The 144,179-nt window shown below is 42.7% G+C and overlaps 1 protein-coding gene across 1 annotated transcript; it reads right to left on the reverse strand.

Moving 5' to 3' along the window:
- Positions 1 to 38,748: 38,748 nt before the first annotated feature.
- On the reverse strand, positions 38,749 to 116,832 carry LOC126278766 (odorant receptor 2a-like). The gene is made up of 8 exons (XM_049979043.1): positions 116,828 to 116,832; positions 98,988 to 99,279; positions 93,608 to 93,751; positions 85,659 to 85,958; positions 69,056 to 69,155; positions 65,103 to 65,313; positions 52,380 to 52,572; positions 38,749 to 38,808 (listed from the first exon to the last, which is right to left on the reverse strand). Exons 1-8 carry the CDS (start codon positions 116,830 to 116,832, stop codon positions 38,749 to 38,751), a joined length of 1,305 nt encoding a protein of 434 aa, XP_049835000.1.
- Between the last annotated feature and the right edge of the window lie 27,347 nt (positions 116,833 to 144,179).

The raw sequence follows: 144,179 nt of genomic DNA on the forward strand, positions 1-144,179 counted from the left end.
AACTGACGAATCGGGGAAGGTAGTTTACTGGAATTACAGTATGTTAACTATTCGTCCACTTTATTACAAGAATGAGAAAAAGATTAACATGATTTTATTCAGTTCATAGCCACAGCAGTTTGCCGAATGTTTACAGCTCGTTTTGAATATGAAAGAATCACCCGATGGCCTCATTTAAAAAAACTCTCCTTTTCAACATTTATGGGGTTCATTACAGCAGTTCACCGAGCGAGGTGGCGCAGTGGTTAGCACACCGGACTCGCATTCGGGAGGACGACGGTTCAATCCCGTCTCCAGCCATCCTGATTTAGGTTTCCCGTGATTTCCCTAAATCGTTTCAGGCAAATGCTGGGATGGTTCTCCTGAAAGGACACGGCCGATTTCCTTCCCAATCCTTCCCTAACCCGAGCTTGCGCTCCGTCTCTAATGACCTTGTTGTCGACGGGACGTTAAACACTAACAACCACCACCATTACAGCAGTTCATTCTACGGTACGGGTCAGTCTTGTGTCCTAAGTCAATGTTGTCTGCTTGATCCGAAGTCACGAACTGCCGCAGAGCATTCCTCTACTGTGCTGTATGTTGGCGGAAGTACTAAGGAATGACGAGATAGGTTGAAGTTCTCTAAGGCTATAGATACAGCAATAAGGAATAGCTAAGTAGGCAGTATAGTTGAAGAGGAATGGCCATCTCTAATAACAGCCATCACAGAAGTCGGGAAGGAAACATAGGTATAAAGAAGGTATCTGCGAAGAAATCATGAGTAACAGAAGAAATTTATCTCATCGATGAAAAGAGGAAGTAGAAAAATATTCCGGGAGACTCAGGAATACAGATATACCAGTCGCTGAGGAATGAAATAAATAGGAAATGCAGGGAAGCTAATGGCTGCATGAAAAAATGTGAAGGAATCGAAAATGAAATGATTGTCGGTGACATTAAAAGCAAGAGTGATAATATTAAGAGTTCAACGGGAATTCCGCTGTTACATGCAGACTAGAGACCGGGTAGGTGGAAAGAATACATTGAAAGCCTCTATGAGGGGGAAGATTTGTCTGATGTGATAGAACAAGAAACAGAATTAGAATTTAAAATAGCTGTGTGGGACGTAATATCTAATTACTGAGAGGGGATAGATAACATTTCATCAGGATATGTAAAATCGTTGGGGCAAGTGGCAACTAAACGACTATTCACGCTAGCGACATAGGTTCGGACTTTAAAAGCATCATCCACACAATACCGAAGACGGCAAGAGCTGACAAGTACGAGAATCACCGCACAATTAGCTTAACAGCTCATGCATCCAAGTTGCTGACAAGAATAATATGGAAAATAAAAATGAGGATGTGCTAGGTGACGATCAGTTTGGCTTTAGGAAAGGTAAAGGCATGAGAGAGGCAGTTCTGACGTTGTGGTTACTAATGGAATCAAGACTAAAGAAAAATCAAGACACTTTCATAGGATTTGTCGACGTGGAAAAAACGTTCGACAAAGAAAATTAGTGCAAGTTGTTCGAAATTCTGAGAAAAATAGGTGTACGCTGTAGGGAGAGACGGGTCATATACAATATGTACAAGAGCCCAGAGGGAATGAAAAGAGTGGACGACCAAGAACGAAGTGCTCGTATTAAAAAGGGTGTAAGACAAGGATGTAGCCTTTCACCCCTACTCTTCAATCTGCACGTCGAGGAAGCAACGGTAGAAATAAAAGAAAGGTTCAGGAGTTGAATTAAAATTCAAGGTGAAAGGATATCAATGATACGAGTTGCTGATGACATTGCTATCCTGAGTGAAAGAGAAGAAGAATTAAATGATCTGCTGAATGGGATGGACAGTCTAATGAGTACAGAGTATGGTTTGAGAGTAAATCGAAGAAAGACGAAGGTAGTGAGAAGTAGTAGCAATGAGAACAGTGAGAAACTTAATATCAGGATCCTATTCGTCAGTGCGGATTGCAGTGAGATATCGGTAACATCCTTCGTATCGATGCGAATTGCGACGTTGGTATGAAACTGCGATACGAGAATCATCACCATTATTTTGAACTTATTTTATATTCATAAAATGATGTTATGACTTTATTTCTTGTCTATTAATCCTCTAGTGCATCTGTATTTTGATTGCTGTCGCCGTTTCTTTCTTCTGTGGTAAGGGTATACTCCGATTTTGCAGCAGAATATTATCAAACAGATATTTTCTATATTATTTTCATAGACATTTGTTCACGGACTCCCTCAATAGATAAGGAATTCAAAGTAAGTAAAATACAGAAGCCTTCTAGGCCTACAAATGTGAGTTTAAATCGCGAACCACACTTTAGGAGGTATAATTTTTTATTGAAGGACCATCTCAAGCCAATGTGTGTTGAGGCTCCATGATCGTGTATATATTGTCCAGAAGCAGAGTTAAATAAGCTTTAGTAAAATGGTTTAAGCAGATCTCGCCATAGGTTCTAGCACATTATACACAGATATCAGTGAACCGGTGGTTGGTTTTCCTAGGTAACATGATGATTCCCAAGAGATCTTTCTTCATATGGTACTATGCATTTGCAAATGAGGTACACTAACTATGTTATTCGAAAGCAACTAGTGGAAATTCGTGGTAATCGATGTGAGTTGTGAATGAGCTCGCTGTTGTGACTCAACCGAAATAATGAAATTAATTACCACAGAGGTGTTGACATCATTAACAAATCCTCTATCACCAAACAGTGTTCATACTATGGACATCAAACAGCATTATACTATGTGGTTTCTGGCAGTCTAATTGAAAAATATTTGAAAAAATTTGGTCTTACCTTAAATTCGTTCTTGAGGTTGTCCTAGTTACACTCTGATAAAAGTGTGATACACTTCTGGAAGCACCCAGTACATTGAAAGTACATAACTACAGGAATCATTTTTTCACGTTTCTGTCAGGTGAAGGTTATTAGGATACGTTACTTCGTGTTCCCCAATATATTTTCTTCTGCAAGTAGTTACGCAATTGTGCAGCTCGTTGAAAGAAATTATTATATGGTTCGTTAGGTACTACAGACAAAAATATTTTGGTCCTCGAAGTCATTTCCTTTCAAATTAATTAATGTTGTGAGTCCAGAAATAGCTTAGTTTTGCTTCACTGCAGGGTTTATTGTTGGCACTTTATTTCCAGTGACACTCAACAACGATTAGCATGTGTTCAACAATAGCGGTATTCAGTACTCGAAGTATGGACGGAGAGCGCATGAATAAGTGAGTCGCAGAATACGACGACGCGTCGATGATTGATGAAATGTATTGCTCTCTGTAATAAAACTACGCACCCTGTAATCTTGCCAAGCTGTCAGTAAATCAGTTTATGGTGAATTTTATTAAATGTGGCTCACAGTGAAGGAGAGTCCATAAATCGTTGGAATATGTTCCTGAAGCTGGTTATCTCCAGCTACCTCAGCTGAAATTTAAGGTTAACCTTCGTTCCAACAGTTTACCCATTTAACGCAATACCAAACCGTGGCTTGTTGCTGCTGCTGTGGCCACAGTCACTACTAATTAAAAAGTTCGACATGTGACAGCATGTCAGTAACATTCAGAACTAGGTTCAATATTTCAGGCCGCACATGTTTATGCCCTGTCTAATAAAATTTTCGGCTATGTTATGCGCTAGTAGTGCCTTAGATGAAAAGGTAGGCACTCGACGAAAGAGTGTGAAAGTCTAAGTGAGCAACCAAAGAACATTCCAACAAAGGAATTACCACAGCTTAACAGCTGAAACCGAATCAGAAACGCTTAAAAAAAAATTAAGATTGGTATATGCAGCTAGTAATGTGTAAAAAGTTTCTTTATTATCATCGCTCTTTGAAGGTTTACAGTTCTAATTACTGCAGAAGCTTAAGTCGCTGAAGGAACAGTACCGAGGAACAAACAATTATAGTAAGGATGTTCGCAAGGGTCATAAATTACTTTGTGTATCATTCAGCAAATAGTTTAACAATTGCTTCAAGCAATATATTATGAAGAACGGAAAGTGAACTTTTATAAGTGCAAAATCCTATATTTGTCAGGAGAATAAAAAGAAAATCTCTCTTTGTACATAAGTTATTTGGATCCAAAAAGTTGAGAATGTATTCTGATACTGCAGGATTATACTGCTCATCTCATAGCTCCAAGAAGTAATGAGACAAATTTCAGAATAATTTATCAAGAACTTTCTGAACGCCAGTACCAAAGTTTTTGTTTCAAGTACGGATAATACAGAGGCACTACGTTGTACTCTGATAATACACATACATACATACAGCCGTAATGTTTTAACTAGTAGAATTGTTGTCAATATCAAACGTTTCTCATCGCTTTTAAATTTATTACAAGAGAACACCAAATTTAAATTCAAGAAAAAATCTCCCAGTATTGATTTGTGTTTCGAACACAATAGAATTCGTGGGATCAGCTGATGTAAAGTTGACTGTAAAAATCCATGCACTGCTGAAGGAGAAATGGAAACATCGTTGGCAGGTCTTTCTCTTTGCAACTGCTAAACATAGCTGGTGTTTCAGATGAAGTTTGGTATGGCATACTTCAACCATGTTCCTTCATTTTTCGAATGCAATGACAGTTTCCCATTCTTCAATTTCAGAATAAGAGTTTAAAAGCTATTTGAGATGGACGAGTATGAGACACTTCGCTCATATTGCATTGACTCCAAATTTTCAACAGTGTGTTTAAAATCAGAAACGCCCAGGTTGTATGTGTTTGAATTACATGGTATTGGCCCATAGCTTTAGCTGATTCAACGATGTCGTGTAAGTCTTGCAGAACAAAGACTTTGGCGCATGGTACTTAGAAATCTAGAAGAAAGCACTGCTTGGCACATAGACCTAGCGCCAACTGCTAACGTATGTTTGAAACACTTTCAATATATTTGACACCTGGTAAAGCCTGGCGACGTACGATAGAGTAGCTAGAACAAAATAGAACTGAGAACTCACTTTGTGAAAATATGGTGCACAAAATGTTTTCTAATTGCACTCTTCATATGTTAACACTTGCACTACTTACAGTGTCATAAACATAATTTGCTGTATTATTGAACGTCCTTCGATAATTCGTCATCGAACTGCCTACGTGCACATGTAGAAATCCAATGAGATGATTAAAACACAGCAGAATCGAACAGCCGATCTAGATGTTATGACTACAGCAGCTTTTTATATTGGGCTATTGCAGTTCAGATACACCGAAGCTATGTAACACGTCCACATGGTGTCCTTTGTCAAGTCAGCAGACTGTGCAATTTAGTTTTAGTCATAATGCAAAAGATGTGTGACTTCTTTGTAGTGTTAACGTTACAGAAATTTTTTCAAGAAACTATACTCTTAAGTGAGCATGCGAGGACCATCCCCCTTTCGGGAACATTTTTCTACACAAGCAACATATCATTTCGTGCCCTATGTTGGATTATGGTTATGTTCATAACGTACAGTTCTCTAAATGGTTCTTCTTTGTGTTAACTTTATATTTGTTTGAAACAAGTGACATTTTAAAATTCACCGAATAAGAGGCGTAGGTATCAGTTGTTTTGTCTGAATGTGATATTTGTCTTGTAACAAATGGCAGTTTCCAAACAGTCTGACAACAAATGGCAGTTTCCAAACATCATTTTACAATTCAAAATACCGTGTTTTGTGATTTATTGTTCAAAAGACCAACATCCACCCCTCTTCTCTCCCTCCCTCAAACATAGCTACCATCCCTTTTGATCTTCGTAAGAATTTTAAAAATGAATAAAAATATACTGAGCTTGAAAATAGGTTGTTTTAGCTACTAATTATGTTTCAGGCTGCTTATAAATTATGCCCTAGGGCGTGTATGTTCCTCTCAATTTCGCATCGAAGTGGCCGTTTCTGTTACTTGGTCCTCAGAGCGGCACTGAGGAAAGAGAGTATTATGCAGGAACAAAAATATTTAAATGAAAGGTTCACACAAGTAATGAGGAACAGAGAATGGAAAATGATGCGTTGTTGCGCGATTGAATCTCTAAGGGCGCCAGTACTGTCAGAAATATCATCAAAATCGGTTGCCAGTTGTGATGAAATACTTGCTTGAGCACACTATCACCAAACATTTTAGTCCTTAAACAAGTAAATTCTTTCTTGTTAAAGTATTTGAAACGTTGTGGCACAGCTGTCCAAACAAATGTATTTTTCTTTTAAGCAAATAAATGTCCTGCTTAAGACTATTCCGTAACCTCGCGTTCGTGTGTACCTGTCGTGTTATGTTATCACGGATTGTGCGTTAGAGGTGGGTGGCATTCTGTACCATCCGTGGCTTGTAATCCTAATTAGAGAAAGTATTGTATCATTCAGTAGTTTTGTAAGAGGCGTAGCAAGTGTTAATTCCGTCAGTGAATTAGGGTGGTGAACTGTGTGTCTGTTCTAAACTTACTTACCTGATGTACTATTACCTGCATCACAGTTCTGACGTCACTTGCCGACCGCATAAGCAAACCATTCCTTTGAGAAAGAAGAACATTGTGGTGTGCTTGTTTCAACATTTCTCAAGTGTTTTACTTTTTCGTACGATACTCAAAGGCATAAAACGTATTATGAATCTCGGACATTTGTGGAATACAGTTCTCCATATGGCTCAAATCTAAGACACAGAGATTATCACAGAATAATAGTCGTTATAATGATTTTACTGCCTGGGAATGAAATAAAGCGGACAGAGATAAGCAGACAGACAAAGGTAGACACGGTCCAGAACAGTTTCATCAAGGCAGAGATACTCACTACTAACGTGAAATACCAAAAATACCAAGTATAAACTAAAGATGAAGTGAATGACGATCTTATCTAGAAGAGACCTGAAGCGATAAAATGAGGTGTTATATGAAAACGAAATAGGGGGCGGGGTCGGAAGAAGGGGTGCGTAGTGGTTATGTTTGGATTGCACATCCGTTCTTATAGCAGCATGCAGTTAGATGTAAATCAACATGAACCTGGACAGCTGTTACAATACACAAAACTCGTATATGAAGTGGCTTTTCCTCCTTTAATAATTTGAAAGTTCTTTCACTTAATACAGCAGATGTACTGGATTCAACCCAGAGTACGCCTCTCCACGCAAATATTTGTTACTCGTGTCAGAAATTTTATGGGGTTGTCATCAGGAGTATTTTGACACTGCGAATATATAAAATCAAGTTTAATTAAAAACATCAAATTGAATGATGAAACAAGCTCCTCTTGGTGACGTAGCGCTGCACCACATCAAATTAAACAGCTTCATCCGGCCCGAGGATTGGACGATGGCCAGTAAAGTCTCAAAAATTCTTAACGACACCTTCAGTCAGTGTTAAAACAGTGTTTTATACAAATATGTATCAATTAGCGTAAGGAGTAAGTAAAACTTGTGTTGTAGTCGAGTTTAATCAGTCAACAGCGTAATTCATCTATCATCAATTTTGTGATAGTAAAATAGACTTAAGTATAGCTAATCCATATGGAAATTTCTTCACTGTGAGTTTTCTTCGACCAGTAAGTGATTATTATTTTGTGAGATATACTGTAAACGAATTTTCAGAACTTGCAGACTTGAATGTTATGACAGAAATATCGTGCTCTACCGTCACTAACTCATAAAGCTCCCAAACAGTATTGTAGGGTAACAAGTATAGTAGGATAACATAACGTAGTGTTTGTTAGTTGTATCCTCCGTGTGTAATACTTGTGATAACTGTCAGTGATGTAGCAGATTTCATTAGGTTTCCAAGTAAGACGCATGTTTATACTATTATTACTTGCATTCCTTCATCTTCACTTCCTGCTACTATGCTGTGTCTCTTGTAAAATCGAATAACTATTATTTATCGTTCACAAGAGCTTTTTGGCATATTTTTTACTTAAATGTTGTCACCAAAACGTATTAGACATTTTCAGAGTGCTTTATGTAATTTCTTTGTGAAGGTATGACCATTACTTGCTATTTTTATAATTTGATTCCTGCTTTAATTGTAATCAACACTAAAACTTTACAAATGCAGCCCAACTACAAACAAATATTATTTTCTAAACAAAACCTTGAAAATGGAAGCAATGATTCCAGTTCTTTGACATCTTTCCCAGGCTGGCAGTTCCTTAAGTGACAAGGGAGGTGACGAATACGTTTATGAGTGAAACTTCGCTTCTTTGTGTGCAAGAATAAGTTTTTATGAATGCTAGTACCAGCTTAAAACTGTTTCCCGTTCGTCACAACACACGTGAAACGAGAGAAAATGAATTTTCAAGCCTTTGTTTTACACACATTCTTTTAAACGATTCACCAAATGAGATTCGAGGTTGACCACCAGATATTATTCTTACAGCACGTTGATGCACAATCTTTGTGTTGCCATATGCTCCAGAGAATTACTATGCATGTTACTAATGTGTGCACACAAGCGAAGTAACTAAATTGCATGTTTTTATCAATAATTCAATACAGAGTGTTGGAGAAGCTCTATAACATTTAATTTACAATTCAGTTTTTGATGAACTTTCATGTTAAAAAATTTTGAGATTTCAGCTGAACATTTCCTCTGACGCATGCTCAGTCAATACTTCACGGCCGAATGACTTGTCAGTCGAAGCAATAATAAATTTTATACACGAACCTTTCTCGTGACTCATTCTATGTATTATGATGAAAGGTCTCTGTTGGATTCCTTTCATGTTAATTTCTGAAATCTGTTGTCATTTACGGCATAAATTCCTCTTCTAAATGTAATGTGGTGTTTCTGACTCTCTGGGAGGAGACTGAGTAGTGCATCGTGTTACTTTTACACATAAACAAGAACGATCTGTCACTCTACTACACTTTAAAACACAGTTTATATGTAATTCTTGTCACACAGTCTAATACGGAACCTACATCCGCTTGCTTTTATATACTGTATATGATAAGATACTGTCATCCCCCTTCCGTTCTGTGTGAAAGGATGAATGAGCAAATGTATTTCTAGTTGCATGCTTGATGGTAGCAGACAAGCCTGTCTGCTAGAGAACAGTAGCACCAATGTCGGAACAGGTAGCTACGCTTTCTAAAATCAAAGAGGTTTCTATTCTTAGTATGGTCCTGTCCGTCCCTTGTCATGTTGGTATAGGAAGCTGCCTTTCTGGTCACTTCCGTTTGTATTCGTGGAGCACGCTCGGTAGCGGGCCAGGTCAATCTGTCCGTGGCGAGCGTCTGAAGTGGTACGATCTCCGGCTAAGCGCGTGTCTGTTAAGTCCGTAGGACAATGGATTTCTTAAGTTCAGCCTAACTGAAAATTTAATCACCTTTATTTCAGGTTTAGCTCTAAAATATCTAACGCAGTGTATTTCGAGTGTGAACTTCAGAATACTTTCCAGTAGTTGCTTTGTCACTACTTTGTGAGTAAAGTGGAACCACGTGTTGATCAGTAACTCTAACTAAGATCATCAATCTTAAATGCGAATGTGCGTGAGATTATAACGTCTCGTCTTAACAAAATTTGTCAATATAGCAACTTTTCTTTATGTTCAACCCACGTGGGGTGTACTTTGTGAGACCAGTACCACGTGCTTATACAATTGTTTGATCCATCAGGTTAATAGTAAGACGATAGTAACCAGTTAGAGGTTTTCTTTGTAAATTGCTTTTCGATCTAATTTATTTTAATTATCAAAATTATTGTGGTGTTACACTATTTGTGTAAACCAAATTGGCCACCTGAAGCATGCGGTGTAATCATCAAAGTAGCCTTCAGCTATTCTTCTCGGGAAGATTTCACAGAGAGTTAGTATGAATTTATTATACCAGTGTGTGGTAAATACATGACGGACAGGATTGCGCTACGAACGTAACTTCTTTGGGTGAAAATTGAATCGGTTGGTTGTGGTTAATTACATCTCGCACACGTTTCAACGTTCTTCGTGTGTTAATTTATGAATGCAGTGTTGTATGCAGTCTCCCAATCTTGGCTCCATATTTGATGTTCTTCGTGTGTTAATTTCTTCGTGTGTTAATTCATGAATGCAGTGTTGTATGCAGTCTCCCAATCTTGGCTCCATATTTGATATGTTCCGTAAGATTACAAACTCAAATTTTCACAATCCTAAATAAGGCACCACCTTAGTTATGACTAAAGTTTAATATGCTAAAATTTCCATGATCAATGTTAAAATAAATTTCCAAATATAAACTGATTTATTTCTTTTTATTTAAATTCCCTTTATATATATATATATATATATATATATATATATATATATATATATATATCACTAGTTTTCGTATGACTATTAAAATATTATAGTTAATGTTAGTCTGGTTGGGAATTTGGTAAGCTAGACTGGATACCTGGTGAAACAGTTGCGCAGTAATGATGCAAGGTTAACTTCCTCAGATAGCTCACAACTTTTAATCCGCTCTTATTGTCTATCAGCACCGCTTACACAACAAATTAATGCATAAATATTACAGTGAATACCTATCACAATATCTACAGTATATATGTGACAGGGGTGGGAGACTTTGGTTCTTAATAGGTAAAGTTGTATAAGACACACATGAGTCTTCCTATTGAAGCTGTCTGTCTATTAGTAAAAACCGTATGAAAGTCCCTACTGTAGTTCCTGGAATTCCCTCCCACATACAGAGAGAAAAACACATCTAAGGACATTATAATATGTGTAGAAGAAGTTATGTATTGATGTAATAGATGTACACATGCTGGTAATAATTATTTCGCCTGACGCAGTCTTTCAATGGGACGCCAATTCGGCGACTAGCATATTGCTGACCTGCCCCATTCATCCAACAAGGGGATAGCAAGATATCCCGTGCCACCCTTTATTTTACAATTTAACGCTTAATTTTAGAGAATTTAACAGAATAACAGCAGGTCATACGAATATTAATAAAAAGGGACATTTATTAAAGTTAATTCCCTCGCTGAACTGAGATTCGTCAATCACTGACAAGGACATTGTACATATACTGATAGAATGTGATAAATAAAATCATCCAAGAATAAGTACACTGTGCGGTATCTTAAAAATTAAGGATTATTTTTCTCTTTGAGTAGCTCTTTCTTCCATGCATAGGTCCCCGTCAAAATGGTGCAAATGGCTCTGAGCACTATACGACGTAACTTCTAAGGTCATCAGTCCCCTAGAACTTAGAACTATTTAAACCTAACTAACCTAAGGACATCACACACATCCATGCCCGAGGCAGGATTCGAACCTGCGACCGTAGCGGTCTCGCGGTTCCAAACTGTAGTGCCTAGAACCGCTCGGCCACCCCAGCCGGCCGGTCCTTGTCAGATGTATAAACAATTTCATCTCTCTTTATAGATCTTTAAAATTTGAGGATTTTTTCTTGTGTTTTATGTTTCATTTTATATATATGGGGGGGGGGGGGGGGGGGGGAACCGACTGGGTGGGTAAACCTGATCGCTCTCTATTTGTGAGAGACGGCAAAGTGGAGCGATTTCACATTAGTGTTACCACATAGAGCATTTGAAATAACGAAAATGTCAACTTGACAGCTATGCCGCATTTGACATTTGACATTTAGACACCCAAACAACGACAAGTATGTTTTCGATTGTTTCGATTTAATTTTTGTGCAAATTGCATCACTAGATTTACCTTATTAAATAAAAGGATCGCAAAATAAATTGTAAGTGATTTTTTAGAGCATTTAGTGACCTATTCAGTGTATGTATCGTTTTTGTTGGAAATGTCGGGTAAATAGTGTCTGTGTGTGTTATATGAAACATGGCATGGTGAGGTCAATCCGACCGCATATTTCTTATCGTTTATGTGTATGGAATTATCTGTTTATGCAAAAACAAAGTGACTTTTTGTTTATTTTTAGGAAAATGATACGAAATTACAAACGAAAAACGACTAAACGCAATCAAAACGCTATTCGCCGAGCAGTTGCTGTAATGCAGATTGGAATGTCTTTACGAGCTGTCGCTCGTGATGTGAACATTCCGCGATCGACATTGCTGTTGCACCGCCGTGCAACTAAATCATCTTTTTTGAATTAAATTTTACATTCATTTACCTTTCAGCACATTTAGTACACATTTAGTAAATTTTGTTCATTTATGTAAAAAAACATAATTGCTTATAATTATTTCCCGAAGAAACCGTTCATTTAGAAATATTTCTGTGCAAAATCTGCCAAACAAATAGGAGGTCGCATTTACCTCACCATTTTTGCAAATGGCAAAAATGGACGTTTCTTAAAATACGAATATCTCAAAAACTATTGATGGTATAACAAAAATATTTTGCAAGCAGTTGCTCCTTTATATTACCTATAATGTAACGTATATAACGTTAAGATCCGACCTTGGATAAACTTTTATAGCCACAAGACGTTATTAGGTCACATTTTCCCCACCTTACCCTTATATATGGTCTATAACATAGTCATAACAATATCTTTTTTGCATCATTATGTACAGTAATAGTATCTGCTGAAATGAGCTCTGCCTGGAACAAAATAAATTATATATTATCAACGAATGATGTGGAATCCAAACCACAAGTCATTTCTGGGTAATCCCCACTTTATTTAAGAGGAAATGCTAGTTTAAAAGGCAGACTGAAAAGTCTGTGGTCCGATCTAGGTTCTGTCTTAGGATGTTTCAGTTTTCTGACACGCTCTTTAGAGCTAGCCTGCTAATCCGAACTAGATTGTGGATATGTTTCACTGCTCACTAGAGTTCCGTTGGCTGTTTAGTTTACTGCCTTTACAGCCAGACAACGCCTTCCCTATAGCTGACCGGCTCATAGCTCCTATTGTTGCCACGAGATGTTAATCAAAACGTCAATTAACTATGAAACATTCAGCGATAATAAATTATATCCAGAAACCTTTCCCATGAATTAGTCTGTTAGTGAAAATCCCTGCAGTAATTCCGCAGATTAACCTCAACTTAACAGACAGAAACCGCAGGAGAGGATTTCAGTTTGTAAAACTTTATGTAAAGGTTTTGATATTTCTGGCCGTATACTGAATTTAATGAATTGTGTATTTCTATATCCGATTTACACAGAATCAATCAATAAATCTTATATTTGACTTATGTCTTATTAGTGTCTGTGTCTTTTTTCCTGTATGGTGATCTTTCACAGTTGATTTTGCAATGCCGTATCAGGTTAGATACTCAAAAATTAGTGAATTAATGGTGTGGTTGTTTCTTGCGGTTTCTGTAAACATGTATGTTTGTGGATATGCTGGCGTTTGTACACTCCTGGAAATTGAAATAAGAACACCGTGAATTCATTGTCCCAGGAAGGGGAAACTTTATTGACAAATTCCTGGGGTCAGATACATCACATGATCACACTGACAGAACCACAGGCACATAGACACAGGCAACAGAGCATGCACAATGTCGGCACTAGTACAGTGTATATCCACCTTTCGCAGCAATGCAGGCTGCTATTCTCCCATGGAGACGATCGTAGAGATGCTGGATGTAGTCCTGTGGAACCGCTTGCCATGCCATTTCCACCTGGCGCCTCAGTTGGACCAGCGTTCGTGCTGGACGTGCACACCGCGTGAGACGACGCTTCATCCAGTCCCAAACATGCTCAATGGGGGACAGATCCGGAGATTTTGCTGGCCAGGGTAGTTGACTTACACCTTCTAGAGCACGTTGGGTGGCACAGGATACATGCGGACGTGCATTGCCCTGTTGGAACAGCAAGTTCCCTTGCCGGTCTAGGAATGGTAGAACGATGGGTTCGATGACGGTTTGGATGTACCGTGCACTATTCAGTGTCCCCTCGACGATCACCAGAGGTGTACGGCCAGTGTAGGAGATTGCTCCCCACACCATGATGCCGGGTGTTGGTCCTGTGTGCCTCGGTCGTATGCAGTCCTGATTGCGGCGCTCACCTGCACGGCGCCAAACACGCATACGACCATCATTGGCACCAAGGCAGAAGCGACTCTCATCGCTGAAGATGACACATCTCCATTCGTCCCTCCATTCACGCCTGTCCCGACACCACTGGAGGCGGGCTGCACGATGTTGGGGCGTGAGCGGAAGACGGCCTAACGGTGTGCGGGACCGTAGCCCAGCTTCATGGAGACGGTTGCGAATGGTCCTCGCCGATACTCCAGGAGCAACAGTGTCCCTAATTTGCTGGGAAGTGGCGGTGCGGTCCCCTACGGCACTGCGTAGGATCCTACGGTCTTGGAGTGCATCCGTGCGTCGCTGCGGTCCGGTCCCAGTTCGACGGGCACGTGCACCTTCCGCCGACCACTGGCGACAACATCGATGTACTGTGCAGACCTCACGCCCCACGTGTTGAGCAATTCGGCGATACGTCCACCCGGCCTCCCGGATGCCCACTATACGCCCTCGCTCAAAGTCTGTCAACTGCACATACGGTTCACGTCCACGCTGTCGCGGCATGCTACCAGTGTTAAAGAATGCGATGGAGCTCCGTATGCCACGGCAAACAGTCTGACACTGACGGCGGCGGTGCACAAATGCTGCGCGGCTAGCGCCATTCGACGGCCAACACCGTGGTTCCTGGTGTGTCCGCTGTGCTGTGCGTGTGATCATTGCTTGTACTGCCCTCTCGCAGTGTCCGGAGAAAATATGGTGGGTCTGACACACCGGTGTCAATGTGTTCTTTTTTCCAATTCCAGGAGTGTATGTGTGCTACACATAAACCAAAAATGGCGTTCGCAACTAAAGCTGAGCGAGAAAATTACTGCAGCAGGATAATGAATAACGTAAGATCTATATATAGCAACACCTCCTGCACATTTAATTAATCTAGTTGACTTAAGTTGTAAGCTTACTGTTAGGTTTGAAAATAAGTCCGAATATGCCGTAGATAACAATGGCGTACTAAAAAGTAATGCCTGCGATTTATTATGTGATGTATTTGCACCCTTCTATGGCCTGAGGACTCCGAATTGTAGCGTGTAATATCGAAATGTGTGGAAGGTAACTATGGCGGTGCGTGAGAAACAGCGTCCTGTAATCGATTTCGAATTCGAAGGGTTCGTCCACACATGAGCATCGTCTCTTTCCGCATGACAACGCCAGACCGGCCGGCCGTTTTGACCTAGCGGTTCTAGGCTCTACAGTTTGGAACCGCGCGACCGCTACAGTCGTAGGTTCGATTCCTGCCTCGGGCATGGATGTGTGTGACGTCCTTAGGTTAGTTAGGTTTAAGTAGTTCTAAGTTCTAGGGGACTGATGACCTCAGATTTTAAGTCCCATAGTGCTTACAGCTATTTGGACCATTTGAACAACGCCAGACCACACACGAGCGCTGTGACATCTGCAACAATCCGACAACTTTGGCTCATTGTCTTTGACCACCCTCCATACATTTCCGACTTGGCACCTTTCGGTTTTCATCTGTTTCCAAAACTTAAAAAATACCTTCAAGCAATTACTTCGAGTGTGATGACGCGGTGCCAGAAAAGGTGATGTCTTTCCGCCAACAAAGTCAACTGTTCTACAGTGAAGGGGTCAGAAAACTGTCTCTCACTGGAGTAACTGTATTCGTCGCCAAGGTGATTAGGTCGAGAACTAAAGTGTAAATATGAAGAATTTTCATAACTTTGGTTTTACTGAAAAAACTGTACAAGTTTTAACACGAAAATTTGGAGGCGCAATTTTTCAGCACGCCCTCATAATTAAAATGCCCTCTCTTACAGATTGATTGGACACATGAAACAAACCAGTAACGCGATCCGACTGCACAAATATTATAGAATATTACTCGAACAGTCCACTGGTGTACTGCCGGTCTATCGGACTACCTCGCCTTAAGTCGACGGGACATATCACCCCGCTGAGTCGGTTATGCTCGGTGCGTACATCGGCTGTGGTGTCACGCAACTCTCTTGTCCCTCGCTTAGCAGGCTGGCAGTTCGTTAGCCGTTAGTGGCAGCTGCCAGCACGTGTTGGCGTCGTGCTGTCTGTGCTGGCTTGAGACGTACCGCCCCCACTGGAATGAGACAGGATTGTGGCTAGGGGGAGGGGGGGGGGGGGGCTGTCCCCCACACCTGGGCCATTGCAACTGAGTCATTAAGGCTGCCCGCTCCGCTTGCTTTTCACTGGCTGGCGGGGTCCAGTCTGCCGTGTGGGTTCCAGAGTATGCACAATCCTCATTTATTTATTTTATTACATCTACATCTACATCTATACTCCGCAAGCCACCCAACGGTGTGTGGCGGAGGGCACTTTACGTGCCACTGTAATTACCTCTCTTTTCTGTTCCAGTCGCGTATTGTTCGCGGGAAGAACGAATGTCTGAGAGCCTACGTGCGCAATCGAATCTCTCTAATTTTACATTCGTGATCTCCTCGGGAAGTATAAGTAGGGGGAAGCAATATATTCGATACCTCACCCAGAAACGCAGCCTCTCGAAACCTTGCGAGCAAGCTACACCGCGATGCAGAGCGCTTCTCTTGCAGAGTCTGCCACTTGAGTCTGTTAAACATCTCCTTAACTCTATCACGGTTACCAAATAACCCTGTGACGAAACGCGCCGCTCTTCTTTGGATCTTCTCTGTATCCTCTGTCAACCCGATCAGGTGCAGATCCCACACTGATGAGCAGGGCTCAAGTATAAGTCGAAAGAGTGTTTTGTAAGCCACCTCCTTTGTTGATGGACTACATTTTCTAAGGACTCTCAAAAGCAATCTAAACCTGGCACCCGCCTTACCAACAATTAAGTTTATATGATTATTCCACTTCAAATAATTCCGTACGCATACTCCCAGATCTTTTACAGAAGTAACTGCTACCAGTGTTTGTTCCGCTATCATATAAACATACAATAATGGATCCTTCTTTCTATATATTCGCAATATATTGCATTTGTCTATGTTAGGGATCAGTTGCCACTCCCTGCACCAAGTGCCTATCCGCTGCAGATCTTCCTGCATTTGGTTACAATTTTCTAATGCTGCAACTTCTCTGTATACTAAAGCGTTATCCGCAAAAAGGCGCATGGAACTTCCGACACTATCTACTATGTCATTCAAATATATTGTGAAAAGCAATGGTCCCATAACACTCCCCTGTGGCACGCCAGAGGTTACTTTAACGCTTGTAGACGTTTCTCCATTGATGACAACATGCTGTGTTCTGTTTGCTAAAAATTCTTCAATCCAGCCACACAGCTGGTCTGATATTCCGTAGGCTCTTACTTTGTTTATCAAGCGACAGTGCGGAACTGAATCGAACGCCTTCCGGAAGTCAAGGCTAATAGCATCTACCAGTGAGCATGTATCTAATATTTTCTGGGTCTCATGAACAAATAAAGCGAGTTGGGTCTCACACGATCGCTGTTTCCGGAATCCATGTTGATTTCTACAGAGTAGATTCTCGGTTTCCAAAAACTACATGATACGCGATCAAAAAACATGTTCTAAAATTCTACAACAGATAGACGTCAGAGATATAGGTCTATAGTTTTGCGCAAAATGCTCGACGACCCTTCTTGAAGACTACCTGTGCTTTTTCCAATCATTTGGAACCTTCCGCTCCTCTAGTGACTTGCGGTACACGGCTGTTAGAAGGGGGGCCAGTTCTTTCGCTTACTAAGGACGCAAATCCAAAAATAAATTTAATGACTGCAGGGCCCTGTTAAAGTTGTATGGACGTAAATTATGTTTTGTGAGGTATCTTCGTTTGTGTGTGCACGTGTTTTTGTTAGTTTTTGGTTAGTTCTACCAACACCGACTCAAAGGAAGGACTCGGCCCTTGTTGGTGACGTCAATTCAGCTAGGCACGGCGAACGCCAGGTCTGTTGCAGGCAGAAACGCCTGGCCGTGCTTATCACCATACATCTCTTATTTTTGGACAAAATGTTTGGTATTGTTTTGGATTCTGCAGTTTGATTTAGATGAAAGATTTTCTTACTATCGTAAAGCTACAAATGAAGATCATAGTCATGTATTACTGAATCCTTTCGAAATAAACGTAGAACAATATGAGAAGATGCTTTGCACCTTTGCAAGCTTTGGAAATTTTACATTCAAGTAACTATATTTACTTGATCCATATTTTTTTATCGAAACTTACCCCAACCCGCTTACAATTAGCTCGTTTCTTTTATTTATTTATATATTTTAGTTTGACATCGTCACTGGAAATGTGAACTAATTTACATGTGTTAATGTCCAACTGTTGCAAGTCATTAGATTACAGTCGTTTTCAACGAAAGGATTTATAAATAGGAAACAAAATAGTTCCATACATCGAAAATACTGCTGAGCTTAAACTTTTTTAACATGCACATTAGAAAAAATTAAATATTCCCCTCTTGCAACTGAAAGGAGAATATAAGATGAAAAAATTTTATTTAATAAACAAGTATCTCTCTTTTGCCCCCTCCCCCAACGTGTACAATCTGAAGATATTTCATTAACATTCAGTGCTCCTCACCCCATAGTCAACCAAGATACCTAAAGAGGAGCACCAATATGTTCGCAGATTCTTGTAAAAGCAACCCAGTACAAACGTAACTTCCTCAGATTTACAAATAAGGCAAAGAAGCACGAATTCTGTTGCTTCTGGACCATGAAGTTGGTTTTGTATATCAATCCATAAAACAGGTGGAGATTTAAGTTCAGGAGTACACTATTTGTTAAGAATTGTAATGAATTGCACAGTTAATTTATTGCAGAAATTTCTCAGAACAACGTGTGTTGGTCAACTACCGCCAATAGTGCCACATCATCCTGTGTCAGAGAGGGAGACACCACCATTGTGAGTATGCCTGCAACAGACCTGGCGTTCGCCATTCCTAGCTGACGTGACGTCACAAACAAGCGCCGAGGCCTTCCTTTAAGTCGGTGTTGGTACTACTCCTGTCATGCACACAAATTTTTTACACTGGCGCAACCGCTATACCCCCACCAAACGCGCATACTTCTTGCAGTACTAAATACTAACTTATTATACTACCTTATACCTTTGCTAATACTACCGAAGTGAATTTTAAAGCATTTTATTGCTTGTATACTCTTTTATTTTTCGATGTCTGTCGGTGTTGTATGCTGACGCTAAAGCTGGCCAGGAAGTGCGTCTACTCACTCAGGTGCTGGTGGTTTGCCTGAAATCTTTGAAGTGGCACTTTATGAGTATGTACACGTAATTGTACATATTACAATTATGCCTCCTGTCACCTCTGTCAGGATCTCTGCTAGTCAAATGAAACAAAACCATACTGAATTACATACATATCTAAATATTTTTCTAATTTAAATGTCATCCATGGCCCATCATTTCGTTTCTGCTTCCTATTTCCGGGTCTGGGGTTCGGCACTCTACCATGACATCCTCTGGTCCGTGCTAGTTCTGTATACACAATATTTAGCCGAAGGCCCTCACATGGTCCTGGCAAAATTCCACCATGAGACGGGCTACATCGCACGACGGGCGATGTCTCATATCACACTGAGTCTTATCGACGACACGCTCACAAGGCGTGCACTACTAACACCGTACGAAACACATCCGAAAATGGAGACTCACATGCTCCATGACACGATTTACCGTCTGGACACGGAAAGTAAACAGAAACAATTTCATCGACCAGGGTGATAATTGTGAAGGCTGTTCTACGAGAATGTATGACAGAGTACGGCGCTCAATTGCGGAAATTGGACAACAATTGTGAAGTCCAAAGAAATAAAAGTAGTACTCAGTTGTTTGGAGTACTCAGTATTGCAACGTGCCTAGTTTGGTATGCCACAAAAAGTGCCAAATGGTGATGACATAAAATTTTCAATGAAATTTCGATTCAATCTCACTGCTGCCAGTAAATATTGGTGCGAAAATCTCACAAATACGCAACTCATTTGACCACATTCAACAAGGACTCCTGCTGGAAAATAATGGAAATGACAAAAAAACAAAATAACATCGTAATAGAACAAATGAAAAATTACGCTAAGCAGAACATCAACACTAAATTACTTAAATAGTTTATCCATGCAGACTATTTACACACTGCACCCTATTTTCCCGTTGCAGTTCTCCTGTATCTTAGCACTCTAACAGGTTAACATCGCTCGTTCCGATAGTTTCTGCAGCATTGTTTTGAGCTGAATACTCAGTGGCTGTGTATCAATTCCTGGTTGTATTTTCTCTGTGTGACGCCTGCGATGGGTTAGGTCTCCTCAGTTCCACATATTAGCTAACATGGTCATTCCGTTGACCTAGACCGTTGTATGTTGTGCTATTGCTTTGCTGTTGGTCCCTAGAATCCTGTTGATCTCTCCAATTTCTGTTTCGTCTGTAGTTGTTTTTGTTGTTGTTGTTATGATTATAATTTCCTCGTCTTCTTCTATTTTCCCATGACGGCTGGCTATTCCCACTGAAGTTTAAATTTTGGTTTCGATTCGATCGATGTTTTCCCTCATTTAGTGCATATTCATTCCTCTCTGGCAAATCTCGCCGTTTAGGTCATTATTTCTACTTCTTTCCTGCGAGTTGTGAATTTCATTCACGTACCCGAGTTCGCAAAGGGCACTCTTGAAAACATCGATTGAAACGCTGCATCCACCGATGAGCAGTTTCTGGTAATGTAGACATTCAAAATGGTTCAAATGGCTCTGAGCACTATGGTAATTAACATCTGAAGTCATCAGTCCCCTAGAACTTAAACTACTTAAACCTAATTAACATAAGGACATCACACACATCCATGCCCGAGGCAGGATTCGAACCTGCTTCCGTAGCGGTCGCGCGGTTCCAGACTGTAGCGCCTAGAACCGCTCGGCCACTGCGGCCGACTCTTCCTTGTGTCTTGCAACCAGTATGTACTAAGGAATGCGTCCTTAATTTCTTGGTAGGAGCGACAACACTCCGCAACTCCCCGCATATGTTCTGCAATCGACCCTTCCAAGAAACCACAGATAAACTGGACCTTGTACTTCAATGGCCATGATTCTGGCAGCACGTGATCTTACTGTGCCATTCAGGTCTTTGCATGTAATGCGTTGTTTGCCTCCTTGTAGAGTTGGGAATTCTGGATGGTCAAGAAAAGTTTGTGGTCGAAGGGTTCGACGTATCCGCCGTACGAATTTTCCTTCTAGTCTGCAGCGCGTGATTCCATGTATCCGTGCCCAAACGATCCCCGTGCACTCTGACGGTGTCCCCTCGTTTTGTCAGATTCACGTAATAATGTTTCTGACCTCCGCAGACGTCTAAAATTGTTTTCCAGCTCGGTATCTGACATGCTGCGTGCTACCGACGGAGCGTATTCTATTACTCGTTTCGGCGCGGCAGGAGCATATTCCTGCTGCATTCGCCAATGAGTACGGGGTGTGTCCTCACAAAGCGCTTCGGATAGTAGCAAAACAGTCCACTGCTATGATGCTCTCGATGGCATTCTGCCGGACGAGTTTGTGTCTGCAATTGCGCGATCTGCTCATTTGCCTGCCGAACGTCCTTAGGCAAATCGTTTTGTTGCGCGGCGACTCGGGTCTGCTGATCTTTAACTTCAGAGTTTTCAGCCTGTTTGATTTCTATCTGTTCAATTCGTTTCGCAGCCTCACTTATTTTTTCTTGCGTTTCTTGAACTTTTTTTTGTCTTGGTTTTGGAGAGTTTCAAGTGCCTTTTTTGTCTTATCCACCTCAGTTCTTGCCAGTTTAACTTGTTCTCTGGCCACTGATGCGTCCTTTCCTACAACTTGCTCTACCAATCGCGCTGTTTTGGCATCGCGCTCCGCCTGGTCGGTGACCTCACGCGTTTCTGCTGTCGTTTTCTTGACATTCTTTAGCTTTTCTTGGATTCCTGCTATCTTTATCTTGACTCCATCTATACCGTCCGTGTCCATTCTTATGACTAATTTGCCTTTCCTCCTCTTCCTCCCCTCTCTTTTTCTCTGCCTCTTGCATGAATAAAACCTCCAGGGCTAGATCATTCTGTAACGTTTCGTTCGTGATTCTGGTCTGCCAGTCTCACTAAAGGTGAGTCTCTTACCAGCAGCGCCTACATTTCGTTCTGCTGCGGTCTCCCATTCACTTTCGTCACCTGACTGAGATATGTCGTCGTACTCTGCAGGTTCTACGCGCCCTGCAATTGCATTTACCTGAGAATCCCGTGTAATATTTATTTATTTATTTATTTATTTATTTATTTATTTATGCATTTATTTTACCTGGCAAGATTAGGGCCTTCAGGCCCTCTCTTACACCTAACCAGGCATACTCAGATTGAACGAGTTACAGTTTCTACATAACATTAAGGACATATAGCCTATTATGCAGTACTGATGTTAAAGAAAAAAAGAGATATTATAACAGTAGTACAATGGTAATTACAACAATAAAAAATAATTATAACAATCAATAATAATAATAATAATAATAATAATAATAATAATAATAATAATAATAATAGTAATAATAATAATAATAATGACTATGTATATGAAAGTAAACATACTTTTCTTTTCTGAATGTCAGTCCCATTGTTAGTTGGGAATTTTCTCGTTATGTTCTTGCAGCTTGTGAGTTATTCTCATCGAGCAGAGACATAAGACGATAGAATGGGGTGAAAGAGATATATAAGAGGTAGATAAGTTAGAGGAAGAGAAATAGAATGGTAAAATTCGAAGCTGTGATGGAGAGGAGAAAGAAAGAGATGGGAGGGGCACAAGAATGGTGGCTATACCGTCCCTAATATGTAAGTTTTGAGTTCCCTCTTGAATGTTGAGTAGTTCTGGATAAGACGCAGATCACAGGAGAGCGCATTCCATAGTCGTATGGCTGAGATGGAGAATGACACGGAGAAAGATTTTGTGTTATGTAAAGGTACAGCCAAGGTGATAGACGTATCCGATCTGGTGTTGCGATTGTGGAATGATGATAGGTGTTTAATGTGAGAAGATAAGTACTGGGGGCACCAGTGGCTAAGAAATCGATGAAGTAAGCACATCGTGTGGAGATCGCGTGCCGTACGTGGGCGTATCCAACCTAGCTGGGAGTATGAAGGACTGATATGATCATACAACCGAATATTGCACACGTATCTAACGCAAGCATTCATCACTAGCTCGAGGCATCTAGAATTTTCACTATTTGTGCGGTGTTGAACTACATCGCAGTAGTAAAGATTAGGCAAGACTAGTGTTTGGACTAATTTTTGTTTAACATGGGTTGGAAATATTTTTCTAAATTTTTGAATTGCATGTAGGGAGGTGAGCGATTTCCGGCAAGCTGTGACTGGTCACCGCTAATAATCAGACGTCGATCCATGCTTAACAAAACACAATTACTTCCTCTGCTCTGTAGCAAACGTGCCTTGCTTCTTGTAACCATACGCTCTAATTCTGACCCAAACATTTAAAAATGACACATTCCTGTGCCACACAGATTCTACTCTAAATTACGCTCCTGTGAGCTACTGATTAGAGTTCCTGACAACGAATTCCAGAAACAGCACGCTTATCTGTGTCACAAACGAAAATCTCAATCTATCCTAACAAATCAGCACAACGGCGATCGCCGTCAGCAACAAACAATCAAGTGACACAGAAACCACAACCAAAACATGAAAGTACACACATATCATAATGTAATATTAGTTCTCTGTCTAGGCGCCAGCAACGCGAATCAACTCTACCCAGTGCACCACATTGAACATGTGAAACAGAAACTTCACTAGGCAACACTATCTACGATCTTACGGTCACAGGGAAGGTGACATCAATTCACAATTCTGCGCAAAGGACGTCAGACTGAATGACTACGCAAGGCAACACGATCTGACGATCACAGAAGGTGCCATCAGTCCGATATCCTGGCAGGAGACGCCACAATGAAAGTAAACCCCTTTGTGCAGACTGTATAAAACGATAGAGAATGTAGTAAAATTTACTAACCACATCTATTTTTCAAAAAATAAGTTATAGTTATTGATTGAGTACTGTAAACCACTGACATTTGGGTTAAGAGAACAATGGACAAGTGTCCTGGGTGGCAGAAGTGAGTCAAGTACTATGGCTCTAAAAAGTGGATAACGGAATCTGAATTGATCTGACACTCAGCAGATTTGATTGATAATCTGCAGAAGTTTCTTAGTGTAGGTGCAGCTGAGAGCAAGTGGCGATTGAGACTGTATGCTCTGACAAGACCGGAACAGCAGTACGTTACCCTGTTTGCCTTGTGCGGCGATGTAAATTGCAGCTTGCGAGAAGTGCGCGGCGTTGGCGGGACGTGGAGGCGGCACCGATGAATCGACCGCGGCCACGAAAGAAATGCAAACATCTCACGGTCTAGCGAACAGACGAACAGGCACAGGAACTCTCTACCAGAGCCTTGAAATCACGGTAGATTTCAATGTGTGACACAACCGTTCACTGGTCGTACCAAGGACCAATTTGGCTCTCTTATACGAGAGAGCGCTCAAGGTTTTACCACCCGTCAAGACTGGTAAACCAAAAACGAATAAGTGTGCCCTCAGCAAATGAGTAGTCAGAGACGTTTGAAGTCTCACTGTCGGTACATTAAGAACTTCACAACAGTCTCTCCAGTCTAACTACTTGCAAGTGAAGTGAGTCTCAGGACACGTCCCAAGCACCAACCACACATGCCAGAGATTCGACCAGAAGATACTTCCTGTCCGAAGTCCAGAACCCGAGTGCTCCGCACCTCTCCAGATAAAAAAATTCCGTTTTGCCACAAATTGCACGAACGACACTGCCTTCACGTCATCTTGAGCCAATCATAGAGCTTTAGAGGCGCTAAATCTCCCCTGCCACACGACAGCATAAACTCCTGTAGAACCAGCGCAAGAGTTAAAAACCTGTGTCTCTGCAAGAAAAGAAACCTCCAATTACTTGGCTTTTTTTTAAGTTTTCGTGGAGGGGGAAGATGGTTTTCTCCAAAGTCGTGTTGCTTCCCACGGCAACAAGCAAACAGATACAATCTTACAGATCTTTATCTAAATAGCCTATGCCTTGGAGCATGTTAGTCCTAGCTATGAGATGTAGTAGAGATTCCATCTCTAGACGTTTCTCATACGCCAGAGTTTCTTATCCAATCGTGGCGGCCGATGGAAGTGGGTCATAGCCCTATTTGCAGTATCGTCAAACAAAAAAACTTGTGAATTTTTATTACGCATGCCTCTGCACAGAATTCCCGGTTTACTGTGTAGATGCGTCCCTTCAGTCCATCGCCCCAAACCCAGCCTACCTCATGCTTCAGGCGCCCTACCAGGCACCATCAACATCTGCTCCAGCAGTTAAGTTTCTAGATTCTCACTCAAGGAGCAGTAACGTTTTAACAAAATCTTTAATAATTTTCTGTATACGAAAAGTAGTTGAGAGATAAACCTGTCCTCTCTCAGTATTTTTCTTGAATTTTATTATTTGTCACATTTTTCAATATCACACTTCTTAACAATTTCCACTTTAATCTAACTGCAAATTACAATATTAGTGACACAGTCGAAAACACCTCTGACTTCATCAGAGGCATGCCCACTACTACTACATTCTGCGATACATTATTCCAAAGTGTTTACAAATCAACAGTGTTTACATACTTTCTTGAACAAAGAAGAATCTTTACTAAAACACATCATTATTTTGTAAACGAATCCAGAAATGAATTAAATAATTAGTGTTCGATTGGGCAATTATTAATATGAATTTTAAGTATTCCTGAACTTTTATTTTCAAGTATTTCTAAAACAAGAATAATTTTAACCATTAGTACATATCGACTGTAACAAATTTATATATATTTTTTTTGCGTTTCACTTTGGAATATAATACATCGTATGCAAAATCAAATGAAATTCTTTCAGTAAAACAGCTGAGAATGTTCACCATGGAACCTTGATTGTGCCCAGGCTTGCATCTCTTCGTCCGACGCATAACGACGGCTACCAATACCGTCTTTCAGAGCTGCAAAGATATGAAAATCCCGTGGGGAAAGATCGAGATTGTATGGAGGACATGCAAAAATCTGCATATTAGTCAGAACAGCCTTGGCAACATGTGGGCGGACATTGTCCAGCAACATCCTTGGGTGTTTGCAAAGTGATCACGTACTGCTATACGTTGTGACGTCTTGTTCCAGGCAGTTCATGGGGAGTGAGCCCTTGGAAAAATGTTGTCCTAACCTTTCCAGAAAAGCGCTCCTGTTGTTTCGACTACGCTGAAGAAGTTTCACTAGGTGTCCTTACACTCCACCATACAGCTCCGGACTCCCCAACAGCTGTGAACAAAGACATTCTTTGCCGCCGGTTCACCTCGCACGCCTGGATTAAATTATGGTTCCGTAGACAACCACAAAAATTTCGCTATGAAGGCATTGACAAACTTTTCTCACACTGGGGTAAACTTACTAACAGTTATGATGATTACGTTTGAAATAATACGTGGTTTATTTACTTTTCCCAATATGTCTCGTTTTTATTTAACTGCCCCTGGAACAGCGAGGTTCAAAACTAACTATACAAATTTCGTGAGTGTAACGTATGCATCAAAACTGATATGAAAGGACAGTAAGAAATGAGCCACTGGAGTAGAAGAACTAAGGCGAAGTCGAGGATATACAAGAAATATATATTTTTTTCTTAACTTGCTCAGACACTATGGAGGATTTACACTGACAGCATGCGCAGAACAAGCAGCTTGTGGTTTTACAGACAACGTAAGCAAACCGTATAATGCAGAACAATTATTTAGGTAGACATTAATTGAAAAAAGATTTGCTTGAAACAATGAAGCGAAATTTGATTTTTCAGGGAGGATCAACTGTAAACAGGTTCATATCCAATGTTTAAACAGAGGCTTAATTGAAGCAGTATTTAACTTGTAACAATTACTCAAAATATGTTTTTACAGGCATGCTCAGCAAAACCGACTCAAGTTCAGGGTTTAGACGTAGGTTCAGTTAAAGCAAAACGTAACTTCAAACAACTACGTAGACATTATCTTAAGACAGGTTAAAAAAACACAATAGCAAAACCGACACCAGTCTAGTTTTTTAACAAAGGTTAATTAAAAGAGAGTTTAATTTAAAATGCAATAAAGCTAGGAAAAGTTCAGAAACTTGAAAATTACATGCTTATCAATCCGTAACTTTACTCAAAATTTAGATGGAAGGTAACTACCTCCCCGTATCATGCACGCTATTTGACATGCTGATAATGTGTTAGTCCCCTGAATTGACCTAGGTGCTTGGCTTCAAGTGGAGTAACTTCATCAGTGTGGCACAAATAGTTTGATTCGGTCGAAACAGACATCATTTTATGCAGGCTAGTCTACTAACCAACATGCTGGTTGGTAGCAATTGATCGAGACTTACATTTGACCTTAACAAAACCAATAACAAGAGCAGAAGAGTAATATTAGGATTTGATTTAAACTAATGATTACAAAGGGTGCAATTCACACTGACCACGTTTTAACAGCAGTCTAAAAATCCCTCCAAAATCAGGATGATTGCTCTAGACCATCTTTGAGGAGTGGATTAAAACAAACAAAAGTTATCTCGACGCCCCTATAAATAGGAATTTAAAACATCTTTTCAAGCTTAAGCAAATTTCAAGGGAGACTTGCACCTTTAAATGAATGTAAACAATTCAAAATCATGCGGTTACGTCGAGCAGTGTTAAAAAGAAGGTAATAATTTTATAGACTTTTTGTTTTAAATAATAAGATTGCACTGACCCACTCGGAAACGGCCAGCACTTTACTTTCTAGTCCACCCTCAAGTCGGGGGCAGAAGTTCCAGAATTTCAGTACCAAAAGCCAATTATCTAGTTGGAAGTTCAGTAGAACATGAAAGGCTGGAGGGGACTAAGAAGGCAAGCGCAAACGAGCCTAATCAAATAACTACGCCGGCGTGATCTAGGAACATATTACACTGCGTGTAGCGGAAGTTTAACAGTAACCGCTAATGGTGTGGACCGAGAACAACTTCGAAACGCTAACTTCCAAGTAAAGCGGCTCACCATGTATGGCAGTGGCCGGCAGAGCGGCTCCCGCGGTCTCAATGCTGCAAGCAATCCCGTGAGACGATACAACACTGTCCCCGTCGAACCCAAGTTCCGCGGTACAAGACGCAGCTCCTGTGAAACCTTGTAACAGCCACTAGCTGCTCCAGAAACACCACTCCCTACCGGTAGCACACTTGGCTACGACGCTCCGCCTAGGTCTTTGCTCTTTCACATACGCGGCCGTTCCACCGGCAGCCCGTGCTGCCCTCTTTGTGTCGCCCCCGATCACCGCCTGTCCACCACCTCCCTCTGTAAGTCCCCCCCTCCCCCCCCCCCCCCACCAATGTTCAACCACCCGATGGCTCCGGCTTGAGACCCAAACCAAAGAGGATACTGACAGTAAAACGGGCAGATAGGAGATGGCCTTGACAGCTGGAATGTGAGTGGTGGGGGTAATGGTGGGCGGCTCCGTCCTACCTGCACGTCCCGCCATTTAGTTCCGATGGATCGTTGAATGGGTGAACATCGCAGCTACGCAATTAAAGCGTATTATACGAATGGTGAGAGTTTGGTGAAAACGCGACGTGCTTTTCGATACCATTTCAACATACCGTGCAAAAGGCCTGTTCCCTCGGATAACGCAATACGTTCGTGGATAAACAAACTGGATCAACGTCTAAAAACTAGGTGGGGTGCAACAACCGTTCGAACCCCTCAAAACATCGCTGCTGTTCTGCATCCAATGCTCAGAAGTCCACGTCGATCTGCCAAACAATATGCTCTACGACTTGGAATAAGTAATACTTCGGTGAGAAGGATTCTTCGTAAAGATTTACGTTTTCAGCCATACACAATCTCTCAAACCAAGTGACTATCAGAAACCATTACAATTTTGTGAGGAATGGGCCAGAAAACTTGACGAAAATGACGACCAAGTAAACCACTTGTGGATGGGAGATGAGCCGCATTTCCACGTCTCTGGTGTTGTTAATAAACAAAACTTCTGATACTGGTCGGAGGAAAACCCTGGCGCACTTCATGAACCGCCTCTTCATGCTCAAAAAGTGACGTTTTGGTGCGCGATGTCGGCAAGAGGAATCATAGGCGCATTTATCTTCGAGGATATCAGTGAAAGTGCTGTGACTGTTAACTCTGTGCCCTACTTTCCAATGATCCAGAACTTTCTTACACCAGAATTCGCCCATTTTCCAGTGAATGAACACACAATGTTCCAACAAGATGGGGCAACAAGCCACACTGCAAGAGTTGCCATGAATGGTGTGAGTGCTTTGTTTCCAGGAGGATATCCCTTGACCCCTTCGCTCTCCAGAATTGACATCTTGCGACTTCTTTCTATGGGGTGATTAAAAACAAGAGTTTTTCAGGACGATCCACCCAGAACTATCCCAGCCCAAAAACAACGAATTTGGGACGAAACTGTAAGAATACCAGTCAATATGCTGCACAATGTCATGGGAAACTTCCAGGACCGGCTGCAGAAGTGCATTCATTCCGATTGAGGACATTTGGTAGATCTTATATTCAAAAATTATTTTTTTCACTTTTTGTACTGTAAATTTCTACCTTTGTACTTTATATTTATAGCCATCACATTAAACAAATTCTTAAAGAATTAGTTACTTATTTAAATCATCCCGTTTCACTGTCTAACCCTGTACCTGCGAGGTAAACCCTCTTGCCATTGATATGGACACTACGTACTCGGAACGCTCGCGTAAACATAAGAGTAAAATATTGAATAATGTTTTGTCTGGAACAGCTTTTTTCCGAGTTAAGATGCACATTGTCACTGGCGGTAGTCGTTGCATGGGTCGATGTCGTGTTCGCCTGCATATCGACTGATGTTGCTTTGTACATACCTCTACCCAGCACGTTTGATTCTGGAACGAAATGTACTTTTCTGTGTTCTCTTGTACTCTATGACGCTATTTTAGTGTAGCGGCACCACATGTACTATATATATTCACTCTATCGGTAATTCATAGACTGCAATCCTTTTCTATGGTACAATGGCCTACTCACGTTACTCAACATTTTCTGAAAGTGTTGAAGTTTTCCAACAACATTACTGACTTTTTTTAAAGAGGACAACAAGTAATCAAGGTATGAGAATACTAGAACATTTTAGCATCTAATTTATTCAGCTGGGTGGCTATAGAATACAGTGGCATATGGGAGGGCGAAAAAGGCGAGGAGGTAACAAGCAAGCGCTATGCTTCGCCAGTGGATTGGAGATTACATTGTAAGATGATGTCGGCAGTCGATCCAGAAGGTATGAGCTGACGACAGCGACATGCCTATGAATCGAACGTAAATGTTTTTTTTCGGTTAGAAACTGTACATTTCCATCCGACATGATGTGTATCCTAAATAACTCTTGATGCCCTCTTGACATCTCAATTACATTGTAATTTCATAAAGACAGAGCGCTATAAGCTGATTTCAATTTTTTTTAAATTAAGCTGGAGGACTTCCACCTGACTCGTCGCAACAATGACGTCCTGGTGACATGGGCCTCATTAAAATTCCTTAATCCATTGGCTGTTGTAGATCCCCAACAAGACACAATCATTAAAGGGATTAAACGGCCTCTACTAGCGCTACAACCAAGTTTTGCAAATTATGCAGGTAATATAACTGTCATACTAATTGCAAAAGTACATCCAAAATAAAAACTGCATTTGTCACAGTCTTTTAATAACGTGTTTTTCAGTAATGATCACTATCAAGGCACTAGACAACGTACATGGACGCATTGTTCATTTCTCTGGCTATTGTGTCTACATGGTTAATTCGATTTAGCTTAAGTCCAGACCGTCAGCTTGCACTCGTCGATGTGTGGATGTCAGTGGTCGCCTTCTCCTAGACGGGACTGTAAAACCAGATAAACGCTACTTTTGCAGCATATAATTTGCCAACAAAGCACCAAAAAGCTTGTGAATAGGCATTTCATCTAGGACCATTACATATGGTATAGCAGTGCCATTAGAAAACACGTGAACGTCTGCTGACTACATGTCACTCACCAAGTTTAGTGACTGATTGCAGGTATTCTGGGTAACTCCCCAACCACACGCAGAATTCACTTGCCACAAAGGAGTGTCTATCTTGACGGATTAGAGTCCACAGATCCGGTAGTCATATTTCTCTACCGAAACGATAATGTGCTTTCCACATGCATTAATGTAATATGGCAAATATTTTCACGAATATAGAATCCTAATGTCAAACAACTGAACAATTACATAACTGTTGTTGTTGTTGTTGTGATCTTCAGTCCAGAGGCGGTTTAATCCCGCTCTCTGTGTTACTCTGTTCTGTGCAAGCCTCTTCATCTCGGAATAACTACTGCAACCCACATCCTTCTGAATCTGCTTGTTGTATTCGTCTCTTGGTCTCCCTCTACGATTTTTACACTCCACGCTTCCCTCCAGTACTAAAGTGGTGATCCCTTGATGCCTCATAACGTGTCCTAGCAAACGACCCCTTCTTCTAGTCAAGTTGTGCCTCAAATTCCCCTCCTCCCCAGTTCTTTTCAGTACCTCCTCATTAGTTACTTTATATACCAATCTCATCTTCAGTATTCTTCTGAAGCACCACATTTCGAAAGCTTTTATTCTCTTCTTGTCTAAAGTGTTTATCGTCCATGTTTCACTTTCATACATGGGTACACTCCATACAAATACCATCAAAAAGACTTCCTGACACTTAAATCTATACTCGATGTTAACAAATTTCTCTTCTTCAGAAACGCTTTGCTTGCCACAGCCAGTCTACATTTTATATCCTCTCTACTCCGATCATCATCAATTATTTTGCTCTCCACATAGCAAAATTATTTTACTACTTTAAGTGTCTCATTTCATAATCTGATACCCTCAGCATCACCTGATTTAATTCGACTGCATTCCAATAACCCCATTTTGTCTTTTTGATGTTTATCTTATGTTCTCCTTTCAAGACACTATACATTCGGTTCAGCTGCTCCTCCAGGTCCTTTGCTGTCTAATGCAGTTAGAATGTGGATGGCAAACCTCAGAGTTTTTATATCTTCTCCACTGATTTTAATTCCTACACCAAATCTGAATTTTGTTTCCTCTACTGCTTGCTCAGTATACAGATTGAGTAACATCGGGAATAGGCTACAACCCTGTCTCACTCCTCTCCCAACCACTGCTTCCCTTTCATGCCCCTCGGATCTTACGTCTGCCATATAGTTTCTGTACAAATTGTAAATAGCCTTTCGCTCCCTGTATTTAACCTCTGCCACCTTCAGAATTTGAAACAGAGTATTCCAGTCAACATTGTCTAAAGCTTTCCTTAAGTCCACAAATGCTAGAAACGTAGGTTAGACTTTCCTTAACCTAAGATAAGTCTTAGGGTCAGTATTGCCTTGCGTGTTCCAACATTTCTGTGGAATCCAAACTGATCTTCCCCGAGGTCGGCTTCTACCAGTTTTTCCATTCGTCTGTAAAAAAAAAATTCGTATTATTATTTTGCAACCGTGACTTATTAAACTGAAATTTTCACACTTCTCAACACCTGATTGCTCTGGAATTGGAATTATTATGTTCTTCTTGAAGTCTGAGGGTATTTCGCCTGTCTCATACATCTTGCTCACCAGATTGAAGAGTTTTTTCATGTCTGGCTTTCCCACGGCTGTCAGTAATTCTAATGGAATGTTGTCTACTCCAGGGGCCTTGTTTCGACGTAGGTGTCTCAGTGTTCTGTCAATTCTTCACGTAGTATCATATCTCCATCTTAATCTACGTTCTCTTCCATTGCAATAATATTGCCCTCAACTACATAGCCCTTGTATAGACCCTCTATATACGCCTTCCACCTTTCTGCTTTTCCTTCTTTGCCTTTGGGCGGTTTTTCCAGCTGAGCTCTTGATATTTATACAGGTGGTTCCGTTTTCGCCAAAGATCTCTTTAATTTTCCTGTAGACAGTATCCACCATACTTCCACATCCTTACATTTGTCCTCTAGCCATCCCTGCTTAGTCATTTTGCAATTTGTCACGATCTCATTTTTGAGACGTTTGTATTCCTTTTCGCCTGCTTCATTTACCTCATTTTTGCATTATCTTCTTTCATCAGTTAAATTCAATATCTCTTCTGTTACCCAAGGATTCATACTAGCCCTCGTCTTTTTACCTAATTCATCTTCTACAGCCTTTACTATTTCATCTCTCAAAGTTACCCATTCTTCTTCTGCTGTATTTCCTTCCCATGTTCTTGTCATTCGTTCCCTAAAACTCGGTCTGTAACTCTCTTCAACCTCTGCTTCTTACAACTTACCCAGATCCCACCTCCTTAAATTTCTACCTTCTTGCAATTTCTTCTGATTTAATCTAGAGCGCATAACCAATCAATTGTGGTCAGAGTCCACATCTGCACCTGAAAGTGTCTTACAGTTTACAATTTGGTTTCTAAATCTCTGTCTTACCATTATCTAATATATCTGAAACCTTCCGGTGTCTGCAGCTCACATCCATGTATACAGCCTTCTTTCATGATTCTTAATCCGTTAGCTGTGATTAATCTATGCTCTTTGCAAAATTCTACCAGGCGCCTTCCCCTTTCATTCCTTGCCCCCGTCCATATACACCTACTACATTCCCCTCTCTTCCTTTTCCTACACTCGCATTTAATTCCCCAATGACTACTGAATTTTCGTCTCACTTAACTGTCTGAATAGTTTCTTTTATTGCATCATGCATTTGTTCAGTCGCTTCATAATCTGCGGAGCTAGTTGTCACATAAACTTGTAGTACTGTGGTAGGCGTGGGCTTCGTGTCTATCTTGGCTACAATAATGCTTTCACTATGCCATTCGTAGTAGCTTAACCGAGTTCCTACTTTTTTATTCATAATTAAACCCTCTCCTGGGTTACCGTTAATTGATTTTGTATTTATAACCTTGTATTCACCTAACCAAAAGTCTTGTTCCTCCTGCCACCGAACTTCACTAATTCCCACTATACATAACTTTAATCTATACATTACCCTATTTCAATTTTCTAACCTACCTGTCCGATCAAGGGATCTGACATCCCACACTCCGATCCGTAGAACGCCAGTTTTGTTTCTCTTGATAGTAACCTTCTTTTGAGTAGTTCCCGCCCGGAGATCCGAATGGGGGGCTTATCTTACCTCCGGACTATTTTACCCAAGAAAACACAACTATCATTTAACCATACAGTAAAGCTACACGCCCTCGGGAAAAATTACTGTAGTAGTTTCCCCTTGCTTCGAGCTGTTCGTAGCACCAGCACAGCAAGGCCGTTTTGGTTAGTGTTACAAGACCAGACAAGCCAATCATCCACACTGTTGCCCCTGCGATTATTGATAAGGCTGCTGCTCCTCTTCAGGAACCACACGTTTGTCTGGCCTCTCAACAGATACCCATCTGTTGTGGTTGCACCTACGGTACCGCTATCTGTATCGCTGAGGCACGCAGGCCTCCCCACCAACGGCATGATCTATGATTCATGAGGAGTACTATATGACTACACGCCATAAATCTCTATTTACTTACTTATCTTCATAACACTATATTCATTGTTTTTCATGATATTCAAAAGATATTGATGTATCAGATTGTGAAGGAGATCGATTTGAAAAAATGTGATACCTCAGAACGTCCAATATATAAATACAGACTCATATGCCGCAAATGTTATACTGTTGGTATACACAGCTGTAGAATTGAACCATGTTGAGTGAGACTGCTTCAGCTGTATGATAAATCGTCCTTTCTGATCTACCTAATTTTGTGGTGTTGGAGCCAGAAGAGTTACAACAAATAATTTCGGTGCCAGATAGAATATTATGATCCCGTAGAAAACAGTAGATATGTTAAGATCGATCTCGCTTTTTCACACTCTGGTATCTTTACGTTTTTAGCATGAAACAGAGCTTGGGAACATGGGAGTATGTAAGTTTATTATTAAGTGATAACCATTAAAGTGAAGAAATTGGTGTACACAACTATAATTGTCCTATGGTAACGTTTACTGCAGAGAAGACGAAGGAGTTTAGTGGTTTATGAGGCTCTAAAAGCAGGTAAGTGAAAACGGGTTATTTTTTTGGCTGGCTTGGACTCAGTCGAAACGGTCACTTGTGCGATACGTCAGAATTAAGCGAGTATAATTCTCAGCCTTTTTAAGAGCTTACAGTCTTTAACTACCCCATTTCGCGCTCAAAACATAAAGGGAATAATAGTTTTCTCCATTTCAGGTCATCAAAAAAGCCCTCTGCCACCTGCTTCTTATACGAGACAGGTACTTTTCTTTCTTGAATGTGAAACTAACCATAATGATGGAAATATGGCACTAGGAAAGGACCCGTTCGTACCTCTCTCGCCAACATAAATCCCTTTATATGCTGCGACTAACGATACCATCGAGAATCATCCTCAAATTGCGGCCGCATCTGAATTTCATAATTATTAAATTAGTCTTCTCTCATTAAGAAGTGAAATTTTTTCCATCCCCGTCAGTAAGGAACACAGGAGATTTTATAAGGCACATTACAGGGGGACAGATCTATAATTTATTCCAAACGACAAGCAGCAGATGACCCTACAGTCTTTGTCCCATTGTGAAGAAACGGCTCAACAACAACAACAACAAAAAGGTTCAAATGTATGTGAATTCCTAAGAGACCAAACTACTGAGGTCAGCGGTTCCTTAGACTTACACACTACTTAAACTAACTTATGCCTGAGGGAGGACTCGAACCTCCGGCGGGAGAGGCCGCGCACTCCGTGACATGGGACCTCAAACCGCGCGGCACTGTTTAACCGTCAAAAGGTCAGTAGTCCAATATAAAATAAAGCATAATGTAGGGATCATCACCCAGATACATGAAAACTGAAGCTTAAAATCATTGTGACAACATGAGGTCCGAAGTAACCGCCTAGACAAACTGTAGTGGTATAATGTTCCCTACATTCTGCTTTATTTTAAAGCAGACCCATCATATTTGCTCCGGACACTGCGAGAGGGCTGTACAAGCAATGATCACACGCACGGCACAGCGGACACACCAGGAACCGCGGTGTTGGCCGTCGAATGGCGCTAGCTGCGCAGCATTTGTGCACCGCCGCCGTCAGTGTCAGCCAGTTTGCCGTGGCATACGGAGCTCCATCGCAGTCTTTAACTCTGGTAGCATGCCGCGACAGCGTGGACGAGAACCGTATGTGCAGTTGACGGACTTTGAGCGAGGGCGTATAGTGGGCATGCGGGAGGCCGGGTGGACGTACCGCCGAATTGCTCAACACGTGGGGCGTGAGGTCTCCACAGTACATCGATGTTGTCGCCAGTGGTCGGCGGAAGGTGCACGTGCCCGTCGACCTGGGACCGGACCGCAGCGACGCACGGATGCACGCCAAGACCGTAGGATCCTACGCAGTGCCGTAGGGGACCGCACCGCCACTTCCCAGCAAATTAGGGACACTGTTGTTCCTGGAGTTTCGGCGAGGACCATTCGCAACTGTCTCCATGAAGCTGGGCTACGGTCCCGCACACCGTTAGGCCGTCTTCCGCTCACGCCCCAACATCGTGCAGCCCGCCTCCAGTGGTGTCGCGACAGGCGTGAATGGAGGGACGAATGGAGACGTGTCGTCTTCAGCGATGAGAGTCGCTTCTACCTTGGTGCCAATGATGGTCGTATGCATGTTTGGCGCCGTGCAGGTGAGCGCCACAATCAGGACTGCATACGACCGAGGCACACAGGGCCAACACCCGGCATCATGGTGTGGGGAGCGATCTCCTACACTGGCCGTACACCTCTGGTGATCGTCGAGGGGACACTGAAAAGTGCACGGTACATCCAAAACGTCATCGAACCCTTCGTTCTACCATTCCTAGACCGGCAAGGGAACTTGCTGTTCCAACAGGACAATGCACGCCCGCATGTATCCCGTGCCACCCAACGTGCTCTAGAAGGTGTAAGTCAACTACCCTGGCCAAGCAAGATCTCCGGATCTGTCCCCCGTTGAGCATGTTTGGGACTGGATGAAGCGTCGTCTCACGCGGTCTGCACGTCCAACACGAACGCTGGTCCAACTGAGGCGCCAAGTGGAAATGGCATGGCAAGCCGTTCCACAGGACTACATCCAGCATCACTACGATCGTCTCCATGGGAGAATAGCAGCCTGCATTGCTGCGAAAGGTGGATATACACTGTACTAGTGCCGACATTGTGCATGCTCTGTTGCCTGTGTCTATGTGCCTGTGGTTCTGTCAGTGCGATCATGTGATGTATCTGACCCCAGGAATGTGTCAATAAAGTTTCCCCTTCCTGGGACAATGAATTCACGGTGTTCTTATTTCAATTTCCAGGAGTGTATATTCCTAACTATACTGAACAATATACAAAATTATTATGTTAAGATACTCCCGGAGGAATCTTGCATAAAGTGTGAATGAAACCTTCGATGGTGACAGCTTATTTCAAGTCAGAACCCAGCTGTCAATGTCATTTTACTCGGCACTTTAACTTCACCTAATTTCTTTTACAACGATCTATATTTCTAGTCGCATAGCAACCTATGTTTTACTTGACGGAATTATGACTAATAATTTTCCGACAGATATTTTGTACACGCTGAGAGTAATATCACAGTCGAACACTGTGAAGACAACAACGGAAGAGAATAAACGAACTTACTTGCCTTTGATGTTATTATCGTCGGAACGTTTTTTCGTCAGTAAATATGACAGCTATCGCCGACATACTGTTCTGATTGATTCAATGCTCAGCTGCTCGTGCATGAGCCCGCTAGCCGTAATTTGTGTCAAACCACTCCACACGCAGATTGAATTCCCCTCGCGCAAATCACGTTAAAATTACTGTCCGCAGTCTGTAACCGGATTATGCCGTTCCATCAAGGAATTTCACATTGTCGACGCTTAGGCTCGTCTCGCAGATTTCATTGCAGATTTTCAACAAAAGGGTATTGTGGGAATCAGACACGCCACGAATTATCCTCTGCAATTACGGTAGCCACATTTTGCTACACTTGTATGTGCGGTTCGTCGAGGGAAAGATTTCGATACGCGGCATATTTTATGCCGATACTTCTTTTAGCAAAGATGAACGAGAGTGTATATACGCTTTATTCTGGCTTTCTGAATGGAAATCTTGGTGAGACATTTAATTATCTTCATTGCTGAACCTAGCATCTCCAACCTCCAACTGTCATTTCCAAATATTTAGTCTATCATTGGGAGATTAAGGAATTTGAATTCGATACAGGAAGTAGAACAAGTCTAAGCAAAATGTCAGCAAGTAAAAATGTCTTCTTCACTGGTACTCCACTGATTTTATTTTTTATGTTATAAATTTCTGTGTCCAATATTCTGTTCTTATCCGTCGTGTAATGGGAGAGGCGTATGGACTTTGACTTTTAGCCTGTTTCAGATGATATAATATTAGAAGCTTGTCATTCGTTTTTATTTATAACTTGTTTCAGTATAAATATATTTTGACAATTCACAGCCTGAAAATTAAATTCGTAAATGAATTTCTGAAACAAATTCCACTAAAAATATTGTGCATTTGGAAACGAATTTTATGGTGTGGAAACTGGTTATATCCTTTAATTGTATTTTACATATTAGGTCGTAGTCAGCGTGGCATCCTTGAAATCATTGATGGCCTCTTTTGAAAATAAGAGCAGAAAAAACTTCAAGGTCTCTGCCATTTTTGTGACAATGTCTTTCTGTGTAGCTCCCTAGTGACGATTTAGCTACCGCTTACCATCACTTGTTCCCTTGAAGTCTGTACAGCATGTTGAACATCGTGTATGTATCTTTCAGCAACTGTGGGCAGAAAAGGCATCAACTGTAGTCCCAGTAATGACATGACATAGATTACAAGCGCGAGCGCGCGCACACATACACACACACGCACACACACACACGCACACACACACACACACACACACACACACACACACACACACACACACACACACACACACAATGAAAATCAATCAATAGTTAATGCAACAATTCGACACTAGAAACATCTTGCAGCAGATTTTTTCGTGACTTTCGACTATTATTTGGCGATAAATGTTCCTTAATGGCTCAGACCATTTCTTTGAGATCTAATACACTTACTCCACTATCTTTATTGTAAGAGCAACAAAGGAAGGTAACGTGGTACTCTCACGATCAGTATTTAGGAATTGTCCTGACCAATCAAGGCTAGATACCACAAGAGCATTTAAGGAAAATTACGGCTTGCAAGACGTATATATTTCTATTGTCTATTGTCAAATCACAATTTATGAAAGATGTTTATGTTTTAGTAATAGGATTAAGTAGGAATAATTAATATTGGTCATTTTGGAGGCAATTGTGGTAGCACTGAATGTCTGCACCTAAGTATTGTTGACGGGAGAGACCGCACATTGATATAATTTTAAAAAGAGCGGGAGAGACCGCGTATGGATACATTTTAAGAAAAGAGCGGGAAAGACCGCGCATTGATACATTTTGTAATGGTAGCAGGGATTGTCTGCAACAGAAAGCATTGTTGGCGGGACAGACCGCTTTTTAGCGTTCGTAGGAAGTCAGTAGTAAGCGAGAAGTGAAGGGAGTCGGTAGCAGGTCTGAAGCGAGAGGTTTAGAGGAGCGGTGTGCCTGCCAGCTACCAGCTATGATTTACAAGATATTATAAACGGATGTACAGGGACATCAGCTAACTATTATCATAAGAGGAACTAACGTTATTGAATTTTTTTTTTTAGTAACTCGAAGGTATGTTTGCGCAATGCTAGTTGTAAGATTATTGTAAAAAGTAAGTCCCATTTGAACGTTTGTATAATTATTTCATTACCAACTGTAAATATTTGAAGAATCGTTTTCAGAATATAATTAATTTTTGCCAGCAATATTGCATTACTGATTATAATCCATCCCAAAAACCATCAACGTAAAACTTTGCAAAATTTTATTGTTGTCAAGAAAAAGTTTAACTATGATTTACGTAACTTCAGTGAAATTCATTAAAGAATAACGTCGGCTTTGCTATTAAAGAATAACGTCAGCTTTGGTAATAAATACAGCCACTTATTATGACAGCGCACCAGCAGCTAATAGAGTATAGTAAAACAGAGTAAGTATATTCATGTCGCAGTTCGACCTAGCAGTCACATGGCGATCCAGTAACAGTAAAAAAGGTAAGGAACAGTTTTGGGTTATTGCAGGTAACGGCTGAGGGCCACAACGACGACACATTCTACGTTTCGTCGAAATAATCAGAAAATCACTTTTAATAAGCAGCATTTAAATCTGTAGGCAAAGATTGCACTTATTATTATTGACAAAGAGAATTAATTTCAAAGAGAAGAATTCATTTGTTATTATTAAGAAAGAGATAGAAATCGTAAGGGAAGGTTTCATAGGTTATTGTAGAAGGGAAGTTTGCATAACAAAAGACATATAGAGGAGACGGGAAGGTTTCAGGCTTAAGTCACGTCGCCGAAGATTACATTAGGGATGAACACTAGTAGCGTTTTGGGAAGGAGAGCTGCCACGCCCTATTCAAATTAACCATTCCAGCATTTGTCTTAATAATTTATTTGTAGGAAATTGCGGAGTTCGTAAATCCTCTTGCTGTCTTGCCACTGACTGTTGACTTCCTATTTTCTCCATGGCGAATTCCTGGAGAACGTTGCCTGCCATCATTTATAGCGACCAAGAATGAAATACGGAGTGGTTAGTCTTACCGTCGGGGAAGGCGGTGTCGTCTTCTTACTGCGCTAAATGCGGAAGGATATCAACAGATTCTGGAGTTTGTGTACGGCGTATATCAAAGGAACAGTTCGGATCCATCATAGTTTGTATCAGGAGGACAATGATCCTTGTTAGAAAGTAGCATGTGTGAAGCAATCGCTTGTGGACAATAGCGTTCCTGAAATGTTCTGGCCATACCTGCATCCCCACCTCAACACAATGAAACGCCATTGGGATGAATTAGAACATTGACTTCGCTCCAGACCCCACCGTCCAACATCCCTAGCTCCTCCTGTTTCGACTCTTCAGGAAGAATGGGCTGCCGTATCTCCATAGACATTCATAGGCACCTTATTGAAAGCTTCCCCAACAGAGTTCAAGCCATGATAAAGTCTAAGGCAGAACGAATCACATATTACTACCCCCCTAGTAGGTGTCCAGGATTTTTTGGTCAGAAAATTTATTTCCAAAAAACTGAAATTGTTATCTTAATTGACTACCTAATCTGTATTCAGTATGTCCGAGAATTGCCCCTACCGTCCGTCTGTAATGACCTCCTCATGAACTCGAATTTAAATAAATTTTTCGCAGCCCAATTGGGCTCTCTGGAAAGTTGGGGCTTACTGTAATACTGAAGGATAATCATACAAGGCACTGTTCCACATTCTAATGATACTCTGACGTCTTGTGCCTCGTAAATTCTGGTTTTCATCTCCCAAGTAGTGACGTTGGACGCGAAAAAATAAGTATATGATATCATAAAAGGGAAGATACTCACTTTAAATGTGAATTTTCTGAATGCAGGGCACCAAGAGAAAGACGTCTCTGCGTATTTGAATACGCCATACAGCACGTAGAGGATATCTGTGATCCATGCTTTGTGTTCAGAACTACTGTAAGTAAATGTTCTGAGCCCAAGATCCATAATTAGCCTTGTGAGACGGATCTGTAAAATCTGCAACCCCTAAAGGTATATGATGACCGGGCTCAAACTTTTTTATGAAAAGCGCACATTTGTCACACAATGTGACTATTACGCAGGAGATAAGTACTACAAGCTTGCATGATCGATATTATGAATTTAACTGTGTTCATTGTATCATTTGTGTTCATTTTGCCATGTGTATGTATTTTATCGACTTGATTTTTATCACAACATGTAGACGTGAGGAGTTCCTTTTATGCTTTGATTTAATGTAATGTAAGATGGCAATTTTGTAGGAAGTTCCAGAAGGTACGTGTAATAGTGTATATATAACAGTAATATGAAATATAGTCTGCCCCCCCCCTTTTGTTTTCACCTTAGATCAGATGATTGCAGCGTAAGACTGTTGAAACCAGTCACCTTGGAGCAATAAAAGGTGTCTCCGCTGCGATCGCGGCGTATGGACTGTGTTCATTTTTAACCACACCGATCGATCCACAGCACAGCACGTTTACGCTATAAAATATGCGACAAATAACTTTCTCGCACATCGAAAATTCGATAACGTCATCAGGAAATACGTTTTAGTGAACATTCGAATTATTTTCTTAAGTTCGTTCCCGCTAGTAAAACTAAAATAAAATCAGTGTAGTTCTGCCACAGGACCCTGATACCACTTACATCTTCGTACATTTTTATGGTTGGCGACTCGCAGCGGGCTGAATGAAATTTAAGATTAAGTGTGAGTTCCTTGCGATGTGTGGCAACTTCCTACCGTGCTTCAATGTGCTTCTGCCGTTGTATCAGTCCGTAAGCTGTTTTGAGTATAAACTCTAAGACACAAAAAAAGAACGCACCACGAAGGAATTATCCGAATGGGACGGAAATTGTGATGTAAATGTACATACAACAAATTATTACAATTTCATAAGAAATTGGATGATTTATTCAAGAGAAAGAGATTCACAAATTAAGCAAGTCAATAACGCGTTGGTCAACTTCAGAGCCTTTATGCGAGCGGTTATTCACCTTGTCACTGATTGGCAAAGTTTCATTTGAGATTAGGACCTCTATGGTTGTCATCCGGGGCAGACTTACAGTGTTCTACGTCGACGGTAGTCTTTGCCCCATTTGTCCCCCTTTGTGGCAAGCTATTTTGCGCTTATATTTCAGCAAGATAATAACCGCCCACACAGGCCGAGAGTTTCTACTGCGTTTCTTTGTGATCGCCAAACCCTAGCTAGAGCAGCATTGTTGTTGCATCTCACCCCAATAGAGAACGTTAGGAGCAGAACGCCGCAACCAGCTCGTGATTTTGACGATCTGATCTGCCACTTGGCAGAATTTGGCACGATAACACTTAGGAGGACATCCAACTACTCTATCAAACAATGCCAAGCCGAATAACTACTTGCATAAGCGCCAGTGATGGACCAAGCGTAACTGATTTGCTTTATTTGCGAAGGTATTTCTCGCGATAAATCATCCAATTTTTCTAAAATTGTAATCGTTTATTTGTCGCTACATGTACATCGCATCTACCGATTTCCATTCCGTCCGCTTATTCCTTCGTGATCCGTCTTTTTCTTTCATAGATGGATATACTCTTCTGTACAGTAGTACTCAGTATCCATTGTGTTACTGTGTTGAGTTTTGGTACCTAGTTATTGTGTTAAGATGTATTTTATAGTTTCTCACATGTAATTTTCTTATATGAAATCTACCCGCTGGGGAGGGGGTGGCGAGACTACAATTCATCTGACTGCAGTACATACACTATTTTACGTATCTCCTGAAACTTTCTATAAAATTGCCATCTTGCATTACATTAAGTCAAAGCAAAAAAGGCACTCCCACGTGTACACGTCTTTATAAAAAAGCACACCATTAAAATCATCGTATCGACAGGGCAAGATTAAAGTACCTATCCCCTGTGTAATAGTCACACTGTGAGACGAAAGTACACTTTGCGACCAAATTGTGAACCCTTAGGGGCTGCATATATTACAGATTCCGTATCAGTCCTTGGCCATAACACTAATTATCTACCTTGAACTCAGACCACCTACTTACAGTAGCTCTGAACACACAGCATGGATTACAGGCATCCTCTACGTGCTGTATAACGTAGTCACAAAGGCACTACTACGACCGATTCATACCTTTAATTTTACCTTAGTCATCTACATTATTTTTTATGGTATATATTCATTTCTACTGATTCCGTAGTAGACACCTCGCTCCTGGTAAAGTTTGCGTCTACATCTGGATTAAGGGGGTTTTGAAGTGAGTTCAACACCGCGTGGTTTTTGCGCGCGTCCCCTCCCCCCACACCACCCCCTCCCGCCACCCCTTTTTCCATGGGGATACTTCGTGGAACCCATCCAAGTGCGGCCTGTTTAGCATTCGCGCTCGCACCAGTGCGGTTTTCTTCTTTTTATGTCATATTGCTTTGTAAGTTAAAGATATTGGTTTTTAGGTTTTTGATTTGCGACGTACGGAGAGTTTATTGTAAAATTATCGATATATTAAAAAATATCTACTGTTAGTCTTAGTCGACCATGAGTTGCTATATGACTTAGTTGGCTCTGTTTACACGCGCGTTAATGCCCCCAGTATCATTTCTATAGAAATTACCATTACATTCTAATTATTAAACGAAAATATGGTGATTTTCCAGCTACGAAATCAATAATGCGGTTATTAGCATATGATGCCAAATTAAGATTTATTCAGAAAACAGGACGAGCAATATTTCTAGCCTAACATGACAAACCAATACACTCGCGACCGTAACTAGCCTATCATTGGCACAATGTATCCTCTTTTCCTAACTACTTAAGTCAACACTGAACCCGCAAGTGACTCTGTCGAAGATCTGCCTGAACGGACACAGACTCAGAGAGCGCCAGTCAAAGAGCTGGCGGAATACGGACTCATTTAGAATTACAGTGCCCTACTTTGGCTGATGATTTCTAGTATCACCGTAATTCTCCGTCATAATTACGACGGTCGGCCCAGCCAACGTCGTGATGCCGTCTTTGCCGTGTGCGAGCTTGGCTTTAATCTCCAACGTGGACGTGGTTTGCGTCCGTAAACTCCTGTACGCAAGTGTTCAACTGCGGACTCCGTCACTATTCAATACTCAAGCTACTTGCACATATGCCAAGAGTAGTTGGTCGACTCTAGTGCGCGGCAGCAAAGGTATACTTCAGATTGCATTTGAACACCACAAGTTAGCATAAATGTCCTTCTCTCCTCAGAGGAACAGATAATGCTACGTGTGTGGAGTCGTATGCTCTTGGAGAGTAACCACTGGACTCAGTGCCGGTAATTTCTCCAACCTACTTCTCTCCACGCTTTCCAAGCAGGGCAGCCAGACACCGCAACTGCTCAAGTCCACTGCCGACCCCCGCGTCCTCCAGAGTTTTTGCAAACCTGGCCGTTTTTCGCCGCATGGATCCGTGCGCGTTGGTAACCAATCACGACAGTGACTTCCACGTATCCGTGCGCGTTTGTACCCAACCGCGAACAGAATTCTCCCGCGGTTACTTTTGCCACTAAACTTTTAACACGTATCTCTACGCGCTCTTCGCCAATCCCGTCACAGTCTTCCGCAAATTTTCCACTGTGCCGCGAAATCGTCTTTCCCTCTTTCGCATATAGCTCCTTCTCGCGTCTTGTTGTGATGTCCCAGCCTCTCCGAACGTCTCTGGTGGTCTGAAGTGCCAGACGACAAAGGGGTCCGGCCGCGGCCATTCCGTTAGTTTGACATGACATTAACACCTTCCGTAGGGGTTCCGGCCGTGTTCCAGCCTCTGAGCCCATCTCGTTAGTCTGACTGACACACACAACTTCCTTTTCTGTGTCCATTCTCTACTACCGGTGCGCCAATTATAGATTATTATTTGGTGTATTAGTGCTGATTTAGCATCATGTAAGGTGCAAAATCTGCTACCTTCCAGATTATCACTGTTCTTTTCGCACTGTCAATAAGCACGCAATATGAAGTTCCAACAGGTGCATAGGCCCATAATAATTTTATATGTACGACCATGTGGCATTCCTAATTGTTATAGCGAGCACGTTGGGGGAAAAAAGGTTTCTTTCTGGTGCGCCGCTATTTATTGCTTGCAACCACCGCATGTGATTATTTAGCACCGTGCCCAGCTTTATGTGTGCAGCGATTGCGGGTCACGGACGGGTCAAGCTCAGCGTGTCACTCGGCTTTGCTCCTTTGGCTGGTTGGTTGATTTGGAGTAGGGTACCAAACAACGAGGTCATCGGTCTCATTGGATTAGATAAGTATAGGGAAGGAACCATCTTTGTATTTGCGTGGAGCGATTTGGGGAAATCACGGAAAACCTAAATCAGAATGGCCGGACGCGGGTTTGAACCGTCGTCCTCCCGAAAGCGAGTACAGTTTGCTAACATCTACGCCATCTCGCTCGGTCTTTACTCTCTTCTCCTCAGAAGTACCCGGAACAACGCAACGTGGCGTTTCGTATTGTGGTGCGGCAATTTTCGGTCGGTACAAATCTCTTCAGTTTGGCGGAATCGTGCTGCCGGCGCTGTTTAAACTTCGCTATTTGTTCGTGGCATAAGGGACGTTCGCTGGCCCAGTGCCTGTTTGCACAGAGGAGGCAGTCTGTCGATCTATCGTCGGAATCCATTAAAATGAATTGGAATGACAGAAAAGAGCGATGAGAATTCTCTATAAGTGGCAGGAGGTCCACTTTCGCTATGAAACGACATTGCGATACCATGGAGAGAGAATTTAAAGATTTTGTTGACAATGAAAAAGCAAAAAATTGCAAAGGTCGAGAGACAGGATTCATTATTTTGTACATCAAAAAGCGCTTTGAGCTAAATTTTCAAACGTGGAGGACGTAAAGAAATTGATTGTACGAATAGTAAAATTTCTGAAATCACAGGCATTGTTACACGGTCAGCTGCAGCAGTTTTCTGTGAGGCGGAACGAAGAGTATGGAGACCTCATATGATACACCAAAGTACATAGGTCAGATCAAGGGACACGCCTCTAACAATTTTTCGATTTAAAACTTCCTAGTGTTTAAGTCTTTGAACGAAAAAGGTGTGCAGGAACGAAAATTAAAACATCTGGAATGAACTTCAGTCTTCGCATTTTAAGTTGGCATTGAAAGGTAACTTCTTTCTAATTTGATGGGGAGACATTCAAAAAGATAATTGCGTTGTAGAAGAGACACATTCTGACAATGACAGGCCAGTTCCCTAAGCTCACAGGTGGCGTTACCGGAAATGTGAGTTTTTAAGACTTCATTGCGTCCTAAAAAGAATTACAAAGATAGCTTTATGAAGGGTCTGATAACACTGTCAATCTTAAATCTGTTTCGATGCTATTTTCGAGACCGTTTGCAGTTTCAGTTGCAATTACCCCTGTGCATGTGCAGTTGAAACTGATTGACCTGCACGGTAATTCCAATAATGACAAATCTCTTTTACGTTAAAACTGTCCAGGACGTCTCAGATAGAGTTTTCAAGGGTCAATAACGAGTTTACAAAAGCGCTAATCATTACAGGCTCATATTTGTGTTTTTGGATTACGAAACTAAATAAGTCACCATTATGTGGCAACTTTAGTGAGAAATACTGTGATACTGTGTACGTTTGTCCGTATGCCGACTATTTGTACCAGATAATAGTTATATTATCTCTTCAGTTTTCCAAAAATAATATAACAGCACAAAAAATTGTTTTGTTTTGTTTGTGACCTATGTTGCTGAGAAAAGTGAAATATGAAACCGAGTCGCATGCAGCGCAACTGCGCTGCCATTTAAATGTAGCACGTTCACGGTTTTCCCCTCCTTCCGTTTTCTCCTCCTTCCCCTCCTCGTTTTCAGACAGCGTGGCGTGGCGATGGAGGAAATGTAAGGCGAGGCCGAATGCTTCGTCACTCGTCGGGGCGTGGCCCCCAAGCCGAAATCCTGGCCTCCCCTGATTTAGGATGTATTACACAAGACATTTGGCGGCGAGATAAACAAGTTCGTAGCGGCTTTGCAACTAATTTCCATGGATGATACGAGGATTTTTACCATTTGTATTTTATCATTTGTGTGAATTTTATCAAGCCATGTGCATGTGAGGATTGCTTTAATGGTTTGACTTAAAGTAATGTAATGTAACAAGTTCCAGAAAGTACGTGGAATATTGTATATTTTATACAAACATCATATGAATTGCAATCTTGCTCCACTCCGCCGCCGCCCCCCCCCCCCCCCCCCCCCGTCGTTTATTAGCTTTGTTTTCCCTTCTTTAGATCAGACAATGGCAGGATAAAACTGTTGAAACTGGTCAACAACATAAGTGTCTTCACTGCAATCACACTTATGAAGTGTGTTCATTTTCATTTGTTTTGTAACTTACGGAGACATATTATGGAAAGGAAATCTTAAAAATACACTATATTTTGATGTGCTCCGAACTGTAATTGTGTAAGTGATCTCCAGTAGCACATAATGCAAATTAAATGTGACTCATGGTCTGAGCCGGCCGCTGTGGCCGTGCGGTTCTAGGCTTTTCAGTCCGGAACCACGCTGCTGCTACGGTCGCAGGATCGATTCCTGCCTCGGCCATGGGTGTGTGTTATGTCCTTAGGTTAGTTAGGTTTAAGTACTTCTAAGTCTAGGTGACTGATGGATGGAGGATCTCAGATGATAAGTCCCATAGTGCTGAGGGCCATTTCATCCAATCGTAATGGTCCGCTCTCGCGTCAGGGACAAACCTGTGACGTGAAACGATTGGTGTTATAGGGCGCTTAAGGGTGGACAGGTGAGCTAGTGCTTTCTTACTTTAATTACGACTAACTGATCATCATATTTATTGTTAACTTAGTATTCCATTTTTGATCGTCTACTTATTTCTGACACAACAATAACAAATTTTTATGTGTTAATCGAGGTCACAAAACTGATCACAAGTAAGTACGTCTGTAAGAAAGAAATCAGAGATAAAAATGCACTACCCCAGTACTGAAGCAATTGCACCAGTGATAGTCATGACGAAGTACGACATTCTCAGCTTATCAATCCATGATGGTAGTCAGCTTAGTCGCTAAACGTTTATTTCCTTGTTGTTCCCACTTCTTATCATTCTCCACTTTCCTTTTCACTTTCGAACATTTCCTTGCCAATCTTGACGACAGTGTTTCTGTTTACATTATGGATTGCAGAATTTTTTTCGATCAGCTCTTAAGGGATACAAAAATGGTTCAAATGGCTCTAAGCACTATGGGACTTAACATCTGAGGTCATCAGTCCCCTAGACTTAGAACTACGTAAACCTAACTAAACTAAGGACATCACATACATCCATGCCCGAGGCAGGATTCGAAGCTGCGACAGTAGCAGCCGCGTGGTTCCGGACTGAAGCGCCTGGAACCACTTGGCCACAGCGGCCGACTGTAAAGGGATACAGGCAGTCCAAGATAAAGTTTCTTTTTTTCTCAAAGTAGTAACGTAATACGTACATTGATTTTCTCGCTACAGAGGGCGATGTTGAACTTTCCAACTCATAACATTTGACGAACTTGTTTTGACAATGTTCAGTATCACTCAACACAGAAAAGAAGTGGCAGCAGATAGAATACTGACTCTCTCATCTGTAAGAAATGGAAACAAACAAAATTACGATGCACATCGAATGATCCTACAGGGTAGCAAGTTACCTGAAAATGACTTCTTGTTCAAGTAGGAAGCTTTGTAGTGTTCGGGGTGTTGGTTTGGCTCCCGCGTGTGGATCCTGAGACTATATAGCAGGTCTAGTGGGAGTGGCTGAATAGACGCTGTGTCTCGTGCGTGTGCTTCTCTCCACTACTCCCTTTGCAGCTGTTAACCCTAAAGTAATTTTGAACGGAATATAGTATTGCTCCTCTCAGTAGCGGCTTAATACTGCAGAAGAGTAGCATCGTGATGGAAATCACGCCATATCGAACGCAGAAGCAGTTCGGCATTGAGATAAAGACGAACGTTTGAAAAATAAAAGGGTGGTGGGGCACACTCTTCTTGCAGAATAAAATATCCACTGGTTCTGCAGTATCTGATGTTGTAAGGATTGATAAGAATACAGCAACAAGTCGCAATCCCATTGGTTTATTATTGTTCTTGCACATCCAGATTTCAGCTGTAAGTAGCCATCTTCAGTGTATCTGAGTGAGTATTAACCCAAAAAATTCCCAGTAGTACATGTCATCATACGACTTTGTGTTTAGGCAGGGGGAAACTGAGGTGGTTGTTTACAACAAGTACAGCAGCCATAGTTTAAAAACGGAGTCAGCAGTAATTGTAAACAACCACCTCAGTTTCCCCCTGCCTGTACACCAATAAAGTCGCAAGGTAACATGTATTGCTGGGAGTTTTTCGGGTCTAAAATCACTCAGATGCACTGAAGATGGCTATTTATAGCTGAATTGATATGCAAGAGTAATAACAAGAAACGAATGGGATTGCTATATTGTATCTTTCCTTACAATAACATACAGTTGCTGTGCACAACGGTTCTGCATGGAGTGAAAGTTGGTGATTCTGATACCTGAAACAAGCCACAATTTCCTGGGCCATAAATCTAATGAAAGGCATTAACTGTACGTGAATTAGTATTACATTCAACAATCTAGTGTGCATGTTCTGTGCACGTTATGACGACTTAGCGTTGCACAAACATGAAACGTGGCTTCGTCACTACAAACCGACCTATGTGAAAAAAGGCCTATCTCCAGTAGCTATTGCAAATTACTGCGAAAATCAGAACGGAATCCATCGTGACAAGTAGATTTTATCTGTGTTTGTAACAACTGCAGCCGGTACGTTTTTGCACGTAGACGTTTGTGTAGAACGTGACAGACAGTTGACTGCAGTATCTGCGTTTCTCCCCTCGGACATGTCAGCGATTTCTTTTGGATACTGGCTGAGCCGTAGTTGTGTCCGGCTCTTCGAAAAGCGCGACAGGCAGAGTGCTTTCACTTCGCGTCTAGTGTTTCCGGAGGCGCTTTAGGCTTGGCGCGCTGTTTGGAACTCTACCGCCCTCTGGCGGGAGGTGGAGCAAGTGTACGGTCGCGTGACGATCGTGGAATACGTACTGGGCGGTGACCGAGAGAGGTGGTGGTGCGAGCGGGGCCTGCTTTTGGGGGTCGTCAACTGCTAGCCACCTGATTTGGCCGACCTCTTGGCTGTCACGGGTAAGTCAGCCTCACCCGCATGTACGTGGCTTATGAAGCTTAGAAGACGTGGTGCAGCAGATCAGCGCGTGGGACCGTATGTCTTCTTATCGGCCGTTGAAACCACTGGCAGCGGTTGGCTCTGACGACCATTTGGAAGTGCGACGTGTTCCCGGCGCTGGGGGTGGTGTAAAGTTGAGTACTATGTAACAGAGTTAGTTATATACATACGTGTGTGTATAAGAGAAGGTTTTCAAGTTCTAGTGAAGTGCATGATTTTCTTCACCAGTGGTTTTGTTGGGGTCGTCCCACCACAGCTTTCGTTTGCCTGTCCGTGGGCATGTGGTAATTGCTTCTTGGTCGGGCCGTTCTCATTCACACCTCGACTGGATGATTTAGGGACGGTGACGCGGGTCTCTGTGGTTCGGAGCCTGTGCAGGCACCGCCCTTGCTACATCTTCTGGTTTTGAGTAACTCGGGGAGGTGGTGGCTTGTAATGGAAGTTTTGGGGCTGATCTTCTGTGGCCCTGTAGACCACCAGTAACTATTCCGCCTATTGTGATTTGGGCCCCTTTACACCTGTCACTCCCTCACCGAGCTAAAGGAAATTTCATTTGGGAACTGCCTTTAAGGTGAAGGTTTGTGTGCTGTCTTATTCACATTTCTCTTGTAACAAATGTAAGTTATGTAACTGGTGAGAGACAAACATATTTGCTTAGTACAAGCTAGCTACTTAAAGCTTGTTTTTTTTTGTTTCTTTTTTTTTTTTTTTGGAACCGTTCCCTTATTGATATAACAAGTTTAAAATCTTCTTATTTTTAACGTCAAACCTTGCAATATCCTCTATATAGAGCTATTTTTAAAAGAGCTTTTAACTGTTGTGTTATATACATATATCAAGTTTCAAATCTTATTATTGGGAAGTTGTTAACGTCATACCTTGCGATCTCCTTTACATAAAGAAAATTTCTGAGCTATTGGCAATTGTTTTTGAAATTGTGCTTTTAAAAAGGTACCAGACTTTATTATTAAGAAAGTTTAAATAAAAAGGTATCTTTAGCAATGTGTGTTATTTCACCAGCACCTCCTGGCCCCTACTTCCACGATAACGTTTTGGAATAACATGTGTACTTGAGTTGTTGTTTGTGAACCGCCCTAATTGACGGTCCATTGGCGAATCATTCCCAGGAACGCAACATCTCTGCTGACGGTCCCAGATGTCCTGTTTTCTTTGCACTCCATAAGTAGCAAATCTTGCATCATGTGTTGAACCACCCATCGATTGGTTTGTCTGTTGGAACTTTTATCTGGTATTTAGTACGAAATCATTTCTGATCTGTTACAACTGATTCACATTTAGTGAATTAGAGAACACAAAACACACTCGCACCACTATATGCCATGTTCTTACATGCTGGCCTCCTAGTGGTGCTCTCCGGAACTACGCCACGACGCATATTACGAATCCAAACCTGCAGACATGTTCGTTGCTCCGCAACACGCTTGCGGCAGACACTTTGTGGTAGATACCTGCAGGAAGGTGTTCCTGGAGAGTGTGACGAGATTGCCAACCCTGATGCACAGTGGGCGGGAGGCCTGAAGCATGAAGACCACCAGCGCGCGCCGGAAGCCTGGAACGGCCTCGGGCCAACCGCAGCTGGACGCAGACACCACCAGGCGCTCGCTCTGCAAACCCACCATCAGCAGCTCTGTCACCGTGTTCCTACCAACAATCCTACATAATCAATCAACTACCTCCCTCAGTAACCTGAACGCCTCCATCTGCTCGCTCCACGAATCCACCAACGGCATCACTTTGCCATCAAACACCCAACAACATTCCCACTCATTCAGCCTGTGCCACTGTAACGCAATCACAGGAGACGGGGGAAATGAATGTTCGAACTAACGTGTGCCACACTATGTAAACCGGGACGCACAGTGATGCTACATTAGTCGCCATTAAAATTGCTACGCCAAGAAGAATTGCAGATGATAAACCGGTATGCATTGGACAAATATATTATACTAGAACTGACATGTGATTACATTTTCACGCAATTAGGGTGCATAGATCCTGAGAAATCAGTACCCAGAACAACCACCTCTGGCCGTAATAACGGCCTTGATACGCCTCGGCATCGAGTCAAACAGAGCTTGGATGGCGTGTACAGGTACAGCTGCTCGTGCAGCTTCAACACGGTACCACAGTTCATCAAGAATAGTGACTGCCGTATTGTGACGAGCCAGTTGCTCGGCCTCCATTGTCCAGACGTTTTCAGTTGGTGAGAGATCTGGATAATGTGCTCGACAGGGCAGCAGTCGAACATTTCTTGTATCCGAAAAGGCCCGTACAGGACCTGCAACATGCCGTCGTGCTTTATCCTGCTGAAATGTGGGGTTTCACATCGATCGGATGAAGGATAGAGCCACGGTCGTAACACATCTGAAATGTAACGTCCTCTGTTCAGAGTGCCGTCAATGCGAACAAGAGGTGACCGAGACGTGTAACCAATTGCACCTCATACCATCACGTCGGGTGATACGCCAGTATGACGATGACGAATACACGCTTCCAATGTGCGCTCACCGCGATTTTGACAAACACGGATGCGACCATCACGATGCTGTAAACAGAACCTGGATTCATCCGAAAAAATGGCGTTTTGCCATTCGTGCACCCAGGTTCGTCATTGAGTACACCACTGCAGGCGTTCCTGTCTGTGATGCAGCGTCAAGGGTAATCGCAGCAATGGTCTCCGAGCTGATAGTTCATGCTGCTGCAAACGTCGTTGAACTGTTCGTACAGATGGTTGTTGTCTTGCAAACGTCCCCATCTGCTGACTCAGGGATAGAGACGTGGCTGCACGATCGTTACAGCAATGCGTATAAGATGCCTGTCATCTCGAGTGCTAGTGATACGAGGCCGTTGGGATCCAGCATGGCGTTCCGTATTACCCTCCTGGACCCACCGATTCTATATTCTGGTAAAAGTCATTGGATATCGACCAATGTGAGCAGCAATGTCGCGATACTAGAAACCGCAATCGCGATAGGCTACAATCCAACCTTTATCAAAGTCGGAAACGTAATGGTACCCTTTTTTACTCCTTACACAAGGCATCACAACAACGTTTCACCAGGCAACGCCGGTCAACTGCTGTTTGTGTGTGAGAAAGCGGTTGGAAACTTTCCTCGTGTTAGCACATTGTAGGTGTCGCCACCGGTGCCAACCTTGAGTGAATGCTCTGAAAAGCTAATCATTTCAATATCACAGCATCTTCTTCCTGTCGGTTAAATTTCGTGTCTGTAGTACGTCAGCTTCGTGGTGTAGCAATTTTAATGGCCAGTAGTGTATGTGTGATTTGCATACAAAAGTCTACTGCGTCCCCCCCCTTTTTTTTCTTCTTGTAACTTAATTGTAGCCAACTTTTTACCTCGCGCATCGTAGACTTTTTTTCTCCATCGATCGTGAACACTAATGGTTCTGAAATAAGCAGTGCGCAGTAATGTGACAAGTGGGTAGCTTTAAATGTTAAGCATATTAAGAGACCAAATGTTATGATGCTAAAAAGTTTTGCTTCATTTCACTAGTTGTAAAATTAGTAAAACGATTTCTATAGCCAGTCTATCGTCAATTTTCATAAAAAGACCCCCAGTCATCAATAATTTGTTCCCGACCGCAAAAGTCACAACAATACTTCACACAATTTTAGAATCAACACGAGATCGCACAAATACGTTTCCCGAGGCAGTTTTGACAATTAATTCCTTCTTTACGCGGAGCTGACTTCACACACTTGTTCGCGTGTTCCCACCGTGAAAATCAATGGCAGGCTGCTTTGGATTAACACATCTCACAAGTACATCGTCCAAGGCAATTTTTTAACAAACTGTTCCGTCCTTACATGAGATCGCATTTCATGTTTTACCTCCTTGGAAACCGACCGTAGACTGTAACGTCATCAGCACAGATGAAGCTGTATATTAATATTTAAATAGTGAATATAAATAATAAAAAACTCGTTTCTCGACGTCCAGCATGGTAGGAGAAGCCTCTCTCTCTCTCTCTCTCTCTCTCTCTCTCTCTCTCTCTCTCTTCTCTCTCTCTCCCCCTCCTCCAATAACATTCGGCTGTTGCTCACCCGGCCGTTCTCACGCTATATGACCACCTGGCGCGTCGTTAGATGAATCTGCCTTTTGATTCTACCTACTCCCTACTTTGCATTAAAACACAGCAACAAAGTCATAATAAACTTGGACAGGGATCTGGCATAACGCTACATATCTCCCAACATGAATGTATTACAAGATTACCTTGTTTTGAAGAAATTGCAGAACTGCGTGCTGATCTGGTCGTTATTGGATTCGTTCTGGTGTTGTTGGCACGCTCTCTTTATTCCCCGTCGTATATTTTGATAAATGCAACATATATTAAATAATGCAATCGTTAGACACATTCAATTTTACAACCTTCCTGAAACGACCAAAAGTACCGAAATTGTGAATTACATGAATGGATAATAATCTAAACACAATCGTAAGATATTCATCTTCACCTCATAAGTAACTAGGTCCCAAGTTTGAAAACATTAAGTGACCTCTTACTATCCGCGATGCGTCATACATCTACTGCTCTGTGTAGTTCCGTGGCAACGACTTTTCCGCAACCGCTGTTACCTGGTAATTCGTCACCCCGCACAACAGAACCTTGTCTTCAGAACTGCAATAATGTGCTTAGCTTATTTAACAATTCACACGCTGTACCGCACCCAACTTAACAAAATAAACGCTTAATACATACACAATTCGTGGTCAGTGCCATACTATATCAGCAAAACAATAAAATGACGTCCCAGTATACACTAAATTGCTCGGTATACCTGTAGCAATTTAAACAAATACGTACTATTATCATCTCACTTTGTCATGCTACTGTAACACAATCAGAAGCTGTCGTTTGAATGTGGTATACTCCTGCACCTCAAACCAGTAAGCATAGTTGTGCATTTTCTACTTTTCGCGGCGTAATGAGTACTCCATCAAATTTCGGGTATGTAGCCACGCAAATAAAATTTGTTCCACTGATATTTCGGCCCCGTATCGCCCGGCCATCCTCAAAGTAAGTCGCAAGACTGAAGATGGCCGGACGATATGTGGCCGAAATATTAGTGGAACAAATTTTATTTGTGAGGCTGTATGCCTGAAACTTAATGGATAGTAAGCATAGTGTTTCTTAATAACAGCGATTTTAGATTTTCTGATGTTTTCTCAATAACTTTAGCAATGCTTTATTTACAACATACCCTGTCGCTTGACCTATCCGATCATAAACTACATCACCAAGACCATTCTTCCACCAAATAAAATTACACTTTATACTGCAGATTTTAAAGGCATTGTTCCGGTTTACGACGTCACAGACAGTATTATCTTATTCATGAATCGATTTGATTAAGTACTCCTCATCCATGTTACCTACATTTGTCATTACTCTGTTAATACTCCCGTCCGTATAACAACTATATTCAGGTTTCATTACTTCATCATGAGCATTACTGTGTTCGCCTTTTTAAGCACATTTTCCCACATGTTTAACCCCTGTTTTCCTTTCAACACTTTCGTTATCATATCTTCACTTACGGCACCTATGTCTGACGTTAATTCATAACGCTTACCGTCACTCTTTCCCATTTCATTGTCATATTCTAGCACATTATTTTCATTACAAATAAATAACCTCTTCTAACGTTTCCTGCTCAGTATTTAATGTGCCATTTTCAGTATCTACGTTCCTCGACGTTAAAGTATTTTTTCATTCCATCAATTCAGAGTTCATTTAGGCCATCATCAGTTTTAACTTTCCTTCTTAATTCATTATAAGATTCGGTCAGCTGATCAATTCCCTCGTTAATTTTATTTCACAGATCTTCTCTAGTTTTTTAAACACGTAATTCGTTTGATTACTGGTTAGTTCCAGATCCCTACAAAATTATTAGGACAGATCACTTTTTAACTTATTAAAATTTCTTAACATCTGTCTCATTTCGCATAACAACATTTTAAAATCATATTCAGCAGAAGTTACAGTATTAACTGCATCATCACTACTTGGCAGCGCCATCGATTCAACTTGATTTACATTAACATTAAAGTCTTGTTCTTCCTTTACTTCAACAATGTCATCATCGAATATATTATCTATGTTGTTTACACTGTCGCTAACATGACTTTCCGCACTGACCCAACAGTTTTCTCATATGCTACAGTATGAATTCAGTCAATGGTAGTACATTATTATTGTCATTATTAATTAATTGATTAATATTGGCCTCAATAGTAGCAACTTTTGCTTGAGAGTTGATCTCATCACCCATATTTTCATTACGATAATCCATCTTGCGTCATCAATAAATACTAAAATTACAAGATAAGTCCCCTGAAATTACAAAAAAGTTCTCTTCTAGTGAAGCGAGACGTCGCCTCCACTCTGTTGCGATACCCACCGCCAAACCAGCCGGACCTACGGTCAGTCGCCCGCAGTACGCCTGCATCGCTCGCAGCCCGCCAAGCGCAGCCGAGGCAACCAGCTTGCAAACGTCCGCGACGATTAGCTTTCGCCGGCCACGCCGCCTCCAGTCGCCTGTACTGTGTCTCTGCTGCCGCCGCAGTGAAGTCGCGCAAGCCGCCCGATGATGACGTTGTCTTCACTGTCCCAGATCCACTCGCAGTTCAGACATCACAATCAGATTACGATCGTGATGTTAACCGTCCATTCATACCTCATAAAATCCGTTTTACACCCAGAGTTCAAAACAGATTTTCTGCCCAAACATCCGTTGTCCGTGACAAATAATATCACACCGTTTCAACAGTGACACTGGGATCCCTACGTTCATTTTTCACCTTGCCATAATCCACAACAAAATTCAAATTCGCAGTTCTCTTCAAACAAGCACAGCTTACAGTTTCTCCAACTTCAGTTAAACACTCTCTTTTAAGTTCACGCATGGTTCCCATCCTGCAAATTTGTTATCTGAGAAAAGTTCCTGCCATCTGCTACGTCAATTACACGTCGCCTACTGGCCGTTTTCTCTAGTGTAGATGCTATGAATAACGCTGCCACAGCACACAGAGGAACGATTGTATCGTCTGCACCACTATGTACATAGGGACGCACAGTGAAGCCACGTGTGATTTACAGATGAAGGTCTAGAGCGTCCATCCCTACTTCTCGTAACTGCCTAGGCGCGTCTCGTAGACGTTGCCTCAGTTGGTCACTGCTCCGTTGGTCACGAACTCTTAACGCACGTGTATAACAGTGTGACAAGTGGTTAAATGATAAGCATAATAACAATCATAAAATGTTAGGATACCAACAAATTTCGCTTTATTTCGCTAATGACAAAATTAGTAAAACGATTAATAAAAAGATGTATCATTAATCATTAGTTCCCGAGCACCGTAAAAATCAGAACAATGCTTAACGTGACTTTAGAATCATCAAAAGATCGAACAAAAATATTTTCTGAGACTCACTTAACATTTAATTTCTTCTTTACGCAGAGCTGCACTTCACACAACAGTTGCGTGTTTTCACCTCGAAAACCAACACAACTACTTCATCCAAGACAATTTTACAACAAACCTTTCCATCCTTACATGAAATCAGATTTTTCACACGGATTCATACATTACGTCCTCGTAAATCGATCATAGGCTAGCAGCCAGCTATCTTAGCAGTTTGCCGCCAGCACTTTCGGGGCACACTTATGATTGGTTGTTCCTTTCCATCACAAAGCAATGACACAAAATAAAATTTTAATTGGCCGGCCAGTGTGGACGAGCGGTTCTAAGCGCTTCAATCTGAAACCGCGGGACCCCTACGGTCGCAGGTTCGAATCCTGTCTCGGGTATGGATGTGTGTAATGTCCTTAGGTTAGTTAGGTTTAAGTAGTTCTAAGTTCTAGGGGACTGATGACCTGAGATATTAAGTCACGTAGTGCTCAGAGCCATTTTGAAAATAGTAATTATTATTTCCTGATGAACTGAGTAATATTGAAATTATTATTAACGAGCTCTCAGTGCAAGTAACGTCATCAGCACGATTAATATTTAACTCTATATATTAATAATGAAAGTTCCGTTTCTTGGCGCCCGGCGTGGTAAGTAAATCCTACTATCTCTCTCGCCTCCAACACGATAATGCTCTTGCTCACCCGGCCGTTCTCATGCTGTGTGACAGCATGGCACGTCTTTCGATGAATCTGCCTTTTGATCCTACCTACTCTCGTAATGAAATCTGCCGATAGCGTGAATTAAAGCATAGTAACAAAGTGCAATAAATGTGGGCCGTCATGTGGTATAAACACTGCACAATCTGAAGTAAGCTGGACTTTGACACAACCAGCTACTCTAAAAACCTTCCAGCAGCACCACTCTGCCATCAGGTTCCCAACACTAGTCACACAGGACAAGTCAATATCACCTGTGATAAGCTGGACTCCGACACCACCAACCATTAACTCAGCACCACTCTCGCATCACGTGCTCAACATGAATCCCTCGCTGACAGTTGGCTAGTGTCTCCGGTAAGATGAATGATACGACCAGACTCTCACTCTGCAAACCTACAAGCAGCACTTCTCCGCCATCAGGTTCTCAGCAACAATCACACATGTTCACTCAGCTATTGCCGGCAGTCAGCTGGATTCTAACGCCATCAACTGCTCCTTCAGAAGCCGGCCGTTGTGACCGAGCGCTACTAGGCGCTTCAGTCTGGAACTGCGCGACCGCTATGGTCGCAGGTTCGAATACTGCCTCGTGCAAGGATGTGTGTGATGTCCTTAGATTAGTTAGGTTTAAGTAGTTGTAAGTCTAGGGGACTGATAACCTCAGATGTTAAGTCCCATAGTGCTCAGAATCACTTTTTGCTCCTTCTGAAAATACACCAGCATAACCACTCTGCTATCAGCTTCTCATCAACAAGCGCACACAGTCAAGTACCATTTTCAGTAAGCTGGACTATGGCAGCAGTAACTCCTCCCTCTGTAAAACCTTCAGCAGTACCACTGTAATCAGATTACCAATAACACTCCCACACGGTCAACAACTGCTTGCAGTGACCTGGACTTTGATCACAAATATCTGTTCACCAGCATGACGTTTCTGCTGTCAGGCTCTCAAAACACCAATCCCACACAATCCTCTAGTAAATCGAGCCCTGCGCCACCAGGCGCTGGCTCTGAAAACGCACCACGAGCCATCTCGACAACAGTCAGTTCATCCCTGAAGAAAAACCGATCTACTTATACTCTGAACAATCAGCTACTCTATCTAGTAAGTTTCATGCCCATACCACAGGCCACTAGCTCTGTGTACTTTCCAGAAGCGCCACTTGTCTTCAGGGGCTCAACAAAAATCAATGTCTGCAGAACAACCATTCAACTTCTTGTCTCACCATTTGTTCATCGACCGTCTCCCCTACTTAGATTTGGATGTTGTTGGGAGTGGAGGGAGGTACTTACAAAGTCTCTTCGGGGATTTGTGGAGATTCATGTCGTTTAAACTGAAACTAAAAATTGTAACATAACTTTGAGCATTGTGCTAAAAGATGATTTTGTTTTCTCCTGCCAGACACTGCCATTTGTTAACCAAACGCCACATTAACACAGCTGATGACGAAGATACGTTCTCCCAAAAGACACAGTGGAAACGCATCTGTCATGGTATGAAAGCCTTTCATACAATGTGTTTGTGCATGCTGCGACAGTTGCTTGGCAGTCTCAAAACTCTCCAGTTATCTATCTGTCTGCCAACACAGTGGTTCTTTGACTAGTAACTGCAAGACATATGTTGACGGGACCAGCGAGCTTTTACAGTCTTTGGCCAATAAGAATACTTGGTGGTGTATTTCGGTTTGGAACCCTATGGCCACAGCGCAAAACCTCACTGTTCTTGGGGTATCGTCCAGAGATCGCGGTGCCATTGCAAAGTCGGCAATGCATATCAACACCGCAAACTTGTAGAGGGCCCGCTGTAATCAGCGATGACGTATGGGAAGCCGTCCCAAAGACCACACTTCTCCCCCAGTAATGCCGTGCCCCCACACTGAGGTCAATATAAAGCCAAGCTTGCAAGAGCTCTACTCCATGTTTGTGACCTCATCCAAAGGAATCAACATCATAGTGCAGTACCAAGAAGTTGTAGTAGTTTCTGATGATCTTGTAAATGTTGAACTGTGTGCCTCAAGAGGACTGTTTATTAGTGCATCAAGTGATGCTTTGCTAATCAATGCTGTGACGTATATTACGTCTTTGTTCGCGCTTTCATCTTCTTCAGCACAATTGACGATAGTATCCGCTTCAAGTGACTTACATCAAAGTTCTTACACTTGTGACCACATTTCAGGAACTAATAAAAATATTTTAAAATTTCATTTTTGTGGGTGTCTACATCCTCAACGTGTTTTGAGAATGAAAACATGATCAACATAGGTTTTGTTCTTTTTTTATGCGTACAATTGGGCTAATTTCAACCGTCGTCATTTTCAAGCTTAATATATGTGCTTGAAAATTACCCACGGTTGAAACTGGCAATTGTAGACATAATAAAAAGAATACATTCTACTCAGACCATATTTCAATTCTCATAATAAAAATAATTTATAATTTTCCTATGTTTACCTTAAGCGTTAGGGATGTAAAAGCAAACGGTCTGTTGAATTCAATTTAATCTCAAAACACAAACATCAAAAAACTTTTTCATCATGTCGGTTCCGAGAGTTCCGGAGCCTGTAGAGAAAACTGGAATAGAGATCAACAAAAACATCATCTCTATATGATCACGATGATGATGATGACGGGTTTATGGGGCACTCAACTTCATGGTCATTAGCGGCCTTGAAAAGACCCAATTGTTACACAGTCCAATTTTTTTAACAGTCCAATCTAATCACTGTCGGTAATGATGATAAAGATGATGAAATGATGAGGACAACACAAACACCCAGTCCCCGGGCAGAGAAAAATCTCCCACCCGGCCAGAAATCGAACCCAGGACCCCACGATCCAGCGGCAGCAACGCTAGCCACTAGACCTCGAGCTGCGGACCGTGTCTGTATGACAAATACCATTCTGTGACGTGTGAAGTCGAGAGAACACCTGACCAGTAATTGTACATTATTCATTTGGTCTCGCACATCGTGATATAATATATTACTGAATAACGTCATTCGCATAATTATTTAGCGAGTTTTGACTTGGGCTTTCCAACTCTGTCCTCCGTCCCTGAAATTTTAACTGCAAATAGTAAACAGTGAAATAACATGTGAAATTCACTACGACTTCTTGAAAATGCATATAGTGATGAATAAAATGTGGAATAAAATTAAGTATTAGCGCGATCCAAACCGCCGCCTCGGCCATTACTCAGGTGCGAAGTGTGAACGGTGACAGCTTAACCACAATGACTTCATGTACTGTATGCAGCACCTTCGCATAATCGACACGTAAAATGTATGTTGCGATTTTCTCGAGATTTCCAGAATATAGTGCACCTTACTACTTGGGCATTATGTTTTTTTAGTGACCTGCTTTTTTTTCTCATCAGTCTTCCAACTGGTTAGATGTGGTTCGCCACGAATTCTTCTCCTCTGCTAACCTCTTCGTCTCAAAGTAACATTGGCAACCTATGTCCTCAGTAATTCTCTGGATGTATTCCAATATCTGTCTTCCTCTTCAGTTTTTGCCCTCTACAGTCCCCTCCAGGAATAGGGGAAAGAAATACAGTAGAAGAAGAATGGGTAGCTCTGAGGGATGAAGTAGTGAAGGCAGCAGAGGATCAAGTAGGTAAAAAGATGAGGGCTGCTAGAAATCCTTGGGTAACAGAAGAAATATTGAATTTAATTGATGAAAGGAGAAAATATAAAAATGCAGTAAATGAAGCACGTAAAAAGAAATACAAACATCTCAAAAATGAGATCGTCAGGAAGTGCAAAATGGCTAAGCAGGGATGGCTAGAGGACAAATGTAAGGATGTAGAAGCTTATCTCAATAGGGGTAAGATAGATACTGCCTACAGGAAAGTTAAAGAGACCTTTGGAGAGAAGAGAATCACGTGTAAGAATATCAAGAGCTCAGATGGCAACCCAGTTCTATGCAAAGAAGGGAAGGCAGAAAGATGGAAGGAGTATATAGAAGGTTTATACAAGAGCGATGTTCTTGAGGACCATATTATGGAAATGGAAGAGGATGTAGATGAAGACGAAATGGTAGATTCGATACTGCGTTAAGAGTTTGACAAGGCACTGAAAGACCTGAGTCGAAACAAAGCTCCGGGAGTAGACAACATTCCGTTAGAACTACTGACGGCCTTGGGAGAGGTAGCCATGACAAAACTCTAACAGCTGGTGAGCAAGATGTATGAGACAGGCGAAATACCCTCAGACTTCAAGAAGAATATAATAATTCCAATCCCAAAGAAAGCAGGTGCTGACAGATGTGAAAATTACCGAACTATCAGTTCAATAAGTCACAGCTGCAAAATACTAACGCGAATTCTTTACAGACGAACGGAAAAACTGGTAGATGCGGACCTCGGGGAGTATCAGTTTGGATTCCGTAGAAATGTTGAAACACGTGAGGCAATACTGACCTTACGACTTATCTTAGAAGAAAGATTAAGAAAAGGCAAACCTACGTTTCTAGCATTTGTAGACTTAGAGAAGGCTTTTGACATTGTTGACTGGAATACTCTTTTTCAAATTCTAAAGGTGGCAGTGGTAAAATACAGGGAGCGAAAGGCTATTTACAATTTGTACAGAAACCAGATGGCAGTCATAAGAGTCGAGGGGCATTAAAGGGAAGCAGTGGTTGGGAAAGGAGTGAGACAGGGTTGTAGCCTCTCCCCGATGTTATTCAATGTGTATATTGAGCAAGCAGTAAAGGAAACAAAAGAAAAATTTGGAGTAGGTATTAAAATTCATGGAGACGAAGTAAAAACTTTGAGGTTCGCCGATGACATTGTAATTCTGTCAGAGACGGCAAAGGACTTGGAAGAGCAGTTGAACGGAATGGACAGTGTCTTGAAAGGAGGATATAAGATGAACATCAACAAAAGCAAAACGAGGATAATGGAATGTAGTCTAATTAAATCGGGTGATGCTGAGGGAATTAGATTAGGAAATGAGACACTTAAAGTAGTAAAGGAATTTTGCTATTTAGGAAGTAAAATAACTGATGATGGTCGAAGTAGAGAGGATATAAAATGTAGACTGGCAATGGCAAGGAAAGCGTTTCTGAAGAAGAGAAATTCGTTAACATCGAGTATAGATTTATGTATCAGGAAGTCGTTTCTGAAAGTATTTGTTTGGAGTGTAGCCATGTATGGAAGTGAAACATGGACGATAACTAGTTTGGACAAGAAGAGAATAGAAGCTTTCGAAATGTGGTGCTACAGAAGAATACTGAAGATAAGGTGGATAGATCACGTAACTAATGAGGAGGTATTGAATAGGATTGGGGAGAAGAGAAGTTTGTGGCACAACCTGACTAGAAGAAGGGATCGGTTGGTAGGACATGGTTTGAGGCATCAAGGGATCACAAATTTAGCATTGGAGGGCAGTAAGGAGGGTAAAAATCGTAGAGGGAGAGCGAGAGATGAGTACACTAAGCAGATTCAGAAGGATGTAGGTTGCAGTAGGTGCTGGGAGATGAAGAAGCTTGCACAGGATAGAGTAGCATGGAGAGCTGGATCAAACCAGTCTCAGGACTGAGGACAACAACAACAACAGTTCCCTCTAGTACCATGGAAGTCATCCCCTTATGTCTTAGCAGATGTCCTATCATCCTGTCCCTTCTTCTTGTCAGTGTTTTACACATATCCCTTTCCTCTCCGATTCTGCGAGGAACCTCCTCATTTCATACCTTATCAGTCCACCTAATTTTCAACATTCGTCTGTAGCACCACCTCTCAAATGCCTCGATACTCTTCTGTTCCGGTTTTCTCACAGTCCATGTTTCACTACCATTCAAAGATGTACTCTAGGCGTACATTCTTAGAAATTTCATCCTAAAATTAATGCCTATGTTTGATATTAGTAGACTTCTCTAGGCCAGGCTATCTAAAGGAGTACAAAGTTCGAACTAAGTTCGTGATCCACACGTCGTGGCCTGCCCATGTGAGGTTATCATGTCTCTGGTAGTGTTCAGGTTCTTCAGAGTTTTCTGCCAATTTCCGTTCGAGCAATCTTACCCTGTCTCTTTCAAAAGAAATTTCAAAGGATGGATCTCGCTCCCACTTGTTTCCACAGCCATTATGAGTGCGGCGATGTTGGGGCTGCCGGGAGGTTCCACCGTGGCTCCTGGTGTCGGCTCGACCCCAGCACTCTGTCCAAACTGGCCGATGACGATGCTGCGCGTTGTTCGACGGTCATCCATTTTAAATGCAGTTACGGTTACAGGTTCTTGAAATAAAATGCTAATGTTACATAAGCACTCATCACATGATTCCACTAATTCCGAGAGCAGCCTAACTGCTTTGTAACAGCTCGGAAATTCAGGTGAACTTGTGAGCCGAACTAATGCGTGTCACTCACTCACCGCCATCTTGCCATCCTCTTTGTCTGGACCATGTGTATGTGTCTAATCGTTCAAGACTATTTGGTTCTATTAAGGGCATTACTGTCACTGTAACTCATCACAACGGAAGAACCTACAGCAATAGACAATCGTGTATAGCTCAAAAATTAAGTTCACATTTTGCAAATAAACGTATTAATGTGTTCTTTTTGTAGATGTCTCATGGTATTTATTGACCACATCAACTATCAATGCAAAAGTTTATACCTGGTAGTATCGTCTGGCCATTCGGCACACTAACAGCCCAACATCATGTACAAAACTCACGATTTTGTTTATTGCAGTTAGACCACATTATTCCTTGCGGATAATTCGGGGAAATGCTAAAGACTGAATGACTGAGCAGAGCAACGATACGGCTATGGATTAAACCTCGATCCACCATCGCAAATCAGAACTGAAGTAGCTGTAAAAATTTCGTCCATTGATAGTTTGCCGAATATGGTCAAAACAGTTATCTGAGCTGCTATGACTATGGCCATCGTTTCGTAGGGATCGCAGTCGTTTAAAATAATGAGCTACTTGGAAAGTGGTAGAGTCCTGCGGTTCATTATGACTCGATGCTGAATAACTAGTAACTCGTGTTTAATGAAAAATGACCTAGATTGGTCTACGAAACAATGCTCTCTCATCATGACCAAAAAGCGCCCCCAGTCTGGCAGTTACTGAGGATGAAGTGTATAAACTAGAATAGAACTGATCCATCACCCACTCTGTTCTACATACTTAACTCCAAGTTTCGTCTTCCTACTCTCTGAGTTGAAAATGTTGGAGAATTTAGTCTTTACGAACTATTTTGAAGACACTGACGGAAGCTGTTTTCCTTCAGGACAAAATGAGTCATAAACTCTGTGGACCTATTCTTTACCAACGACCAGAGATTATGTTGAAAAATGCAATGATTTGTTTGTTGTAAAATATCTGCACTTTTTGTCATCATTATCAAAAGCAGCCCTTTTTGTTTCATTCAAATTTTATTTCCGATCGTTTTTGTTGTCAATTTGGTAAAATTTCCCTCGATTGTTAAATAATTCTCCTTGGGTACTGTGATATTCCTGGCTGTGGACGCCAGTATTTTATTTTGCTAGAAGCTTACCTTGATGCAGCTTGATACACGTGAAGTAGCATATGGGGCAAAACTGGGGTGAGGTACAAGCGACAGATGGTACAATATGTACCAGTCCCGTGGGAGAGTCCACTGATTGTACTGAACTTGCTTCGGATTGGTCGGCACATTCTCTTGTTTATTATTTATATACTTTTCATTGTATTTAACCCAGTTTTTGGTATGACAAGCTCTCATGGTTACCCTACGAATCTTTTGTTTTTGTTTATTAAATTTCACTAGTTTTAAGAAACATAAGAGTAACGATATGGCAACTGAAGTGCTTCGGACACCTTCCAGTCGCTTTGCCGCGCCTGGGGGACGAAGTACTTTGGCTGCGCTAATCACTGTGTTTCGGGCGTTCAAGGGAGACGAAAGCGATAACTATGTTTTGGTCGTTCTGGAGGGACGGACATGTACTTTACATCGAAAGTTGTGAGAAAAGTTACTGTACTATTACGAAAGCTATGTCGGATGTTGTAAAAGATAGTGCAAAATGTGTAATGATTTAAAATATAAGCAAACAGGGTACATTAATGAGAAGTGTCGCCTACCACCATTGTCAGTGCTACAGATCTTGCCCTCTGTAGATACGGAGACTAACCTGGGAAAATGGCATCCCATAAAAAGCACAATCACAGGTTCAAGTTGACAGTATAGCAGCCTTCACCGAAGAAAATCCCACAACCGACGAGCTGCTTTCTGCACTGGGGACACAACTTTAGAAGACGACACGTTTGTCGGAAGAAGGTTAGCGACACTTCTTCAATCTCTCCAGATCCCTCCAGCTTCCAGATCTGGCTTCCAAACCTCACATACTTTGCAGTACTCATCTGCAAATGTTACTCGTTTGTCTGCCACAACTTCGAATCACTGCCAAAACGTTATGGACGGATCTTCCCAGCAGATAATCAACCGTTAAAACGTATCAGACGTCCACACAACTGGGAGGAGGAAGTTCGTTAATTAAATCCTAACAGCAAGCTAGAACAACAGCGCCGGCGAAACTGGGTCAGAGTAACATCAGGGCAATTAATGAACTTTGTGTAGAACTAACCTGGTCAATTATCGCCTGTCCGAAGATGCAGTAGGTCCCCGTCTGGTAGAGATACGCCGGGAAGGTAAACATCATCTTCACCATAGAGCTGCGTTCGATGTCTTTCTGCAACAGCTTCAAAAAAAAAAATGGGAAACAAGGAGTGGAGCAATAAGAGAAAGAGGATCTCGTATTTAGGTTATAGTAACAGACCCAGACTTCTAATTGCTTTATAATTGTATACTATGTGATAAATTGCAGTTATGGTGTACTAAAAGCTGATAAATTGTTGATGATACATGTTGGAGAATGCAGATCCACACGTACAGAATGGGTCTAACTTAGTAAACTTATGGATAATTGCGGCTAAACTGGGTTTTTACAGTGCACTGATTTTCGAATTGTCTGTCGTAAAAATTAGTTTATTCCTTTCATCGTGAGAACCATTCAAATATTATTTGCAAAATATTGATTTCTACTGCAAGATGAGGACAAAATTCTTCCAAGGGATTTCATTACTGTTTCGGAAACGACATAAATCCTGACTAATTTTAGACCCATTTCCTTCATATAATACGATTCCCTACCCCAAAGTATAATTGTGCTTGTTTCCGCAGTTTTTCGAACTGAATGACACTCTCAAACTGTTATTAATTTATAGACTGGAGGTACTGTAACTGTTTTTCGCAGTTTCATTAGGTGTATATATGTGTATAAAATGGTTTCTACTTTAAAGGAAGATTTTTTTATCTCGAATTGTTTTCTAGATACGAGATACACCATTTAAGTTTATGGAAAATATAACTTACTTCCTTATCATAAAGCGAATGAAAAGTATCTTATATTTGTTTAGTAGCTTGTCTTCCTTGTATAAAATTTGGCGGGATTAATAAAAGAAATTTATTTCAGGTTTCTTCTGACAGTGTAATACGCCATTTGCTTCATTCTAAAGCACTTCGCATACCATCGTTAAGTTAATGGAGGACGAAAGTTTTCAGATCTGTATTATGAGTTTCAACGCTAGGTGCCTATTGGGTAAGAGAAAATGCTAAATATCACCATTAATAATGGCATTTCAGTCTGTAAAATTGTATCTTTTTTGACTGAACGATATGGTTAACATGCTCCGTGGCGGGGTGGCTACACCACCAAAGTACGTAAAGTGTTTCAGAAGCACAGTGCTAATCCTGAGATCTAAACAAGGCTAGCTGAAAATATATGAGTAGACATCGTTGTTGTTATTCTTTTTTTGCACGGTCTTAAATGATTACGTCGTTTCACAGTCTGTTAATGTCAAACCTTACACAGTGTACAGTGTTTCGTTATGTTACACATGCAGTATTTAAAACACTACATTCATATCCAGACTTATACAGTTCAAACCCTGACTTACAGGCAGTAACAGATTCTTGAATGTCAGACTTACCATAACAAATGTGAACATATGTAAACACATGTTCATCATGTTCGTGGAGAGCAGAATGTACAGTGGCTGGCTCATTACGTTCTCCAATTCCTGAACGTACCTGGAAAGGAAGATAATCGTTTGTTTTGCAGTATGGTGTGTGCTTTAATTAGAATTACTGAAAGCTTCAGTCTGTATTATGTACCGGGATCGTACTTGTACCTTTTACTTTCACGGAAAGTGATGGCGCTTCATGAAAGGCAGTGATCCTGGTACGATTATCGGTCCTATAAATGGTTTCCTATTATTAGAGTTCGGAAGACAGAATTACGAGTAGAATCCACCCTGAAAGAAGTTTCTTTAGAAGCAATGGGTCAAATATCCTGTAGATTCCGTAAATCACGTAGGGCCAATGCCTCGATTGTTCCATCGACAGGATATGGCCGATTTCCATCATCACTCTTCGAAAATTCGATGATTTTTAACGAAAACACAGTAGTGGTTCAGGTATTGGCCCCGTTTGTTTACAAATGCAAATTTATTAATTTCTGCTGATGGTGCCTCTATATGATAAGTTTTTCATGTGGACTTTTTACACTTTTCAGGAGACAAAATAATTAGGGAATTGTTTTCTTAATAGACGACAACGTAAATGGGCCGAAGCTATCGATTTTCAGTGACGAAGCATACACCCGCCTCCGCAGCCGACATCGCTAACGCGGACCTGTGTGGTGGCGCTCGAAGTAGGCCGGTACGAATCCTGATGGTGGATGAAATTTTCGTTGCTCGCATTTGGCCAGCAAGGGTAGGAGGGGTCGTGGCGTAAGGTTCCCAGCCACCAATTTTTGAGACAGTGCCCTCATGAAGTAAAGCCATGTAACATTGTTTATGGGGATGTTACATTCGGCGGCCCATTTGATGTTATTCGAGAGTAACAGACTATGTGTCTGCACTGAGATTCGCCCTCTCCCTTTTCTCATCATCCCCATACATCAGAAACCCAACACTACACTGTACCTGTTCACACTGCACTATACTTGTCCACCATCCGTCTACATCCCAGTTGATAACATTGTTCTCCGTACGAATATCTATGGCCTCCTTAAAAATCAGTCCCAGGAAGAAGACGATGAGGATAAAACTTCCAGGCAATTTTCCACTACCGCTACTCTATCGGGCTGGCCCAGGTGTGTATGTCGGTGGCATTCAGCACAATGTTCTTGCACGGTTCAGTATGTCTATCCGGTATAAGATATCCCTCACTGACATGGAATCCTTATATACTCCACGTTTCCTAAGGCCAATATCGTCTTTGACCGAACACAACAAATTCCTCAATTTTGATGGTGGCCGAAAAATACTCTTAATGTTGGGGCTCTTGAGGATTCTTTCTGTTCTTGAAGACATGCTGCCACAATACTGCAAGATCGCTGTTGCAGTGAGTGCTTCCACAGCAGGACTGAATGCACGACATATCTACCAAAACAACCGTTCTGTCTGAAAACTGTTTTTAGCTCATCAGGCAGAGTATCAGTAAATGAGACCACTTGTGTTCTATGTGCCAAAGATCGTATGACACTACAGCGCTGCGGAGGATGATGTCAGCTTTCTTTTCTGTCTGCCTTTATCTCGCTTCAACGAGAGGTCGACCGGTTTATTGCGGATTTGGCAGTGTCAGTTGCAGAGGGTGGCTTGATGCCCTTCCTGCCGCCACCCCGTACACCCACAGGACGGAATTAGTGTACCCCAGATGTCTGCAGCTAGAGTGTCATGAAATAGTGTGAACTTTAAAAGTCTGAGAGTTATGTAACTGAGGCGGAACTGGGGACCCGCCCGGTATTCACCTAGTGGCATTCCGGCCCTCGTCGTTAATCCACAGGGCGGATTCGATCTGCGGCCGGCGCTCCTACCCAAGTCCAGGAAGCAGCGCATTAGTGCTCACGGCTAACCTGGTGGGTACGATGATGTCAGCTTGTGGCCTGCAAATATAGCTCTGTGTGAGATGGTTTGTAGTAGCCACTGTGTTCCAGTGTTACGTTGACTTTTGTCCATGTCCATGACATCGAAAATAAGATGGAATTTTTTCCACGTCCATCATTAACTGTATTTTCGGATGGAGCGAGCATGAATGAAATCTCTATCCCGTGGGACCCACCACTTACCTGCCGTCTACACACTGCCACAAGCACAGAGGTTGGAGACTTGCCGACTGCAGTGCTTTTTCCTCAAAGTCTTTCATAGAATATTTGGCCACCGTGGCAGAAAGAGGACTTCCCCCAGCGACACTGTCCACTTGTTCAAAACAGTTGTTACTGAATAAGAAATAAATTGAGGTAAGCACATGTGTAAACAATACTACAGTGTCTTTCCCAAACCTGCTGCTAATACGCTCTAATGAGTCCTTCAGTGATTCTTTCGCAAATATACAGCGTCACAGCTAATCAAAACATCCGACAGTTGTAGCTTAAGTGTCTTCTGGCGTCCTATGAAGTGCTCTGAATTCCGTGTGTGATGGTCGCATTTTCCTACGTGAGATCCCAACAGAGAAGTAAGATATTTAGCGAGGAAATAGGTAAGAGCTCCAATGTTTCTCGCTATTGGCCGAAGAGGGGTCCCGTCTTTATGTATCTTCGGTAGTCAGTACAGTCTTGGAGGGACTGGAACCTGCTGACGAAGGCCCTTAATGACTTTAGTGTGAACATAGATCTTCTTGTGAAGATCTAATGTTTTTTTTCTGACTCTTGCCAGTCGGATCCCGTCTCAGCTTGATATAGGCAGGATTGGTGAGAAGCGCCTCTATCTTACTGTTCTATTCAATTCGTGAAAGAACGGCGGTGGCGTCCCTCCTACGTATATCTCGCGAAGAGACCATGAGGATAAAATCAGAGACATTAGAGCCCACACAGAGGCATACCTACAATCTTTCTTTCCACGAACAATACGAGACTGGAATAGAAGGGAGAACCGATAGAGGTACTCAGGTTACCCTCCGCCACACACCGTCAGTTGGCTTGCGGAGTATGGATGTAGATGTAGATAGAGATATGGTCTGTGAATTACTCTCTTGGTCATCTTGGAGTTTTCAACGAAATGCGTCTGACTGACCATTTAGTGTTCGAAAGTCACAGTTCTCATAAAGAACCTTCAAGAGAACGTTTTGTGTGTAGCGACAGGTGCAGATGCAGCACTAGCTGATTTTTGACTGGACACTGGTTGAGAAGGAAATTGACGGTCGACTGGCGAAATAATCCATGCCTCAATACACCTAATGCGATCAGAAGAACCGCAGAGAAACCTTAATCAGCGTTGTGACACGAGCCCTACTCAGAATTAATAGCGAAAAGTCTTAGTCAGTGTGAATTTGTGTCGGTGTAAGCTGAACATAGCATAATGACTGTAAAGATGTCAAAAATCTGGCAAGTCAATCCACATCTGTTGCTCACAGCGTATTACATAGTACAAATATAGTTTTCAGACCTACAACGAAATGCAGTTTTAGGTAGTCAGTGGAGAAGTAGGAGCACCAGCTAGAGGCGTACAGCTTTTTAGTTGTTGTAGAAATCGCAGGAATAAAGAGTAGGTGATTACGACAGACTTTCAATATAAAAAATGAGTGGACATTTCAGTAATTTTATTATATTACAGGAACTGGAATGATGTGCACTAGACTCTGGCATAGCAGCGTTCAACACACTGGCTTGCTCTACTGACGTAGAGACACAACACACATGATCATCGCAAGACACCGAAGGAGATGGCGACCCATCCTGATTCATTACTGCCCTATTACAGCCGAGAGCTCACGGCAGTTATTCGTAGCTTGTCTGAGCTGCCCACATGTGTGTCAATGGTGCCAGATTAACGCTATGTAACCTGATCTGTCATACAGGGGTGCTCGCGTCTGATGTGTGTTCCTTAGAATATTACCTACACTTCATGATCGACGAAACACTGCATCTTTAGCTTAAGTTATACAAGATGGGCAAAATCAACTTCGCCCAGAAAATATTTTATGCACCTTAAGATAAGCAACCTAACATTATCTGCCCTTAGGCCAGACGATGTTAGTTAAGATGCCTAACTAAAGGTGCGTCAACTGTATTCGGGTCAGTTACATTTTTACCCCCTGTAGATTGTTTGTCGGGTGCCATGGGCAGTCATACGCCGACCGCGGTGGTCTCGCGGTTAAGGCGCTCAGTCCGGAACCGCGTGACTGTTACGGTCGCAGGTTCGAATCCTGCCTCGGGCATGAATGTCTGTGATGTCCTTAGGTTAGTTAGATTTAAGTAGTTCTAAGTTCTAGGGGACTGATGAACACAGATGTTAAGTCCCATAGTGCTCAGAGCCATTTGAACCATTTGAACCAGCAGTCATACGGATGCACAAAATACGACAGTTTGTTCCTGCGTCGAGGAGTAGTGATAGACGTGGTAGACGTATCGGGCACTCCGTGCCATCCCACATAATCATCACCCAAACGAGAGCAGCTTCAACACCTGTGTAATTACCCAAAATTTGATTGCGTGCAATTACACTTACATCGCGTGCATCATCTTTGGTTGATGTCCACAGTGACGGCCAAATTCAGAAGAACGCAAAATCTCCAATACTGGGTAAGTTTCACTGAAGCTCGAAATTTAGGGTGGACATCAATGCGAGATGCTTTTAACAGTTTTCCACAAGCCCGCATCTCGTGGTATTGCGGTAGCTTTCTCGCTTCCCACGCTCGGGTTCCCCGGTTCGATTCCCGGCGGGGTCAGGGATTTTCTCTGTCTCGTGATGGCTGGGTGTTGTGTGGTGTCCTTAGGTTAGTTAGGTTTCAGTAGTTTTCCACAATGAAATATTGTTTCAAAATATGGTAGAAAATCCAATGATGTAAAGTACACCAGTGGCAAAAAGCAGTCAATACCGTCTCTGCGCGATATCGATGGAAATGTTACCGATGATGGTGCCACTAAAGCGGAGTTACTAAATACAGCTTTCCGTAATCCCTTCACGAAAAAAGACTAAGTAAATATTCTAGAACTCGAAACCAGAACAGCTGTTAGCATGAGTGACATAAAAGTAGATATCTTAGATATTACAAAACAACTCAAATCACTTAAGAAAGGCAAGTCATCCGGTCCAGATGGTATACCAGTCAGGTTCCTCTCAGAGTATGCAGACACAATTGCGCCTTTCTTAGCAATCGTATACAATCGCTCCTTTGACGAAAGGTCTGTTCCTAAAGACTGGAAAGTAGCACAAGTCACACCAATATTCAAGAAGGGAAATAGGAGTAACACATTGAATTACAGACCCATATCACTGACCTCAATTTGCAGTAGGACTTTGGAGCATATACTGTACTCGAACATTAGGAATCACCTTGAAGAAAATGACTTATTGATACATAACCAACATGGATAGAGAATATATCTTTCTTGTGCAACACAGCTAGCTCTTTATTCCTGTGAAGTAATGAGTGCTGTCGACAAGGGATCTCAGATCGATTCCATATTCCTAGATTTCCAGAAGGCTTTTGATACCATTCCTCACAAGCGACTATTAATCAAATTGCGTGCATATGGAGTATTGTCTCAGTTGTGTGATTGGATTCGTGATTTTCTCTCAGAGAGGACACAGTTCGTAGTGACAGGCGGTAAATCATCAAGTAGAACGGAAGTGATATCTGGCGTTCCGCAAGGTAGTGTCATAGGCCCTCTGCTGCTCCTGATTTATATAGATGATCTAGATGATAATCTGAGCAGCCCCTTTAGATTGTTTGCAGATGAAGCTGTAATTTACCGTCTAGTAAAATCATGAGACGATCAATTCGAATTACAAAATGATCTAGAGAGAATTTCAGTTTGTTGAGAAAACTGGAAATTAGCACTAAACAAGGAAAAGTGCGAGGTCATCCACATGGGTACTAAATGAAATCCGATAAATTTTGGATATACGATAAATCGCACTAATGTAAGTGCTGTCAAATCGACTAATTACGAGCCACTTAAATTGGAAACACCACATAGATAATATTGTGGGGAAGACGAAACAAAGACCGCGCTTTGTTGGCAGAACACTTGGAAGATACGACAGACTCACTAAAGAGAGAGCCTACATTACACTTGTCCATCCCCTGCTGGAATATTGCTGCACGGTTTGGGATCCTTACCATGCAGGATTGACGGAAGACATCGAAAAAGTGCAAAGAAGGGCAGCTCGTTCCGTGTTATCGCGCAATAAGGTTGACAGTGTCACTGATATGATACGCGAGTTCGGGTGGCAGACACTGAAACAAAGGCGGTTATTTACGAAATTTCAATCACCAACTTTCTCTTCCGGATGCGTAAATATTTTGTTGACATCCATCCACGTAGTAGAAATTATCATCATAATAAAATAAGAGAAATCAGAGAACAAACGGAAAGATTTAGGTGTTCATTTTTCCCAAGCGCCATTCGAGAGTGGAATGATAGAGAAGTAGCATGAAAATAGTTTGATAAATCCTGTGCCAGGCACTTAAGTGTGAATTGCAGAGTAATCATGTAGATGTAGATGTAGATGAAAGTTGACGATATATCACTCACGTGTCGCCTCGAACTACAACGGTGTGCAAAACTTGTGGACTATCTCTTGCGGCCAACAAACATAGTATGAAGAAACTTGGACCATATATAGAAAGAACTTCTTTTTGAAGTCTGAGGGTATTTCGCCTGTCTCATACATCTTGTTCACCACATGGTAGATTTTTGTCAGGGCTGGTCCTGCCAAGGCGATCAGTAGTTCTAATGGAAGGTTGTCTTCTCCCGGGGCTTTGTTTCGACTTAGGTCTTTCAGTGCCCTGTCAAACTCTTCACGCAGTATCATTCCTTCCATTTCATCTTCATCTACATCCTCTTAAATTTCCATAATATGGTCCTCAAGTACATCATCCTTGTACAGACCCTCTATATACTCCTCCCATGTTTCTGTTTCTCTTCTTTGCCTAGAACTAGGTTTCCATCTGAGCTCTTGATATTCATGCCAGTGGTTCAGTTTTCAAGTTTTCACCAAAAGTCTCTTTAATTTTCCTGCAGGCAGTATCTATCTTACCCCTAGTGAGATATGCCTCTATATCCTTACATTTGTCCTCTAGCCATCCCTCCTTAGCCATTTTGCACTTCCTGTCGATCTCATTTTTGAGACGTTTGCACTTCTTTTTTCCTGCTTCGTTTACTGCATGTATATATTTTGCATACTGCAAACTGGCTAAACAGGGATGGATAGACGACAAATGTAAGGATGTAGAAGCTTATCTCACTAGGGGTAAGATAGATACTGCCTACAGGAAAATTAAAGAGACCTTTGGAGAGAAGAGAACCACGTGTATGAATATCAAGAGCTCAGATGGCAACCCAGTTCTAAGCAAAGAAGGGAAGGCAGAAAGGTGGAAAGAGTATATAGAAGGTTTATACAAGGGCGATGTACTTGAGGACAATATTATGGAAGTGGAAGAGGATGTAGATGAGGACGAAATGGGAGATACGATACTGCGTGAAGAGTTTGACAGAGCACTGAAAGACCTGAGTCGAAACAAGGCCCCCGCAGTAGACAACATTGCATTAGAACATGACGGCCTTGGGAGAGCCAGTCATGACAAAACTCTACCAGCTGGTGAGCAAGATATTTGAGACAGGCGAAATACCCTCAGACTTCAAGAAGAATATAATAATTCCAATCCCAAAGAAAGCAGGTATTGACAGATGTGAAAATTACCGAACTATCAGTTTAATAAGTCACAGCTGCAAAATACTAACGCGAATTCTTTACAGACGAATGGAAAAACTGGTAGATGCGGACCTTGGGGAGGATCAATTTGGATTTCGTAGAAATGTTGGAACACGTGAGGCAATACTGACCTTACGACTTATCTTAGAAGAAAGATTAAGAAAAGGCAAACCTACGTTTCTAGCATTTGTAGACTCAGAGAAAGCTTTTGACAATGTTGACTGGAATACTCTTTTTCAGATGCTAAAGGTGGTAGGGGTAAAATACAAGGAGCGAAAGGCTATTTACAATTTGTACAGAAACCAGATAGCAGTCATAAGAGTCGAGGGGCATGAAAGTGAAGAAGTATTTGGGAAGGGAGTGAGATAGAGTTGTATCTTCTCCCCGATGTTATTCAATCTGTATATTGTGCAAGCTGTAAAGGAAACAAAAGAAAAATTTGGAGTAGGTATTAAAATTCATGGAGAAGAAGTAAAAACTTTGAGGTTCGTCGATGACATTGTAATTCTGTCAGAGACGGCAAAGGACTTGGAAGAGCAGTTGAACGGAATGGACAGTGTCTTGAAAGGAGGATATAAGATGAACATCAACAAAAGCAAAACGAGGATAATGGAATGTAGTCTAATTAAATCGGGTGATGCTGAGGGAATTAGATTAGGAAATGAGACACTTAAAGTAGTAAAGGAGTTTTGCTATTTAGGAAGTAAAATAACTGATGATGGTCGAAGTAGAGAGGATATAAAATGTAGACTGGCAATGGCAAGGAAAGCGTTTCTGAAGAAGAGAAATTTGTTAACATCGAATATACACTACTGGAAATTGAAATAAGAACACCGTGAATTCATTGTCCCAGGAAGGGGAAACTTTATTGACACATTCCTGGGGCCAGATACATCACATGATCACACTGACAGAATCACAGGCACATAGACGCAGGCAACAGAGCATGCACAATGTCGGAACTAGTACAGTGTATATACACCTTTCGCAGCAATGCAGGCTACTATTCTCCTATGGAGACGATCGTAGAGATCCTGGATGTAGTCCTGTGGAACGGCTTGCCATGCCATTTCCACCTGGCGCCTCAGTTGGACCAGCGTTCGTGCTGGACGTGCAGACCGCGTGAGACGACGCTTCATCCAGTCCCAAACATGCTCAATGGGGGACAGATCCGGAGATCTTGCTGGCCATGGTAGTTGACTTACACCTTCTAGAGCACGATGGGTGGCACGGGATACATGCGGACGTGCATTGTCCTGTTGGAACAGCAAGTTCCCTTGCCGGTCTAGGAATGGTAGAAAGATGGGTTCGATGACGGTTTGGATGTACCGTGCACTATTCAGTGTCCCCTCGACGATCACCAGAGCTGTACAGCCAGTGTAGGAGATCGCTCCCCACACCATGATGCCGGGTGTTGGCCCTGTGTGCCTCGGTCGTATGCAGTCCTGATTGTGGCGCTCACCTGCACGGCGCCAAACACGCATACGACCATCATTGGCACCAAGGCAGAAGCGACTCTCATCGCTGAAGACGACACGTCTCCATTCGTCCCTCCATTCACGCCTGTCGCGACACCACTGGAGGCGGGCTGCACGATGTTGGGGCGTGAGCGGAAGACGGCCTACCGGTTTGCGGGACCGTAGCCCAGCTTCATGGAGACGGTTGCGAATAGTCCCCGCCGATACCCTAGGAGCAACAGTTTCCCTAATTTGCTGGGAAGTGGCGGTGCGGTCCCCTACGGCACTGCGTAGGATCCTACGGTCTTGGCGTGCATCCGTGCGTCGCTGCGGTCCGGTCCCAGGTCGACGGGCACGTGCACCTTCCGCCAACCACTGGCGACAACATCGATGTACTGTGGAGACCTCACGCCCCACGTGTTGAGCAATTCGGCGGTACGTCCACCTGGCCTCCCGCATGCCCACTATACGCCCTCGCTCAAAGTCCGTCAACTGCACATACGGTTCACGTCCACGCTGTCGCGGCATGCTACCACTGTTAAAGACTGCGATGGAGCTCCGTATGCCACGGCAAACTGGCTGACACTGACGGCGGCGGTGCACAAATGCTGCGCAGCTAGCGCCATTCGACGGCCAACACCGCGGTTCCTGGTGTGTCCGCTGTGCCGTGCGTGTGATCATTGCTTGTACAGCCCTCTCGCAGTGTCCGGAGCAAGTATGGCGGGTCTGACACACCAGTGTCAATGTGTTCTTTTTTCCATTTCCAGGAGTGTAGATTTATGTATCAGGAAGTCGTTTCTGAAAGTATTTGTTTGGAGTGTAGCCATGTATGGAAGTGAAACATGAACGATAACTAGTTTGGACAAGAAGAGAACAGAAGCTTTCGAAATGTGGTGCTACAGAAGAATACTGAAGATAAGGTGGATAGATCACGTAACTAATGAGGTGGTATTGAATAGGATTGGGGAGAAGAGAAGTTTGTGGCACAACTTGACTAGAAGAAGGGGTCGGTTGGTAGGACATGTTTTGAGGCATCAAGGGATCACAAATTTAGCATTGGAGGGCAGCGTGGAGGGTAAAAATCGTAGAGGGAGACCGAGAGATGAGTACACTAAGCAGATTCAGATGGATATAGGTTGCAATAGGTACTGGGAGATGAAGCAGCTTGCACAGGATAGAGTAGCATGGAGAGCTGCATCAAACCAGTCTCAGGACTGAAGACAGCAACAACAACAACATATTTTTTCCTTTCACCAGTTAAATTCAAGATGTCTTCTGTTACCCAAGGCTTTCCACTAGCCCTCGTCTTTTTACTTACTTGATCATCTGCTGCCTGCACTATTTCATCCCTCAAAACTACACACTCTTCTTCTGCTGTATTTCTTTCCCCCATTCCTGTCAATCGTTCCCTAATGCTCTCCCTGAAACACTCGACAACCTTTGGTTCTGTCAGTTTATCCAGATACCACCTCCTTAAATTTGCACCTTTTTGCAGTTTCTTCAGTTTTAATCTATAGTTCAGAACCAATAGATTGTGGTCAGATTCCACGTCTGCACCTGGAAATGTCTTACAATTTACAACCTGGTTCCTAAATCGGTCTTACATTTATATAATCAATCTAAAACCTTCGAGTATCTCCAGCCCTCTTCCATGTATAAAACCTTCTTTTATGATCTTGAACCAATTGTTAGCTAATATTAAGTTATGCTCTGTGCAAAATTCTGCCAGACTGTTTCCTCTTTCATTTCTTACTCCCATTTCTTATTCACCTACTACGTTTCCTTCTCTTCCTTTTCCTACTATCGTATTCCAGTCACTCATGACTTAAATTTCTGTCTCCCTTCACTATCTGAATAATTTCTTTTATCTCATCGAACATTTCATCAAACTCTTCGTCATCCTCGGAGCTAGTTGGCGTATAAACTTGTACTACTGTGGTAGGTGTGGGCTTCGTGTCTATATGGATCACAATATGCGTTCACTATGCTCTTTGTAGTACGTTACCCGCATTCCTATTTTTTTAATTCATTATTATACCTACTCCTGCATTACCAGTATTTGATTTTGTATTTATAACCCTGTATTCACCTGACCAGAGGTCTTGTTCCTCCTGCCACGGAACTTCACTAATTCCGACTATAGCTAACTTAAACCTATCCATTTCCCTTTTTAAATTTTCTAACCTACCTGCCCGATTAAGGGGTCTGACATTCCACGCTCCGATCTGTAGAAAGCCAGTTTTCTTTCTTCTGATAACGATGTCCTTCTGAGTAGTCCCCACCTGGAAATCCGAATGGAGGACTATTTTACCTCGGGAATATTTTACTCATAGGACGCCATCTTCATTTAACCATATCCCCTTGCTTTCAGCCGTTCGCAGTACCAGCACAGAAAGGCCGTTTTGGTTGGTGTTACAAGGCCAGATCAGTCAATCATCCAGACTGTTGCCCCTGCAACTACTGAAAAGGCTGCTGCCCCTCTTCAGGAACCACACGCTTGTCTGGCCTCTCAAGAGTTACCCCTCTGTTGTGATTGCACCTACGGTACGGTTATCTGTATCGCTGGGGCACGCAAGCCTCCTCACCAACGGCAAGGTCCATGGTTCATGGGGGGGAAGATGTTTCATATCCTCAGAAAAAAGATTTATGCTTTACGGAATGACTTAATGATATATAAAGGGCAGTCAAACGAAAAAGAGCCAAATTGAAAAAGTAAGTAAATTGTTTATTGTTTAAAAATTAATGGGCATAATTGTTCATACATTTATATAACTGTGAAACATGACCATCAATGTCTTCATGGGAAGCCGGCCGCGGTGGTCTCGCGGTTCTAGGCGCTCAGACCGGATCCGCGCAACTGCTGTGGTCGCAGGTTCGAATCCTGCCTCGGGCATGGATGTGTGTGATGTCCTTAGGTTAGTTAGGTTTAAGTAGGTCTAAGCTCTAGGGGACTGATGGCCACAGATGTTAAGTCCCATAGTGCTCAGAGCCATTTTCACCATCTTCATGGAAAAATGTTTGCCTACGGAACCACGCTTGTACCCAGGCATTTACCTCTTCGTCCGAAGCAAACAGCGTTCACGAATGTCTTTCTTTAGGGGTCCAAAACAATGGAAATCACATGAGCTCGCTTGCCAAGGTCATTTCGACTTCGCTTACGAAGTTTCTCTAGGAAGCCCTTACACATCCTCCATACAGTCCTGATTTCTCCCCATGCAATTTCCATATTTTTGGAACCCAGAAGAAAGACATTGGCGGCTGTCGATTTGCTTCGGACGAAGAGTTGCACCAATTTTTAGAGAACATAGTTGTGTGGTGTAAACTGCGATTGGTTGACTTATAATCAATTATTTAAAATGACAGTCACAATCGCACTGTAGTGCAACTCTTCAACTATTTAAAATGACAGTCACAATTATGATTAATCATAATTACATCGCGTTTTACATTAATTCTGTCATCATGCTTAAAATAGTAATGAACAGGGCATTACAGATTTGTGCTGTAGTGCGATTTGTACTGCAGTGCGATTGTGACTGTCATTTTAAATAGTTGAAGAGTTGCACACCTGGGTACAATCGTGGTTTCGTAAGCAAACATTCTTCCGTGAAGACCTTGACCTTGTGATCCCGAAGTCGAATAAATGTATTAACAGTTATAGCGATTACTTTCCAGATAATGACCATTTTACTTACTTTTTCAAATCTGTCTCGGTTTCATTTGACTCCTCTTTATACGTTAACTACAAGCAAGTAGTAACCAGAATGGCAAGCCATGTCATATTATCGATTATGCTATCAAAGACGTAAACTAAGCGGCTCAAAAATATTACAGTCGATGGGCACATTATGAAAAGTGGAGTACAGTCAGAGAGTAAGACAGAGACTGGTAATAAAAAGTCGCGCTCGGGAAGTGACTGTGGTCACCGACAGCGACCGTGCCGCTGCGAGACTAAGCGTACCTTTAGGCACACAGGCAGAGGGCAGTCAGCGGACTCTGCGACTGGAGCACTGGAGGAGAGGCGGCCAGTATTGTCAGGAAAGCCTTCTCCGTTGGTAGCAGTGCCACAGGCCTTGGTCACTGCGTATAGGTCTGGAATGCATTCACCGTGAATGATCAACTTAGGTGCTGATGTTCAACTACTTTGCGTAAGCAAACGGTACTTAACGCAGGGAATTTTCAAAAGTAGTTGTGAAGACTTAAAGCAAAGGTATTGATGTCATTCCACACCTGCAGGAAGTGCTTGTGTCCGAGAACGAACTGAATTATATTGCGGCCGTGTTTCCGTAAAGTCTAACCTATCCGCAAGGGAATTAGTGCGCTCGATCTAATAATAATTAAAACAGGTTGTAAGACGAGTTGCTCCGAACTTAGAATGCTGTTCACTAATACACCTCTTAAATGTTAAGACCAGGGCCGGCCCTAGTGGCCGAGCGGTTCTAGGCGCTTCAGTCTGGAACCTCGCGACCGCTACTGTCGAAGGTTCGAATCCTGCCTCGGGCATGGATGTGTGTGCTGTCCTTAGGTTAGTTAGGTTTAAGTATCTCTAAGTTCTAGGGGACTGATGACCTCAGAAGTTAAGACCAATGCTAGACGATACAAGGTCTGTCGGGAATATGACCTGTCAAAAAGGGAGGGTATATATTAAAATGTCAGATATTTTTTTATTGTGTAGGTTAAGGCTAAACGCAGAACGTATATGTATACGAAAATTGTCATTGAGCATAAGACTGTTAATTTAAAAAAAAGGTTCTTATGGACATTCTGCAGTATAGTAATAATAAATGTCATTGCTTTGAGCTCATTTGTTTAAAGATAATTTCAACTTACCTTTTTTTTAAGAAAATATAGGTCAATCAATTTAATACATTTACAGTTATGGAAAGGTTTTTAAGTTTGTAAAGATTGCTAGTTTAATGCGATTGCATTTATGTACATACAATTTCAACAGAGATTTAGTAGTTTCTCGTACAGTGTGCATGGTCAAATGTTAGTGCACTTTGTAAGATACCAAATAAAGTTCGCTGAATGCTCTCTGAACAATAACAGTGACGTGGTAAACCACAGTGCAACTGTTCAGGAATGCTGCATTTAGTTTGGGCTATTCAGTGTCAAATGAAATGTTTAAAAGTATTTCTCTGTCAAGAAGTAACCATTTAGCACGTTCCACTTCTCAGAAACCGAAAACAGAGCGACATTTGCTCGGAATAAAAGGACTTACGTCAAAGATGTAAACTGCTTTGTCCGCTGTTTAACTTATGTTCCAGACAAACAGTAAAGCAATGAAGGCATTAAAAGAAAGTTTTAGGATTAGGATTAAAATTCAGAGTGCAAAGTTATGAAAGATAAGCTGATGGATTGCCATCCTCTGGACTAGTGGGAAAGGAGTACATGATATGCTGAATTGGAGGTACAGACTATTCAACACACATAATTGACTGAAAGTAAACCAAAGTGTGACACAAGTAGTAAGGAACGGGAATAATGGGATTAACGATAGACTTAGCATCAAAACTGCAGACAATGTAGTTGACGCAGTAGACCAGTGCTACAATCTTGGAAGAAAAATAACTCATGAGGGACGAAGCAAGATGGGATGCAGAAAGCCCTGATTACGTGAGCATTTTACAGCAAAAGAAGGCAACAAGTATCAACATAGGCCGTAACTTGATGTAGAAAGTGCTGAGAATGTACGTCTGCAGCACAGAATTGCATGGACTGAGGAAAAACTACAAAGCAAAGGGAACTGAAGTGAGGTGTGATCTTACAAAAGAATGATGAAAATACAATCTCCTGCTGTGGAGATTAAGCTCTTAGTAGATTAAAGAAATAAAGATAACAGATTAAATAGACGAAAAAATGAGTAAAATGATAGGATGTTACATAATAATTTGTTTGGTATTCTAGAGACCCATTTCTTTTGTGGTAGGGAAAGAGGAGGGGGGGGGGAGTCATCTGTTTTCTGATTGCTTTGGTGCTGCCCGACACACATCCGCCTCCCACGCCGAACTGTTCATCTCTGAGTAGCACTTGCATCCAGAGTCCTCAGTCATTTTTTAGATATCTTCTAACCTCTATCTTCCTCTGTGATTTTACCCTCCACAGATCCCTCGCGCACCTTAGAGGTAACTTCTTAATGTCTTAACATATATGCTACACTCCTGTTCCTCCACATGTTCCTCTCTTCGCCGATTCTTCGGAGAACTTCTTCATTTCTTATCGTACTCGTCCACATACCGTTCAAGGTCCTTTTATAGCACCACATTCTGTTTTTGCCTACTTTCCCACCGTTCATGAATCACCTCCATACAACACTGTGCTCCAGACGGTAGACTTCTTACGACCAGCAAGACATTGACTGCGTTAGTCTTCTATTTACGTTCTTCTTGCGTCGTCCGTCATATGTTATTTTCCATCCATCACAGCAGGATTCCTTTCATTAATCTACTTCCAGGTGCTTAATTTCGATGTTAAGTCTGTCACCAATGTCCCGTGTGCAACCCCTCATGTCTTTTTTTAGTTTATTCTCTGTCTATATGCTGGGCTCCTTAGACTGTCGTTACATTCAGAAGGTGTAGCAGTTCGTGTTCTCTTTTCCTGCGGATAGCAATATCATGACGGAACCTTCACCATGAATTTTAATCCAACTCCAGAACCTTTCTTTGATTTCCTTCATTACTTCATCAAATTACAGGTTAGGCAGTAATAACTACATCCCCGTCATACATCCTTTTCACCCCTAGATGCCTAGGAATATGTATATTATAACACATATCAATTAAAGGAAATGAAAACCTCATGAACACATGTCTGTGAAAACCTCGTGATTTCAGTAACCAGTAACTCCATTTCCAAAGAGATATTTGAAAGTGCTTGTATTTCTACAAGACGCCGATTACTGGGCTTCTACTATATAGTGACATATGAAACAACATTAGCTGTATCACTTTATATATTATTAAGAAACCGTTTTTGGCTGCCCTGTGAAAGTTAACGAAGGTCAGTTACGATTTTTCATTGCCTGCCATTGATACAACAGGTATTTGAGTTCGTTAGGTGTTCGTGTTACTCTTAATCGAATGAGGAGATCGATATCAAAGAGAAAATTGAGCGAACCTAAGGAAGAAAGTGAGAGTATGTTGAAAAACAATGTGTAGCCCATGCCTACTGCAGTCAGATTGTCTAGACGTTCTAGACGTATCTTTGCAAACCATTACTTGCCTCATTACTGTCTGGTGATGTCGAATGGCTTCGACGAGCTGGCAGTACATGTCAGTATCGTGGCGGCCAACCGATCTGTAGGCAGTTTTCAATTTGACGTCTGTATCTGGCCTAGTGAATGAATGCCGCTTTCTTCCACCCTCCGCGGTAGGAGATCTTCCGCCGTTGGTAGCAGCACCAGAAGCGCCTCCCACCTGAATGGCTGCAAGGCTGTCGTTGAGCACGTTGAGCTCGGCCGTGATGTGGAGGATGAGCACGATGAAGAACATGTCCAGGAAGAGGCTGGCCTGCGCGGTGAAGACGATGAGAAACGCCTGGAAGGCGTAGATGGCCTCGTAGTTGGGGGACGCCTGGGCGTCCACCGGCGACCAGAGGGACAGCGGCGTCTCACGGGCGTCCGCCACCGCAGAGGCGTTCGGCCCGAGCGGTGACGTCAGAGCGGCTGTCAACACCGGGTCCAGCAGCCACAGCGCCAGCGGCAGCGCCGCAGTCACCTGCCACGCGACACGCTCACATGCACATACGCACTAACAGGCACGCACACAACTGCTGGCATAGGCTGCAGGGGGTGCAGCGGCGATAGTAATAACCCACAGATCAAATACCGCAGGTCACGTATTACACTACTGGCCATCAAAATTGCTACTCTAAGAAGAAAAAAATGGTTCAAATGGCTCTGAGCACTATGGGACTCAACTGCTGTGGTCATTAGTCCCCTACAACTTAGAACTACTTAAACCTAACTAACCTAAGGACATCACACACATCCATGCCCGAGGCAGGATTCGAACCTGCGTCCGTAGCAGTCGCACGGTTCCGGACTGCGCGCCTAAAACCGCGAGATCACCGCGACCGGCTACTCTAAGAAGAAATGTAGATGACAAACGGGTATTCATTGGACAAATGTATTATACTAGAACTGACATGTGATTACACTTTCACTCAGATTTAGTGCATACATCCTGAGAAATCAGTACCCAGAACAACCACCTCTGGCCGTAATAACGGCCTTGATACGCCTGGGCACTGAGTCAAACAGAGCTCGTATGGGTGTACAGGTATAGCTGCCCATGCAGCTTCAACACGGTACCACACTTCATCAAGGGTAGTGACTGGCGTACTGTGACAAGCCAGTTGCTCGGCCACGATTGACCAGGCGCTTGGAGAATGTGCTGGCCAGGGCAGCAGTCGAACATTTTTTTGTATCCAGAAAGCCCCTACAGCACCTGCCACATGCGGTCGTGCATTATTTTGCTGAAATATAGGTTTTCGAAGGGATCGAATGTAGGGTAGAGCCACGGGTCGTAACACATCTTAAATGTAACGTTCACTGTTAAATGTGCCGTGAATGCGAACAAGAGGTGACCGAGACGTGTAACCAATGGCACCCCATACCATCGCGCCGGGTGATACGCCAGTATGGCGATGACGAATACACGCTTCCAATGTGCGTTCACCGCGATGACGCCAGACACGGATGCGACCATCATGGTGCTGTAAACAGAACCTGGATTCATCCGAAAAAACGACGTTTTGCCATTCGTGCACCCAGGTTCGTCGTTGAGTACCACCATCGCAGGCGCTCCTGTCTGTGATGCAGCGTCAAGGGTAACTGCAGACATGGTCTCCGAGTTGATAGTTCATGCTGCTGCAAACGTTGTCGAACTGTTCGTTCAGATGGTTGTTGCCATGCAAATGTCCCCATCTGTTGACTCAGGGATCGAGACGTGGGTGCACTATCCGTTACAGCCATGCGGATAAGATAGCTGTCATCTCGACTGCTAGTGATACGAGGCCGTTTTGATCCAGCACGGCGTTTCCTATTACCCTCCTGAACCCACCGATTCCATATTCTGCTAACATTCATTGGATCTCGACCAACGGGAGCAGCAATGTCTCGATACAATAAACCGTAATCGCGATAGGCTACAATCCGACCTTTATCAAAGTCGGAAACGTGATGGTACGCATTTCTCCTCCTTACACGAGACATCACAACAATGTTTCACCAGGCAACGCCGGTCAACTGCTGTTTGTGTATGAGAAATCGAATGGAAACATACCTCATGTCAGCACGTTGTAGGTGTCGTTACCGGCGCCAACCTTGTGTGAATGCGCCGAAAAGCTAATCATTTGCATATCACAGCATCTTCTTCCTGTCGGTTAAATTTCGCGTCTCTAGGTTCGTGGTGTAGGAATTTTAATGGCCAGTAGTGTATTTTATTAAACTAATTTCGCCTGTCAGAAGCGAACATCTTAGTGGATAAAATCGTCTCTCGGTACAGTCGTCAACACAAGAAGTTTCTCGGGTAGATAATGACATCGAGCAGGACTTTAAACCTCAAACGTGTTGCTACCTGACCATTGAAAATTTGAGGAACCTTGCGTCTATCAACCGAAACTATTTAACAAAAACAGTTTACAAATATAGGACGAAAAGGTGCAGGAAGTACATGGAGATACTGGACATTGTAACGTATTACTTTCTTTATGGCGTTTCTCATCAAGCCATAGACGTTATCTCGTATGTCTAGCTGCTTCTCTCACACAAATAATGATGAAAATTCAGAAATTCAGGGTCGCCACCAGCCCAAGCCCTTCCTAACCATTTAGAAAAAAAGAAACGGAGCTGGAAAATCATTATTTTAATTACCTTAATAATTTAATTACAAATATGCAAATTTATTTAAGTAGCCAGATAAATAGCACTCCATGTCGTGCATGAATCAACTTGATTAATTCGGGATTGGAAATCGGAGTAAGTGGGTAATATCAACACCACAGAATTTATCTTTCACATAGATTATTTATTGTATCTATGTATTTGGTTGCACATCCTAACTACACATAACTGATGCCTGACTAGAAATATTTAAGTAACAATTACGTGAGAATGTAACAGAACGCAATTTAACTATAGCAAGAAGAAACACAGGAAATGGGGGTGGGAGACAATGACACTATCATCTCCTTTGTATTCATCCCATAAAAATATCTCAGTGAGATTCGCATTACGATTCTACGCATGCACTATTCTGGGCAGAGGTTTAATCAATGCACGAGGCTGTGCGATAATTATTCAACGTATTAACTGCGTCAGCTGCTTCCAAACGGCCGAACTAGAGCACGTGGTGCATTCCGAATCAAACTGTTGTGCTGCTGTGTAGTAAGCGCACGAAAGAATAGATATTCTTGCAGAAATTATAGCTCATTAAACAAGCACACTGTTAGAAATAAAGCCTATTGCGGTGCCGTGGTTGACCGGAAGGGTTTTTATTACCACACACGTGGCAAAAAATCGACACAAAAAGACGAAAGCAACTTCCACAGATATAAGATTAAAAATCATTAAAAATCATACTCGCTTCGACACAGTATTACGCACACGTCCGGTTGAAGTGATCCTAACCAGCTTTTCCTAATCAGCTTTACCGTTTGAAATTCCACTTCATCGTTGTTCAAAGTAACTTCCACCCTTTCAACTCAAACGCCAAAAATCGCCTATTTGAAGCAATATAATTATTGCACATTCGGAAAAGTAACTCGCTTCACACGCTTCAGTTAAGCTGAGTTCTTAAGTATTTCAACAGTTAAACATAACGCAGTCCTAACTCAACCTGCACAACCTGAAACCCCTCCTTAAGAGCTATGATCCGAACTCACCAAGCGTTCACCAAAGAGAGCCCCTTTCTCTTTCGAGATTACCAGCTCCCCGTGCAGCGGAAGCTACCAGAGGGGTAGCCCTCCGTCACCAACCTCACACACAAAAACAGCCTTCGACTAAGATGGGTAAACCTCTCTGTTCAGGTACTGGAAACCCAAGTTGGTCATCCAATGCTCTCCTTCGAACGAGAAGCAAAATCGTCTGCTCCCAGCAGACGATGTCCAACTCAGCGTTTCCCGCGAAACAAAACCGAAACTCCACATTAAAACACATATATCATATTCAATAGGCCTTATTTGAGTGCTGAGTCTTTCTGGAAGAGTTGATGAATTGAGCTAAAATCAGGTAGTAAAGTGAATAAGTTGTACCGAATTCGACAAGCGTCTAATGAAAAGACTATACAAAGACGTTTCTACATGTTATTTAGTACGTATACGGAGAAAAATCTCTCATAATCACAAGTTATCGGAACACATTAATATTGGAAAGAACAGAAGAAAGAGTTACAGGAGAGTAGTAGGAATGGTAAAAGGGGAGAGTGAGCTACCGTGAACGGTTCAGTTACAGGGTTGTCCTCATCAGAACCGACAGTAAACCAATGCTAACAACAGTAGTTGCATACCGAAACCACAAGCAGATGATGAACAGGTAGAGAAAGTTTACGATAATATTCCAAAGGTAATTCATTGCGTAAAGGGAGGTTAAAAACTAATAATCATTGAGGATTGGAACGCGGTAGTAGGAGAAGGACTGGAAGACAGAGTTGTGCGTGAATATGGAATAATAGAAGGAATAAGGGAGAAGAAATACTAATTGATTTATGCGATACATTTCAGCTAATGATAGCGAATACTCTTCTTAACAATCACGAGGAGATATAAAAAGGACGTCATCTGGATTACATCGTGCTGAGACAGAGGTTCCGAGAGTACTCGATTGTAAGTTGTACCCTGGCGCTGATAGAGACTGACATCATAATTTTACAATGATGAAGAGTAAGATTCGAGAGAATCGTCCGTAAGAATTAGTGTTTAAATGGCTCTGAGCACTACGGGACTTAACATCTATGGTCATCAGTCCCCTAGAACGTAGAACTACTTAAACCTAACTAACATAAGGATAACACACAACACCCAGTCATCACGAGGCAGAGAAAATCCCTGACCCCGCCGGGAATCGAACCCGGGAACCCGGGCGCGGGAAGCGACAACGCTACTGCACGACCAGGAATTAGTGTAGAAAGAGGCATGATACTGCAGTACTGACGAATCCTGAGATGCGTTTGAAAGTCACTAAGGTTATAAACACTGTCTCAATAAATAACAGCTGAAGAGGAATGGACATCTCTAAAAAGTTCATTCACAGAATTTTAGCAAAGAGATACAGGCACAAGGAGAGAGAACCTGAAAACAAACCTTAGATGACAGAAGAAGTGCTTCAGTTGTTCCGCGAAAGAAGGATGTACAAATGTGTTCAGGAAAAGATACGAACAGAAAATTAGAAATCAACAAGAATGAAATAAATAGAAAGTGCAGGGAGCAGGGAAGCCAAAGCGAAGTCAAATCTAAAATTTCGAAAAATGAATGGTCGTCGTCTGATTCAGCACAGAGAAACGTGAAAAACAGCTTAAGTTAAAAAAAAAAAGCAAAAGCTTCAACATTATTGGTGAAGGAGGAAAGAGCAGGTAGTGGAAATACATTAGGGCTCTATGGTGACTGTCTGATGACTTTGACTGTACGGCCTTTTTGAGTACCCAACAGCATCATGCAGGCGAACTCACTCGCCTTTCTGAGAGGAGGTGTGGTCTCTCTGCGGGCGCTATAAAGAAAAGCTGCCCAGGCGGCAGAAGCGACGAAATGGCTCTTTGCGAGCCTGTAGACGACTGTATTCAGTACATGTCTGTTCAACGTGAAATGCTGACAGACTTTTTTTAGCAGCGAGGAGGTACCCATGTTTAGCTGGTGCGACCACCAACCAACATTTTAAAACCGCAGTCACAACAGGAAGTACGTTGCGCACCAAGGTTGTATAACAGTTAAGTATATCAGATCAATAGTCTCGTCAAAATAAAACAGATGAACCTACGATAGACGTCGTGGCACAGTCAACTAAATTCCTACGTTATGATAAAGATGTGTAAGTTATTGTATTCTTCATTTGGGTGGCCGTAGAGTCCATATTTGCTTAATAATTCTTGAGGGTATTTTTGGTCTGTCGTTGCAACTACGAAAGTTGGTAAAAAAATCACGCATTTTGTAGTTGCAACGACAGACCAAAAATACCCTCAACTTACTGTAAATTACGTACTTTAATACCTTTCTTGTATTAGCTGTACAGAGCTCAACGATGGCTCAAAACAAATGCAATTAATGTTCGAGGACTGGAACGTAAATAGTGGCAACTATTTTTTCACAACCGATACAAAACAGTTACATGTCTGCACCTGTTACTGTCCTTCAAAGTAGTCACCAACGTTATGTAGAACCCGTTGCCAGCAAACTTCAAAATTTCTTAAATCAGTGGGGAAGTGGAAACCAAATGACTATTAAATGTGAACGCCGAAGGAGAGGTAAGTGCGGAAAGTATAGCAAATCTAGTAACTTATGGCAACGTAGTCGAGTGGCGTCTTCAACATCTGCTGTTATTTTCGCAGTTGCACACTTGCTCATTTCATGCATGATTACATGATACCTGTAGTATACTGCATTTACTCAGGTCCGAAGATGGTCCTAGTTAACTGAAATCGATAATGTGACTGATAAATACCGGTGACCCTGGAACTCTGATATACGTTATTGCATCTATTTCACAATTTGCAACATGAAAAGTTCGAGTATGAAGTTTGAATGGATAGTCGGTGCAGAACAAGTTCAAAAACGGTTCAAATGGCTCTGAGCACTATGGGACTCAACTGCTGTGGTCTTTAGTCCCCTAGAACTTAGAACTACTTAAACCTAACTAACCTAAGGACATGACACACATCCATGCCCGAGGCAGGATTCGAACCTGCGACCGTAGCAGTCGCACGGTTCCGGACTGCGCGCCTAGAACCGCGAGACCACCGGCGGTGCAGAATAAGTAACTTATTAGAAGACGATTATTGTAGTGGCATAGGGCAGCTGAGTCACATGCCGCATATTAAATACAAGTGAAGTAAAAATAACATTATGTCACCCTTGTTGAACTGTGACTTAGAAATCGCCAATGTTCATGGTATAAAAGAGAAATTTAAACAGTTACCTACTTCAGTCACTTTTATTGTTTTCAACGAAGCATTTCGAGGACTTACAAAGTTACCTTAAGTTGGATCATTAGACTTAAGGAAAATTTAGTTTCCTGGATGTAAAAAACTGTCTACCTTTCCCTTCGTTTCGGTACATACTTGTTACTGTGTGTCATTCTATAATAACATGGCACTGAAGTCATAAATTGTAAACTATAATTAAGTTTAGTTATTTTTTGTAATGTAAACTGTGTTAAATATAGGTTGACGGATCAACGACGTTTTGGTGAACCAGCAGCTATACGCACGTTTCGACTGCAGCCGTCGTTGCTAGCTAAATGTAATGTGTGAGGCAGCGATTGTTCTCTGCTCCATTGTACTACACACTGCTACCTACTGTTTGCCTTACCGCTGATAAGTATACGAAATTGTATTTACGATCTTTATTGAGCACATTAATACATCGGATGATCTTTAATAAGCATGTTAATACGTCAGACGATTCCAGTTTCGGTTACCAACAACATTTAAACGACACTAATAATTATTTTAATGTGACTTCTATAAAATAAAAATAAGCTCATGTTGTGAGTAATAACACACAATTATTTACGCCCTGGATCAATACTTTCTAGTTAACTTCCACAAGTTGCGTATCAGGTGTGTTTCTCCTGCGGCTGTCTCGTGTACACGGATGGTCTTAGTACGTTTCTAGCGTACTGTCGTCTTGGGTTGTCGTTTTTGTTGTTGTTGTGGATGATGATGTTGGTGGTGATAATGGAAATGCCGTGTGGCTAGGGCCTCCCGTCGGGTAGACTGTTCGCCTTGCGCAAGTCTTTCAAGTTGGCGTCACTTCGGCGACTTGCGTGTCGATGGGGATGAAATGATGATGATAAGTACAACATAACACCCAGTCCCTGAGCGAAGAAAAGCTCCGACCCAGCCGAGAATCGAACCTATGCCGTTAGGTATGACATTACGAAGCGCTGACCACGCAGTTACCAGGGGTGGACATGGTGGTGATGATAATGATTGTAATAAGAGAAGAAGAGGAAGATGAAACCCAGGGACGGCATTTAGCATATTCTTCCTGAAAAATACCAAAGATTACACGTTTCTACAGAAACGAATGCGTGCTGTTACACGCTACACCACTGCTGGCTGTACTGTAGCATGTAACAGTAACTGGCCTTAATAAGTAAGGAACATGAAAAGCGACGTGTAAGTAGGGGTCATGTGCGGTGAGTAAAATGTACCTGAAATCCGACGCAGACCCTGGTGGCGTGTCTCTGGAAGCGGCTGCGAACGAAGGCTCCCTGCTCGGGGAAGCCCCGACGGGCTTCTAGCAGCAGGTTTGCCAACCGCTGCACACGCAAGCGGTACGCCATAAAGTAAAGAATCTGTCAACAGGCATCAACTCTTTCTAAGACAGTGCAGGAAAAAATGAGATAGTGATCTTAGTTATACTGGACATTAATAACGTTCCTTCTTCACTTAGATTTGTAAAATTTTCTGCAAGGATTTCAAATGAGGATGTTGTCATCCTAGAACTACAGTTTTAGTAGCTTTAAGAATAACTGTTCTGACTACTGAACAGCTAAGAACAAAACACCATGTGTAATCTTTACATTGACTTCAAGAGTTGTTGCACCATAAAAAAGTATTTTGGGATAGTAGGAGTTGTTCCACTTTTAGGGAATTTTCAATTGTTTCATAATACAATGTAGATGAGTTCAGAACCTAGGTGCTGTTTGCTGGTAAATTACTACTTATAGAAAGTAATTTACTGTAATTAGCTCAAATCCCGTAAGTATTGTCAGTATATCAAAGAGAAAAAGAAATATTCATCTCGAATTCAGAAAATAAAGAAAATTATAGTTAGATTTCTGTGAGCAAAATAACTTCCAGTGCACTGCAGCTGGTGTATTCCAACTGAAGGAAAGAAAACCTTCCAAAAGTCCTTTGTTCTTTACAGTGGAAGCTCTAGAAGAGGTTGGTACTCAAAGTGTCTACGGTTTGCACTCAAAACTTCAAGAGTAAACTGATGAAACAATTACTGTTTTGTGAAACACGTTACCAAACAATATGTCTGGATACCTGTAGGGAAGAAGAAGTAATAATCTGTAATGTGAAAGTGTGAAAGCAAATCTCTCGTGTAGGCAGTAAGTCGAAATTCCATGTAAGGTTTTCTGACAATACTACAGCTGTTAATTATATATTCCTTTGTTTTTTTTTTAATGTCTTGCTAAAGAAGATGATGATTTTTCGTCTGTGGGGCGCTCAGCTGCGCGGTCATCAGCGCCCGTACAAAGTCCCAATCTTTACAGAGTCCAAATTAGCCACTTTCATGATTGCTGATGAAATTATGAGAACAACACAAACACCCAGTCCCCTAGCAGAGTAAATCTCCAACCCGTCCGGTAATCGAACCCGGGACCCCGTGATCCAGAGACAGCAACGCTAGCGACTAGACCACCAGCTGCAGATATGTCTTGCTAAGGTACAGTTTTATAATTTGGAGGGCTTTGTCTCTAAAGTGAACGGAGTTCTTGAAATATAGAATGATGCTTAAGTTTAATTTACTCTAAGCATACAATAGCAGTGCTAGTAATAACTATTTTGAGCCGAATACCATTTTATTACTGTGTGGCAAGCAACAATAAATTAATTTTTAGGATGTGTCTCTGATAATAAAAAAGATGTTGTCAATGCTGTGTTAAAAAAGGATAAAACATGTAGAACGTAAATCACCAATACTTGTCTTCAATTTTTAATTAAAGACAATTGATGTTCTAGATAACGATAACTAAATAATTCAATTTGTTTGTTGACCATTCAAACTAACATGCAACCACAATTACATCAGTTTTAACAAAACTATTCATGCTTTGAGACAATAGCAGTTATTCACGAATTTAGACGAAAATGTAGGGCTATTCCAAGTTTTAGTTTTTGAGAACTGATCCTGCTAACACATAAGCAAGCATGTGGTTGAAGTTTCAAATGGTAATAATTAACAATGTAAACAATAGTTCATAGACCAGTAATAAGCTGCATATCAATGGCAATTCTCGTAACACTTTTTTTTAAGTTTATTGTGATTTGAAAATTTGTGTGTTAGAAGCAGAGTATTGTTAGTTTGTACAGGATGTGGTTCTGAATGAACGCAATGTTGTGAAATCAAACTACGTCATTCGTACAACCGTTGCACGGGATTCGTAACAAAAGCTACGTAATTCTTTCATTTCTATGGCATGGCCTCCCTTCAAAATGGAAAGGAGTGGATGCCAACCCGTAAGTGGTATGGAGCTGTTTGTGTCACTTCCGTGATTGTTGACGTCGTGTCGACATTGGGAACCTGTATGACTCGTCTGCTGCCGATCACATTGTACTCTGATACAATAGCTTTGAAGCCTGTTATCTGTTACGCATCGTCGCCTATCCTACTTTACAGAGTGCATAAGCCTCCGACCTCCACGGTGATGAGGTGTGGACATCCAACACCTTGTCGCCTTCTCGTGGTTTCACAGTTCTTCCATAGATGCTAAAGACAGTAGCTCGCTAACAGCCGAGCAGCTTCGCCATTTCGAGTGTCTCGTTCCCAAGCGCCAGGCTGCATCAATCTACCCTTTGTCAAAGTAAGTTACATCTGTGATTTTTCTCATTTGCTGTCGTTAGAATGATTACCCTTTCTAGCGTCCCAAAATATCAAATATGATACAATCGGGCGATATTTTTTCTCACAATGAGAAATAATGTTTTGAGGTTGCAGCCGTATGTATAACGCTCGTCATTTTTTCAAGTTTCTCGCAGTCACACGAACAAGGCAAAACATATCGAAAAGCACAGTGTATGCGCCCAGACGAAGATGCCACGTGGAGCAAATGGTAAGAAACAGAAATAGTATTACTAATGTCACCTTCCTATGTGACTACATTTTGCACATTATCAGGTCAGATATGTTTGCATGTGTGTAAATGATGTAAATTAAATACAGTTTTTCTGCTACATCTTATTTCCTGTAAATGAGAGAACGAATAGTTTGGTAAGCTACAGATAGAATGTTTAAGAATTCAACGGTGTATCTGTCGTAAGTGTACATGGTTTTTATGTATGACGAATTAGGAAATCCTGGAGGGGGTACTGGAACCCATCGACCCAGATATTTCGGACGAAAGGGAAAGATGTTAAGTAAAGAAGGTTAAACCTATACAAACCATTTCTCTAGCATGCAAAATATCTAGGAGTGCATTGCATTTGCCAGAAATTTACACTTGGAGACAAAAATACTGACACAGATGTATGTAGAATACAAAGTTGCTCCAGTCTCGTAAAATGCCAGGCTTGTGATGTGTTCCTGTGTTTCACTTCAATCAGAAATTGCTTCAAAACTTTTCACACGCTGTGAAATAGCTTACAGTGCGGAAGCAAAAATCCTTACTTCAGTAATCTTCATATAAGCAATCACGTCTATTATTATATAAAAATACATAATGAACAATGTTTTGCAAAATAATTGTATCTTTGACATTTTTATTTTCTGTACTTTTTAGTTTCATAAAAATCCCCCCAAAAATAAATAAATAGTCTATATAAGCTCTGATTTCAGTTAACTAATATTTCCTAACCAAAAATTCCTTAAAATTCCATAAACAGCATTTCATACATTTGACTGTTTTCGGTTCATAGAGACCTGACAGATCATATATGATACATGGGCTACAGTTACTTTTGATTGATAGAGATCTGCTGTATCATATGTTACAGATGACTTGTAGGTCATGTACAGAATGATAAAATGTATGGAATGATTTATATAAGTCATACGCTTTTAGTCATGCTAAAAAGTGAAATATTGCAAATTTTCCAATTTTTCTTTAAAATTTTGGTTTCAGGTCACTAGAGGATATGTTTTCTTTACTGCGTCACGTTCGCCAAGCGCCTCTGGGCATCATTACGTTTTGGTTTACCAGTGTAGTCTTTAAAGTGTATGACCGGTTTGGCGCTTTATATACATCTAGCACATTAAATTGGTTGTTTGTGTGTAAATGTGAATAAAGTATGACATTCCACAAAAGATTCATTTACTACATGTACACTCATGCTCATAAATTAAGGATAATTGCAGAATGTAGTGCCACACAACGTGGCACTACACACAACTTGCGCTGATAGCTTAGACACATAGGGAACACACACGATACAGATCTGTAAATGCACGATATTGGTGATTATTTAAGAAAACCGCCCAGAAACATATGTGCTAAAAAACGCCACTGTTTCCTGAACATCTACCCCGATATCTATATGGGATATGATCACCATGCACACGTACACAGGCCGCACAACGGGTTGGCATACTCTGGGTCAGGTGGTCGATCAGCTGCTGAAATATAGCCTCCCATTCTTGCACCAGTGCCTGTCGGAGCTCCTGAAGTGTCCTAGGTGTTTGAAGACGTGCAGCGATACGTCGACCGATAGCATCCAAGATGTGCTCGATGGGGTTTAGATCTGGAGAACAGGCAGGCCACTCCATTCGCATGATATCTTCTGTTTCAAGGTACTCCTCTACGATGGCAGCTCGGTGGGACTCTGCGTTATCATCCATCAGAAAGAAGGTGAGACCCACTGCACCCCTGAACAGACGGACACACCGGTGCAAAATGACGTACCGATACACCTGACCTGTTACAGTTCCTCTGTCAAAGTCATAATCCCCACATCACACTATCAAACCAAGACCTCCATACAGATCCCTTTGAAGGACAATAAGGGGATGGTATCTGGATCCTGGTTCATGCCAGATCAAAAACCCGGCGAGAGCCACTGTTTAGGCTATACCTGGGACCACTGCTCCAATGACCATGTACTGTGTTCTTGACACAAGGCTTTACGGGCTCTCCTGTGACCAGGTGTCAGTGTAATGCACATCGCAGATCTCCGGGCGAATAAAACATGTCTGTTCAGAGGTCTGTAGACTGTGAGTCTGGAGAGAACTCCTCCATTGGCTGCGGTAAGGTCTCGAGAAAGGCTACCAGCAGGACTCCGTGGTCGTCTGCGGCCACTGATGTTGAGATATCGGTTTTCTTGCGGTGTTGTACACTGTGGACGTCCCGTACTGTAGCGCCTGGACACATTTCCTGTCTGCTGGAATCGTTGCCATAATCTTGAGATCACACTTTGTAGCAAACGGAGGGCCCGTGCTACGACCTGCTGTGTTTGACCAGCCTCCAGTCGCCCTAGTATTCTACCCCTCATAACGTCAATATGTGTTCTTCGAGCCATTTTCAACACACAGTCACCATTAGCACGTCTGAAAACGTCCGCACACTTACTAGCTGCACCGTACTCTGACATGCACCAACACACATCGGCCACCGTGAGACGACCGCAGGTCAAATGCACCGCATGGTCATACCCCTATGTGACTTAAACGCGCAAACCGCCCACCAGAGCGTTGTTTCACCATGTATCAGAATTATCCTTAATTTTAGGAGCGTGAGTGTAGGTGATGATTTAATTTAACTTGTTTTGCCAGCTTACTTAACATACGCGTTATATTTAGATTAGCTGTCGCCCATACGTTATCCAACGTGGTCCCTGGCACTGCGGCTACAGCGGCAGTGCCCAACTCACCCTAATGCCAGTGACTACGACGGTGGTGCAGACGAAGATCCGCTCTCCGAGCTCCTCCAGGTCGTCCACCTGCTCCAGACACAGCTTCATGACAGCTGTGGTGGCGAACATCGCAATGACGAGCAGCGTGGGCGCGGCGCGCACCCACCTTGTGGTCCCGGGTTCTGGCCCAGCCCAGACGCCTAGAGCACTCAGGGCAGACGCTCCCAGGCCCAGCAGCCCTCCCAGATCTTCCGTGCGGGAAGAACTGGGGCTGTCATGCAAGTGATGTTCCATCCGCTGCTGCCGGTACCTGCATTTAACTACCAGTAACTCTCATCATAGATGACAAACGATCTAAATCTACCATCCACACCTCCATCTATATCTAAATTTTGCAAACCACTTTACGACCCACAATGGGATGATCTCCGGATATCAGTAATACTCCGTCCAGTCAAATACCTGTTCAGTTCGAAAACTGTGCGACGCGAAAATGATTGCCTGTAGGTCTCTATGTAACTAATTTCCCAGATTAACTCGTCGTGGTTTTCTCGCGAGACATATATGGGAGAAAGCAATCTGTTTTTTTTTGGGGGGGGGGGGGGGGACGAAATGCCTCCGATTTTTTTCTGTGAGAACTCTTACAACTTTTTATTGCAGCGTTTAACATGGCGTTGTGTGACGTAACCAAGTCGACGCGAGAGAAACGCCGTTCCGTAATCGAGTTCTGATCTCGAAGAGTTCGTCCACACATGAAGCACCCTATACCTTCTCGAGAACTTTACTTTGATATTGATGAAGCGATGGAAGGGGTAATGAAGCTGTAGTTCCGACAACAAAGTGAAACTTTCTACAGTGGTGGTATCAACAAACTGGTTCTCGTTGGCAGAAATAAGTTCGTCGTCAGAGTGGCTATGTTGAGCAATACACTGAAGCGCAAAGAAACTGGTATAGGTAAGCGTATTCAAATACAGAGATATGTAAACAGGCAAAATACGATGCTGCTGTCGGCAACGCCTATATAAGACAACAAGTGCCTGGCGCAGTTGTTAGATCGGTTACAGCTGCTACAGTGGCAGGTTATCGAAATTTAGTGAGTTTCAGCATGGTGTAAAGTCGGTACACGAGAGATGATACACAGCGTCTCCGAGATAGGGATGAAGTAGAGATTTTCGCGCAAGACTATTTCAAGAGTGTACTTTGAACTTCAGGAATCCGGTAAAACAAAAAATCTCCGACATTGCTGTGGCCGGAAAAAGATCAGGCAAGAATGGAACCAACGGAACTGAAGCGAATCGTTCAATGGGACGGAAGTGCAACCCTTTCGCCTACTGCTGTAGAATTTAATGCTAAGCCATCAACAAGTGTCAACGTGCGAAACTTTCAACGACATATCATCGATATGGGCTTTCGCCTGGGCCGTCAACACAAATACTGGACTGTTGATGACTGGAAACATGTTGCCTGGTAGAACGAGTCTCGTTTCGGATGTATAGAGCGAATGGACGAGTACGGGTATGAAGATAAACTCACGAATCCATGGATCCTGCATATCAGCAGGGGACTGTACAAGCTGGTGGAGGCTCTGTAATGGTGTGGGACGTGAGCAGTTGTAGTGATATGGGACCCCTGATACATCTAGATTCGACTCTGACAGGTGACATGTACATAGGCATTCTGTCTGACCACTTGCATCCATTCATGTCCATTGCTCATCCCGACGAATGTGGGCAATTCCAGCAGGACAATGTGACACCCCACACGTCCAGAATTTCTGTACACTAGCACTACGAACACTCTTCTGATTTTAAACACTTTCGCTCGCCACCAAATTCCCCAGATATAAACATTATTCAGTGTATCTGGGTGCCTTGCAACATACTGTTCAGAAGAGATCTCCACCCCCTTGTACTCTTACGAATTTATGGACAGCCCTGCAGGATTCATGGTGTCAGTTCCCTCCATCACTACTTCAGACATTAGTTGAGTCCATGCCACGTCGTATTGCGGCGCTTCTGCGTCCTCGCGCGGTATCTACACGATATTAGGCAGGTGTACGACTTTCTTTGTCTCTTCAGTGTAAATAAGTAGACATGGAGAGTAAAGATATACAATGTTAGCCACGTTTGTTTTATTTACAAAGCCTTAAGAGTTTTCACATATAAAATTCAGAGGCTTTACTTCTCATCACGCCCCCGTATTTACCTCTTCTCGTAATGCACGTTTTCCAAGTTTTAACAGTAAACCTCCCTGATGCGGAACTCTGCTCTTGGAGTGTCTACCACTGGAGTTCATAAGCATTTCTGTAAAGTTTTCGCGCTTACCAAACTAACTCGTGACGACATGTGCCCCTCTTCGTTGGTTCTTCTCTCTCTCTCTTTCTCTCTCTCTCTCTCTCTCTCTCTCTCTCTCTCTCTCTCTCTCTCTCTCTCTTCTATTACTCCAAACGGTTAAGGTTTCCCGATTGACAAGCATAAGTTAATAATCAGTCTGACGAGTATGTTGTACATTCTTTCGCGAGTTAACTACTTTTTATTGTAACATTTCCTATGAACTACAATCTGCCAAGTGATTTTCCACAGTTACGTTATGTGGTATTTCATTGTAAGTCGCTCTTAAGATTTATGTCTAAGTATATTTTGGTAATTAGTGCTTCCAGTGATTCTTTCAGTAATGGCGCGATCTAGAGTCATGGAAAGCTATGCTTATTTGTGCTCAGTGTTTTACATTCGTCTACATTCATGATCAACCGCCATTCCCTGCACCCATCGTCGATAATAATTGTTATCATCCAGAAAGTTTCCATCTCAGTCCTTCTACCCCAGTGTCTCATACAGTTCCATAAGTTTTAAACTGAACAAAACAAGCCCTTGAGGAATGCTGCACGAATTTCGTCAAACGAATCCCATCCAACAGATAAAGTACAAAGTTATCTAGGAAATGTTACTATTCGTGGCATATATGAAGTAGATGGTGTGCAATGCTGGTCGCTCCATAGGGTATACAGCCGTCGTCCTGTCGTAAACAGTGAAGCAATAATGAGAAGAAAAATACGTCGAATACTACGAAGACTTACTGAAATCCACACTTTGAGTACAGATTGTCAGTTAACATGCGAAATAACCAAATCCAACATTCTCGTTATTAGACGGAAAAATATCGTGGTTTGGTGGCACCATTATAATTCTATCGCCGGAAACAAGTGACAACTGTACAGCACCTAGGAGCATATAACTGGAGCTATATAAAGTGAAAAGATCACATAAAACTAGTCTTCTGAAAAGTACATACCGGACATCGATTTCAAGAACTCGTAACAAATTTAGTTTACAATGAAAGCGGCAGGTTGCAGAAGCTTCATAGACAGATTCTGCATCTACTTGTTGCTGTTGTTGTCTTCAATCCGAAAACTCGTTTGATGCAGCTCTCCATATTAGTTTATCCTGTGGAAACCTCTTCATTTCTCCTTAAGTACTGGAACATACATCCATTTCAACCTGCTTGCTGTATTCGAGTTTTGATCTCCACCCCGCTCCGTACCCCCACCAATTACCTCCATTACCGAATTAACTATCCGCTGACGCATCAGGATGTGTTCTATCAACCAATCTCTCTTTTTAAGTAAAGATGGGCCACAAATTTTATTTTACGCTATTAGATTCAGTACCTCCTCATTTCTTATTCAATCAATCCATCTGATCTTAAATATTCTGCTATAGTACCTCATTTACAAATATTTTGTTTCCTTGTCTGAAGCTCTTATCGTCCACGTTTCTTTTCTATACAATGCTACCTCGTAGACACCTTCAGAACACAATTCCCAACACTTAAATTGTTAACAGATACTAACACACTCCCCTAGTCGCTCAGTTCGGAACCGCCCGACTGCTACGGTCGCAGGTTCTAATCCTGCCTCCTTAGCTTAGTTAGGTTTAAGTAGTTCTAAGTTCTAGGGGACTGATGACCACAGATGTTAAGGCTCAGATCCATTTGTACCATTTGAACTAACACACTCCTTCTCTTTAGCAATGCATTTATTGCTTTAGCCAGCCTACATTTCATATCCGCTTAGCTTTTGCCGTCGTCAGTTAGTTTTCTACCCAAATAGGAAAACTCCTGCTTTCAGTGTCTCATTTCCTATTCCAGTTCTCTCAGCATCTTCTGAGTTAATGCGACTATAGTCCACAACCCTTGTTGTAATTTTATCGATGTTTATTTTATATTCTCTTTTCAAGACACTCTCCATTCATTCAACTGCTCTCCCAAGTTCTTTGCTAACCCTTACAAAATTACGATGTCATCAAGAAACCTTAAAGTTTTATCTTCTTCTCCTTGAACCTTATTTCCCTCTGCAAATATCTACTTCGCTTCATTCACAGCTTGCTCAAAGCAAGACTGTCTAACATCGAGAACAGACTACAACGTTCCCTAAATCGCTCCTGAACTACAGTTTTCCTTCCAAGATTTCGACTCGTCTAACAAAAGTCTTGTTTCTGCACAAGTCTAAATAACTTTTCGACTTCTGTATTTTATCCCCGATACCTTTGACATTGATGAGCCAGAATATTATGATACCTACCTAATAGTCAGTATGTTCACCATTGGAATGGAAAACAGCGGCGACGCGTCGTGGCATGGAAGTAACGAAGACTTGGATGATCGCTGGAGGGAGTTGGCACCACATCAGCACACACAGGTCACCTGACTCCTGTAATTTACACGGAACTTGGCGATGAGCTCTGACACTGCGTTCAATTATATCCCAAATGTGTTCGATCACGTTCAGTTCGAGTGAGTTGGGCGACAGCACATCACCTGAACTCGCCACTGAGTTCCTCGAACTACTCCATCACACTCCTGGACTCTTGACTCATTATCTTGCTGAAAAATATTACTGTCATAGGGAAACATGACCGTCATGAAGCGGTGTACTCGGGCTGCAACTACTGTACGATATTCCTTGGTCGCCATGGTGCGTCGCAAGTGGCCACGTGAATGTACCTCAAAGCATAAAGTAGCCGCCGCCAGTTTGTTTCCGTCTCGCAGTAGAGGTGTCAAGGAGCTGTGTCCCTGGAAGACGACAGATTTGCGGACCATGAAACTATCTGCAACTGCTCCAGCGTCCAGTCCCTATGGTCACGTGTCCGTTTCTGTCGTAGTTGCCGACGTCATGGTGTTAACACTGGCGCAAGCATGTGACGTCGGCTGCGGAGGCCCGCCGTCAGTAGTGTTCAGTGCACTGTGTGTTCAGACGCACCTGCACTGTGCCCAACATTAAAGTCTGATGTTAGTTCCACCGCAGTTCGCCGTCTGTCCTGTTTTACCAGTCTGCCGAGCCTATGACGTCCGACATCTGTAACTACACTCCTGGAAATTGAAATAAGAACACGGTGAATTCATTGTCCCAGGAAGGGGAAACATTATTGACACATTCCTGGGGTCAGATACATCACATGATCATACTGACAGAACCACAGGCACATAGACACAGGCAACAGAGCATGCACAATGTCGGCACGAGTACAGTGTACATCCACCTTTCGCAGCAATGCAGGCTGCTATTCTCCCATGGAGACGATCGTAGAGATGCTGGATGTAGTCCTGTGGAACGGCTTGCCATGCCATTTCCACCTGGCGCCTCAGTTGGACCAGCGTTCGTGTTGGACGTGCAGACCGCGTGAGACGACGCTTCATCCAGTCACAAACATGCTCAATGGGGGACAGATCCGGAGATCTTGCTGGCCAGGGTAGTTGACTTACACTTTCTAGAGCACGTTGCGTGGCACGGGATACATGCGGACGTGCATTGTCCTGTTGGAACAGCAAGTTCCCTTGCCGGTCTAGGTATGGTAGAAAGATGGGTTCGATGACGGTTTGGATGTACCGTGCACTATTCAGTGTCCCCTCGACGATCACCAGAGGTGTACGGCCAGTGTAGGATATCGCTCCCCACACCATGATGCCGGGTGTTGGCCCTGTGTGCCTCAGTCGTATGCAGTCCTGATTGTGGCGCTCACCTGTACGGTGCCAAACATGCATACGACCATCATTGGCACCAAGGCAGAAGCGACTCTCATCGCTGAAGACGACACGTCTCCATTCGTCCCTCCATTCACGCCTGTCGCGACACCACTGGAGACGGGCTGCACGATGTTGGGGCGTGAGCGGAAGACGGCCTAACGGTGTGCGGGACCGTAGCCCAGCTTCATGGAGACGGTTGCGAATGGTCCTCGCCGATACCCCAGGAGCAAAAGTGTCCCTAATTTGCTCGGAAGTGGCGGTGCGGTCCCCTACGGCACTGCGTAGGATCCTACGGTCTTGGCGTGCATCCGTGCGTCGCTGCGGACCGGTCCCAGGTCGACGGGCACGTGCACCTTCCACCGACCACTGGCGACAACATGGATGTACTGTGGAGACCTCACGCCCCACGTGTTGAGCAATTCGGCGGTACGTCCACCCGGCCTCCCGCATGCCCACTATACGCCCTCGCTCAAAGTCCGTCAACTGCACATACGGTTCACGTCCACGCTGCCGCGGCATGCTACCAGTGTTAAAGACTGCGATGGAGGACCGTATGCCACGGCAAACTGGCTGACACTGACGGCGGCGGTGCACAAATGCTGCGCAGCTAGCGCCATTCGACGGCCAACACCGCGGTTCCTGGCGTGTCCGCTGTGCCGTGCGTGTGATCATTGCTTGTACAGCCCTCTCGCAGTGTCCGGAGCAAGTATGGTGGGTCTGACACACCGGTGTCAATGTTCTTTTTTCCATTTCCAGGAGTGTAGTAGTGGCCGCCCGACTCCACTACCTCTGGACGGGTTTCTCCTTGGCTTCGCCCCCGGTTAGAGACAGTCACCACGGCCCTCCACGAATACCCGGCCAGTCGTGCAGTTCTCAAAATGCTCGTGCCGACCCTCCGGGACATCGCAATCTGTCCTCAGTCAAACTCGACCGCTCGCGCACTTTCCCCATTCTACACCCGGACGTCACGCTCACTGATAGTACATGCACCGTGCGTGTGTCTACCGGAAGTTATTCCTCACCAGGTGACAGCGGTATCACCTAGAAGAGTTTATATCGATAGTAGGTGTCTGGTCATAATGGTTTGGCTGATCAAAAATGGTTCAAATGGCTCTGAGCACTATGGGACTCAACTTTTGAGGTCATCAGTCCCCTAGAACTTAGAACTACTTAAACCTAACTAACCTAAGGACATCACACACATCCATGCCCGAGGCAGGATTCTAACCTGCGACCGTAGCGGTCGCGTGGTTCCAGACCGTAGCGCCTAGAACTGCTCGGCCACACCGGCCGGCGATTGCGGGAAGACACAGGAAAATTTCAGAGAAGAGCAACTCATTTTGTTCTATTGTGAAAAGGGGAAGAAAGTTCACGGATATGATACGCGAGTTGACATGGCAATCATTAAAACAATGGTGTTTCCCGTTTGCCTATCGTAATAAAATGAGAGCTCACACTGGAAGTTTCTGGTGCTCATATATCCGTGGGCGCTAATTTAGTGTGGAAGGGTCAAGAAATTGTCAGATAGCGGTTCGATGACCCTAGGCTAAGCACTTAAGTGTGAACTGCACAGTTTGCATGTAGATGCAAATTTTAATAACTCGATTGATTCCAGGGATTTTTTCTATAGAAGTATGCAATTTCAGGTTGTTGAATCGAAAAGGGCATAGTATTACTTTGCAAACTTTCATCTGATTTCTTTCAGCTGCTTCCACATGGCATCGTCGATAAGGTGGACGAAAAAAATCAAATTTGAAAAATTAAATATTGTAGTATATGCATCAGAACACACATAGAAATGGAATAATTGCAACACGTGAAGATACTGTTACAAAATGTAATGTCTACGATCTATCGAAGCTGTGGAACAACAGAAACTATTTCAGAACGCACAAGCACTTACATCGAATTCAGCTCTTATTTATTACAATGGGCAACATAGAGCAGCTTTTTATGTGGCCCTCTTTATCGCTCTAACTAGAAGAATTACTTCTCGTCTCATTAACTGAAGCAATCATGGGAAGCTATATATACGTTTAGAGACAGTGTTCTTGACCACACACAGATCGCACCATGGCTGTATAACTATTTAGGGATCTAAGCAAAGAGTTTAATATTTCCATCGGCGCGGTAAATACTACAAAGTGGCTTTCGTATTCAAATTAATAATATAAAAGGATATACTTCGCATATTCTAATGAAATGTGTTTATCGCTACGGTACCAGTTTAATATATCTTAAAAACATTCACAGACACCAACCAGTTATCGGAGATACAATGAGCATGCTCTCAAATTCCATTCTTGTGGGGTGATCCGTTAAGGAACTGTCCGAATCAGTTATATAAAAACTTCAATTTTAGAATGTGGCCCACTGTGGAATAAATTTCTACAACACCCATGCCGGAGAATTGTATACGAGAACCTGCTTTCCAGTTATGTACGTCTATGGACGCTTTCCGGATATCCTGCCGTTTCAGGAAGACAATGAACCAGGATACTGCTCACAGACTGCGTCAGAATAGTTTACCGAACGCTCCACCTCCATGCGGATGCTTTTGCGACACACCTCACCCTACCTCAGGACTCTATGTGTACATCCGTGGCTTAATGAAACGAGATATGCGCAGTTAGGACAAAGATGCGACCAGTCCCATTGAGCTATATACCAAATAATTGCGATACGGGATCAGCATGTCTCACCATTTCTTATTGTATCTCGTGGAATCCAAACCACGATCATCTCCAAGACACTGAGACACATACTCAACATAACCATTTTGCTTTAAGTTCTTAAGTAGTGTTCAAAACTGATTTCCTACCAGCGTCGTCAAAAAGATAGATCTTCAAAGACACAAAAAAACCTTGACTTTCTGAACGGAATTGGTTAGTCTACTTTGCTTTTAAATGTTACCCGAATGGAAATGTTCTTCTCTTTTAAGCTCTGTAATTGCAAAAGGAAATCAGTTTTACTAACCCCTTGATAATTTATGCATGGGGATTGTTTGGAAAAGACAGTGTAGACCGTAGTTATTTGCTCTTTAAACACTATCATTTTACACTGTTCAGCATCACACACTGTGTTTCAGAAAGTATAGCAACACATTAACAAAGGATCGCGTGTTTTCGTTGGATGTGGCATGTAGGAGAAATGTATGCTGCGTTCACTAAACCAGCAACCGTTATGAGTATATTGACTATAATGTGTGTTCCGTATATGTACATTCAGTTGCTTTAACAATGGTTTACAAGACTCTTTGAAGCCAGAGCCATGCTACAAATATTGCCATGCTAGAAATATTCAAATGGCTGTGGGAGGAAAACACTGTCAAAAGCTTTTATGAAAAATGACTGTAGTAGCCTAGCATTTCTCGACCATTGCAACCGAACCACGAGCTGGGGAACTAGTCACCCTCGATCGCTACCTCCTACTTTCTTTCCTTTCGCCGTATTTCTTTCTCAGGTTCTTGTCTCGATCATGTAGCTCGTGGTAAGAGACTTCTGAGCATTACTTATTATTGTTGTACACAAATTTTATTCTGTCTTGAAAGAGCATACACGTATAATTCCCTGTGTGTCTACCTGCACTGCCTCAACCTAAGGTGAGAACTTTCATTCTGAGTCTGATGTAAGTCATTCTGTGTAACATATTTTTTTAGAGTTGGAAGAAAAACAGCTAAGTTGCACATGGTCAATAAAATCATCCACACAGCCAGTACGGTAGATTTGATTCACGATTCTACGTAAACAATCATAAATCTTATCAGCAACTTTCTCTTCATGCCTGTGATTTTCTCTGTACCTTAACAGACGACCTTGGATTTTTTTATGTCTAAATTGATCCTAAGGTTTTTCCTCAGGAGCTGAACTTCCTGATTCACGGTGTTTTTATTTGAGGCCTGCCTTTAGTTAACATAATTTCAGATGCATAAAGTACTGCTGTTTAGTGACTATGTTGTAATACATATTTTCAACTTTTGTAGAAGTTTTTTATCACACCTGTTACAAGTGTATTTGTAAGCGAGTTGTAATTTTGGTGCTGTTTATTTGTTATCATCTCAATTGTGCCTGCCAGTTATATAATCTCACCTAAATTGTTGAACATGGGCACCTGAGAGATATTCCCCAATCTGTTATTTATATGTTGTTTGTTGAATTGCGATCTCCTTCCTTCGGTGTACTGCGTCTTTTCATATGAAATTGTCAGTACGGTTTTTCGAGAAGTTCCACACAGTTTCTCTGGATACTGAATGTCTTGTCTATTGTACGGGAGGATTGTAACATCATCAGAAAATCCGAAGAAACGAAGAAGTACTGTGTTTTAGAGACTTGTCACAATAATTATACTGTTAATTAATGTTTCTTTGTACAATCTTTTTTTCCAGAGCTGATTTGTAACCAGAACAAGTCATCTAACTGTCTGATCGCTGCCTTTATATCGAACGGTACAGAAACATGTCCCAAAAATTGTGTCACTTAAGGTTTGTTTGTTCTGTATCCCAATTTTATAAAATTATTAACAATTTCTGTAGTATATTAAACACCGTCTCTTTATGGAACGATACGATTTTCGTAAGTCAATAAGTATAATTACTGTTTGTTTCATTTTGCACATTCGGCAAATGGCACTAATGCTTCGAATTTGTTCTACAAGCGATCTGCTTTTTCAAAAGCTTGTATGGTAATTTTCAGTTAAGTGATCTCTACGTATTTCTAATATTTTCAGCCGAGTGACAGGAAATTTCTCTACAGTTGTTCACTCACAATATTTCCCGTTTCTTGTAAACTGGGTGAACTGAATTATTTAAGAGTTTTCTGTATGTTCCACGTGTCTAGCTATGTTCCTTGAAGAGTTTGGACTAGCTTCTGGCTACGTGATTCACCAGCCAGTGTGCTCTCTGAAATGAGAAACACGTCTCTCTTTTCTCTCCACCCAAGAGTGGATATTCGCACGTTACTCGATTTGTATTAGAACTATTTAGCGTATCTTTTATAAACCTGTAGGAAAGGGTCGGAGGAGGATTAATTACTTGATACGGATTTTAATCCGCAGAGTAATGTAACGTACTTTATGTGCTAGTCTAGACATCGTAGCCACTTGGCCAGTATTTTCGGAAGGCGTCCGAATTTATGGTGGGATTCTCCACAGGCAGCCTTAGGAGGTTTGTGGTTTTTCCCCCAATCCTAACAACGTGTGGGACGCAGGAAGGTTATCACTACGTGACGTATTCAGAGGGATTCTCGAAACCTCACAGAAACTTTTCTTGTCGTTAGTTTGTCAAATTACTTTGGAAGTGGATGGGCCTATTAGGCGGTACACTAAGTGAAGGTGTTTTATTAGCTGTAGCGCTGGTGCCACAGTGAGCATGTCGGCGGGAGAGAAATATACAAATCTCTGCGTAACTACAACGTTGATTGACTAAGGACCATGAATGTTTCCAAGGTGTTGGGAATGGCTCAGGAAATTCTAACGGTTGCGCAATAGCTTATTTTCTAAGGTCACGTTCACTGCCAGCCGAGGTGGCCGAACAGTTCTAGCCGCTACAGTCTGCAGCCGCGTGACCGCTACGGTCGTATGTTCGAATCCTGCCTCAGTTATGGATGTGTGTGGTGTCCTTAGGTTACTCTGAGTATACAACATATTATCCACAACGTTCCCTAAAGTGCCTCCGGCTACAACTAAGTAAACGGTGCTCGCAAAGTGTTGCAGAGATCTTTTCAAACATCGCAACACTTACCCGAGTAAGTGTCGGGAGAGATTAGAGGAAAAATTTTTGGAAATTTGCTGTAAGTTCTATGGGACCAAACTGCTGAGATCATCGGTCCCTAAGCTTACACACTACTTAATCTAACTTAAACTAATTTACGCTAAGACAACACAAACACCCATGCCCTGGGAGGACTCGAACCATCGACGGGGGCCACGCGAACCGTGACATTACGTCTCTGACCACGCGGCTACCCCGAGCGGCAGATTAGAGGAAAACTATATTTTTGAGCAGTACTGAAAGCAGTGACCGAGCTTGTATTTACATTTCTACTTCCAATTTCATTAAAGGTGAGTGCATATAGCACAAAAAGTATGCTGTCGTCGACGGCGAATGTTCATTAGAGACAAGGGTATCGTCAGGAGTGACCCAGGAAAATGTGACTGGTCAACTGTAATTCTACATATACATAAATAATTTGGCGGACAGAGTGGGAAGCAATCTGTGTTTGTTTGATGATGGTGCTGTGCTGTACGGTAACGTATCGAAGTTGACTCACTGTAGGAAGATACAAGACGACTTAGACAGAATTTCTAGTTGGTGCAATGAATGGCAGCTAGCTCTAAGTGTAGAAAAATGTAAGTTAATGCGGATGAGTAGAAGAACAAATCTGTAATGTTCGCTTTCAGTTTTACTAGTGTTCTCCTTGATACAGTCAAGTAGTTTAAATATCTGGCCATAACGCTGCAAAAATATATGAAGTGGAACGATTATGTGAGAATTTTGATTGGGAAGCCGAATGGTCGACTTCGGTTTATTGGGAGTATTTTAGGGAGGATCGTAAAAGAGACCGCAGAAGGACGCTGATACGACCTATTCTTGAGTATTTGCTCGATTGTTTGGGATCCGTACCATATCCTACCGAAGGAAGACATCGAAGCAATTTAGAGGCGGGGTTCTAGATTTGTCACCGGCAAGTTCAAATGTAAACAAAAAAAATGTTTAGGAGAGGAACTAAAATTCAAGGTGAGAGAATATCAATGATACGGTTCGCTGATGACATTGCTATCTGACGGTGCTATCCTCAGTGAAAGTGAAGAAGAATTACATGATCAGCTGAATGGAATGAACAGTGTAATGAGTACAGAGTATGGACTGAAAGTACATCGAAGAAAGACGAGAGTAACGAGAAGTAGTAGAAATGAGAACAGCGAGAAACTTAACATCAGGATTGATGGTCATGAAGTATGTGAAGTTAAGGAATTCTACTACCTAGGCAGCAAAATGACCCAATCATGGACGGAGCAAGGAGGACATCGGAAGCAGACTAGCAATGGCAAAAAGATCATTCGTGACCAAGAAAAGTCTACTAGTTTCAAACATTGGCGTTAATTTGAAGAAGAAATTTCTGAGAACGTACGTCTGGAATAAACTATTGTAAGGTAGTGAAACACGGGCTGTGGGAAAACCATAACAGAAGAGAGTCTAAGCATTTTAGATGTGGTGATACAGACGGATGTTGGAAATTCGATGCACTGGTAAGGTAAGGAATGAGAAGGTTCTGCGCAGAATCGGAGATGAAAGGAATACGTGGAAAACACTGATAAGGAGAAGGGACGGGTGATGGGACATCTGTTAAGACACGAGGGACTGACTTCCATGGTTCTAGAGGGATCTGTAGGGGGCAAAAAATTGTAGATGATGACAAACACTGGAATACATCCGGCAAATAACTGAGGACTTAGGTTGCAAGTTCTATTCTGAGATGAAGAGGTTAGCACAGGACAGGAATTCGTGGCGGGCCGCATCAAACCAGCCAGAAGACTGATGACCCCTCCCCCCCCCCCCCCTCAAAAAAAAAAAGATAAGCAAGTTAGAACAACATGTGTTACGGAGTTGCTGTGGGAAATCAAATGGTAATCGTTGGAGGAAAGGCGACGTACTTTTCGAGAAAAATCTTGAGAACATTTAGAGTACTGGCATTTCATGCTGACTGCCGAACGATTCTACTGCCGCCAACATACATTGCGCGTAAGGACAACGAATATAAGATTGAAGATATTAGGGCTCATAGGGAGACATATGGATAGACGTTTTCCCCTCGCCCTATTTGCGAATGTAACTGGAAAGGAACGGACTAGTAGTGCTAAAGCGTACCATTCACAGCTTACCGTACAGTGTCTTGCGGAGTATCTATGTAGATGTGTAGATGTAGATGTACGAATCAGCCAGGAAACAGACCTTTGAAATGGTATCTTTCGGACGGATCAGAGGTGTGTTTGAGGAACGTCAGATGTAAAGCTATTGCAAATTACAGACACTTAATTTCAATTAAATGAGGTCATGTTTGGAATGGAATTTAATTTTTACAAGGTTACTGAGCTTCCATTGGCAAGTATCTCTGCCGGATGACTAGTCTGACGTTGCGAAATATACAAGCCTTTCTCGTGAATCAGTCTATCTTTTAGTGAAAACCGTATGGATCAGATGGCTCTGAGCACTATGGGATTTAACTTCTGAGGTTATCAGTCCCCTAGAACTTAGAAATACTTAAATCTAAGGACATCACACACATCCATACCCGAGGCAGTATTCGAACCTGCGAACGTAGCGATCGCGTGGTTCCAGACTGTAGCGCCTAGAACCGCTCGGCCACCGCGGCCGGCTTGAAAACCGTATCAAAATCCATAAAGTAATTCCTGACATCAGACTTCATACAGGGAGATAATCGCGGTGGCATACTTAAATTTTGTAATTCGTACTCGTAAAACACGAAAGAAATTCTGCGAGGATATCTGTCTCACTGTAGAATCATTTCAAATAAAATTTCGATGTAGTACGTATTTCATCGACATTTGTTACATTCAGCTACATTTACATTTTGTAGGAAGGATAAAATACGAAGACTTTTTCTTTTTTTTTTTTTTTCAAGGTCCGATCGCGAAATTACAAGGACAGTAAAAACTTAAGAGCCTTGCGCAGATGTATTTCGCAGTGTCTCTACTATGCCCATATATCATGCCAAGACGCACTTTACAGTCCTGAGAACGTAAAAATGTACAGAACAACAGAATCTCTCACCATGTGTCCAGTGCATGCTGTCATTCGATTTCTTAATGATGAGGATCTACGCCTGATTTCATGCAGCTCTATACCATAACTGTTATGAGTGACAGCAAAGTGCGGCAACTTTGAAGCAGGGCGTACAGACGTTCATGATAGAGACGGCCAGGGAAGCAAACAGGCGTCAACCGATGGTCTTGTTCAACGAGTGGAACAGGCGGATCGAAAAAATCATCTAGGAAGTGCAATTCAGAACAAGTGAAGAGGAATTGTTGTCACCACACATAGTCTTTCTTCATGACAGTACTGGGCCACATATTGCAGCTGCAACAAAGACATTCCTCTGGCGTTTGCGATAGGAAGCGTTTAGTCACCTACCGTAGAGCCTCGATTTGGCGCCCTCTGATTTTCGGCAGTTTACTCACGTAAGCCGCTAGCTATGCTGTCGCCTCACTATGCTCTCTCCTCACACCACGAACTGCAGACCAGGGCAGAGAATTGGCGAATAGCACAGGCGGCTGCCCTCTATGAAGAGGGTATTTGAAAGTGGGTACCACGCTATGGCAAATGCGTGTAATCAGAATAATAGCAGGAGCCCAACCAATATCATCTTGCAGACATTTATTTAAGGAACTCGGGATATTCACAGAACCTTCGCAATACATATATCCACTTATGAAATGTGTCATTAATAACCCATCCCAATTCAGAAATATTAGGGAAGCGCATAGCTACAACACTAGAAGAAAGGATGATATTCACTATTCTGTATTAAATCTCACTTTGGCACAGAAAGGGATGAATTACGCTGCCACAAAAATATTTGTTCATTTGCCAAGTCTGACACATAGTCAGCCAACATTTAAAATCAAATTAAAAGAACTTCTGAATGACAACTCCTTCCACTCAATAGATGAATTCTTAGATATAAAGTAGTAACTGTAAAAAATTAATTAATTAATTAATTAATTAATTAATTTGTGTAAAGAAAACTTATGTTAAAGTGACACGTTCCACATCATTACGAAGTGTCATATTCATGATCTATGGAACAGGGATTAATGTATGTATGTATATATGTATGTATGGGATGTATGTATGTATGTCCATTCGGGCTGGCGGCTACGTAGAAAAGTAGCTGAATGGTCTAGCTAAATATTGCAAATAAAACATTTTTGATTTTCACTGTGTTTTTCACTTCGCGATCTCTCCGACCTTGAATACAAATAGCCCTCGTAAAACTGGCCAAGAAAATGTTTCATTCACCTTAAGACAGCCAACAAAACTTACATAAAAATGTAGAAACATTGCTGATATGGACGGAATATTTTTAATTATTTGTAAGTCGCTGGATATGAGACGACTGATTTATTGATGCCTCGTATCCAGTGAATTAATATAAAAAATATTAAATGTCCATATCAGCACTGTTTCTCCATTTTAATTCATAAATCGGGAGGATACCTCTCGGATGACACTCTTACACCTTGCAGAATCTTACATCATGCACATCCAGATTTTTTCCTGGCCTGTTTTAATTTTGCTCATAGTGTATGAAGATTTAGACCCTCAGCCAGCGACCCACTAACGTCAGGTAGTATTTGAGGTACAGTTTCCTTCTAAATATGAAATAAATATTTAAGTATCTCAAATGAATTTCCAGTAGCCGAAAAACAACAAGGATTTAGTGGCATTTCATTCTGGATACTTCTTTCTTTTATTTTATACAAATGATGCAACTGCATCCGCCAGAATGTCAAAATCAGAGGTTGATTTCCGCTATCTGGAAACATGTGTCACTTTCCAAATTCAGTTGTCGTCGCAGATTTTTCCCAGCAGTTCTATAGGTTGGTTTCGTTCTGTACCGACGATGTGTACCCCATGTTCGCTGTTTGCTCAAAATTTTAGCGCGTTAATAATGCCGCGTTAAGTGTAAGTGCACCATCCTCGTTTCTAGAAATACACTAACGGAAGAGAAATTGCGTTGTAGACGACACGAATTCAGGAGAAATGTTTGTTGTCGTTGTGGACAGAGACTTTTAATAAGAAACTCAGCTGCAACACACGTCGCAACGAGCGCAGGAAACACGTATGCATAACAAAATGTTTCCGCTGGGAACGTGACGCGGCTTAAGAGTAGGAGCGAATGGACTAAAGAACGAATTGTTAAAACCAAGCTTGAAACAACAGATGGACCACTTTTTTTCTAATGCGCAGTGAAAATCATAGTAAACTCAAATGGCTAACTGTCTCTCTTTCGAACCATTATTTAATTCCCATATCATACAATGGAACCTAATATTTCGTAATTAAATTTGGTTCGTCGGCTGATAAACGAAAACAAATCAAATTATATTTATTTTTCTTAGACTTACGTAACAAACTGAGAGTTCTGCATTTCTATGCTACTCTAGGAAAATGTAAGAGACGCAGTTGTTGTTACGTAAATGGTTATGAATAATCAGAGATTACCTGCGCTCCACGTTAATTCGTTTGAGATACTGCGGTAATTTCCTGCCGCGAACGCTGTCGTTACCGTAATACCTGTAGTCAGGCCCTGGTCGTTGCGCTGCCGACTCGTAGCAATCTGACAGTCTGTTATTTAGTCATTACGCCGTTTTTATTGCCTCAAATATGTGAGACACTGAATGGCATGTTTCGGAGATTCAGAAACTAATTTTGAAAGTTACGTGAACTCTTCCTAGAGTCGCGCGGACTGTTGGCCCCCACGGAAGGAAATATCACGCAGTTCAGTAAATAATTGACGCGGGAAAGTGGCGCGTTTCGAGTGTGGCTCGTGAATAATTTACGTGAGGATGGCGCCTTGCACTGCTTTCGAAACTGTGTCACATTCGACGTAACAGCGATCTTTATTTGTTTCAGATTGAGTTAGTCATGCGGAAACGATGTGGGATATAGAGACATTCAGAGGTTGATGAGTTCTGCGTTATGACAGTTCATTGGATAGTTTATCACAGCCATGGTTTCAACGACACAGAATGAAACACTGCGAAAGTGAAGAGAGTGCAAACGAATATGAGAGTAGGCGAATCGGCATGCCACTTACGTCATATTGACGTAAGTCGTCCGTAATTTTCCAAACCAGTTCAGGAGAAAATTTGGCTGACTTCTTAAGCAGTATAATTCCAGAATATAGTCCATAATCAGCGTTTTCTCCAAAATCTGTCCGGCGTGAATACTGAAGTGTCATGTTAGCATAGAGCTCACAAATATTCCAAAAACAGTATTAAAGATTTCGAAACAAGGTTTTCGACCATTGATCGTATGCCGAGGGTCGGGTATGTTTCTGGGTCATTAACCCTTAACAATAGTTTCTTCACTGGGATAACGAAACAACTATGGTGAAAAAGAGTAGCATGTACTTTGTTTATATACACTCCTGGAAATTGAAATAAGAACACCGTGAATTCATTGTCCCGGGAAGGGGAAACTTTATTGACACATTCCTGGAGTCAGATACATCACATGATCACAGTGACAGAACCACAGGCACATAGACACAGGCAACAGAGCATGCACAATGTCGGCACTAGTACAGTGTATATCCACCTTTCGCAGCAATGCAGGCTGCTATTCTCCCATGGAGACGATCGTAGAGATGCTGGATGTAGTCCTGTGGAACGGCTTGCCATGCCATTTCCACCTGGCGCCTCAGTTGGACCAGTGTTCGTGCTGGACATGCAGACCGCGTGAGACGACGCTTCATCCAGTCCCAAACATGCTCAATGGGGGACAGATCCGGAGATCTTGCTGGCCAGGGTAGTTGACTTACACCTTCTAGAGCACGTTGGGTGGCACGGGATACATGCAGACGTGCATTGTTCTGTTGGAACAGCAAGTTCCCTTGCCGGTCTAGGAATGATAGAACGATGGGTTCGCTGACGGTTTGGATGTACCGTGCACTATTCAGTGTCCCCTCGACGATCACCAGAGGTGTACGGCCAGTGTAGGAGATCGCTCCCCACACCATGATGCCGGGTGTTGGTCCTGTGTGCCTCGGTCGTATGCAGTCCTAATTGTGGCGCTCACCTACACGGCGCCAAACACGCATACGACCATCATTGGCACCAAGGCAGAAGCGACTCTCATCGCTGAAGACGACACGTCTCCATTCGTCCCTCCATTCACGCCTGTCGCGACACCACTGGAGGCGGGCTGTACGATGTTGGGGCGTGAGCGGAAGACGGCCTAACGGTGTGCGGGACCGTAGCTCAGCTTCATGGAGACGGTTGCGAATGGTCCTCGCCGATACCCCAGGAGCAACAGTGTCCCTAATTTGCTCGGAAGTGGCGGTGCGGTCCCCTACGGCACTGCGTAGGATCCTACGGTCTTGGCCTGCATCCGTGCGTCGCTGCGGTCCGGTCCCAGGTCGACGGGCACGTGCACCTTCCGCCGACCACTGGCGACAACATCGATGTACTGTGGAGACCTCACGCCCCACGTGTTGAGCAATTCGGCGGTACGTCCACCCGGCCTCCCGCATGCCCACTATACGCCCTCGCTCAAAGTCCGTCAACTGCACATACGGTTCACGTCCACGCTGTCGCGGCATGCTACCAGTGTTAAAGACTGCGATGGAGCTCCGTATGCCACGGCAAACTGGCTGACACTGACGGCGGCGGTGCACAAATGCTGCGCAGCTAGCGCCATTCGACGGCCAACACCGCGGTTCCTGGTGTGTCCGCTGTGCCGTGCGTGTGATCATTGTTTGTACAGCCCTCTCGCAGTGTCCGGAGCAAGTATGGTGGGTCTGACACACCGGTGTCAATGTGTTCTTTTTTCCATTTCCAGGAGTGTATATTTCTCGTTTTGCAAGAGGTAAATGCGAAGTGAAGAGGAGTGGCCTACGTGGTGAATGACGAGAGAAAATATCTTAAACGTGGTAATTATGACTACTCGTCATTCGATTTTACATTCGCAGTTACAGAGTACCTCATAAGAGACCTTAAGGTATATGTTGCTAAGGGTAATTGTGGTCACACTTTCTTCTTGTTTTGTGTTCCATTCCCTATCTTTGAGCGCGATTAGCGGTTAGTGGTAGGCTTCTGTATGAGCTTGCTCTGATTTTCCCCTGCAATGATTTTTCGAGAAGCACATGGTAAGAATTAATACTGTGCTTCGTCTTGGAAAGCGTGCACTCAGTATTTTTACAATAGCCTTCCTGATGTGGATTCTCCTATTTGCAGGCAAGTGTAGTCCATCTATGGACAGAAACTGCAAGGTATATTGTCTTGACAGGACAAGCGGCTTTGACATGATACTCCCAATCTTAATGCTGGGCGGCGCTCACTAAGTTGACAAAAGTTATAGGATGGCAGTATACACACACATACATGCCAGTAGTATGGCGTACGCGAGATAGAAAAGAGCAGTGCATTGTAGGAGCTGTCATTTGGCTCAGGTGATTCATGCGAAGTCGTGTCCGACACGATTATGGCCGTACGACGGGAATTAACAGGCTGTGAACACGGAATGGTAGTTGAATCTAGACGCAGGGGACATTCCATTTCGCAAAACGTTAGGAAATTCATTATTCCGCGATCCATAGTGCCTGGCGTGTGCCGAGAAATTTCAGGCATTACCTATCACGATGGGCTACGTAGTGGCAAACGGTCTTCACTTAATGACCGAGAGCAGTGGCGTTTGCGTAGAGTTGTCAGTGCTAACAGACAAGCAACACTGCTTGAAATAAGAGCACGATTTAATGTGGTACGTACGAAGTACGTATCTGTTAGGACAGTGCTGTGAAATCTGGCGTTAGTGAGCTATGGCGTCAGAAGTAGAGATGGAGGTTCCGCTCCTGAACTGATTCATAGAGTTGAATCTTTCAAAGGAGTGAACAATCAGTGATTCAGAAAAAAGAACGGTAGCTCCAAACGTTTCCCACAGCAGAGAGAGAGAGAGAGAGAGAGAGAGAGAGAGAGAGAGAGACGGAGCATATCAGCGGGGCCTCTGCTGGTCAGAGCACACTACACGCCACACAACACAGCCTGCGCCGGCCTCTGCCCTGCTTCTACCTTGGCTGCCTGCATTGTGCAGTGCCCCATTGGATTTTGTGTTTCACATATGCCGTGCCGCCTCTGTGCTTCCTCTGCCGCGTGCAGTGTCTGGCACAGCTTAACTTCGCATCGCACTCCGTCGGCGATTGTTTCAGTCGCCCTTCCTGCCCTCTGGGCAGTTGATGCGAGCAACAGGACAGAGAGCTTCCTAGCGGAGAACAAAAGAACTACTTGCAACAATCTGCTCGCAAGAGAACGGGCGATTTGTCTCGGAGCGAGTGACTGGTGGCTGTTCACCTCTTCCCCCACCCTCGGAACCCACCCGCTCAACGCTCATCCCACCGTTCTCGACTCTATCCAAAGCGTTGAGCAAAGCAACTCAGGTGTCACTCTGGTCTCTGCGGTCTCAGCTCACGAAGTAATACAGCTCGCGGCTCGACCTGCTTGACTCAGCGCCCCCTGCATCGGAATTCGTCTCTACTGGATATTGTTCTTCTTAGTGATACCACTATGTATATTACATTATTATGTTATGTATACATCATTTGTTTTTATTTTATTTTTATTTGTTTAAACTGATCAGATTAGGTACCTGACGACTCCTCTTACTATAGGATTTTTATTATAAACATTCGAATTAACGCTTTAATTACGAGCGAACCGATAAACGTATTGCAAAATGGGATACACCAATATTTTCCTTGTTTTATTCTGCATAAGACTATATGCAGCACTTTAGTCTTACAGTCATTTTTTTTCTTATTCTGGTACGGATTTTGCATTTTTAGGCGTCTTTAGAAGGAAACGTTCAATTTAAAAATATATGGCTTGTGATGCATTTGTACAAGGTTAATGAAATTTTGATACATTATAGCCAAATATATTGTTAATGTAAATCTCAAGTTACAACATTTTCTGATCACCCAAACAACCACGATAGTGCAAAGTAAATCAATAATCAAAAACTTTGTCATATCGTGGAAATTTCAATAAACAATACAAAATTATTACTCATTATCTGTGTTACTTCAAAACTGGTTCAAATAAGTTCTAAATACAGGTATAGTACTGGAATAAACCAAGTTTAAAGGGCAATGCGCCTTCCATTTATTTTCTATTGTGAATGAGTGGTGAGTCATGAAAAAGAGCTAGTTCATTTCAAAGAGTGAACAGTTCTGATCCGGTCTCTGAAAAGAACAGTTCTGCCCATCTCTAGTCAGAAGACCGAGGCGAGTGAATTTGTTAAAGGCACGACATTGCCTGCAGTGCCTCACCTTGGCTCGTGACCATATCGGTGGGACCCAAGGCGACTAGAAACCCGTGACTTGATCGGATGAATCCCGATTTCAGTTCATAAGATCTGATGGTAGGGTTCGAGAGTGGCAAAGACCTCACCAGGCCATGCGCCCACCTTGTCAACAAGGCACTAGGCAAACTGATGGTGGCTCCATAACGGTGTGCGCTATGTTTACATGCAATGGGTCCTCTGGTCCAACTGAACCGACGATTAACTGGAAATGGTTATGTTCGGCTACATGGAGACCATTTGCAGCCATTTATGGACTTCATGTTCACAAACAACGATAGAATTTTTATAGATGAAAATGTGTGATGTCACTGGGCCACAGTTATTGGCGATGTTTTGAAGAACATTGTGGACAGCTCGAGCGAACGATCTGGCCACTAGAATTGAGCATCATGAATGCCATCGAACATGTATGCGGTATAATCGAGAGATCAGTTCAAGCACAACGTCCTTCACCGACACTCTCGCAATTACTGACGGCTATAGAGGCCGCATGATTTAATATTTCTGCACTGGCTACCAACAGCTAGTCGAGTCTATGGCATGTCGAGTTGCTGCATCACACCGTGCAAAGAAGTTAGGAGATATCTCACGACTTCTGTAACCTCAATGCATGCAGACCCAATGTTCCTCGTGTCATATACACTCTGTCTTGTCATCTAAAAATGGACCCATTCAGCCGGCTTAGGTCTGGATCCTGATGAGACTGTTGTTGGCTTCGCAAAATGCTTCAAATGGCTCTAAACACTGTGGGACTTAATATCTGAGGTCATCAGTCCCCTAGTCTTAGAACTTAATAAACCTAACTAACCTAAGGACGTCACACACATCCATGCCTCAGGCAGGATTCGAAGCTGCGACCATAGCAGCAGCGTGGTTTCGGACTGAAGCGCCTAGAACCGCTGGGCCACAGCGGCAGGCCTTGGCTTCGCATATTTGCGTTACATTTACGTTATTATAAATTACGTGCCTTTCAAATCATTGTGTATTAGGTTTCTTTTTGCGATACATTTTGCTGTAGTATTTGGCATGGGCACATTACTTCTTTTCATGTATCCATTTTTATTTAAATCGTCCACGGCTTCAGATAGCGTATCTCAGTGCTCTTCTATTAGCAAAGACATTGCTTCGGAAATTATAATAATATTTCGTAGTTTTTCTTTTTCTGGTATATAAGATGGGGATACGGGATATATTGAACTTGATTTATCCAAGAAGCATGTTATCGTGTGCTTGAACTTCAAACATATTACATGTGGGTAGAGTAAGAATTCAGATTTTTTGTTCTCCCCATGGTCTTTGTTCGATGCATCTTTTCCGGTGTTTTGTACATTCCCATGTGTTCACTCAACAACTGCATTCTCAAGACGTACCCCACTGTAACACGACAAGTCATATGGCCTGTTAGTTCTATTGATCGAGCGCCAAGTATTAATCGCGCGGCTATCACGGGTCAGCTTTGATCTTCTCGCCTGTCAGACGTGGCGCTGGGGCCACGTTTCCCGCCGTTCAACGCCTCGCTTCCACTGAGCGAACCCGTGACGTCAGCGGCCACTGTCTGTCTCAATTGCTTTTTAATCATCTGTGCTTGTGCAGCGCAAACAACAAACACGATGTGTTATATGAAAGAGCGTTTAATTGCCCATTTAATGAGATAAAAGAAGTTACACAGACAAATTTACTTGTAAAGTGAACACTTTATGACTTATAGCTTCTAATATATGCCAAAATGAGAAAGACAGAAGTAGATATCCGCGCTGTAGCAAAGCAGCTTAAACCTCCTAATACAGGCAAGGCCTCCGGTCCTGATTGTATACCAGTCAGGTTCCTTTCAGACCATGCTGACACAATAGCTCCGTACTTATCAATTATATACAACAGCTCGCTCACAGAAAGTTCCACTCCTAAAGACTAGAAAATTGCTCAAGTGACACCAATACCCAGAAGGGGAAATAGGAGTAATCCGCTGAATTACAGGCCCATGCCCCTAACATCGATTTGCAGTAGGGTTTTGGAACATGTACTGTGTTAGAACATTATGAATTACCTCAAATAAAACGATTTATTGGCACATATCCAGCACGGATTCAGAAAACATCGTTATTGTGAAACAGAACTAGCTCTTTATACTCATGAAGTAGTGAGTGCTATCGACAGAGGATGTCAAATTGATTCTATATTTTTAGATTTCCAGGAGGCTTTCGACACCGTTCCTCACATGCGTTTTCTAATCAAACTGCGTGTCTATGGCAAATCGCCTCAGTTGTGCGATTGGATTTGTGATTTCCTCTCAGATAGGTCACAGATCGTAGTAATAGACGGAAAGTCATCGAGAAAAACAGAAGTAATATCCTTCGTTCCCCAGGGAAGTGTTATAGGTCCTCTATTGTTTCTGATCTACCGGTACATTTAAGATTTAGGAGACAATCTTAGTAGCCGTCTTAGATTATTTGCAGATGATGTTGTCATTTACCGTATTGTAAAGTCATCTGATGACCCAAACGAATTGCAAAATGATTTAGATAAGACATCTGTATGGTGCGAAAAGTGGTAATTAACCCTGAATAAAGAAAATTGTGTAGTTATTCACCTAAGTGCTGAAAGAAATCGGCTAAATTTTGATTACACGAGGAGTCATACAAATCTGAAGGCTATTAATTCAACTAAATATTTACGTATTTACAATTACAAATAACCTAAATTGGAACGATCACACAGATAATCTTGCGGAAAGAGCAATCCCAAGACTGTGATTCATTGTCAGAACACTTAGAATGTGCAACAGGTCTACTAAAGAGACTGCTTGCACCTCCCTTGTCTGCCCTATACTGGAATATTGCTGTGTGGTGTGTGATCCGCATCAGGTGGGACTGACGGATGACGTCGAAAATGTTCAAAGACGGGGGGCTCGTTTTGTATTATCGCGAAATAGGGGAGATAGGGCCACAGACATGACAGGTGTAGTGTCAATCATTAAAACAAAGTGGTTTTTCGTTGCAACGGAATCTTCTCATGAAATTTCGATCACCAGTTTTCTCTTCAAATTGCGGAAACATTCTGTTCTCACCCACCTACAGAGGGAGAAATGGTCATCACGATAAAATAAGAGAAATCAAGGTTCGCACAGAAAAATTTAAGTATTCTTTTTTCCCGCGCGCTGTTCAAGAGTGGAACGATAGAGAACAGTTTGAAGGTGGTTCATTGAACCCTCTGCCAGGCACTTTATTGTAAATAGCATAGTAGTCACGTAGATGTAAATGAATGTAATCACATCACCAAAGAGGTTGAGCGATCAAATTCCTTCTCCTGATAAGTAGCATCGACTGGGATTAATCATATGGTAGATAACTCTAATAATTAAGATAATAGAATCAATTTAATTGGAAATTATTTAAAATTAGCATAACTTGTATAAGAAGACTCATACACTGACAGCATTGCTGTATGTGTTGACAGCGAATAATTGTGTCTACACGTACTATTTAGGTTGTAAAATTATTTTTTATTATCATTTTTAGTGTTTGATGTTAAATTTACACAGCTTAGCCCATATTTTGAATTTCATTATACATAGGTAAATTATGTCTACAGCAAAAAAAAGAGATGACAAAATACAATGAAAATCCTATACCATTTGCAACTGTAAACTAAATATGCCAAGAGCATAAACAATTTTCGCCGTTGAAAGCACAAATTGTGAAAAACTTAACTCTAACTTATGGTCAAATTGTGGTACTTTAGAAAATATTATGATGTATGTGACTGAAGTAAAATGTTAGTGTGCAGCTAATGGCGCAGCGGAGATTTCAATTAAATGCATGTTCAAAAAGTTATAAATTTATGCTGGTGATCATATGAATGACCTGTGTGACGTCACTGGGTGCTCGTTTCGAGGGTGTAAGACACTACGTGGTCAGTCTGTGTGGTTTTCGAGGTCTGTCGGTCGATATGAACGGTGCTCCACCAGCAACGTAGGTTCAAAAGGCTCTGAGCACTATGGGACTTAACAGGTATGGTCATCAGTGCCCTAGAACTTACAACTACTTAAACCTAACTAACCTAAGGACATCACACAACACCCAGCCATCACGAGGCAGACAAAATCCCTGACCCCGCCGGGGATCGAACCCGGGACCCTGGGCTTGGGAAGCGAGAACGCTACCGCACGACCACGAGATGCGGGCAGCAACGTAGGTGTTGGAAAGTATTTCACGTTCGGTATGGGCTCGTAGTTTCTGCACAGTCGCAGGGCTCAGAATTATTTGGTCTCAGTTCGAGCTCCGATAATTTTGCGATGTATCACAACAGTTAGTGGAAATGTTAGTTGAATTCCAAATCTATTCGACCTGCAGTACAATTAATCGTTGTCTCGGTTTCAGTGAAGAAATTTATCGTAATTTGTAGCTGTGAACACAGTCTTTCTTTTGCAGCTAGTTTATTATTTCGTTAAATTTATGGTCTGTGTTACCCACCATTGAGAGTTGGAGTAATCGTTTATTACTGCACAATAGCTTGTGTTGATCACGAGAGACAATAACGTGTGCTGACTGGACAATAAATTTGATTTGTGAGATCTTATACCTCTAGTAGTTATGTTTCAACCTAGCAGTTAGTGGACTTCTGAATAGTTGTCAGTAACCATCCTACAGTTTTACTGTAAAGTGATGAAATATAGGTTCTAAGCAGTCTGCATTAACCAGTTCTCAAAATTATACACTGCCGGGAAAAATGCAGCACCTTCAAGGACTGTGTGTAGTAGCCCCAGGGTACAATACGTCCATGCCGAAGAGTTGTAGTGTTAGTAATTCATTGGTCACGGTTCTAGGCGATAAGGTGTCTGCTCACCCTCTATGTTACGTCTGTACGTAGTAACGCTGCTGAGACTAGATGTCAACTGTGTTTGTAGCGGTCATTCTAGAACACAACCATGCCAGTACAACCAAGGACCACCGATGTGTGCATACTCCTATTGAACAGCCATTCGAACCGGGCCGCATTTTTAAACACCTAAGTCGCGGTTGGAACACCTTTTATACCGACCGACAGACCTCAAAAACCAGACAGACCGACCATACAGTGTTTTACAACCGCGAATAGCGCAACTAGTGACGTCACATAGGTCCGTCACCGGCATAAAGTTACAACTTTTTACATATGCATTAAATTGAAATTGTGATTGCACGCTACGTTCTAGTTCAATCACAAAATTCATAATATTTCTGAGCGCCATAGTTCGCCGTTAATTAGTATGTGCTTTCAGCGCCGAAAATTGCTTATGCCCTTTCCATATTTATTTTACAGCTACAAATGGCATATCATTTTCATCAGATTTTATCTCCTCTTTTCATTGCTGTAATCATAATTTATTTATATTTAATTAAATTCAAATTTGGACTAAACTACGTAAATTTTACATAAAACAATAAAAATAATAATAAAAAGAATAATTTTGCAACCCCCTAATAGTACGTATGGACAGCGGTATCCGATCGCAACAGCTTCCGCCATGCTGTAAGTGTATGAGACTTCGTATATAAGTTAATCTGAATTTAATTAATTTCAAATTAAATTGATTCTGTTGCCGTAATTATTATAGTTATGAATCATATGATTAATCTCAGTCGATGCGCCTCATCACAAAAAACTGTAAACTTATTTGTCCGTCGCTGACATAGAAGATCGTAAACCTTCTTTCCTTCCCGTCTGGGTAAGCGGCGCAATGACTAGGATACATGACAAGCTTGTTGGGACAGGTTAAATGCTAGCCATAATGAAGTAGATAATTCGATTTTAATACTGCCATTTAATTTTGATATTTCCCATAATTGACAAAATTACGGAAATATGAACTTTTTTTATCTACCCACACACTCTTCAGAATGGCACATTAACTAATCTGCAGTTATCCGCCCCAGTTACCGGCAGCTACGCTGGTCAATCCTCGGCACCTCGCAAGGAGAACTACCAGATCACGAATATTAGATAAGTTGTTGGGAGTGGTTAAGCGTTGGTGGAAACCTCGCTTATGAGCCCACAAAGGGCTCTAAGCGCAGAAATCTGCATGGAACGCGCGTTGGTGCAATGCTGTGATGCACACCGTCCACGCTGTACCTCGTCGTGTAGACCACAAATAAATAAATAAATAAAATGCGTATTCCTACACCTGTAGTGAAGGTAATCACTCAAAGTTCCTTTGTGCTGAAGATACTGATAATTCGGATGGCTCTGCCGTCTCCGATTCACAGCACTCCCTGTCTGAGGTAATCTCAGTTGAAAGTTGCTTCTCAAACTTCCACTCCCACAAGACGGCACAAATCCTGCAAGTTAGAAATCAGATGCCAACATTCTTTTGACAAAACCCATAACTCTAATACGAGAAAAATCCCTGTCTGCACTATTCTGCACACAGGAACAATTGGCGTCTTAGATCTCGCGGGACGCGTCCTAACTCGCTGACGTACAAGTCGAAGTCCGCTCCCTTGCAAGACGATGGCCAAGATGCCGTCTCCAAGTCAGTACCGCTCGATGGCTGAAGGTGAAGTCCTCTTTCTCCACAATACTCCCGTCTTCTACGCGTACGAAAACTCTACGGAAGAATACATCGCCGAAATCCCTCCAACGAATTTTTTGAGATTCTACCCAATTCTAGTGTCGGTCTTATCGCCCCTAGGCAAACGAAATTCCCGTCTTGGACCACATACTGCCCAGCACAGGTGGCTCCGGAGGCCGGGCGTGACTCAAAAGCGCGTATTGTCCCGCGTTTCCATTGACCTCTACCTGCCTGCCACGGTGGCCCGGCTACCTACGGCTAGAGAGCCTGTATAGGGAGAGAGTGGCCATTTATTTATTTATTTATTTATAACAATTCCATATACTGACATCCTGAGCATACAAATGAAACAGCGGTCATGGACAAAAGTAAACATACACTGTGATGTTCTTCACTTTCAGGCCCTGTTTAATATTTTGTATTGTCACCTTCTGCTTCTACCACAGCCTCCAAAGGTCGAGGCATTGATTCCACATTTTCTTTTTTTTTTGTGTACGCAGGTGTAAAGTTATTTCACTCTTTCACTAAGACTGCTTTTAAATCATCTTTGCTTTTGGTGTTGTTTTCCTTTTTTTAACCTTCGGTTTGGTTCAAAATGGTTCAAATGGCTCTGAGCACTATGGGACTTACCATCTATGGTCATTAGCCTAATAGAAATTAGAACTACTTAAACCTAACTAACCTAACGACATCACACAACACCCAGTCATCCTGAGGCAGAGAAAATACCTGACCCCGCCGGGAATAGAACCCGGGCGCGGGAAGCGAGAACGCTACCGCACGACCACGAGCTGCCGACTCGCTTTAGTTCTCCTCTAATATGTTCAGTTGAGTTAATGTCTGGTGACTGGGGGGCGAATGCAACTGTTGTGGTGCATTGTAAAGTAGCCATTCTTTCACGACCATGGCCGTATGCTTGGGGTCATTGTCTTGCTGAAACACCTAGTCTGTTCTTAGTCCCAGTTTCTCCGCAGATTGTTTCAAATTCTCCTTTAAGTTGTTGAGACACTTCCATTTATCCATAATACCTTCAAAAAATACAAAATTCCCAACTCCAGCTCCAGACATGCAACCCCACACAAGAATATTTCCACCACCATATTTCAGTGATGGGACAAGATTACTGTTCTTCCAACTTTCATCCTTTTTCGCCACACCTTTTGCTGTCCATCGCACTGGAAAATGTTAAACTTACCCTCATCCCTGAAAAGTACTGTATTCAAATATGTGGAATCCTTATTTCAGGGCAGAGTTGCAAATTCTAAGCGCTTCTGTTCGTTTACCCTGCTTATGAACGGTTTCTTCGTTGCTGTTCTATTTCCAAATCCATAATTGTGCAGAAGTCTTCGTACTGTTATGGAATGAACATTATTTCTACTAGTATTTGCGACATCTAATGCCAACTTCGTAGCTGTAATTCTGGGGTCTGCAATCACTTTTCTATTAAGTGTCGGCGCTCCCTATTAGACAATTTTGGTGGTCGTCCACACTTAGTTTTGTTTTCCCTGTAATTTCTTATTACGGTTTGGACACTTGCATGGCTCCTTCTAACAATTTCCCAAATTTTCCGCAGTGAAAATCCGTTTTAGTGATCTCAATAATATTTTTCCTCACCCCCATTGCTATTTCGGTTATTTTTGAATCCATGTTACACGATCGAATTATGTATTGTAAGTCTGTTATATCAACAAACCACATCACTTGCGGTGTGTCCACTGCAGCGTCTCTCTTGCAACTAACGACAGACTCGAAGTGTATGTTGACTTCTGTACCGCAGTGAACAAACACTTGCATATATCACGCTTGCAGTGCGCCGCGCGCCATTAGCCGAGCGGTCTTGGGCTCTGCAGCCGTGGACTGTGTGGCTGGTCCCGGCGGAGGTTCGAGTCCTTCCTCGGGCATGGGTGTGTGTGTTTGTCCTTAGGATAAGTGAAATTAAGTACTGTGTAAGCTTAGGGACTGATGACCTTAGCAGTTAAGTAGCCATAAGAATTCACACACATTCCTTCCGCTTGCAGTGCACGATACCGGTCTGAAGACCTTGGTTTATGATATTGTGGACGTGGACGAAGGCGCAGAGTTGCACGTCTACCTCTGTGCATCCAGGCTGCACGCTAACATCCTACAAAATGGGGTTGTATATAGACTTTACTGTCCGACTGGATTTACCGTTTTTTTTTTCTTTGTCATCAATCTACTGACTGGTTTGATGCGGCCCGCCACGAATTCCTTTCCTGTGCTAACCTCTTCATCTCAGAGTAGCACTTGCAACCTACGTCCTCAATTATTTGCTTGACGTATTCCAATCTCTGTCTTCCTCTACAGTTTTTGCCCTCTACAGCTCCCTCTAGTACCATGGAAGTCATTCCCTCATGTCTTAGCAGATGTTCTATCATCCTGTCCTTTCTCCTTATCAGTGTTTTCCACATATTCCTTTCCTCCCCCATTCTGCGTAGAACCTCCAAATTCGTTACCTTATCAGTCCACCTAATTTTCAACATTCGTCTATAGCACCACATCGCAAACGCTTCTATTCTCTTATGTTCCGGTATTCCCACAGTCCATACAATGCTGTACTCCAGAAATTTCTTCCTCAAATTAAGGCCAGTATTTGATATTAGTAGACTTCTCTTGGCCAGATATGCCTTTTTTGCCATAGCGAGTCTGCTTTTGATGTCCTCCTTGCTCCGTCCGTCATTGGTTATTTTACTGCCTAGGTAGCAGAATTCCTTAACTTCATAGGCTTCGTGACCATCAATCCTGATGTTAAGTTTCTCGCTGCTCTCATTTCTACTACTAGCGCATTCTCAATTTTCTTTTCCATTCTTCTGTGTATTATTCTTGTAAGCAGCTTCGATGCATGAGCTGTTAAGCTGATTGTGCGATAATTCTCGCACTTGTCAGCTCTTGCCGTCTTCGGAATTGTGGGGATGATGCTTTTCCGAAAGTCAGATGGTATGTCACCAGATTCATATATTATACACACCAAAGTGAATAGTCGTTTTGTTGTCACTTCCCCTAATGATTTTAGAAATTTTGATGGAATGTTATCTATCCCTTCTGCCTTAGTTGACCGTAAGTTCTCCAAAGCTCTTTTAAATTCCGATTCTAATACTGGATCCCGTATCTCTTCTTAATCGACTCCTGTTTCTTCTTCTATCACGTCAGACAAATCTTCACGCTCTTAGAGGGTTGCTTTTAATGTCACCAAAGGTTATTTTGACTTTCCTGTATGCTGAGTCTGTCCTTCCGACAATCATATCTTTTTCGATGTCTTAACATTTTTCCTGCAGCCATTTCGCCTTAGCTTCCCTGCACTTCCTATTTATTTCATTCCTCAGCGACTTGTATTTCTGTATTCCTCATTTTCCCGGAACATGTTTGTACTTCCTTCTTTCATCAATCAACTGAAGTATTTCTTCTGTTACCCATGGTTTCTTCGCAGCTACCTTCTTTGTACCTATGTTTTCCTTCCCAACTTCTGTGATGGCCCTTTTTAGAGACGTCCATTCCTCTTCAACTGTGTTGCCTACCGTTTTATATATAATTAAATCCTCTTTCACCAGCTGAGACATAGTGAAAGGCCTCTGTTGGATTCCTTTCATGTTAATTTATGAAATCTATCGTCATTTACGGCATAAATTCCTCTTCTAAATTTACTGTGGTGTTTCTGACTATCTGGGAGGAGACTGAGCAGTCAACGTGTTACTTTTACACATAAACAAGAACGATCTGTCACACTACTACACTTTAAAACACAGTTTATATGTAATTCTTGTCACACAGTCTAATACGGAACCTACATCCGCTTTCTTTTATATACTGTATATGATAAGATACTGTCATTCCCCTTCCCTTCTGTGTGAGAGGATGAATGAGCAAATGTATTTCTAGTTGCATGCTGGATGGTAGCAGACAAGCCTGTCTGCTAGAGAACAGTAGGACCAACGTCGGAACAGGTAGCTACGCTTTCTCAAATACAGAGAGGTTTCTATCCTTAGTATGTTCCTGTCCGTCCCTTGTCATGTTGGTATAGGAAGCTGCCTCTCTAGTCACTTCCGTTTTGTATACGGAAGCACCCTTGGTAGGAGCCCAGGTCAGTCTGTCCGTGGCGAGCGTCTGAAGTGGTAAGATCTCCGGCTAAGCGCGTGTCCGCTAAGTCCGTAGGACAATGGATTTCTTAAATTCAGCCTAACTGAAAATTTGATCACCTTTATTTCAGGTTTAGCTCTAAAATATCTAATGTTATCTTAAATTGCAACGCAGTGTAATTCGAGTGTGAAGTTCAGAATATATTCCGGTAGTTGCTTTGTCACTACTTTGTGAGTAAAGTGGAACCACGTGTTGATCAGTAACTCTAACTAAGATCATCAATCTTAAATGCGAATGTCCGTGAGATTATAACGTCTCACCTTAACAATATTTTTCAAAATAGCAGCTTTTCTTTATGTTCAACCCACGTGGGGTGTAATTTGTGAGAGCAGTACCACGTGCTTACACAGTTGTTTAACCCATCAGGTTAATAGTAAGACGACAGTAACCAGTTCGAGGTTTTTCTTTTGTAAATTGCTTTTCGATCTAATTTATTTTAATTATCGGAATTATTGTGGAGTTACACTCTTTGTGTAAGCCAAGTTGACCACGTGAAGCATGTGGTGTAATCATCAAAATAGCCCTCAGCTATTCTTTTCGGGAAGATTTCACAGAGAGTTAGTATGAATTTAGTATACCAGTGTGTGGTAATTACATGACGGACAGGATTGTGCTACGAACGTAACTTCTTTGGGTGAAAATTGAATCGGTTGGTTGTGGTTAATTTCCTCTTGCATATGTTTCAACGTTCTTCGTGTGTTATTTTATGAATGCAGTGTTGTATGCAGTCTCCCAACCTTGGCCCCATATTTGATGTTCCCTTGAGATTACAATCTCACATTTTCACAATCCTAAATAAGGCACCAGTTTAGTTATGAATCAAGTTTAATATGCTGAAATTTCAATGATCAATGTTAAAATAAATTTCCAAATATAAACTGATTTATTTCTTTTTATTTAAATTCTCTTTTATATATTACCAGTTGTCGTATGACTATTAAAAGATTATAATTAATGTTAGTCTGGTTGAGAATTTGGTAAGCTAGACTGGATACGTGGTGAAACAGTTGCGCAGTAATGCAAGGTAAACTAACCCCAGACAGCTCACAGCTTTTAACCCGCTTTTATTGTCTATCAGCACCGCTTTCACATCAAATTAATGCATCAATATTACAATAGTCGCGAATGTGAACGGTGATCCAATACTGTCAAATGTTTTTTATTCCAGTCATTGATGACAATATCAGTTCCCTTGAAGGAATTGATATTGTGATCAAAGACTGAAATAAAAAACGTAAACCCTCTTTTATATGAGATCTCGTGCGTGTGGTTTGCCCTTCACATGCGCAGATAATTAAAAAGCAATTGAGACTACCCAGCTGCCAGTGGCCGCTGACTAACTTCACGTCAGTCTCTGGCAAAGCTGCTACTGATACTGCGACGCCGGCGTCACGGCTACTGTGGTGTCGTGAAACAGTTGACTGGGGACTGGAATGGCGCTCTCTTGTGTGATGAAACTGGGTCGTGTCTGTGTGCGTGTTATGCACGTACACGTGTAAGTCATAGACCTGATAAGTGGCATTTTCAGGAGTGCATTCGCCTGCGACACACAGGTCCCACCCCAGCTCTCTTGGTGTGGGAGAGCCGTCACATTTGGTTTGTCTGCAGGGTAAAGTAACCAGTGCACGCTGCTTAGCACACATTGTTGTTTCAGTCCTACTGCCATTTCTTCGACAGGAAGGTCACGTGATTTTTCAGCAACACAGTGCATGTCGACATACGGCTGCTGTGACGCAACCAGCTCTTTGTGTTGTACAGCAATTGCTCTGGCCAGCAAGATCACCAAATCTCTCTCTAGCTGAACACGTATGGGACAGATGAAGCGGGAACTCACTCGTTCTCTGGGGCCAGCAAGAACAATTACCGAATTGTGACATAAGGCCCCACATGTTTGGGACAATACAGGGTGAAAAGAAACTCGTGCACCCGGGCTTCCTAACGTGACTCCTCACAGGCCAACGATAAAAAAATGTCTTACACTAAATTTCGTCCGGGGAGTAAATCCGACAGAAAATGGACGTTAAAGAGTGGCAATTTGGCAACACTGTATCCACATGTACGATAACTATCTCTGTAGGCATATACTAGTTGTTCTGTGCAGTTGGTGCAGTGGACAGAGTTTTGTGTTAGCATGGTGGAGGTCGAGGGATCGATCCTGAGTGGGTTCGCTTTCTTTTATTTGCTAATTTCTTTCTGGCATTTCCTGCTGTAATATCCACCAATCCTTAGCTCACATGTATCCTAAATTTACGACTTTTGTACCGCTGATGAAAACAAATATGTGGTTATACAAATAAGAAATAGACAATTGAAACAAATAACTTGTCATACGACACAATAACTACAAAATCAATATCAGTTTCGATATGTTAAAGATGATAGCACAGTACAGTAACACAATATCTACTTGTCATTTATACTACGTGTAGTATGAGCGCTCAGATGTCGTACATTAGCAGTGACAATAATAATGTCTATATTAATGACCGCATGACCTTCACAACAGAATACGTCGTCCTCAGAACAACAGATGCTCAAAGCGACCTCCCTGGATATCCAAACATTGCGCCACACGCCGGATCGTACAGGTCTGGGCCCTTTGCAGCAAAGCTGCGTCCACAGTAACAAGAGCAGCACGAACACGCCCTAGCAATTCTTCCACATTCCTAGGCGGAGTAGAGTACACGTGCTCGATCAGGTGTCCACACAGGAAGAAACACAGGGGATTTAGTGGATCTCAACGTGGTGTCCATACAACTGTACCTCCACATCTGAGCCATTTCCCCGGAAATGTTCTGTCCAAATAGTATTCTATCACTTGAGCTTTGTCCTGCAGTTATGCAGGGTCAGCCATCGTTAATCGGATTTGGCATGTTAATGGTTATGGGGTGGCTTGATGCCCTTCCTGTCGCCACACCTCCCCCCCCCCCCCCCCCCCCCTCCTGGCCAGGCTGGCCGGCACACCCACCGTCGTCGTTAATCCGCCAGGCGAATTCGATCCGGGGCCGGCGCCCCAACCCCAGTCCAGGAAGCAGCGCGTTAGCGCTCTCGGCTAACCTGGAGGATAAATGTTCTGTCCAAATAATGTTGCACATTTCGAGAGTGTGGAGGTGCACCATCATGTTGGAACCATATCCTCTGCCGAACAGGTAGTGTAACATCTTCCAGTGAGAAGTCGCGCTGTGAAGCCTGAGTGCCCGAATTTCGCTTCAACCTGTATATCGTAGAATTCAATTCAGCTCCTTCATTGCCGCTTTCATGAACGCCTGCGATGTCACCAGAGGGGATACCGATGTGACTCTTTAGCCACCCCTTACCATGACGTGTGTTTCATTTGGCCTGACTGTCTCCTTCTTTATCAATAGAACGACCTTTCTGTTGAGGATATTTCTTTTTTCCCGTGTAGCGTAGCGTGTCAGACTTTATAGCTAAATAAATACGTCTACGCTTCCGTAGAGCTTGGATTGACGAACCGGTGGTGTCGAGATAATATCTCCTAGAATACAAGCTCAGGGATTTCCCGAATGTTAGGTAGTGTAGGGCACAGACTCTAAAAATGTTTGTCTTGCACAAAATATATCCTACATATACAATTTCCATACATGAACGCTCAGTCGGTGCGTGATGTGCACAGTGGGGATTCTAATTTATCGGTCAATTCTAGTTACCACTACTTTCTTCTGTTGGTTTTGCGAAATTCCTTGCCACTTCGTTTGTATGCATGTGGGCAAGATTTAATACAAAGGGGTAACATTTCAGGGCATAAAACCAGGGTCATGCTTTTATTTGACGTCCCTTCTCCGGACCATACAAAGCCTCTGCTGTAGTGACCGTCGCTGCAGTTCGTCAAGCACCTCCATGATGCTTCCGTGCTTACTAAAACAACCCATGCCGAAACACACTGCTCTTGTTTGGTTGAAGGCGAAGCTGTGCTGCGCTGCTCTGCGCAAGTGGTTTCGATCGTTCCATTTCTACATCTACATCTACATGATTACTCTGCAGTTCAGAATGAAGTACGTGGCAGAGGGTTCATAGAACCGCCTTCAGGCTATGTGTCTAGCTTTTCGCGGTAGAAAAGCGCGCGGAGGGAAACCATCATTAAAATCTTCCCGTGCGGGCTCCGATTTCTCTTATTTTGTTATGATTATCATTCCTCCCTATGTAGGTGGGCACTATGAGGAGTGAAATCCTGACGGAGTGAAAAATGCCTTTGTTATAGTGATGCCACCACAATTCGCGTGCCAGATCCGTGGCACTCACTACTCAAGTTCGCGATAATAAAAAACGAGGAGCCCTACTTTGAACTTTTCCGACTCCTCTGTCACTGCATCTGATATATATCCCACATCACACAGCAATATTCCAGAAGAGGGTGGATAAATGTAGTGTAACCTGTCTCTTTAGTAGACCTGTTGCATTTTCTAACAGTTCTGCCAGGATATCGCAGTCTTTCATTTACTTTACCCACAACATTATCTACGTGATCGTCCCAATTTGAGTTATTCGTAATTGTAATCACTAGATAGTTAGTTCAATCTGCGGCCTTTACATTTGTGCATTTTACCCTGTAACCGAAATTTAGCACATTCGTTTTAGCACTCATGTGCATGACTTTACACTTTTCACTATTTGGAGTCCTCTGCCACTTTTCACACCGTATAGATATCTCGCCTAAATTGTTTTGCAATTTCTTTGATCATATGATGACTTAATCAGACAGTAACTACACTATATGATAAAAAGTATACGAACACCCCCAAAACCATACGTTTTTCATATTAGGTGCGTTATGCTGCCACCTAATGCCAGGTACTTCATTTCAGCGACCTCAGTAGTCATTGGACATCGCGAGAGGCGCTCCGCGGAACTCGCGGACTTTGAACGTGGTCAGCTGATTGGATGTGATTTGTTTCATACGTCTATGAGCGAGATTTCCATACTCCTAACCATCCCTAGGTCCACTGTTTGCGATGTGATAGTGAAGCGGAAATATAAAGTGACACGTACAGCAAAAAAGCGTGTAAGCTGACTTCGTCTGTTGGCTGACAGAGTCCGCCGACAGTTGAAGAGGGTCGTTATGGGTAATAGGCAGACATCTATCCAGACCATCACACAGGAATTCCAAACTGTGTCAGGATTTACTGCAAGTACTATGACAGTTACGTGGGAGGTGAGAAAAATTGGATTTCATAGTCGAGCGGCTGCTCATAAACCACGAATGACGCCGGTAAATACCAAACGATGCCTCGCTTGGAGTAAGGAGCATAAACATTGGACGATTGAACATTGGAAAAATGTTGTATGGGGTGACGCATCACGGTACACAATGTGGCGATCCGATAGTAGGGTGTGGGTATGGCGAATGCCCGGTGAACGTCATCTGCCAGCGTGTGTAGTGCCCACAGAAAAATTCGGAGTCTTTGGTGCTACGGCGTGGTCGTGTTTTTAATGGAGGGGGCATGCACCCCTTGTTGTTTTGCGTGGCACTATCACAGCACAGACCTACAATGATGTTTTAAGCACCTTCTTGCTTCAAACTGTTGAAGAGCAATTCGGGGATGGCGATCACATCTTTCAACACGATCGAGCACCTGTTCATAATGCACAGCCTGTGGCGGAGTGGTTACACGACAATAACACCCCTGTACCCATGTAATGGACTGGCCTGCACAGAGTCCTGAGGTGAATCCTACAGAAAACCTTTGGGATGTTTAGGAACGCCGACTTCGTGCCAGGTCTGAACGACCGACATCGATACTTCTCCTCAGTGCACCTCTATGTGAAGAATGGGCTGCCATTCCCCAAGAAACCTTCTGGCCGCTGATTGGACGAATGTCTGCAAGAGTGGAAGCTGTCATCAAAACTAAGGGTGGGATAACACCATAATTTCTAGTATAGACAGTCTCCAGACAACGTGGTCCTACCGCTTGGGTGCCACGTGGAGATTGAGTGCTACTGGAACCAGAAAGGTCATCTAATACTACCGGGTAGTGAGAGAATCAGCACATGGTCTTATTCTCTGCCAGTTGCGACAACGGGACCATCTAAAATATTAATATCTACTCGTAATATTACGATCGGAAATTGACCACCGACGCCTGCACGCTACTTTGCTGTCGTGTGCCATCATTAGACCATATCTCTCTCTCTATCGCTTTCATGCTTTATTCCTTCCTTTTGTGTGGTATCTAAAAATTTATGTGTATAATTTTTCTTGACTGCCAGAGTAAGGTCTCCCAGTTCTGAAATCACTATCTTACATCCTGTCAGCTACACTCCTGGAAATGGAAAAAAGAACACATTGACACCGGTGTGTCAGACCCACCATACTTGCTCTGGACACAGCGAGAGGGCTGTACAAGCAATGATCACACACACGGCACAGCGGACACACCAGGAACCGCGGTGTTGGCCGTCGAATGGCGCTAGCTGCGCAGCATTTGTGCACCGCCGCCGTCAGTGTCAGCCAGTTTGCCGTGGCATACGGAGCTCCACCGCAGTCTTTAACACTGGTAGCATGCCGCGACAGCGTGGACGCGAACCGTATGTGCAGTTGACGGACTTTGAGCGAGGGCGTATAGTGGGCATGCGGGAGGCCGGGTGGACGTACCGCCGAATTGCTCAACACGTGGGGCGTGAGGTCTCCACAGTACATCGATGTTGTCGCCAGTGGTCGGCGGAAGGTGCACGTGCCCGTCGACCTGGGACCGGACCGCAGCGACGCACGGATGCACGCCAAGACCGTAGAACCCAACGCACTGCCGTAGGGGACCGCACTGCCACTTCCCAGCAAATTAGGGACACTGTTGCTCCTGGGGTATCGGCGAGGACCATTCGCAACCGTCTCCATGAAGCTGGGCTACGGTCCCGCACACCGTTAGGCCGTCTTCCGCTCACGCCCCAACATCGTGCAGCCCGCCTCCAGTGGTGTCGCGACAGGCGTGAATGGAGGGACGAATGGAGACGTGTCGTCTTCAGCGATGAGAGTCGCTTCTGCCTTGGTGCCTATGATGGTCGTATGCGTGTTTGGCGCCGTGCAGGTGAGCGCCGCAATCAGGACTGCATACGACCGAGGCACACAGGGCCAACACCCGGCATCATGGTGTCGGGAGCGATCTCCTACACTGGCCGTACACCTCTGGTGATCGTCGAGGGGACACTGAATAGTGCACGGTACATCCAAACCGTCATCGAACCCATCGTTCTACCATTCCTAGACCGGCATGGGAACTTGCTGTTCCAACAGGACAATGCACGTCCGCATGTATCCCGTGCCACCCAACGTGCTCTAGAAGGTGTAAGTCAACTACCCTGGCCAGCAAGATCTCCGGATCTGTCCCCCATTGAGCATGTTTGGGACTGGATGAAGCGTCGTCTCACGCGGTCTGCACGTCCAGCACGAACGCTGGTCCAACTGAGGCGCCAGGTGGAAATGGCATGGCAAGCCGTTTCACAGGACTACATCCAGCATCTCTACGATCGTCTCCGTGGGAGAATAGCAGCCTGCATTGCTGCGAAAGGTGGATATACACTGTACTAGTGCCGACATTGTGCATGCTCTGTTGCCTGTGTCTACGTGCCTGTGGTTCTGTCAGTGTGATCATGTGATGTATCTGACCCCAAGAATGTATCAATAAAGTTTCCCCTTCCTGGGACAATGAATTCACGGTGTTCTTATTTCAATTTCCAGGAGCGTATTTCAGAGCCATTTTATCTTGGGTAAGATTCATCATTGATTAGTTGGTGTACTTTCTTGTTAAATTATACCAGTTTCGAATAATCTGTGGTCGGCTATTATTGAAAAATACACTCCTCAAAATATAAGTAAATAAAACAAAAAGTAAAAGTAAATTACTTTGGGCGTCTTCTATACTGCATTAAGCATTAATTCAGGACTAGGTTGTGGTATCTTGACCACTCGTCGCTAATAGAGTGCCTACGGCATGCAGCGTTCTCGCAATGCTATACAGCAGTTTCAAAGAAATAACATTAGTAGTTTTATCTCTAGAAAGCAATTGACAATACATAACTTTGGTCACTAGCGAGAGGCGACATGAAAGCAGTAAGGTTCTCGCTATACACAAAGTTCCTGGAAGTGGACACACGCCACTGACAACTATTCTCCGCGATCCGTTGCTGATCTGCCCCCGAGGCTGGCTGGCTGGCTAGCTGGCTGGCTGACCAACGTGCCGACCTAAGGCACGTGTGGGGGCAGGATAAGCACTTGCTTGTTGTGCCTGCAGGACCTAAATTATGTGGGAGGGGATGTCCTGTCGGTTGTAGGGGGTCCTCACGATTGATGAGGGGGTTACCTGGAACCATCGGGAAGTGGGTCACTCCCGCAACGGGGAGTAGGCCGGTGGTGTGGTTATTGGCCCAGTCCTTGAATGAACCGGTTGCGGGAGCGACCCGCTTTTTCATAGAACTGACGTGCAATGGCCCGGAAACGAACACGCCACGTCAGAAGTCCGGTATCGTCATGGAGAAAGGTGGAGAAGAAAAACCAGAGGAGGTACAGCGCAAGCTTGTGAGCCTTGTTTTGCACCCACTGTAGGGAGAGTATCGAGGAGTCGGTGGCATTGCCCCACACCACGGCCGCGAACTCCAACACTGGACGCATCAGTGTCTGATACAGCGTGATACCGTTGAGGGTGGGGGGGGGGGGGGGGGAAGATCGACTCCGGATTTAGCAGGGAGTATAGGGTGCGAAGTCTCCCTATAGCCCTGTTCCTGACCCATTTGACATGTCGGACCCAGGTATGCCGCTGGTCCAGACTCATACCGAGATGTGTCGCTGTTTTGGACCCCGGGATGAGGCCTCACGCGATGAAGACGGGTTCCAGATTATGGGATAACTTCCACTTTGTGAAAGCAACCGCCTGGCTCTTCCCTGCATTAAATTGGAGATGCCACTTGGTGTTCCAAGCAACAAGTGCTTCACACCTTTGCCAGAGGTGGCGTCCCATCTGGTGCACTTTCATACTGCGCGTGAACAGTGCAGTATCGTCCGCATAGAGGGCCAACTCCACTCTGTCCAAATGCGGTGCATCAGCTGTGAAAAGCGAGTAGAGAAGGGGGTCAAGAATGGACTACCAGCGATAGTCGGGACGGTAGGGGCGGGGATTGCACTTGCTCAAGCCGCTTGGGCTTGACAGTCTGCCTCTGGTTTGGGGCACTGATCCCATCTTCAGTGGCTGCTGTGGGCGGCATAGAGGCTTCCGACACATCAGCCTTCTTCTTGTTTTGTCTCTACATCTGTATCTACATTTATACTCCGCAAGCCACCCAACGCTGTGTGGCGGAGGGCACTTTAGGTGCCACTGTCATTACCTCCCTTTCCTGCTCCAGTCGCGTATGGTTCGCGGGAAGAACGACTGTCTGAAAGCCTCTGTGCGCGCTCTAATCTCTCTAATTTTACATTCGTGATCTCCTCGGGAGGTATAAGTAGGGGGAAGAAATATATTCGATAACTCATGCAGAGCGCCTCTTTTGCAGAGTTTGCCACTTGAGTTTGTTAAACATCTCCGTAACGCTATAACGGTTACCAAATAACCCTGTGACGAAACGCACCGCTCTTCTTTGGATCTTCTGTATCTCCTCCGTCAACCCTATCTGGCACGGATCCCACACTGATGAGCAACACTCAAGTATAGATCGAACGAGTATTTTGTAAGCCACCTCCTTTGTTGATGGACTACATTTCCTAAGGACTCTCCCAATGAATCACAACCTGGTACCCGCCTTACCAACAATTAATTTTATATGATCATTCCACTTCAAATCGTTCCGCACGCATACTCCCAGATATTTTATTGAAGTAACTGCTACGAGTGATTGTCCTGTCATATAAGGAAGTAATTGCAGTCGAATCGTCAGTGTCAGTGGTGGCCGGTCGTTTACGTGAAGCATGTTGTACACGTCTATCGGCGTTTCCACCGATAGGAGTGATTCCAGATTTACCTCAGGAATATCCAGAGCATCTGGAGCTGGGTTCTGTCCTGTACAGTCAGTGAAGTCTTTGTCAGTCTGTACTTGCGCGGCAGAGGCTTGTTGGCTGGGTTTTGTCCGATGGGGCAACCAGCGTGGCGCTGGCTACTTTAGTAGCCAGTTCCGGTCTCACAACACCCTTCGGAGTCACCTCCGGCGGGCCAGCAACATCTTAAGTTGTTGCGCCCGGCGGGGCTCCCGTCGGAACAAGCACCTTTTGCGTAGCCACGCACGGCAGATCGAGCGGGAACAGAGCAAATTCACGTGGCAACTGGTAAATCTTGTAAGTGGAGAGGCGCCTTTCGTCATAGACATCTAACGCACAACAAAGCCCATAGACGGCGAATGATTTTAATTATTGCCTGTACTGAAAGTTAAGGTCTCAAGCCGTACAGTGAGACCACAAATACTGCCTGAATCAAAATAGAATGAACATACCGGAAGTTGATGCACATGTTCAACTAATTCTTGTGCAGAGTTTACAGAACTATCGAGCAATAAAATCTAGATGTGGAAATGTGTAAAGGTGATTAACATATATCTGAATGAAAACTCGTTAATCCACTATAGCTGTATTTATTGAGCCGGACGGGGTGGCAGAGCGGTTCTAGGCGCTTCAGTCCGGAACCGCGCTGCTGCTGCGGTCGCAAGTTCGAATCCTGCCTCGGGCATGGATGTGTGTGACGTCCTTAGGTTAGTTAGGTTTAAGTAGTTCTAAGTTGTAGGGACTTAGAAGTTAAATCCAATAGTGCTCAGAGCCATTTGATTTGTATTTGTTGACGTCGATGTAGACTCGCTCTAGTGGTTTCAAGATGCAACCAAAATGTAGCGAAACCACTAGACGACTGAGTTTACAGGGGCTTCACTAAATACAGTTACAGGTATTAACGAGTTTTTATTCAGCTCTATGTTCATCAGTTTTACTCTTTGTAACATCTGGATTTTATTGCATGAAAGTTCTGCAAACTGTGTATAAGTACACTGAACAGCCAAAGAAACTGGTACACCTGCCTAATATCGTGTAGTGTCCCCTTGAGCTCGCAAGCCCTGATGGCCGAGTGTTTCTAGGCGCTACAGTCTGGAACCACGCGATCGTTACGGTCGCAGGTTCGAATCCTGCCTCGGGCATGGATGTGTGTGATGTCCTTAGGTTAGTTAGGTTTGAGTAGTTCTAAGCTCTACGGGACTGATGACCTCAGAAGTTAGGTCCCATAGTGCTCAGAGCCATTTGAACCATTTCTTTTTTTTAGCTCGCAGTAGTGCCGCAACATGAAGTGGCATGGACTCGCCAAGTGTCTGAAGGGAACTGACATCATGAATCCTACAAGGCCGTCTATAAATCCGTAAGAGTACGAGGGGTGGAGATATCTTCAGAACAGAACGTTGCAAGGCATCCCAGATATGCTCAATAACTGAAACTTGGTAAATAAGGAAGGTAGGATTGGGTTACGATAGTCAACGGGGCCCGAATCAATAACTATTGGTTTTCTTGCAATTTCACTCATTTATTTTAATAAACAATTTTTTGATAACAAGCCAATGAGGTCGCAATCAGAGTTTTAAAGCAAGAAACCACAATCACGGCCAAAATGGCAATTATAAAAAATTTAACCTATATACTGTCAAATGGCGAAAGGCATAGCAAAAGTTAATTTAAAAAACAAACAATAGATCACCAAACAGGTGAGACAAATGATGATAACTTAATAATGCAATAATAAAATAAAACACAAGGGCCAGTAACACATGGTACTCCAGCAGTCGACCTCTGAGCAGTTCACACCAAAAACACTTTCGCGAGGGAAGAGAAAGGCAGCTAAGTGTTCCATTCAGTTCACAAGATGGTAGCTCGGACTAGTGGCAGTGTAACGAGCGACTAATGATAATCTTGGTCAGTCTACCTGACATTCAACAAACAAATGGAAGATGTAAAATTACGCTAAAGCTGGAAGCGGCGGTCTGGGCTCCGCCAGCAGAATACTGTACTTAGAGCGCCCGGGACAAGAAGGAATTACTACCACTAAGGTAGAAGAACGCCACCCAACCTACAATCAAGAAGCTGTCAAACTTACACGCCTCACCAGACAGCAGCGGCAAGGCGAGGAAACGTACACTGCCGTTACATACACTAGTCCCCAGGGCAGGTAACTGGGGCGTTAGCGGCCACAAGATAGAAGAATACCGCTGGTTGAACTTCACAGTGTAAGAAGGTGAAAATAGTAAATAGTACATATAAACACAGGAACGCTAATCAGATACGCCTTCGCCAGGTATTCCACTGGCTGCTTTCGCCTCGGCGACACTACGAGCAGCAACACCAACCCAAGTCACTGGAGGATCGCGAGAAATCAGAATGGTGGAGGTTTCTATACGCTAATTGCAATGCGCTCAACTTAAACATGCA

This window comes from Schistocerca gregaria, chromosome 6 (genome assembly GCF_023897955.1).
Source record: "Schistocerca gregaria isolate iqSchGreg1 chromosome 6, iqSchGreg1.2, whole genome shotgun sequence".
In the NCBI taxonomy this organism is placed as follows: domain Eukaryota; kingdom Metazoa; phylum Arthropoda; class Insecta; order Orthoptera; family Acrididae; genus Schistocerca; species Schistocerca gregaria.

What these genes read in the sequence shown, in the direction of transcription:
- LOC126278766 (XM_049979043.1), bottom strand. An exon ending in GGGTCTGCGTCGGATTTCAG is followed by an intron (nt 85,959 to 93,607) that starts GTACATTTTACT and finishes GTCGCGTGGCAG; the next exon opens with GTGACTGCGGCGCTGCCGCT. An exon ending in ATATGTTCACATTTGTTATG is followed by an intron (nt 65,314 to 69,055) that starts GTAAGTCTGACA and finishes TTTTATTTCAAG; the next exon opens with AACCTGTAACCGTAACTGCA.